Genomic DNA, 131,599 nt, shown 5'->3' on the forward strand with positions numbered 1-131,599 from the left:
AAGACGTACCTCAAAAGAACGTTACTGCAATTGCAGGCCCGCTTACCCACAGTCACCAAGGAGGCAACGGCTTGCATTTTGCTAGACCCTCGTACGAAATCGAGTGCAAAGAAGATTGCCGCAGTCGGTAACATCTCTCGCAAGGAAAAGAAGGTGATCTACAAAAGAGGTTTGGACTTCGTGCGAGAAGAGCACCGCCAAGTGTACGCGCAGATGATAAACCAGGGAAAATTTATTTGTCGCAACAGTCGTCCCAAAGCTGCCTGCTTAGCCAAGCGTCGAGCTCCCCGTATTCTTCACCTTCGTCGACTGGCTGGGACGACGAAGATGAACTCTTACTCGGTGCCCCCATTCGGGCAAGCAAGACCAGAGAGGAAGTTAAAGAGACGAAAAAAACGCGAGAGCTGACGCTGTGATGAAGGGGTGGCTAAAATTGGAATCAGAGTGGCTAGACATCGCCCAGCGTCAGAACCTGAAATCCCAAAAGAGGACCTGTCGAAGGAGATGTCGATTGACTCTCGCGATGGTATGTACTGGGCATTACTGGGCTTGTACAAGCATATCGACGTTCTCAAGTGGTTCCGCGAAGAAGACGAAGCACAGTTCTCCTCTATAGCTCTCCTTGCGCGGATTCATCTCGGATAAATATCTTCTTCGGCGTTTCAGGAGCGGGTATTCTCTACGGGAGGTATAGTGATGGGCCCCTTAAGGACCAGGACGGAGAGCAGACGAGCTGAAATACAGCTTTTGCTGCGGCACAACAGGGGACGAGCTCTCGAGGCTAAAGGAAGATGCACGCAAGGCGAGAGAGCAGTAAGTAGTAGCTTGAGTAGTATACTAGTATTACTACTACTACTAGCGCTTCGTAAAATCGATACTAGTTTTACTAAGTGTGGGTTTGAAAAGGCCCGACAGTCCCTGTAATACTACTATACACTTTTCTCGGCTACTACTAACCCCTGTCCATGATCCACTACTCGTGGCATCGACGGCTTCGTGTCGCCCTACCCAGCCACTGTCACTAAGGCAGGCTCTGCGTTGATCTTCTGGACTATTGAGGATGAAGATGGAGGCAGTGCCAGTAAACGGAACGCGGAACGGGGGCGCTCCGGAGGATTGCTGCTTTTTTGCGTGAGAAGCCATTTGCAACTGACCTTGGCCCTTTAATATTGGGCTGCAACTGCTTTGCGTGCCAGAAGTATGCACGCGCTACATTCACCACCTGCTCAATGTCCGCGAGATGCTTGAGGACATTTTGTTGTATTTGCACAATCTGCAGCACTATTTTCGCTTCTTTCGCGAGATCCGAACATGTATCAGCACTGATCGCTTTGCCGCTTACCACGCTGAATTCTCCACGAAATATGACGAAAAGGCTTCGACTGCCCCGCCCCTCATTATCCCAGCGACGATAGAAGAACGGAAGCGTAAGGTTTACGCTAAGAAAGAACTGACCAAGGAGAACAAGGTGAAATATACCGCTTCCAAGCACGAAGCGGCAATTCTTTAGCGTCTGCGGCCATAGGTGATGCACCCGAGTAGATGGCGAAGCAGAAGACCGCTAGGTATGTTACCCTACGCAATCGCTAGCACCTGCCGCCGTGAATTTCCACGATAACGATGACTACGAGAATCACCTTTCGGACGAAAACGAGCCAAGAGAAGACGCTACAGCTTCACATAAAGACGAACATTTTTATTTGTACGAAAATAATGGGAAACTATGTGGATATATATGAGTGTACAGCAAAATTACCCCTATCAGCATTGACGAAACTCCAACCGACAACACCTGTATCGATGTTTCCGTCAAGGGTGACGTAACATATCGCATTTTAAAGACTCATCTGTAGTGGCTCAAACAGCATCCCGCCCGGATTGTTGTGCCCACTTCTGGGGGACGTCGCCGTGAAGGACTGCTGCAACGACACGATGCTGAGTTGGATCATTATAGGAATATGTATGGCATCGGTTGCACTACTTGTACGAGAAGTAAGCAAGACAAGACGCCGACCAAAACGCCGTCGACTCCGTCCGTCAGAAATTCCTACCGACCAAAATCCCATCTGAATCGCCCACGGACACTTTGTCAAAGACGCCTACGGGAACGCCTACAGTAACGATGTGCGAGCCAATTTTGTAACCAGCAAAAGCCCACACCAGCTCCACCACAATCATCCAACAGCCCCAACGAACATTTATGACGAGCCATACCTTCACCAGCGACCGGTCGATAACTGAGGATGGAACGTCATCATCGCAACCGACTGGAAAAGGGACCCGCTCCGAAATCATCTATTTGTAACCTGACTACTGGAACAGTATACATATCAGTACAACGTCTTAAACGTCACCCACAACTGCCGATTTCCCTCATACAAACACTGCCACCTCCGCAGCGGAAATTAATGTTGCTATGGCTTCGACGTCAACCAGTACCACCTCGGGTGTAGTGGTGGCGTCGTTGCTGGGATAATGATTGCGTACATCATTTTCGTGGCTATCGTCGTGTTTTTTGTGCTGCGTTGCTCAGACAAAGGGAGATCGCTCGGCAGTGCGAAGCGAATCTGTTTGCGGAGCTGAGCGGTACTGGTGGACGCTCACTCGAGATTGACTATGTATCGATGTAAAGAGAGATACATACGTAATAACACTGCCACTAAGAAGCTACTCAGTGTACTATAATGAAGAATCTTCATTGAAGATGATGCTAGCCTAAACTTGAGTTTACATTGTCCTCACTCTTCGTTGGCGTTGTTGTTGCTGTCTTCACCCAGCAGACGCGATTTGAACATCGAGCTCTTTTTTCAACGAGTATTTTGACGACATCCCAGTACTGTACGTTTGCTGGCTCATCTACGTTCGAACCAGCGGCCTGGATACATCGTCTCCCACTCCCGTGTCTCTTGTACTGCCCGCTTCATGGTGTTTTCTACAGCTTTGCGAGCCTCGACCTCGGAACGAAGCCGGCATTTCACTAGGCGCTACGAAGTCGAAAGGAAATTAGCCGCATGGCGAGCTGAATTGAAAGGTAACACAGAGAGCGGGCGAAATCGATTTTCCGTGATGCAAGAAACCTTAATGGGGCAACTCAATCGTGTTGAATCATCGCAAGCCAAGGCTGGGCCCGTGGTGGGACGGTTATCGGCGCGCGAGCGATCAAATTTGCGAGTGAGCGGCACATTACCTACGACTATCTACTTTTTCCGTGTTGGTTCTCATTGTCGATCCCGTCTTTTGATTTCTTGGAGAGGTGACTTGCCACCCGAAAAATCATATATCCGTGCGGATACCTTGTCTTTCCGTGATGCAAGAAACCTTAATGGGGCAACTCAATCGTGTTAAACCACCGCCAGCTAAGTCTGGGGGGCGTAGTGAGTAGCCCCGAGAACAATGCTTAGCACGACCACGGGCTTGGCTTCAGATCATCTTGCGTGCCAGCTCCTTTGTTGACTGCGCCGTTTGTACTGGGTAGATTTCGAAGCAGCTACTCGACCATCGGCCAAGTAACTTGATACCCAAGCTGTCAGCGTCTCCTTTCAACCGAGACGTTGCGTCACCAATCCGAATGGAGGGAAGAATAGTTTTCTTCAGGAATCCAAATAGACGCCGCTAGCTTTTTAATGTCCTCGTCACTTCCTCTGCATCTAGATCTACACTTAAATGTAGGGCATCCTCGCGTCCGAGTTCACTTCTCGCTTGTCCTATGTGTCTTAGCGCCACTTTTGGGCACAGCCTTCCGTCCCCGGTTGCGAGCATTTTTCTCCACGCACCTCTGCCGTAGTGGTCATTCTTTGCGCCTGACAGGCCGGTGGTCACTGACACTGCCGTACGATATGGGGTTCTCACTCCATTTTCATTTAAAAATAATGCGTCGGATGCTTTCAGGCAATATAATCCAGCAAAACGAAGCCCCACAAAAGTCGAGTCCGGGGCTTAGATAAGTCAAGGCGCCGGTGCAGAAGGAGGCAAGAATGCCGGGCTGATAGGCTGTTTCTTCAGAGTCGGGTCGGACAAGCGCTTGATTCCTCGTATTAAGATGACTAGTGAAGGAGACGACTTCACTCGAAAATTACGGAATCGCTGCTGATACCAGCGAACACTCGATAGTTTCAACTAAATCGTCGTATACTTATTCCCTCGGTGGCAATCATTCCAGCCGTATCTCCAGCAGTATATAGCGAATAGACCAAGTCTTGAACTCGCTTGTGTGGCTCGTCGTCGAGCCACGGAGACCATTTTATCCATTCAGAGAATCGGCACCACTAGTTCCAATGAGTACCGTATTTGGCCGAGGTAAGCTATGTGACGGCGCGTCCCTGGAGCACTGCGCCCATAGCTTCGAGAGATCGTCGACGGGCGCACGAACTTGCACCTGTCTCCATGCACACGACATGTTAGTCCACATCTCGAACAAAGGGTGGTCCGAACGCCAGGCACGTGATCTGGCGTCTGCCATGGTGTTCTCCTCGCCTGCCACGTGCTTAGCCGTGCACAGGATGGCATACTGGAACTCCGACACCGCACTGTGGAGCTCGCGAACTTTAATAGAATTCACAGAGACGTCGTTTGTGAATGCTGCATGATCTTCCGCAGTGAGCTGTACGCGAATAAACTGGTGGATTGTCGGTTCCACGGCGCATAGACCGTCATTTGAGGCATCCATGTGCACGTGCACTATGGGATTCGCCACGTTGGCGAATTGACCGACAGGAATGCCATTGAATAGCTCGTGCTGAGAAAGGATAGCTCGGATCCATTTTAAGTCTTCGAGAGCGGCATCATCGATCTTGCGGACTGTGTGACATCGGAGCGGCGTTGTCATGGCTTGTATTCGCTAGAAAAAAGATCGAGCAGGCGGACAGCACGTCATGACGTGGCGCAGGCAGCTCAGCAGTTTTAATAGTGTTGTTTTTGAGGCGGTACCAGCCTCTATGACGCCGGAGACAATCAGTTGGGCCTTTTCGATCGTCGCTACTGGGAAGGTGACTTCGCCTCTGCTGGTATCCCACTCGAGGCCCAACGCTCTGCATCGCTCACTCCATGTCGTGAATTTACGTTCATTGATGGCCGCGGGCCCTAGTACTGTAGCCATAGCTCTTCGTAGAGCTAGATTGGCGACAAAACAGCGTAGTCCTTCGTCTACCTCTGCGCAAGTATGGGCATCGCACCAGAATGATCCCACTAGTGGTGTCTCAAGGCGTCCTTGAGGAAGTCCACACTCATACAACCCGTTAATTAGCGCACCGGGAAGGAAGTATGAATCCGGGGATCCACACCAGCCAAACCCGCATGACAAGTCGATGATAAGGAGACGATGCAAACATATGCACGTGATCGGCATGGATAGGCAAGTGCCTAAAGGCCCCTGCAACATCAACGAGCAATAACAGGATCCGTGCGTTCGGGAAGGTCGACTTCAAGACATGTATCCTCTTGGCGATATCCCGAGGTGGATTATAGCTGACGTCTGGAAGGTTGGCACGATCCGTGAAGTCATTGACTGAACCTCCGTCTGGAAAGGAGTAGTCATCGATGATGTGAATATCCGGGCCATCCGCTCCTGTTTTATCAACTATTCCCACAGGCGATACGTAGCCTTTCTGCCATTGCTCCAGAAGCGTCTCCTTCACTATCAGATACCTGCCATCTCTCTGTCATTTAAGCAGATGACGCCAGCCTTACGGAAGATGGTTGTCAATTGAGCTGTGATTCTTTGGGCGACCCTTTTGTCGAGCCGGTCGGTGGGACAGCCACTCACGAACAATTCCTTGCCTCACCACGTCGTACCAGCGTCGAAGCGTATCGACTAAGCTGGAATTCGGTGGTTGTCTAACTGAAACAAGTTCTTGTTCGGCCTCGGGTCCGCATCGGTCTGTCCTCGAACAAGCCGTACGATGTCAGGGAGTGTCATTTCCGCCGCGAATGCCACTTGCGTTAGGAACTGAACCTTGCCCATATCTACGGTGTCATCGATATCCCACTCTGACGGGCAGCGATATTGAGCTCGGTCTCAGCTCGACATTGGTCTCTAACTCGTTTTAAAGTCTCCATATATTTCTTGTGATTTTCTGAAAGGTGCTTTCGTAAGTCCTTTGACGGAGACTTCTCTTCGGATCCTCTACCATGCTTTCGTAAGTCCTTTGACGGAGACTTCTCTTCGGATCCTCTACCATCTGTCGATGGAGGACCCAAACTGGAATCACTACTTAATTGTGGAACTGGGACCCCATTCACTTCACAGGTCCGCGAACTCGGGCGCCCCAAACCTCCAAAATTCTTAATAATGTGTTGCTTCACCGGTTCAGGCTGCGTCTTCGGTCGGAAATGAGCCCGCTTAGTGAAGAAACACTTGCCTGATGTCCCGTCAGAACTTCCTGAACATCCTACCTTGGCCAAATGCTTCATGCAGAGGTTCAAGGCTCCTTGCTTTGGCATGAGCCGCAGAACATCTTTTGGTATCCCTCTTGTTCTCACTTGACGCGTTTCCCGACTGCCCGAGTAAGGCTGCGCGTTGCTCGTAGGCTTAACCTCCTGTTGCGCCTTGAGCGTGGCTATCATGGTATTCTGCTCGCCGTACAGGAGATCGGCTAGTAGGGGGTCATGGGCAACAGCACTCCTTTATTCGCATCGCCAAGATCAGGCCTTCGGCCAATACCAAATCTAGAAATTGACACAACATTGCGTCAGTCCAGAATACCAGGCATTTTGTTGTTAAGCCGTCAGGCACACCAGTATTATTAAAGCTCTCTACTAAGCGCTCAATCGCGCGAATGAAGTCCAGTGTACTCGCGTTGTAAAAGCCACCTCCAAACTGGCGAAGGTTTCTCAATGCTTCCTTTGGGTCCTCGTTAGAGCTGTCGACGTCCGGTGTATCCGCGGTGTTACACCTCGGACGTCCCATGTCGCAAAAGACGTCCCGAGATACACCTCTTGACACCCAAATCAGGCGACGCCCGCTTCCGGGGCGTCGCAGAAGTTCCGGAGATGCGACATTATGTGGCAAGTAAATGGATATTTTGTGGTTTAATATTTCTATTTGTGGCATTTACATATTCTCAATTGCACTAGCGCAAAGATCACATACTGTCTATCACTAGCGACGTGTCTGTAATTTTTTGCACCTCGTGCAAGTAATCGTAGCTCAGTACAGATCAGCGGAATCCGTGAAGGATGTACCGGGAGGGCAGCTCTTATCGAACGCGACGATAGACCACGCCAGATTCGCGTCGTCCCAACACACCTGAGTTCCCTTCATGACGTTGGTGCTTGCCACATAATGGTACATGATCACGTACGCGCCAGCCGCCGTGGTACCGGGCTCTTTGTCTGCCCACGACCACACCTAAGCCGCCATCTTGGCGATATCTGCGGTGTCCAAGGCGATGAGGCTCACGACCCGTCGTAGATACTTGGGAAAACTGTCACCGAATAGGAGCACAGAAATATTGCGCGTAAGCCTCCTGTTGCAGCCAGTGAAACGTACCGAAACTATTCTGACCACGACCGGATCCGGTTTGCGCTGCTGTAATCGTGATGGCATTGATCAGACGCTAGGCGTCCCGATGAACTCGACCGTCAGCTGCTTCTTGGCCATGCACATGTCGTACACACTGTATGCAAATCCCGTCGAGGTGCTTGTGAGGTCCAACACCTGGTGACCAGCGCTACTAGAGTCGTTGATGCTGCTGCCTGCCCACACGCCCTTGGCCAGGACGTCAAGCGCCATCACTGGAACTAGCAAGTCTCCAAATGTATCGGTGAACAGCGTGTCAATGGCGTCGAGCTTGTACGATCGCTTGATGTCCGTACCAGTTTCCAAATACACCACTACGAGCTCCGTCGGGTGCGCGTTCAGATACGCCTTGACCTCGTCCATGGAATCTTTTGTCAACGGCCGCTCGGACACTTGAATACCGGAGATCGACGGGAAGCGGCCCAGCACCTCCGGCCCCCAATTGTACGTGCCGTAGTTACCGAGCGTCTTGCCGAACGCTCCGAAGAACCCAATCACAGCGTCCGAGCGAAGGTTGCCGCAGTGAGATCGTTGAGGAAGAAGTGTGTGTCGACCTCGATGAACCTAATGCTGATATCGAGTTGATCCGTCATACTCACCACCTGGTCGTTCGTCTTGACGTAGGGATGCATTAAACTAACACTACGAGAACCTCAAATTGAACCTTTTTATTTAGCTTGTATTCTCGGCCACGAAGAGAATATCCCTGATCGTGTCATCCTTTAGAGCACCATGTCGCTTGGTTACCGTGTTGCCTGCCGTGGAAAATGCACCTTCGGAAGGTATTGAAGTGGCTATACAACCCAGCTATTTACGAGCAAGAGGATAAATTGCTGGAAATCGCATGCGATTTTGTTTCCACCACGAAAGGGCCGACGGCAGCTTCTTCCCCACAGCTCTGCGAGATAGTCTAAATGGCAGTCGACTTGGAGAATGGGGAACGCATGCTTTTTTGTTCTAACTAACTCCAACTTGCCGCAAATTATTGTTTCGATTTGACTGGCAATTCTAACTGATTCTAACCAATCAGCAGTAGCGATTTGTCTGGTTGTTCGCAAAGCGTCGGCAGGACGTCCCTCGTAAATTTAGGACGTCCCTCTCGAGCGACGTCGAGTCGAAATCCAAGACCGCGACGTCGACAGCTCTAGTTCTCGTAAGATGGGTCCTTCGTAGCCGGCTGGATGGAATTATTTCGAGAGAAATCCGTCATGTTCACTGATGGCACTTCGCCCTTCATCAATGCCGACCGAGGAGGTCCTAAAAAGTGCATTCTCGACGGTCCCCGAATGCGAAAACCAAAATCATATGCGTTTCGAAGCACTGGTGGCGTCCACAGCCGCAGTTCGGCACCACGAGCCTGCTGTTCGTATTCAAGAATGCGTTGTGAATCCTTACCTTGATGATCTGGATGGCCAATTTTGTCGTGGATATCCTTTTCGATCGTCGTTGGGCGAAATGTCGTTGTCGTGTTCGAGCGCATCTCATCGACTACATATCTACCGAGCTCTGCATGACTGATTGGTACTCCTTCGATGGCATTCAATATGAGATTTTGGTGTTGCACTTCTCGCTTATCCTGGTCGTCCTCCTCATCAGGTGTCTGCACCATTGCCGGCTCTGCATCCGAGTCACTACCTTTTAGCCCAACCATACGTTGGCGTCGCAGTGGTCGTCGGCCTTCCTGGAAGTGGTCGTCGGCCTTCATGGACGGACTTCCCGGTAGCAGCTCTTCGTTTTGTTCCCTTGGCAGGGACGACGTCCCCAGGATGTCTGGGGGCGTGGTGGGAGGATCATCAGCGCGCGAGCGAGCAAATTGGCGAGTGAGCGGCACGTTACCTACAATTATTTACTTCTTCCGTGTTAGTTCTCATTGTCGATCGCATCTTCTAATTTCTGGAAGAGGTGACTTGCCACCCGGAAAATCAGATATCCGTGCGGTTACCTTGTCTTACCTCGATGCCGTCCTCTTTCTGTTTGCTAGCGCTGGTGGACAATGTCGGTGGCTGAGAGGGTGGCGAAACACAGGGAAAAAATGCGGAAATAGTCGCGTGTATTCGGTATTTAGATACAATGTATCTATGTCATGTACGAGAAAATTGATTTTATCAAGAGAAAAAGTTTGCGTAAGCACAGACACATGCGGTGGTCACCACACCACCTTGGGGTGCATCATGCTGTTACAGCCAACGACGCCACCCTCTGAACGCCATCCGCCCTAGTAGTCCTTTTTTTGTTTTCGCGACAGGAAAATCCGTCGCACAATTTTATTGGTAGATAAAACAAATTAATTACAAAAAGCAAAGTAGAAAACGCCAACGTCTAGTGGCTGGCAGGCCGCTGTACTGCTGGGCGGTAGGTGGCAAACCAGGGCCGACGTTGTCTCGGCAACAACATCAAGCCCTTTGTTTTAAACATGCGCGTCGAAGCTATCGAGTGTAAGCACCGATGGTGCATTGATCTCGAACTTGAGCAGCTCTCATACATATATCGCCAACACTTTGGGCATCCATCCAATCTGTTATTATTCACTGACTCGGCACGGTTCTGCTAGCCGGCGTGACGTTCCAAAATGGGCCGTTCCCAAACCGGTTAATTTGGTGGATGGCCAGGAGCACTTGACAAGAGGACAACGCTAGATTATAAGTTTAGAGGACAGATTTGATTGACTTTAATCTACTCACTTCGGCATTTGCCTTTAACAACAACAACAAGCTAACAGCCGCACTCAACTCCACCGGAACGTTCCAAAACATGACGACGACCAAGCGCGCCGAAATCCTCCTCGGGAGTGGGAACTATTTTCACTGGGAGTACAATATGCGCATGATTCTAGCCTGGAAGGGCCTGCTTGCGCATATTTAAGCCGTCAAGCCGGAGAACGAGATCACCGAGGCGTGGCTCGTCAATGATGCCAAGGCACTCGGCATCATCGCTCAGGGAGTGGAACTCCAGCATCAGACCAAGATCGGTCGGCCACTCGTTCCATAGAAGCTTGGGGAACGCTGCGAGAGTTCTACAGCCGCACCACGCTCCACAGCCGCGTGACGATGACGCGGCGCCTCGATGAGTTCAAGATGGAGAGTGGATTGACTATGACCAAGCATGTGGATGCGTTTAACGAGCTAGTCGTCGGGTTGAAGACGCTGGGAGAGCCCATGGACGAGGCACGCCAGCCGGTGGTGCTGCTGAGCAGCCTCCTCGTTCAGTACGAGCTCATTTCGTCTATCGTGGAGAACGCCAAGGGTGTGACGCTCATCGAGGCCAAGGATAAGCTGTTGAAGGAGTACGAGCGACTCGAGAAGAAGTCCAAGTGAGTGGAAACGCAGGTAAGTTCCGGAACGGCCGAGGGAGCGGTCAAAAATGGAACGATCGAAAATGGAACGGTCCGAAACGGAACGTTGGTTTCAAGGGCAAGTGTTTCAACGGTGACCAAGTGGGTCACATGAAGCGGGGCTGTCCTGCTACGAAGAAGAGCAGTCAAGTCGATGCAGTGTTTGTAGCTGGTGGGGAACGCTCGGCCGGGTGGCGGATTGATAGTGGTGCTACGTCGCACATGACCCCTCACAGGAACGACCTATTTGGGTACGAGGCACTAGACAGTGGCATCAACAGACGGTAAGAAGCTGCGCGTCGCAGGAACTGGAACGGTCAAGTTGACTGGTTTTTGGACGGTAAACGCATCCGAATGGTGGACGTGCTCCACATTCCGGGGCTCGATAGACGGTTATTGTCGGTCGAGAAGCTCGCGGAACGAGACATGAGCGTGGAGTTTCAGCGTTCCAGTTGTGTGATTTGGGGACGGAACGCTACGAAAGCGTCAGGGAAGAAGGTCGGTAAGGTGTTCCTGCTGGACTGTCAACAGAAGGAAGCACACTTCGTTCAATACGCCGGTCCTGACAGCGAGTGGGAGCTTTGGCACACTCGGATGGGTCACCATAACAAGGACGCGCTGACGAAGCCTCAACGTTCCACAATTGGTATCCCACATGTGAATAATGGGAACGAGGCTTTGTGCGGTGGATGTATGAAGGGAAATCAGACCGTGACGACGTTTCCGTCACGATCGCTAACGAGAACGACGCGTGTGTTGGACCTAGTACACACGGACGTAATGAGCCTTATGAGAACGATCTCAAAGGGTGGTGTCAAATATGTTCTGACGTTCGTAGACGACTACTCAAGGTTTGTCGCTGCGTACTTTATGAAGAGCAAGAGCGAGGTGGGCAGTAAACTGAAGGAGTTCAAAACATTATACGAAACCCAGCGGGAGGAACGTCTAAAATGTCTACGTTCCGATAACGGAACGGAGTTCGTGGACAAGACAGTTTTGGAACTATGCAAACAGAACGGTATCGTGCATCAGCGTAGCGTTCCATACGGCTCTCAGCAGAATGGAGTTGCGAAACGCATGAACCGTACCATCATGGAGAAGGCAAGAAGCATGCTGCACTACAAGTCTATCGTCGACGCAGTGGTGGGCGGAGGCGGTTAGTACTGCAGTGTGTCTCATCAGCCGTTCCACGAACTCATCAAACTCTGATGTCACGCCGCACAAGCTGTCGTTCCAGGTGAAGCCACGGATGGAACACCTACGTGTATTTGGATCACAAGGGTACGCTCATGTGGACGACGTGATGAGATCGAACTGGGTGTTCACGAAGAAGCGTGATGAGAACGGCCGGGTTATTAGTTACAAGGCACGCCTAGAAGCGCAGGGGTTTAAGCAGAATAGACTTCTTTGAGACGTACTCTCCAGTTGCGAATATGAGCTCGATTCGAGTTGTACTCGCTGTTTGCGTTACGCGAGGCTACATTATGGAGCAGCTGGATGCCGATACAGCGTTCCTAAACAGTGTTTTGAAAGGATTTGGTTTATATGGACGTTCCATTTGGTCTCGAGAATGCTGAAGGCATGAAGTGCAAGCTGCTAAAGGCCATCTACGGCTTGAAGCAAGCTGCAAGTGCATGGAACAAGACTATTTATCGTGTGTTCCTGCAGAACGGCTTCAAATGTTGTGGAGCCGGCCAGTGTATCTACGTCAAGCGTTCCAAAAACGCATTCGTGTACGTATGTCTATATGTGGACGACATGATCATTGCGGCTAAGACGTGCGACGAAATTCGCGAGGTCAAGGACGCCATGAAGAGCGCATTCAAGATGAAGGAGCTTGGCGAGACCAACTTCATTTTGGGAATGAAGATTGACCACGATATAGAATGTGGAACGTTGATGATCAAGCAAACTCGGTACATTGACGACATTGTGGAGCGATTCAATCAACTGAACGCTAAGATGGTGGAGAACCCTTGTGCAGCAAACCTGAAGTTGTCTAAGATGATGTCGCCGACTACGGAAAAGGAACGTGCCGAATGCGGTCACGACCGTATCGTTCCTTAATCGGGTGTCTCATGTTCATCACAACCTGCACTCGACCGGACATTGCCTACGTTATCACGCAGTTGTCACGCTTCCTAGAAAATCCTAAAACGCAACACTGGGCTGCGATTCGTGTTCTGCAGTATTTGAAGTCCACTCGCCATCATGGTATCGTATACAACAGTGGAACGAGTGGATATGGAACGCAAGCAGTCAAGACAGAAGCGTTTACGGACGCGGACTGGGGAAGCAACATTGACGACAGACGTTCCGTTTCAGGCGTCATGGTCATTATTAAGAATGCTCCCGTGGTGTTTAACTCCAAGTACTAGAGGACGGTTGTACTTAGCTCAGCGGAAACAGAGTACATGGCACTAAGCCTTGGTACTCAAGAGGTACTGTGGACACGTGCCATGCTGAAGGCCATGGGTCACGAGCAAGTGGGAGCGACGCAGGTCTGGGAAGACAATCAAGGTGCTATTGCACTTGCAAGCAACGCTGGATATCACGCGAGGACCAAGCACGTGGATATCCGTCACCACTTTATTCGAGAGACTGTGGAACGTTCCACAATCAAGATGGCCTACATCGACACGAAGCAGCAGTAAGCTGGCATGCTTACGAAAGCTCTGGGAACGAAGCCGCTAGCGCTCCTTCGCGAAGCAAGTGGAATCAAGAAGCGGAACGACGTGCAGTAGCGGTGAGTGGGAGTGTTGATATTCACCGACTCTGTACGGTTCGGCTAACCGGCGTGACGTTCCAAAATGGACCGTTCCCAAATCGGTTAATTTGGTGGATGGCCAGGAGCACTTGACAAGAGGACAACACGAAGGACAACGCTAGAGTAGAAGTGTAGAGGACAGATTTGATTGACTTTAATCTACTCACTTCGGCATTTGCCTTTAACAACAACAACACAACCGTTCTCCTGCACTTGGTGTACATGACCAACCGGATATGTTGTTCATTCTTTTCGATAGCTCTACCTGGCTTTGCACGTAAAATAAAAAGATTCAGAAGTTTCTTTCCTTTACACATTTATTATATTTAGTACCTAGCGGAAATGACCCATATTCACCCCAAAACTGCACGGCAATCTGCCAATGTGTATTGATCGTTTCGGTATGATTCCTTTTTTTGCGAACTATGGCTTTGCACTGTGAATCCATGACTATCACACTATTTAAGAAAGCAATTATATAAAATCAACAAAATCAAAAGATATAATTGTGCTGCAAACCGCTGACATAGTTGCATTAGCGCACTTAGACCCTTCTCATCGCTTTCCTTACCAGCAAGATACGTTTGAAGCCATTGCGGTTGCTGCTCTTTGAAATATTGAATCATTAAAGATGTACACAAATACTAAGGAACCAAGCGATTTTAGGGCACAATGTAAAAATAAACTAATGACAAGACGTTTCACCCCTTCTTCTCGCCGCACATTCTTCATAAAGGCTTCCAAATCGTGTAAGAAGGGTATTAACGGCGCTGCGCCTTGGCCCTTCAAGGTTTAGCTGATTTGAATACCTGCAAAATCTTGGATGTTCTCTTTATCGTCTAGCCAGTCGCGACGAGTCGTGCGAGGGTCATTTAGCTTCATTGATGAAGCTTAGCAGCTTCTTAACGCCTCAACAGCTTCGGTCTTGGTTATAATTGTAGAAGAGCGCTGAGGCGCCATTTCCAGAGTGATAGAGTTCTAACTGTACATGTAATGCTGCCCGTAGGAACCAGTCAATTCAATTTACTCTTTCATTGGCTAAAATAAAAACTTGTTCAAATCTTTTATTTTGAACTTTAAGTGTTCGTGGCGGATTGGTATGGTATGGCGGATTCCACCGTCGTTGTCTGTAGCACTTTAATAAAGAAGTATTAATAGCGCTGTTTAAAGCATTCGTAGATATTCTAGGCGTTTTAGACATGCTACAAAGAGACGATCTCGCACAAGCTGTACCGCCTTGGGCCTTTCAAATTGGGAGTCTTAATACGAAATCCAAATAAGAAGCATCATCTCTCGCAAAAGTGTCAGGGTGATGGGTTACCTACACCGATTTGTTTTTGTCAAAGACAGTGAGTATTCCGCCCGACTAGCTAGCCGACTATACAATTATACCCCCCCAACATGCATAAACTTAACTAAACTGAGTACACCCGAGGTGAACCTTCTCGAAGTTATTCGACCCCCATCAGTCCTCGTCGCTATTTATCAGTCAAGTGCTGTTGCTGGGAAAGGAGAACACCAAAGGCTTGTCCCTTTCAAGAGTCTCTCTTGCACCCAACACGCCATTATCACAGGAATTTCGGGAGAGACGGAACTGGAGGTCCCGGTACCGATGGTCGGTCTTTTGGCTCATTCGGCAATTTTGCCTCGCTTTCCTCGGCACCCTCCCCCTTCGCTACCCCAGTTATGGGCACGCCGCGCGGTAAGGCGGCCCGCAAACTCAAGGCCGTCTGGGACGTCGAGTCGCCCGACTCCGACGGTTCCTCTTCCGACGATACTCCGGCCGACGAGCGCTTCTGGGTCCTCACGCGTGACATCCTCGCCGCGAACGCCAGCTCCATCGGCCTCGAGCTACTGGATGACATCGCTGTCGCAATCTTGGACGACACGAGGAAGGCCGCGGGCGCTTTGACGGGGCCGATTGTGGTAATCCCTAAACCGTCTCGGCAACCTACTCGCGGGAAGCCGCCTCGGCACCCACGCTTCACGCAGGACGGTCGATTTCCGCTCAAGAGCGTCAGTTCCGGCTCGACGAAGAAGAAGACGATTACGGAGAGTCCTCGCTCCGGTAAGAAGCGTCTGAGTCGCCCGTGAATTTTGTTCGTGCTGCCGTTTAAGCTGTCGGATACAACCCCGTCTCCAATTGTCGCCGACATGAAGAGGATCTATTACGAGGCGGCTGAGCTTGGTCAAGAGCCGTACCAGCTAGCTTATCCGTGACCGGGTTCGCACTTGTGGTACAACCTGCACTCTACCCGCATGTGCACGCTTCTCACTGGCGTTTCTGGAATGAGAGCCGCTCCAAGCTCTGGGACTGGCAGACAAACGTTCCGTTGAAGCCCTCCAACGCCCAGACTCAGGGTCGTAAGGCCAAGATGGCGGCGGTGGTCGCGCGCGTCTGGTTTCTGATTATCTGTATCGTGACCTGGGGCTACGTTTGCTTTCCCCGGTTGTTCGAGAGCCGCGCGCACCGACGACGTCTTATGTGGATGGGGGAACAGCCAGGTCGGAGCGCTCCAGACGCCAAGTCCTTCAACGGTCCGGTCATCGACAAACTGTCCAAGCTCTACTCGCGTGACTCGGGAGCGTACTCGCGTAAGGTGAAGAACGCTCTCAAACCGTTTCGGATTGATGAAGGAGGCTTCACGACCATCAGAGAGTCGTTGGAGCACACCGGAGCCCTGGACTCGAACAGCTCGAAGCCGGATAGTCAGGTCACATACCGGGCTCTAGCTCTCGTTCTGCTGGACATGAAGTCGAAGGAGGACTATCAGCCCCATTGGGTTGGAAACCGTTCGAAAGGGGTCTGGCATGTGCTAAGCCACTGCCCTCGTCTCCAGAAGATGTCGGCTACGCTTTCGTGCGAACGGGAGAAAGGAGCTCTTCGGACACCCAGGGTAACTCCTCTTGACTCGTCCGAAGCGAACTCCGCGGGATATGCGGCTTACGAGCGTACCGACGGTACTTATACGGCGGTCTGGGAGGAAGCGAGTGAGGAAGAGTCAGCTTACGAAGAGGACGAAGCCGAGAGTGACTCCGAAGAACTCCGCCCCGTCAAGATAATGCTGCGTCTGTCTTCTAGTTCAGACGAGAGTTCCGATGACGACAAGCGCCCCAGCCAGCATCTGCAGCTCTCCCACAAGCCTCTGAAGTCGAAGGACCGCGCGAAGCGTTCCCGTTCTCGGTCACGTAGCATTACCTTCCTGAAAAAGTCTCGTGTTAGCTCGTCGCGCAAGCGATCCCCTTCACTCCAACGCGCTGAAGGCAAGCTCAAAGCTCGCGCCGCGTCGCCAGGACGTTCGGTATCTCCCCCGCGGTCACGATCGAGGGCCCCAGTGCGCAACAAGTCTCGGCGGTCAAGCTCGGAGGAGCGTTTGGCTTCTCGTTCAAAGTCTACGACTAAGCCTCGACCACTAAGGTGAGTAAGGAGCCCCGGCGGGATAAGACGAGATCACCTTCACACGCGAAGGGGAACAAAGCCACTCCCGATAAACTAACCGACGGCAAAACGACGATTTCCCCGTCAGTTCCAGCGTCGCGGGACGGTTCGCGAAAGCGGTCGCAGTCGCGTTCGGCGTCTTCGTTGAAGAAGGCAGTGTCTCCTAGGAGATGCCCAGCCTCGCGGTCTCCGTCAGCACCTCGGAAGTCGAGCTCACCGGGAGAGCACTCTGCCCCCCATTCGCCGACTAAGCATTCCGACAAAACAGCCTAACGAAAGGCCGTCGAGAAGTTAGTGATCCGTACGAGTCCAGAACCGTTCCCACAAAAGGAGCGTAGGTGTATTGGTATCGTCTTCTCTTTTAAGTTTCTTTTTGTTTTTCACCACGATTCATTCCTCATTTGTTGTTTTCGGTCTTCCTCTTGAAATCACGGTAAATTTGTTTTTCTTTTCGGTAGGTAGTAGATCAGCCACTTGTAATGTAGAATCCAAAAATATACAGAGCCGTAAGAAATGTTCTTCAAGACACTTTCGAGGAAGACGGGGCCACGAGCTCACTCAGGCTCAGTGGATCCGCCCGTCACGACTCCCTTCTCCTAGAAGCGTTGCTCCCCTTCGTCTACAGCGGCGTTATCATCTTCCAACCGCGCGCTGCGACGTAGTTCAGGTAAACCTTCCACCCGACGACGGGTCTCTTCGAACGCCTTGACCAGAGCAGCGTAGGTGGGCAATAGAGTGTTCCGAGGTCTCCAAAGAGTCTTATAGGTTGCCAACAACATCAGGAACTGCTCTTCTCGGTTCTTTTTGCGTCTGGCGATAATGTCGATCACGGAGCAGGGAACCCAAGTCAGGGCTGTCTCTTCTCCTCCAATCAGGAGTCGCTCCACAAAGCTAGTAGACGGGAGGTCTTCTTCCGATAAAGATCCGTCGGCGTCAGTACCAGGACTCGTCTGGACTCCATCAGGTACTTCGGACGGGAGCGGTCGGCTCCACCGCCCTTGGAAACGTTTCAATCTATTGACGTTAACAGTCACGACTCGGTTGGGGGTGAGAAGGAATGGCCACGCGATAGGAGTTCTCTCCTACAGTCCCGACCACACGGAACGGACCATGCCACGCGAAAGCGAGTTTCTTCGTGGTCTTCTCCCCGCTGCGAGCCCGGAAGTACTGGTAGACCCATACCGGGTCTCCCTACTTGAGCTTAATCGACACCTGGTTACCAAGTCGCTGCTCGTGTCTGCCCTGGGCCTTCAAGAGTTGGCGCTCCACTAATCGTCTCGTATTTCGTAGATATAAGAATAGCTTTCGTCGGTAACTAGCGACCTCGTTACTCTTCCACCCGTTGTTCGTGTTGAGAAACGCGAGGTCCAGGGGTAACACCGGGTCCCGGTCATATAGGATGAAGAACGGAAGGTCTTTAAGGGCCTCGTGATAACACGAACGTTATGCGAATATTACTCGGGGAAGGTATAAGTCCTAGTCTTTTTGAGCCTCGCTGCCATACATCTTCGGCATCCCGATCAGTGTACCATTGAAGCGTTCGACTAGACCCTGCGTCTGAGGGTGATACGCAGCTCCAAACAACGTCTTGATCCCGAGTGTTTCGTAGAAGGATCGTGCCAAATTCGAGATGAAGTTGGATCCTTGGTCGCTCAGCAGTTTCTCGGGGACACCGTGCCGTGAGATCACTTCGTTCAGCATTATCTCCACGAACGTTACAGTGTCTAAGCGGGCCACAAGGAACGCTTCAACCCATCGAGTAGAGTAGTCGGCGAAGACGAGAATGAACTTGTTGCCTCGAGGAGTAGCCACTAGGGGACCTATGACATCCACTACTAGTAGAGAGAAATGTCCGGATAGTTCTTGTACTGGCATTCGCTGCATCCGGCCATTTCTCCAAGGACGCTAGCCTTTACCACTGCCGCGCACGGTACATTCTCGAACATATTCGGCCACATCCTTCTTCTAGCCGTGCCAGTAAGCGTGCTTGCGCACTTTGTCGAGCGTCTTAGTAACTCCGACATGCGCGGCAAGTACATCCTTATGACAGTGATGCAGTACGGTTGATATGAAAGGCAGGGGAATCACAGGTACTTCAAGAGTAGATGCGGGTCCGGCGCGAGCTTTCAAGTGTACACGAATCATGAGCACGCCATTCTTTACCGAGTGGTTAGGGGCCATCAGCAGGATCTTAGTGCGCATCTGAGGGTCCAGAGCTAGAGCTTTATCGCTTAGGAACGCTATCATAGCTAGGATCCAAGGTGTCCTCTTTTGTTCTTCCACGAAGCGAGTCTGTTGTAGTCCGAACACATCAACTAGATACACCAAGCGTTGGTCAGTAACTTCTTCTTCGTCGGGAGACGCTACGGGACCAGAGTCGCCCGCGTTCTCTGACAAGGGTTCCGAAGGGAGCAGTGTCGAGTCAAGAGGCGCAGTATCCCCGACTTCGACAGACCCGTCCGCATCATTGCGTAGCTCCGCCATAGAGATAGCATTGATGGTTTGGGTATGCAATCTAGACAGACTATCCACATGACCCATATAAGTATTGGGCTTGTGGAACACCTTGAAGCGCAACTGAGACAACTCCATGGCCCACCTAGCCAGCTTAGCGTTACTCGTGCGGTTAGTCTCGTTGAAGACCCACGTTAAGACTTTGGAATCCGTGTACAGGTCCATTCGGAGCGATCCAGGTAGCAGCGGAACTTGCGCGTGGCCCATACAATGCCCCTGCATTCGATCTCCGAAGTACCGTCCTCCTTATGGACCCAGTTCTTCTCAGAGCCTACTAGTAGTTTGCTCACATAGGCTACGACGCTCTCGCGCCCATCCACGGTTTCCATCAAGCACGCTCCCACAGCGAGTTTAGATAAGTCCACGTATAGATGAAAACGCTTTGAAAAGTCGGGATACACAAGGATAGGAGGTTCCACCAGCTTACGCTTTAGTTGCAGGAACCCGGCTTCGCAGTCGTCGCTCCAAAAGAATCGGTCTCCATTCATCTTGAGCCGTTCGATTGGGGTCGATATGGCCGCGTATCCCGGGATGTATCGCCTGAAGGTTCTAGGCAAACCCAGGAACGCTCTTACAGTGTGCAAGTCGTGAGGTCTTAGCACGTTCATTACTGATTTGACTTTCTCGGGGCTGGGCAAGATGCCAGAAAGAGTGACCATGTGTCCCAAGAACGCCACTTAATCACGAGCCCACTTACACTTCTTCATCTTGAGCTTGAACCCAGCAGATCGGAACCGTTCCAAGATTTGCTTTAGTCGCACTAGGTGAGTAGGAAAGTCTTCGCTGAAGACCACGCAGTCGTCGAGGTACACTAGACATATCCGCCACTTAAGTTCGACAAGTACAGTCTCCATCAGTCGCTCGAAGGCCGGTACGGCATTACACAGTCCGAACGGCATCACGAGCCACTCGAAGAGGCCATATTTTCAAGTGAAGGCAGTCTTACGAAGCCGCCCGGCCCGGCGAGACTCAGACTATGAACTGAAGAACTCACGATCTTCGGGTCTACTCGGTCATTAGCGCCTCTAGTACTACGACCGAAGTCGCCCAGGAGTCCGAACCCGGACTGGATCGAGTACTCAAGGAGGAGCTCAAGATCGACTTGGACGAGTCCAAATTGGGGAGCGAACAGAAGAGAATATTGACGAAGTTCCACCAACCGTTCAAGGACATGTTCGTCGAAACCTCGATGCGCCCCGGACGTACGAGCCTACTCGGGTTTTCTATCGATACTGGAGAGCACCCGCCCATAAAGCAACCCCCTTACCGAGTGTCCAAGGCGGAAGGAGACGTGATGGAGCCCGAAATACAAGAATACTTGAGGCAAGACTTCATGCGACCTTCTTCCAGCCCTTGGGCCAGCCCGGTGCTTATGATTCGCAAACCTGACGGCGGAATACGGTTCTGCATTGACTATCGAAGCCATCAAGGACCGCTATCCGATGCCGCTTATTGACGATATTCTAGATGTACTAGGAAATGCTAAACTGTTCTCTACAATGGACATAGCGTCCGGCTACAGGAACGTCCCGATGGTAGCTCCTAGCAGAAGCGCGGTCTCAGGGATCACCGTAACACTGGCCAATCTAGTACTTCTCTTGATAACAGCATCCTCGATAGAGGGGTCGCACACTTCCACGATCACTAGGTCGTTATACACCGTGCACAGAGTCGTAGCAACTTTATTGGAGTCATCCAATTCGGCAAGTCCTTCTACGAGGACGGGGGCATAGTCAACTAGTTGACCTTGAATCTCCGCGACCACTAGAGCTTGTCCACCAGGGCGGAGTCGAATGGTAGATGAGACGCGAGACAGGTAGGATTCCTCCACTGGAGGAGATTCCAAAAATGAACACCTCACCCATGTCTTTTAGCGTAACCGTACTCTCATCCAAGTCTACCACGGCGCGGAAGTCCTTGAGAGCGTTGCTGCCCAGGATGGCGTCGACGTGTAGCTTAGGTACGACGGCAAACGGTATTCGCCTCTCGACGAAGCCCAACGTCACAGGCAAGTAGATTACTCCTTCGATATCGAGCGTAGATCCGGACACACCGTTCAGACTACCAATGTATGGTTGGAAAGGGAAGTTAGTCAAGCAGAGACGCTTCAATACACGCCGGTGCACTAGGCACGCTACGGCCCCAGAGTCGATAATAGGTCGGTCGGGAGGTTCTCGATAACCCCCCCCCACCCACGATAGAGCTTCCACACACCCCACTGATCCGATCACCCGCGTGGCGAGGGGGACGACCCCTTCTTCCTCTTCAGCTGACCAATTCCTTGTAGTGCTCGGTACTTCCACCAGGCCCGGCTTGGGGCGGGGTTCCGGAGCGTCAGCGACGACGTTTACGTAGCCGTATAACCCGTTTTCCTTATCTTGGGAAGAACAGTTCGGTCCAAGAGCTTCGGTACGGTCGTTGAGCAGAGAGAAACAGTCGAAACTGACTTGCTTTGGCTTTGGTGAGTACATAGGACCACCAACGACAGAGTCGGCAGGGTGAACTCCTCTCGAGGATTTTCAAGCGTAGTTGATCAGCATCCTTCTCGTAGAGGTTCGACATCCTTTTAATTAGTAACTCCATCAACCGCGAGTGAGCGGGAGCAGCGTGGCGCTCGAGTAAGTCCTCGGTCCTGGTTAGAAGGTCTTGGTGCTCAGTGGGGGGGGGGCGGGGAGTTATTTTTTCCTCTCTTCTTCTTGCGATTCTTCATCAATACACCCTTCGCACCAGCCACCTCCACTAGAAGCTTCAGCCTTTACGAGGAAGTATACTACTCGCCGCACCACGGCACGCCAAGGGTCAGGCACGATACCTCGCGAGTCGCGCAAGTCGTACTCGGTTTCGCCGAGGTCTGAGGGTCTCTCTGGAGAACTTCCCAGTGCCAGCGTGATATTATCTTCCACTACGGAGGGGTCCACGGGACACACTTCTCCCGGCAGAGGCGGTATCTTCAGCTCCGGGAAGTACACTACCGTTTTAGGCACACCCTGCCACGAGAACCTCTTCGTCGAGGTCCCACCTGTAGTGGGCCACGCCATTACATAGGTAGGTAGATTTATATTACAAAAGCAGGTGCAGCAGCACACGGCTAGCGTGTGCTGAACTGCCGTCATCCTATTGGTTGATATATGGGGAGCCATACCCATTATCAGCCAATAAGCGTTTGACGTGTATTTGAGTGGTCAGGGCAAGCGTCGAGTTCCGCCAGCGCTCACGCTTTCTCGCGTGAAGCTGCCCTGGACCTAAATAAAAATCAGAGTTGATTTTCCTTCAGACTAAGCACTTGGTTTCACTATCGCGGAACTTGCACGCTTCCTCATGATTACGTGTAAGCTAGTAACGGACACTCTAGGCCCGTTACATCTGGTAGCACTTTGTAGTCCTTCCCATGACCAAGTTCACAATGAGCCAAGGCCAGACGTCTGAAGCTTCAGGGTCAACCCTGGAGCATGCTGCTTTCACTCATCTCACTCGTGTCGAGTGGGAAGCCTTTCACCGCCTTGCGGCGGTGTCCGGTGAGGCTGTTGTCGCGTCGCTGCTGAGCTCAGCGACTCCCGATCAACAACGTCAAGCAGCTCAAGAGTTCATGGAACGCGAGCTCGCCGACGCGAATCGGCGAGCGACAACTCCCTCGCGTTCCTCGAGGAATGACATCGTCAAGTTGGAAACGTCAACCTACTCCGGTGAAGGAGCGAATCGCCTTCCGTTGAATCGCTGGTTCCGCGAAGTCGACATCGCTATCGCCTCGAAGATGATCGAGGCGCAAGGAGCGAAAGTTAACTTCTTACTTTCCCGACTGGCCGGGAAAGCCAAGGAGTGGGCACTCGGCAAACTGGTCGTAAACAACGATGCGTTCTCCACCCTGGAGGCCCTTTAGAGTGATCTTCGTCTCGCCTTCGAGCCTCCACAAGGCGAGTCCCGAGTGCGCCCAGAGTTCTTCGCTCTGCGACAAGGCAAGATGACCATGCGCGACTACGTCCAGAAGACACGCCACCTCGCGTCCTGCATCGTCACCAATCAGATTGACATGGCATCTCAAGTCCACGTCTTCGTGTTCGGCATGCGTGAAGGCATGACGCGATACTGTCTGACTCGAGCGGAACCCTCCTCACTCGAGGAGGCATTGCTCTCGCACTTCGTGAAGACTACGTGGTGGCGGCGTCGTACGCGCGGGCAATGTCCGCGGAAGCTCAAGAGTCAGCTCCGGAGCCGATGGAGATCGACGCGATTGACGCGTCGAGCAACCGCCGTCGTGCAGTCCCTCGCGCGAATGGTGGTCGTCCCAGTCGATCCCTCACTTGCTTCCGCTGTCGGAAGGTTGGACATCGCGCGGCTGAGTGCCGCGCGCCCGCGCCAGTACTCACGCATACTGTCGATGCCTCTCCTACCGATCAGCCAAAAAACGGTCAGGGCCAGTAGGTGCGGGGCGCCCTACTGGCTGGAATGGAGGTCCGGGTCCCCCGGTGGCAACCCAACCTTCTAGCCCTCGCGTGCTACACGCACACTTCAATGCCACCACAGCGTCGGGCGACTCAAGACTGATCATCACCAGCCTCCATGTCGCCGGCGCCCGACGTCCACTACGCGCGCTTGTGAGCTCAGGAGCGACAAACAACTTTTTCCGTGAGTCGTGTTTGTCGACGCTACCCAGCGAAATCGCTGTCCGCAACGGTCGCGGACAGGTTGTAGTCAAGCTTGCTGACGGAAGCCGCGCCACGTCGCGCGGCGCGAGATTACGTTGCCGTACACTTTCGACGGCTTTCGCAGCAATGACGACTTCCTCGTGATTGAGATGAACTACGCATTCGATGGCATCCTGGGCATCCCGTGGTTGTCACGGTATCAACCAGAGATTGACTGGTTGGCCCGCTCGGTTAAACACCGCAGCGGTTTCGACGTGAGCGAGGTGTTCACCTCCTCACTCGAGGAGGCATTTGCTCTCGCACTTCGTGAAGACTACGTGGTGGCGGCGTCGTACGCGCGGGCAATGTCCGCGGAAGCTCAAGAGTCAGCTCCGGAGCCGATGGAGATCGACGCGATTGACGCGTCGAACAACCGCCGTCGTGCAGTCCCTCGCGCGAATGGTGGTCGTCCCAGTCGATCCCTCACTTGCTTCCGCTGTCGGAAGGTTGGATATCGCGCGGCTGAGTGCCGCGCGCCCGCGCCAGTACTCACGCATACTGTCGATGCCTCTCCTACCGATCAGCCAAAAAACGGTCAGGGCCAGTAGGTGCGGGGCGCCCTACTGGCTGGAATGGAGGTCCGGGTCCCCCGGTGGCAACCCAACCTTCTAGCCCTCGCGTGCTACACGCACACTTCAATGTCACCACAGCGTCGGGCGACTCAAGACTGATCATCATCAGCCTCCATGTCGCCGGCGCCCGACGTCCACTACGCGCGCTTGTGGACTCAGGAGCGACAAATAACTTCTTCCGTGAGTCGTGTTTGTCGACGCTACCCAGCGAAATCACTGTCCGCAACGGTCGCGGACAGGTTGTAGTCAAGCTTGCTGACGGAAAGCCGCGCCACGTTGCGCGGCGCGAGATTACGATGCCGTACACTTTCGACGGCTTTCGCAGCAATGACGACTTCCTCGTGATTGAGATGAACTACGCATTCGATTGCATCCTGGGCATCCCGTGGTTGTCACGGTATCAACCAGAGATTGTCTGGTTGGCCCGCTCGGTTAAGTACCGCAGCGGTTTCGACGTGAGCGAGGTGTTCACCCACCTCCTGGTTGCCCAGAAGGACTGGCCCCACGTCACCGTCGTGGACCGGTCGTCCACGGCGCAGACTGTACACAGAGTGAGCGATGGCCCTCTCTGCACGGCTTGCGCAGTGCTGTTGCACGAAGGCTCCTCGCCGCGAGGCGAGGGCAAGAACACGATGGCGGTCGAGCAGGGGCTCCCGCAATACGAGCAAGCGGTCGAGCATGGGTTCCCGCAGCGCACAACTGCGGTCGAGCATGGGTTCCCGCGGCGCACCACAGCGGTCGAGCATGAGTTCCCGCAGCACAATATGGCGGTCGAGCATGGGTTCCCGCAATGCAACACGGCGGTCGAGCAGTCAAGGCTCCCGTCACCCGAGCCGGTGGTCGAGCAGTTGGAGCTCCCGCCGAACGACCACGCGGTCAAGCAGTGGCCCCCGCGTGTGACCGGCACAGTCGAGAGTGAGCTTCAGTGCCTAGAGCGGGGTGATACATCGTCCAGCGAGAGCGATTCTTCCTCCTCGAGTACACACTCGAAGCGCCGGGCAAAGAAGTCGAAGCGCCGTCATTTGAAGCCACGACGTGAAACTGCACCGAACGGCATCTCACAGACGGAGTCGGTCTGTGTCATTGAGCACGTGGACGACGGCATGGGCCGTCAGCGCACCGTCGATCTTGCGTGTCCACCTCGCGACGCTCAATCGATCACCCGGCTTCCAGGTCTCTCCTGGAAGAACTTCCTTCGTGGTCTCAAGGTTGGTGAGGTTGAGCAGGTCTGCCTGATCACAGACACTTCGTCTACGCCACTCGAAGGGAACACCGTCAGTGATGACGACGGATCCACCCGTCCCAAGAGCGCCGAACCGAAGTCCGCTCGCGAGGAGCGATTCGCAGCGCAGTCCTGGGAGTCCTTGCGCGAGTCTGGTAATCCAGTGTACGAGACCGTCCGCGAATACGCGGACGTCTTCCCCGATAAGATTCCAGCCGAACTGCCTGCCGATCGAGGCGTCCGCCACGAGATCGATCTCGCGCCCGGTTCGAAGTACTGTGTGACGCGGCAGTGGCCGCTGCCGCGAGACCAAGTCAAGGCCATCGACGACTTGTTCGAGAATCGCCGTAAAGCGGGTCACGTGCGTGAGAGTGTCTCTCCACATTCGAGCCCAACGTTCTGTGTGAAGAAGGCCACAGGCGGATGGCGCATAGCTCATGCCTTTAACAAGTTGAATGATGCGACCATCCCCGCGCAAACCCCAATTCCCCGGAAGGACATGGTGCTCGATACCATGGCGGGCAGTGTCGTCTTCAGCGCCATCGACTTGACCGATGGATTCTATCAGATCTTGATGAGACCGAGCGACATCCCCCTGACAGCGGTCAGCACCCCCAGCGGTATGCTCTGGGGGTGGCTTGTGATGCTACAAGGCTTGAAGAATGCTCCCGCCACGTTCAATCGCATGGTCTCCCATGTGCTGCGTCCGCTTCGAGACTTTGCACCGAGCTACTTCGACGACATCTTCGTGCACAGCCGCGCTGAGGGTGGTCTCACCGCGATAGAAGTCCACTTGAGGCACTTAAAACAGGTCTTCCAAGTGATGCGCGAGAACAAGTTGTACGCGAACCTGAAGAAGTGTATCTTCTGCGCGCCGGAGATTCCGGTGCTGGGCTGCTTCGTGGGCAAGGACGGCGTTCGCGCCGACCCGGAGAAGGTGTCCTCTATCTGCGCATGGCCGACACTAAAGAACCCCACTGAGTTTTGCGTCAGTGGTTGGGGCTAGCAAATTATCTCCACAAGTACACGAAGAATTACGCCGGATTGATCCAGCCCCTCTCATCACTCCTGAAGAAAGATACCACATGGGTCTGGTCACCCGCGCACCAAGCCGCCTTCGACTCAGTGAAGAAGAGCCTTGCTGAGGCGCCGATCCTAGCTCTTCCCGACGACTCGAAACCATATCACGTCGTTTGCGACGCGAGCGACTTTGCCATCGGCTGTGCGCTGATGCAGCTTGACGACGAAGGACGTGAACGGGTCGTCAGCTATCAGTCTCGACAGATGAAGCCAGCGGAGCGCAGCTATCCTGTCCACGACAAGGAGCTTCTCGCGATGCGCTACGCTCTGATTAAATTCAGAGTGTACTTACTCGGCGAGCAAACCTTCGCAGTGTATACCGATCACGCATCGGTAAGGACAGCGATGAAGAGCCCTCATCTTTCCCAGCGAATGGCTCGCTGGTTGTCGTTCTTCTCCGAGTATAATTTCGTGGTTCACTACAAACCCGGCAAGAACAACTTCCTTGCAGATGCTCTGTCTCGTCGTCCAGATTACGACCCACGCGATTCGCTGGGTCGACAACCGCTGCATGATGAAGACGACGAAGACAACTGTGCTATGTGCTTGGCGTCGAGATTGAACCTGACGAGCGTGTCTTCAGAAACCCCACTCCGCGACGAAATCCGGACTGCGTATGAATTCGATCCGGTCTATTCGAGTATTCTGGAACATCTCCGCTCGCCCAGTGAAAAGCCACTGAGTGCTTTGTCCCGCTCCACACGCCATCAGATCGATAGGTATCGGATTGCAGACGGGCTGTTAACGTACAGCATCGATCGCTTCGATGCTTCGCGTGTAGTGGTTCCCAACGATCCTGACTTGCGCTCGCGGATCATCCACGAGTTCCACGATATCCCCCTTGGCGCTCACTTGGGCCGTGAGAAGACATTCGCCGCAGTGTCGCGCGACTTTTACTGGCCCCACATGTATAAGTGGGTGCGCAAGTGGGTGAGGACCTGCGAGATCTGCCAACGCGTGAAACCGTCCGCGTCATCGCAGGCTCCCCTGCGTCCCTTACCAGTGTCCACCGAGGCATGGCGCTCGGTGTCGATGGACTTCGTCTTTGGCCTCCCACCCGACTCCGCCGGGCGCTCCGGTGTCCTGGTATTCGTCGACAGGTTCAGCAAGATGGTTCACCTCATCCCGGTCGCGGATACGATCACCGCGGCCGATACCGCGGTGCACTTCGTGGATGCAGTCTTCCGTCATCATGGCATGCCCGAGTCCATTGTTTCGGACCGCGATCCGCGGTTCACGTCTGCTTTCTGGACGAAGCTCTTCGAGCTATCAGGGACAAAGCTGCTGATGTCGACGGCCGCTCATCCGGAGACGGATGGCCAAACCGAGCGAGTTAATCGCGTCCTTGAGGACGTACTTCGCAGCTATGCGACGTCGTTTACGAGCTGGAGCTCGTTCCTTCCGCTTGCTGAGTTCGCGCTGAACAACGCGGTTCACGCGTCGACTGGCTTGACTCCTTTCTTCGTCAACAACGCTCGGCACCCTCGCGTTCCAGCTCTCCTCGCCGTGGGCCGTCCCACGGCGCCGTGTGGCTCCACTCTGGGTGGGGGTGAAAGAGGCGACAACCATTTTGTGACAGCTCCGGTTTTGAGCCCACAACCGGTTACCATACCGGTTGCCGACAAGCCTTCTACGCCAACACCGGTAATGGACCCTCAACCGGTTTCCATACCGGTTGCCGACTCCTCCTCGAGTAGCCTCATCTTCAGCGACTGTTAACGCAGTGACACACGCCCAGGCCAGGAAGGCCCTGACGACTCCCCGCGACGCAGTGTCCCCTCTCGCCTCGTGGACGAATCGTGCCCTGATCAGTCCTGGCACCGCTAACGCGGTGTCTCCATCAGCGAACTACGCGCCAAAGCAACCGGCACATCCGGCTGATAACACCGCTGTCTCAGACTTCCTTCTCCAGCGCCAAGCAGTCACCCGATACGTCCGCGACGCGCTGCAGACGGCGGTCGACAAGCAGAAGGAAAACGCGGACAAGCGCGGCCGCAAACACACAGTAAAGTTTGCGACAGGAGATCGAGTGCTCCTGTCGACTTCAGGAATCAGAGACTCTGCCGTCACCAACCTCGGCGCGAGTAAACTCGCACCGCGCTTTATTGGGCCATTTACGGTGACTAAGGTTATTGGCGAGGCTTACACACTGGATATCCCCACGTCGCTGCGACTACATCCGACGTTCTACGTCGGACGACTCAAGCAATACCTGCCCGCTACGATTGCTTCTTCGACTCAGTCTCCTGAGCCGCCGGCGCATATAGCGGCCGCCCCGCCCGACGCGCGCGCCGAGCCATCGCGCCATTCACACCAGGCGCCTGCTCCACCGTCCCGCTCTGCAGACTACCATGTACCGCGCGCTCAAGAAGCCTCACGCGCGCCAAGAGTTCCCGATTCGACTGACGAGTCTCAGTCGCAGTCCTCACGGCCTTTGCAGCCCCGTCCTGGGCCTCCTCCGCCTCCTGATACGCCGTCCAGAAGCTCCCCGCGAGATCTTCCTCGCGGCTCCCAACCAGAACGTCAGTCGTATCACCGGGACGGTCCCCCGCCGATTGTCGACTCAGCTGGCGAGATCCGCTGGATAGTCGAGAAGATTGTCGATCACAAAGACCCGCCCCGTCGGACGGGGCAGCGCCATGTGTCCACCAGTCGCACGGCTCCCGCTGCGCGCCGCTATAGGGTACGATGGCTTGGCTTTCCGGCGGACCAAGATACGTGGGAGCCCCGCGCGAATCTCCTTCGCGATGTCCCGGATGTGATCCAAGAGTACGACTCCAGTCTTCCTGCGCCGGAGAGCGCCGCGAATAATCACGCGGCGGCCGAGAACGAGATCTCCAGTCTGCACGACCACGCGAACGTGATCGAGGACGACGCTGCTGGCGATCGCGCGAGCTCGACCGAGAACGACGACCCGAGTTTTCGTAATCCCAACGGAGCGGCGGAGATGCGCTTCGTCGAGATGAGTGTCGGCGCGAGCCGGCGCGACTAGCGGCGCTGGCCTTTTCGGACAGCGAGCGACGGTAACGCTGGATCCAGGCATTCTCGCGATCACTGAGCGGATGCTCGGCGACATGGGCTCTCCACTCGACCGTAGTCGGGCGAGACGACACACACCTCCTGCAGCCTTCAGCAACTCGCACGTAGCAGATGCGGTCGTCCGCGTTCCAAGCGCTGTCGCAGATTCGTACGCGCAGCTCGCCCAAGGAATGGCCCCCGATGATTTCTTCCCGGTATGCGATCCAGTCGACGAGATTCTCTTCCTGCGCTTGCGTCCGGTTCCAGCGCCGGATGAAGGCGCACCACGACTCCTGCAGCGCACTGTGGTCGACGCCGTCCACCGGCTTCTGGCGCAGCGCACGAAAACGCCGGAAGAGGTCCTTCATCTCGTCCAGAGACTCCGGATCTTGCGCTCCGGAGATGTCATACAGGGGCCAGGGTCTCAGGCCTCGTTCATCACGTGGGTGCCGCGTGCCGCGGTCGTCTCGCTCGTCAGCGACGTCGCCGTCGCTGGAATCTGCTGCTGTTGCTGTTCCATCGTCCGCTCCTCTTGTCTGCTGTGCAAGTCGTGTTGTACTTCTCCTGCGTGGCGCAGGATCTGTCTCGTCCCGCCTCGTTCGTTCCTGTTGGCCACGATTTTCTTCTCGTTTCCCTTTTGATTGATTTGTTCCCCGCCCGTCGCTTATGTTGCGTAAGTGCAACTTAAAGAGGGGGGGGGGTGATGTAGTGGGCCACGCCATTACATAAGTAGGTAGATTTATATTACAAAAGTAGGTGCAGCAGCACACGGCTAGCGTGTGCTGAACTGCCGTCATCCTATTGGTTGATATATGGGGAGCCAGACCCATTATCAGCCAATAAGGGTTTGACGTGTATTTGAGTGGTCAGGGCAAGCTGCCCTGGACCTAAATAAAAATCAGAGTTGATTTTCCTTCAGACTAAGCACTTGGTTTCACTATTGCGGAACTTGCACGCTTCCTCATTATTACGTGTAAGCTAGTAACGGACACTCTAGGCCCGTTACACCACCCCCTTCGTCTCGGTAATCGGATTTGTCCGAAGTCACAGAGTTGATACGATTTCTCTTTGAAGTTACGGCTGGCGCACTTCGCTTCTCCGGATGAGGCCAGCGGCTTTTGGGAACCATTCCAACCGGTACTCCGGAGTAGATAGCCGACCGGGGGAATAATCTCGGGTTCTCGCTAGTTTCTCTTCGTGAATGTCAAGCAGGCCACTCAGTTCGGCAAGAGATAACTCCTTCGACTGTTTCACATTCTCGACCAACCGGCGCTTTTGTTCTACCTCATCAAGAGGGAGCAGTCGGACTTCGAGTTCTTTGTCGTACTCTTCCTTCACTTCGGCCAGCCCATAGGGCTCTCCGTCTTCCAAACCATTCAGTTTTCCATGGTAAGCACTCTCGCGAAGGAAGGCCCCTTATCGGGTTCACCCTTGGCCGAACTGGTACGGACAACGTCCTCAGAGTCTTCTCTGGAGGAGTCGTTCCTTCCGGGAGGCGTCACGTCTTCCTTCCTCCCGCGTGGTTCTATCCTCGAGACGGGGACACTACCTTCTGTAGTTCCACACTCCTCTCGGGGTGGGCTTTCGAGTACCTCCGTCACGTCTTGGGGTTATTCTTCCTGTATCCGGTGGTCGTTAGGTTCACTCTTTTCCTCATCGGGGTTTAGCACACTCGAAACCACACTCTTGTGGTGGGTAGGCGTCGTCGGGTAGTCTTGTTCCGCCGAGGCCACCTGAGGTCGCGGCCCTTCCGTTTCCCCTTCCTTGCTTAGTCCTCTTTTCATTGCTTCGCTCTCACTTGGCCATCTCTCGTAACCACTCATTGGTTCGCATTACAGCGTTAGTCAATGTTCGCGGCTATCGAAGGACCGTCCCATACGGGTCCCGAGCCTACCTCTGTCACAAACGTCTCTTGCTCCATCCTCCAACTGCCGTCAGTATTTGGGACTTTCGACACCCCGTTCCACACGGTAACCGTATATCTGTCATTCACAAGCAATAGCTGCTCTTCAGCTCTCGTCATATGGCGGTTGCTCACGCTCGTTTCATTTCTTTCCAGTAAGGCGGAATTCATCCCACCTCCAACGGGACACACTTCATACCTCTTGGCCGACTCCTCCGTAGAGCACAAAGTGTTCCCATTTGTGTCGATTCATAGACAAGAGGAAGGAGCGACGTTCCCTTCCCCTCCCTCGCGCCCCCATCATTGCTGGTTGGGCGCTTGTCCTAGGACAGGTCCCGCCGTTGCCCCGGTCGGAGCGCCAAGTCGTTTCAGCGACGTCTTGAGAGAAAATTCTGCCAGCATGTGACCCGATTCATCACACAAGAAGCACTTGCGACCGTTCCTCCACTGAGTGTTTCGGAATCCGCTAGGAGGGTCACGCTCACACTCGGGACCGATGTGGCCCACTCCCTTACAGTGAGGACAGGTGACTTTGCCGTGACGACAGTGAATTCGACTACACCCCAGAGTGTGACATCGACCGCACACAAGAAGAACATTTTGAGTGCGCAAGTCCGGTCCCACACGAACACCCCTGATACGCGTAATAGGAAGCGTTTCGGTAGGTTGATAATGCAGAGAAGTGCTCGGATCAGGAGGAGAGCAGGCTGCAGCCAGACTCATCGCCGGAGTAGCATAGGCGGCCGCCAAGGAACGATCCATCAACTGCTGCTGTTGTTGAAGCTGCTGCTGCTGCTGTTGAGCGAGTAGATTCTGCGCCTGCTGCATCATGTTCGTCATGCGTTCGAGGACAGCGCTCTCTTGGGAAGCTCTAGGGGACGGAACATTATCGAACTCGGAGTCATCTTCGACGGGACGATGCATATTCTTGAGGAGCAACATGGCCACAGCCGCAGAGGTGGCGTCGATAATGGTCGTGGTAAGAGCGTTCCTCAAATTTCGGTTCGAAGTCCAGACAAGAAGTACTGGTAACGCTTTTAAGGATTGTAGCACTGTACATCATTGCAGAGGCTCGAAATCATGTCACCCCACACTTCGGCGGGCATTCCTCGGGGTCGTTTAGTGTTCTTAAGGTTCCCAATCAGTTGCAACGGAGTTTGACTGATGAACTGGTTGTGTAACCGAGCTCTCAGGGCCTCAAAGCTGTTGATGCCCAAGCACATCCGCCAATCTTCGCCGACCTTGCCCTGCAAGCGCTCCTGGAAAGCACTGAGTCGTAGAGGTTCATCCAACCCGATTGAGGCGTTCTGGAAGGCCTCCAAGAATGATCGTGCCTTTTCTACCGACGCTCCTTCCGAGTAGAACGGCCGAAGCAAACAGATAGGATGTTAGTGGGCACACTGGCCACTAGTCGTTGAAGGCGGGTTACCATACGTCGGCGAAGCGTAGTAGGAGTTACTTCCATACCCCCATAGGCAACACCTTGATGGACCCCGGCAGGGTCCGTAGTTTCCCCGTTTCCTCGGGAAGATCCGGTTATTCCCGCAGGGCCGACCCCGTACCCCACTGGTGGTCGAAGTTCGAGACCTCGTGTCTTGCGTAGGGATTCGAACGGTAGGAGCTGAGGCGTGAGAGGGAGCACTCTGAGGTGCGGGAACCGTTACTGCAGAAACGTTCCCCACGCCACCTCGTAAGCCACCAGAGGGTGGGAGACCCTAACGAGGAGCGTTAGATGACCTCTGATAAATATTTTTTCGCCGGGGAAGCACGTCCACTGCCCTCAAGGACGGTCGGTAGAGAGAAGAACGGGTTGAAATCCTGCCCATACGTCGTAGTCGGGGTTCGGATGGTGAAACCTTGGTACGACGGGATTGCAGTCCTTACTCGAGTCATTGGAGGGGGAATCCCCACGAGACTGTTTCCCCTGGTTCTCTCCATAGCGGCCGCAATCTCAGGAGGAGCCACGGACCTCAACCAGTTGAGGGAGCTGAGCCAACCTTGCACCGTATCCCGGCCGCCCCCGCCGTCCAGGTTCAGCATCGGGCCCAATTTTTCCGTAGTGAAGGTCGCAGAGACCCGGAGCCTAAAGCGTCCGCGGGTGGCTCGACACCAGTACTACACCTTTGCCAATCCAAACTGGTAGTAGTGTAAACCAAAACGGAGTGTCCCTTATTTAGAAATTTATTTTTTAAAAAATTTAATAAATCCCCAAAATTAATCCAGACCAATGCGGATTTAGTGTAAAGCAAAATGATGATATATTTTGTTCGATGGTCGCCTCGATAACAGTATCTTGTCTTCTACAGTACTTAAAGTACTGCACATACACCACGTACATTACATTAGTGCATTGGCTATAGCCACGAGCGCCCCGCACCGGACGCCGTTAGAAGTGTAGAACTCTTCTTAACGCTGACCATTCGGGCAAGCAGCCCCAACACGAGCGCTTGATGGCACGTCAATCGCTGAGCGCCGTTTTTGAGAAGGAAACTCAGAGCTGCAACCCTTTCTCCTTCCATTCCCCACGGTCTGCAAGCGCAGCCCAAAGCTCTCATCCTTGATGTACTCTGTCTAATTGGGTTGCTGGCCGTCTTGGTCCCTCTATCGATGATTATGCAGGCTGTACAAGCTGAGAGGTCACTGTGTGCACCCACACTCTGGTGTTCTGGCGCCCATACGCAGCTTTCACGCCCCCTTACATCTTTGTGTGTACCCCAGTCCGCAGCGCGCCCGTAGTTCGTATTGCTGGATGTGTCACTCGCGTTCTTGCCAGTTTGCACTACACTAAATCTACATTGCTCTAAAAACTAATTTTGTAAAATTATTCCTCAAATTTAGATGTTACTTCGGTTACTTCACTCCGTTTTGGTTTACACTACCACCAGTTTGGATTGGCAAAGGTGTAGAGCTGTTCCCTCCAAGTCGGTTAGCGGCTTGGCCCACGATGTTCTGCACGTTTTGGAGGCCTTGCGTAGTCGACAGACTGGGTCGCATCCTCGAAGGTAGACTCCCAGTCTGACCTTCTTCTCACTGCACTGAATCGATAACGGCGACTTAAGTTACAGTGTACTTAGTTCATGGTATCCAGTTGAACCCATCTACATGTTGACGCAAATGCCAACAAACCCAAACTTGTACATCTGACGTGGAAGACGACTTCATCGAGTATCTCGAGCTCGTCGATCAGTACAAAGCCACCGGAGGTCCCATGACCTTTGCCGAGTTCGCCTTCTCCCGGCCAGACGACTTCTCCCAAGCCATGGGTGCCTCGCGCGATGGCCGTTGCGCCTTCCGTGTCCTGCATCGCGCTGTCGATGCCCTTGGTACACCAGACTGGTAATCGGAGGCTGCTGTCGATGAGTTGTACCTTGTGCGTGCTGAAACTGAGATTCCCATGACGTCTGCCGATGTTGTGTGGTCAGCACTATGTACCTTTATTCGGAAGTCCAACCGCGCTGCCCGTACCGCTGGTCGCGCCGAGATCTGCGAAGACGCGATTGGTGTGAACCAAAACCAGTATCGCCTGGACGGCGTCCAGGCTTGCATTGGTCTGGATTAGCTGCTGCTGGTGCCTGGTGTGTACGTGTCCGCAGGCGTCCTTCCAGGCCCTGAGCGTACGTCGCACGCGTTCATGCTGCAGGTGACAACGCACGGTCGTTTCGTCTCTGACGACAGCGTCGTTCTGATGCGGCTGCTGGAATGTGCATTTTCGTGGCTGACAAGGGTGCGGTTCGTTCGACGCGTTCTGATTCGCTAAAATGCTGGTCCCGACGAAACGTAGGCTAACTTGAAAAAATGCACGATTTCTTGATCAGTGTATTTCTTGAGCTTGTGCCTGGAACTTGAAGATAATTTTTGAAGCATGTAAATCTTGAATATTCCACTGGAATTTGAGTATTATCTCGGTAAAAATGCGTCAATCTCGAGTTTTGAGTTGCCGCCGTGTCCGTTCACGCACACTGTCGTCCTTGAGTAATTGTCGCCGTCGTTTTCTTGATCTATTGGGCGTCTTCGCTTCATACGCTTGAATTAAGCCTGTCACTTGGTGTAGGTTCTCAAGTGGCTCCCAAGTCGCTTTTGCCTCGCCCACCCACTGAATGAGGTACTGTTCGGCTCTTTTACGGTAGGGCTTGTTGCTTTCACGAGCTTGCCAACATTGCCGTCGTGTAGAATTACCTCTTGAGGTCGCGAGAGTCGAGTTGGGAACTGGTATGACTTGAGCGAGCCGGTGTTGAAGATAGAATGGAGCTTGAGTCCGGGCGATAAGTTGATCTAGTACGCGTGTCGATGTACCTTGCGCATGACGGAGTATTGTCCAATCCACATGGAGCCGAGTTTGCGTGAGTTAGGGAGCCCCGTGTGTGCCGTGTCCAGATTCTTGGTACTAAGGTACACTTGATCGCCAACGTTGAACTCTTGCTCCTTGCGCCTACGGTCGTACACGTCGATCATCCTAGCCTGAGCTTCTTCTAATGCATTTTGACACTGGCGAAGCGCGGCTGCTTGATGTTCCATAAACAGAGCGCCTTGACGTCATCTTCCGAGCAATCCTCTTCGACTTGATTCGGCAACAGCAGCGAGGGGGTAGTGCGGGACGAAGCCAATGTCGACTTCGAATGGCGACATCTTGATGCTAGCGTTGACGGCTGAGTTGATGGCAAACTCTGCATTCGCAAGGTGCACATCTCATTCATCCTGTCGCGCGGATACGAAACAGCGGAGGTACTCTTCTAGTGTCCGGTTCATCCTCTCTGTTTGACCATCACCTTGCGCTCGCTATGCTACTGCCCTCTTGCGTTTGGTGCCCATATTGTCGAAAACTTGGCTCCAGAATCCAGAGACGAACTTGGTATCCCTTTCCGGCACAATGTCTTGCGGCAGACCGTGAAGCTTCCAGATGTTGCCGATGAACAGTGTCATGACCTCTTGAGCAGAAACCGTCTTCGTCGTCGCGATGAAACGCGAACGCTTGGTCAACCGATCCACAACAACCCAAACGAGTTCTTCCCACTCTTCGTGTCCGGTAAGTCCGTGATGAAATCCATTGAAATCGAACGCCATCGTTCTTCCGGAATCTGTAGAGGCTCCAACTTCCCATCCGCGGCCAATACCAGTCAGCACGTAGCTTCATGTACGTGCGATCCGTGCTGGGATGACCACCGTAATTGGAATCGTGTACTTCAGCGATAAAACGATGTTTCAGCGCTACCACGTTCGGGACAACGATCCGAGGTTTTTCGTCAGTCGCTCCTTGATACCAGAGTAAGTTCTTCTCCTTGAAGAAAGGCTTGTACTGTTTTTCAGATACACCACAAAAGCCTGATGTCGTACCACGCCGCTCTATCGCGCGTCGAATCTACTGAATGACTTTGTCTTTTGTATACCCGCTGATAACGGACTTGATAAGGTCGTTCGTAGGTCGAATTTCCGCAACGCGAAGCTGGTAACTCGTCTTGTTGATACTTGGAACAAGTAAATCATGGAACTCGTTTATTTCAGGCTTGAGATCCGGTCTTCGACTCAAGGCGTCCGCAATACCACCCAGTTTCTCACGTACTCCAGGTAAGTACGTGAAAACTGGGTGGTATTTGGCGAGGATGTCGTACCACCGAGCTTACCGTCGATTTGCCATCTTCTGCTAGAAAATGTCCTCGAGTGACTTTGGTCCGTCTCGATCATTACTGGTCTAAACAATACAATCGAAACGCTGGTAAAGCATTGACAATTGCAAGAAGTTTCTGCTGTTGCGTCGGATACTTGAGCTCCGCTGATTTCATCTTCCAGCTGGTGTATACGATTGGTCGCTCGACCCCATCGACGAATTGGAACAACACACCACCCACCGCAAAATGCCTTGCATTCGTACGTAAGTGCATCGGTGACGTGAAATCAGGTAATTGCAGCACCGGCGTATCTGCGACTCGTCGCTTCAGATCCTTGAAGCTCTTCCGTTGCACTGCGTTGAGCGTATGTAACGGGCCAGGTATTTACTGTGTTACTTGCTTACACTATAGTGTTGAGGAAGCTCGCAATAGGACGACTGAGTCTTAGGTTTAGCAAAAAATCAACTCTGACTTTATTTTTAGGACCAAGGCCACAGCCCTGGCCACTCAAATACACGTCATAGTCCAATTGACTGATAGTGGGTCTGGCTACCCATATATCAGCCAATGACATGACAGCATTTCAGCACATGCTAGTCGTGTGCCGATGCATCTACTTATGTAAAGAAATCTACCTACTTATGTAATGGAGGGGCCCATTACAGCGTAATCTTCGAATTGCGTTATTACTTCTTTTTCAATAGCGTAAACAGCGGTGTTGTCAGCTCAGCGTACAGCTCGCAGAATCGCTGGACGTATCCGGTCAAACTGTGGAAGCAGTGAAGATGCTCTTGGGCCTTGGTACTGGCCAATTTTAGATTGTCAGCACCTTTTCTGGGTCGATGCGAGCTTCGTTCTTACCAATATAATCACCAAGACGGGATCTCTTCAGCGCAGAACACATACTTGGACAACTTCGCATACAGCTTGTTCTCCTTCAGAATCCCCAACACGTCACGCAGAGCTTGCAAGGTGTTCGCCAATGTTCTTTGACTTTGTAAACACGTAGATGTCATCGTAAATGATCTAGTGTGCGACAACCCCTTGAGCAACGACGATGTCAAACGATGCATGGTCGCAGGAGCATTGCTGACTCCCAAAGGTAGCACCAGGTATTCGTAGAGACCGCTTGTAGCTTGGAGCGCCGTGTACTTGACATGATCCATCTTCATCCGAACTTGGTAGTAAGCTGGCATTAAATCTATACACGAAAAGTAGTAGGCAACGACCATACTGTCACAAACGTCTTCCTTTCGCGTCATGGGTACGCTCTGTCGGATTGTGTTGCTGTTCAGATACTGGGAATCATGGACAATGCGCCATCCCATAGTTTTCCGCACACAGAAAGTCGGTGTTGCGTGAGGGCTGATGCTCGGTCGGATTAGCCCCTTCACAATTATCTCGCGTACCCACTTATCGATCTCTGTCTTCTGCTCCGACGAAAGCTGTCACTGCTGTCGCTACATGACAATGCTCGGGTCCTTCACGTCGATACGGTGTTCGATATCGCGCTCCATTGGTAGTCCATCGAGCAACTCCGGCTTGAATCCATTATCCTTGTACTCAACAAAAACATGATACGCTGAGTTATCCTTAAAGCCCCCCCCCGCCGCCCGTGCTCAGGAATCGCTTAGCTTTCTTCGATCCAAAGTTTCAGGTTCATCGTTCCTCCTGAGGTCTCGTTCGATCTCTCTGATCGTAACGTTCGTCAGCACAACCATGAAATCATGTTCTGGCTGGTCATTCGCAGGTAGCTGTAAGCACTTCCATAGCTTCTTCTTTGTGATGTACTTGGTATCAACTTCTTCCGAGTCAGCAACTCCAAGAGTAAACATTGATTCAGCTCTGGCGCTCTTCTTCTCACGCTTTGGGATATTCTTCACGCCCTCAGCTGGTCTTTTAATGTCTTCAACTTCGCCCTCCAACTGTTTTTCTGGCACGGCGGCTCGACTGGAATCACGGCCTATCGCGGAAGATCTTTCGCTATTCACAGCATCGTGAAGCCTCGAGTCATTAACCGGACTGCACTTCCCACAGGGAGTCGAAATGTCCGCCGTTGAGGCTCCAGCTGATACGTATCTCTTGAAGCATCGATTCTTCCAGTCGATATCCGGATATTTATCCACAAAGAATGACGTCCCGAGTACAACATCAAACACCACACGGGAATGGCAAAGACAACCGCAACACACTAATAATCCGGGTCTCCATGGAATCGGATCTTAATTTTCACCAACTCCAGAGTAGACTCTTCGATCTTGATGTCACCAAGCTTTACTTTAATGGTCCGATCAGGCTAAATGTGTGACTTAAGCTTATTCTTCTTGACAAATCCACGTGATACGTAGACGGTCGAAGCACCGCAGTCCAACAGGAACTTGGTAGCGAAGTTGTTTCCATCCTGTACCATTGATCCTTCAATCAAAAACAACGGTGCCCGAGTATAGCCGAGAGGGTCTTCGCAAGGCAGATTTAACGTATCTTCGTTTACGGTTAAATCTTCTTCGCTAACCCTCGCCACGTCAGGACTCTCTTTCACTGGCGTGGCGGCTCATCTCCCTCGTCGCTCTTCAGCTTCTTGCAGTCACGCTTGAAGTGTCCTGGCTTCTTGCAATAGTAGCGCACCAGTCCTTCCTTGGTCTGTTCCACAGGGGCGTATTGGCCGGGCTTAAAGAACTTTTTGCTGAACAGCTTCTTGTCGTTCGACTGATTAGATATCACCCGTCCACGTGACGGTTAATCACGCTGTGGTTTCTCACGAGCCAGCTTGCGTTCACCACCGAAATGAGTCATCTCATACTTGGCAGCTTGGTCCATTGCCTCACTCAGCGTTGCCGCGTTTTGCAGATTGACGTAGACCTGTGTCGCCCGCTTGAGGCCATCACAATAGTAGCTGACTTGGTCGACTTCACTCATGTCTTCAGCGCGGAAGATCAACGACGAGTAGTTTCCATCGTACGCTTCGATGTCATTGACCTGGCGGAGTTCACGTAGCTTCTGCCGCAGCACCGCCTGATAGTTGGAGGCTTCAAAGTGTGCGAGGGCGTCATCCGTGAACCGACGCCACGTCTGCTCGCCCGCAGGCGTTTTTGAGGTCCAGAACAGGAGCCATCCTGACGCAGTTTCCTGCATCGCTGTCCCAGCGATCGAAGGCAGCGTGTACTTGTCGTCCGTCGCATCGTGACCATTGATTCGGCATAGTGTCTCCACTTGGAAGAGCCACTGGAACACGCCTTCTCCTTGAGCATGGGCAGACAGCTTGGAGCGTGAGGTTTGGCGTTGGTCGGAGAATGTTGCGCTTGGTTTTTAGCTTGGAGTGCTGCCATCTCGGCTCGTAGCTGCGCGAGCTGTGCTTCCAACTCCGCTTGTATCTCTGCTCCCGTGGGTAGCGCGTCATGGTCGTTCTTGCGCGTAGCAGGGACCAAGGGTGGCGAGTCTAGACCAACAAGTGCTACCAGTGTAATAAACTGGCCCTGGAGAGGAGGGGGGGGGGAAGACCGTCTGAGGGCTGGCGGGGAGAAAGCAAAGTCTGCTAGTCTCCCCGACCAACGACTCTCAACCAAACAGTTGGTTGAGAAAACCCCTCTAGTACTTAATATCTATCTCTAATATGGTACGTCTCAAACATCATATGCAGTCTACTGGATACAACTACCCTCTCATCATTTATTCAGAATAATTATTGGCACGGCTGATAGAAAAACAATACCGTAGTAAATCGACGTCTGCGTAGAAAGAGATACCTAAGTAGTCTTTACTTATGCAACTTAATTACAGTAAGCTTCCGTGTGTGGCGTTGTTTCAGATATTTACCCGAAGCTTATGCTAAGTTTTTTTTTACATAAAAAGCGCATAAGCCGGTGATGATGTGGGTAATTTTGAGCGCCTCCCCTCTTCTGGTGCGTGAAGATGCAGCCAACGGGTCGTTATTGAACTATTTGGCTCGAGGGTCAAAGAGCTGAACTTGAGAACAAGGTAATGTATGGAGAAAAGTTCTACAAGCAGTGGAATTTCTGCATAAAAGGAAAAGAGCAATATCAAGAGTGACACCAATTTGATTTCCATCTCAAGTTGTGATGCAGTTCATAGGAGTGTGGCTGATTAAAGGAATCGATAGGGTGTCGACTCAACTCGATAGAATCTACATTATCGAAAGTGGACGAGAGATGCCGTCCCTTGCTGCGTCACCATCTCGTCCCTGGCCCGTCCCTCCAGATAGGCAACTATCTGAAGTGGATGGCAGTTGATAACAGCAGTTATCTGGATTGCATCCGGACTGACAGAAAAAAAGACACAACAGAAAAAATTCCGACGTGGCGAAAGACTCCGTCGTTCTTGTGGGAGGTGATGGCCCCTTGGGCGGCGGATGGTGGCTGCGACGGTGGCGGCTACGGTAGCACTGGCGGTAGCGACGACACTGACGGGGACTGTGGCGAAACCTGCGGGTGTAATTGAAGAAACGATAGGTGCTGTCGAGACAGAGCCGGAAATGGGCGCGGAAGGAGACGAGCTCTTGCAGGTATCAAGGGTGCCGGACGCGCCCGAACCCGTCGTGGAGGCTGTGTCGGTGGAGGTCGGATGCGTCGCTGCAGAGGTGGTGGAGACCGTCGCCGTGGTAGAAGAGATCGTAGATGCAGTGAGTGCGATGAAAGGCGCTGCTATCAGCGTGTACGAACCGGAGGTCCTGGAGCCAGCGACCGAGACGATCGTGGCAGACCCGGACGTGGAGGCGGCCATGGAGAATCTGGTCACCGACGTGGTGAGTGGTGCAGCGATTGCCATGGAGCCCGTGGTGAGTGATGATAGCCGTGCAGCGGAGACAACGGAGACGGCACCTGACGTGCTGGAGGAGGCTGCTGTGCCTGCGGAGACGAAGCTTCAGACAGACGACATCGACACGTCGGTGGAGGTCGGATCCGTCGCTGCAGAGGTGGTGGAGACAGCTGCTCAAGCTCAACATGGAGAGTACGAGACGGGAGGCTACTTCGCTCTGGTAGGTGATAACCAAGAAGGCGATTGAGTCGTTGGGGCACTGTGCGGTCGACATGACATGCAGTACACCAAGAAAGGCATACACGAAGGTAAATTAGGGAGTTATGTATGGCGTTAAAGGTTTGAGTTTGTGGTATCCCGCTGACGCGTACAAATGTTATTTTAACAAATTACTGTATGTATTCGTGCCTTTGACAGATTACTGCCGGCCTTTTAAACTCTCACTCAACGCGTTCAGAGTAAGCTGAGACTGTGTACGTTGACCCTCGAGAATGCACACTGTCTGTGCTTCACTAACATGCTGTTGTTGTGCCACCAGAGTAACACGATCAATAATTCGCTTACGACGAAAGAAGAAACGTTTTTCTGCGGGGCTGTTGCGCCAGTTTGAGCCGTAGCGCTCCTCCAGGTCGCGTACCGCTGGACCTCCATGGATACCGGTCGTCCATTCTTGCCAAACTTGTTGCACTGTTTTTATGGATCTCACTAACTTGTAAGTTGGAGGCAATGGTGCATGCTGAGACGCAGCAACAGGGGTAGAAGTTGATGATTGTGCTGATCCCCAGTCAACAGTAAGACGGACCGCTGAAGACCCCGATGTAAGTCGTGAAAATGCTGTCGCTATATGGTTAATTGATGTACTGATCTCGTTGATCTTGTTGCCGAAGGTATAGAAACAACTCCAGAAACCCTCCGGATGCTACGTGTGGTGCTGACTGTTGCATGTAAGCTGCCATGTAGGTTTCAACAAACGGAAACACGTCGCGCAGGAGACATTCTGGGGGATCGATTGCCGCTCGATCCAAGAAAAATGTGCGCCTATCCGGAGGGAATCCAGCAAGAGACCGCATAGCTTCGCGTGGTAAAGCGCTCAGGTAGCATCCCTCCACTGCAGATGCATTCCATCTTCCTAATCGTCTAATCTGTGATTCCGTAGCACCAGCCAGCTCAGCCATTCTGGCACCTGACCCTCGAGCAGCATGGGTCTTGGCCTTCGAGCGCATCCCTAGCGCAGAAAACGCTTTAACGGTAGCGTCGTAATGCGCACGGTATGTCATTGGAGTTGTGATGTCTTTGTTTGACTTGAGTAGCTTAATGTCGTACCATCGTTCAGGCACTAAAAAATCTAAAACCGCTTCCTTTTGTACAGACCACCGCCAGAAGAGATACAGAGCGAGGGCACCTACAGGACACACCTCCACATTGCGATGTCTAATACAAGACCCAAATTCACGTCGCCCAAACTGATTTGTCTTGCCTTGTTCCATGATCATCACTAACGCTCGACACTCTGTAAATCCTTCATGTTCCAATATCACGCTGAACAAGTCTGGTAAATCTACATTACGCGCAGATTCACCTCTTAGAAGACACGCGTGGCAAAGGAAATGGCTCATTCTGTTGCGCAAGTCACTGCCAGTATTTAGGTTCATATAGTAACGAGAAATGGAAACGAGATCATTCGTCGTGCAATATTCATCTAACAGCGAACCAACTCCGCGATCCGCATACTCTCGCTTGTTCTTGGCGTGGCTTTCCCGCTTCAGCGACGTCAACAACCCTTTAATGAGACTGTTGCGAGGATGCGGGTGCGAATTCGCCCCTCGGCTTTGCTGATCGCTGTACAAATCTGAGACTGCATTCACGTACATTTCTACTGTAGCAACACTAACTTTGCGGGCTGAACCTTTGGTGCGGACTTGTCGATCGACCACTTCTTCTTGAAGAAACAAGTGCATTTTGGCTGCAGTAACCTGGTACCGAGTAGTCTCGTGGAAACCTTTTCTTTCACACCATGCCTTAAATTCTCGCTGTTTCGGTGCATACGCTCGTATCGTGTTGGCCGGTCGTGCTTCACGACAGCGGTCCAGTGTCGCATGCGCGCTCTCTTCGAGTTCGACCTGCAGTCCTGGTGGCTCCATGGTGTCTCTACAACGTTAGTGTAGACCGCACACTTAACATATAATTATTCCGTAACATAGGTTTTACCTATTCACGACGGTCCGTCTTCACACTTAGTGCAACCAAGTATAGGATACCCTATCCCTAAGAAGATAACCACTCATTATCGGAAGACGAAAGTATTGCGCCGTCCATCCTTCCAAGACGACATTTACTCCCTAAATTTGTGTTTGCTGGATGCTCTAGTGCGGCGAGAGAAGTGACCCCAACGACGGAATATTTGCTAGCTACATGTAGCACACGCTAGGATAGAGGGAAGTCCACTACTTCTTCTTGTGTCGACCGTGATAGCATCACATTGTGTGGAAGTGGATCAGTAGATCAAATTGCCAGTCCGTAGGTTCTACGGACTGACAATTTTGATGAGCTCTTACGCTTCAAAAAACGGTACATGTACAGTAGTTAGCTGGACACCAGCCTTTCCGTTTTGTCATTGTTCCCACGGGCAATCGACCGAAAGATCGGCTCGACAATGAACATATCGAAAAAGACAAAAGCCGACTGGTTACTGTCCAAACAAACAGGAAGCGATATAAATGCTACAGCAACTGCTCCAGAGCACAGCAAGACCATCGTAAATATGTGCATCTATTATTTCGTTACTCCCGCAATTGCCGGTGACCTCGCGCTTACCCATTGAAAGGAAAACATGCTTGCAGTGCGCCGGGTACGTCCATCCGGGTGCCCATGTAAAACATTCGTCGACGTAGAAGTTGCGGTGCAAAGTTGTCTGGGAGTGGGACGGCTCCGAACCCACGCAGACACTCGTTGGGCCATCCCCCTGTGAAGCCAGACTTGGTCTCACGGTTCGGAGATCGCCTTTGACGTGGAGAAATGTGAGTTGGGTTGGTGTTGTACAGCACGTTGGTCGTGGCAGTGTGGTGACTCGTAAGTCCCTCCGCAAACGGATCCAGTAAAGCTTTACCGTTAACGTATAGGAACTCGGGTTCTTGGTCCTCGATCGGCATATAGTGCGCGATACTACCGCAGAGCGAGTCGTTGTGGCGCTCCAAGTCCCTATCGGTCGACGAGTCCACAACGCTGACTCCCCAGGGAGAGAAGAAATAGTCCTGCTTAGAAAGTTCGAATGAAAGCCAGAACGCCTCCTTGTCGCCGTAGGAAAAGTCGTTCTTGAAGCGCTCCTTCGTAATGAGCCACCACAGCGCGTCCATCGCCTGTCCGGCTCGTGATTTATCCACGAGAACCAGCGACGAGTCCTGTTCATGTGCCGTTTCGCCTCTGTACGCAAATGACTGCTTCAAATACTCACTCGGCTCATATCCTTCTTTTACGCCAATACTCGCATAGTCGAAGGTATGCAGCACGTTCTCCAAGTACGAGACGTTCTTCTCGTCTTTATGGTTGAAGAAATGGTCACTCGGGAGCACTCGGTCGTAGAAGAAGGTGGTACCCGTGCGTTTGTAGCCTTCCGTGGTCCGTAGTACCGCCGGATCGCGCATGAATAGGTCGTCCACATCTAGGAGCATCACCTCGGGGGCGTTCGAGTGGTACAGAGCCAATGGTTTGATCCACCAGCTGCGGAAGTGTCTGGCTGTCTCCTCGTCCAGCTTGCCACTCTCGACGAGGTCCGAGCACACGTCGACGATCTCCAGTCGCGAGTCTGCAGCAAAACGTTTGTCTCGAGACGTGGCCGATAGTTCGTCCGGGAAGCAGTGGTACACTTGGATGAGCTCCTGACTGCCGAGGCAGCGCAGTTCTCGGACCAGCGACAGCCCCATAGGAACCACACTGTCGTGCATACACAGCACGATGGCCTTGTCACGCGCAACGCTGCGGTCGAACTTGGCACCGCGAGCGTGGAAGAGAGGCGGATGGATTACCGTTTTGGACAACAGAAGACTCGAGACGTATACTATCCCGCCGCAGTACAGTAAGAAGAGCCCAGCGCGACGCCAGAGCGAAGTCTCTGGTTTGAAAGACCCATGACCTGTTTCGAGGTCCTTTAACTTGGACGCTCTCATCGACTTGGAGTGAAGAGGAGACTGCGAGTCGGGGACCAGGCATATTATTATTGGTATATACAGTACTGTAATACCGTTTACGGTATAGAACCAATACATACGGCTTTTTTTAATACAGGGCTGTAATTATAGCAAAACGGGCTGTACGGGAGTAATGACACTTTGTAATGCAACACAGACCTCTTTTGTCGCCAGTAAATTGTCGTCTTGTGATCCGTATTCCGGACCAGGCCCGGCACTGTGATTAATTTTGCCTCAAGTATGCGCGTCCACCGCACAGCTATTATTACACGGCGCGCATCCGTGGCAATTCCTCCAACGAGCTCTCCCCATGCATCGACCACGGAGTGGGGCAGTCAACTACAAGCGTTTGCTGTGCGTACTATGCTGCGTGGCGGTGGCGTCCACGACGCTGCTCTCGAGTCTGTTAAGCTCCATGGGGGGCCCATCACGACGTTGGTTCACGTCGACCGTCCACCAGCGCAAGCAGAAGAATGTCGTAAAGCAGTTCGACGCTTCGGTATCTCGCGACAGAGGCATCGTCATGTGTATGCACAACTCTGCGGTCCCCATGGGGCTGTCGTTGATCCGAGAGCTTCGATGTCTGGGCAATCAGGAGCTCATCCAAGTGTACCACTGCTTTCCGGATGAAATGTCGGAAAAGAACCGCGCCATGTTGTTAGAAGCGGACGCCAGAGTCGAGATCGTGGACGTCTGTGCGAAATTTGTGGATCAAGGCGTGATGAAGCGCGAGACGGCGGACAAGTTCCGGAACTGGTGGCTGAAGCCCTTAGCTCTGTTCTATACAGACATCAAAGAGGTCCTGCTTATGGATGTGGACGACGTCTTCCTGAGAGACCCAGCAGTGTTACGAACCACAGAAGGGTACCAGAGAACTGGTACCACGTTCTTCTACGACCGCGTGCTGTTGAGTAACGAGTGGTTCAACCAGGAAGTGAAGAACTCGACGTACTTGAAGACTCTATTGAACGAGTTCGACTACGCTGCGTTCGGATTGAGTGGAGGCGCCAAGATTCCGGATACGCTGGAGCACAGCTATGCGTACAGAGGGGAAGCTTCTCACGAACAGGACTCGTCCTTAGTGGCAGTGGATAAATCACGAGCGGGTCAAGCCATGACGGTCATGTTCTGGCTCGTCACGGTGCAGCGATTTGAGCGGGAGTTCTCGTTTGGAGACAAGGAAACGTTCTGGATCGCCTATGCGTTGGCGAAACACGAGTATTTCTTTTCTCCCTGGGGTCCTAGTGTCATTGAATCGTCTCGAAACGAAGATATGAAGAAACACTCGGACTCATTATGCGGGAGTCTAGCGCACTTTATGCCTGTGAAAGATGATACGCCTGAACTGTTGTATGTGAATGGCAAGGCGCTGCTGGATCCGTTCCCTGAGGGTCTAGAGAATCGAGGCAAAGCGTCGGCAAACGTTTTGTACAACCCCACGCCGTCAAACATCACGCCAAGGCAAAACCGTCGACCGAATGGCGGCACGTCCACCAGTTATAATGGAGAATTCCCCATGGAATGCCTGATTGGCTTCGGCGCGACGCCTCTGCCGGGTAACTTTGCACCGCAATTACTGCGAAGACGCATGTTCTATTTGGGAATTCGAATGGATGTGCTGTCTGTGCTGGATTCATGTTACGGATTCGATACTGCAGCGTACTAATAGGTAAGTAGGTGGATCATACACTACAATAGACGAGCACTACTCTTACTTTTTTGTACAGATGATACATGTAGTACCCGCTTGGTGCGGTGTGTTTGTTGACCAACAAGGTCCAATTTTGCAGTGGAAAAACTGATACTGTTTCGTGATGTACTTCGTACAACCTTTTGTGTTTTTCAGATATTTTTACCTCTTTGCTAAAACAGAGTTTTAAAAGAGCTAAAATCGACTTTTAAAAAAAACAATTTCGGTTAAAGTAAATATAATTCCGACCCTCTAAGCAACATTCTGTATAAAGGTTTGTGAAACATGATAGACTACGTCGCTTAAGCGACAGCAACGACTCGCTTGGCAACCAATTACCTTGTGCCTCCACGGACGTACTTCACATGTACGGTATTTCGCTCCTTGGACGTGAAGAGCACATAGAGCTCGTACGGCTTCTGCAGTCTCAACGTGCACGGTAAATTCTTCGCATACCGTATTTGCCTTTGTTGTTTTACTCAACATCGTGATATAGTCGACACTAGCTGAACAGAGTACCATTTATCTGCTATAATGACCGCCGATCACACTAAGGGCCGTTCTTAGCCAAAAAATAACGGTGGATTATGCTTCCATGGCCCAATCATTTCACTTGGATCCATATGGCAGTGGACGCCGTATGGTCCGTTTGATCCACGTCCACTGTGTGAAATTAGGGTTGGTGGCCGTGGACGGAAGGTGGACGGGAGGAGAGACATACCTGACGGGATAGAACGACACATTGAGTTTATACAGCTCATTCCATCAAGTCTCCTGAAGCACTCAGTCCACATCAGCAACCAACGGTCCCCTGTCAATCTATCGCCATTGGACGTTGGCTCGATCGCGAAGACGACGAGTGATCGCTATGATCTCGCTGGGTGTGCGCATTTGTTGCGATAGTGGAAGAGAACAAATGCAAAGCGATCAAAGTGATACATCGCAGTTATAAGCTAATATTAGATGTCAACCACCCCTCCTTCAACCTTAGCCACTAAGGCCATCCACCAGTTTTAAGTTTGTTCTTAGCCGAATCAAGCACAAAAAGTACCGCCCACCTTAACTCTCATCCACTTGCAAGAAATCGGCTAAGAACGGCCCTAAGAGTGGCGAAATTTGCCGACAACTCTGAAATGAAAATTAGTTGTGTGTGTCCACGCTCCTCTCCTTTTCGTTATTAAAGATTGTGCTGAGTTTTTATAAATCGAATTCTAATACAAATTATTACGTATCGTATAGGCGAGAGTCTGACTAGCGCTCTGGGCGCCCGCTCCGCGGACGCTAGGGCATGGTTGGTTGGTGTAGAGAGGGCCGACCACCTCCGCTGCGCTGCGGTAGGCTTAGAATTTGTACTCAAAGCGAAGCAACATATAGTACATGTATACTGTGAGCTACGTATATTACGGCTCAAAACAACACCGCAGACAGTATCCTTAGTGCTCACATGTTATGGTAGACACGACCAGGGTTTAACGTGAGCTGCAAGAAGAGCACCATCTTACCCGGGAAGGTTTTGTCTATAATCTCGTTTGAGCGCATTGCTTCAAAAATTACACGAATCGGAGGCGCGCGTGGTTGCAAAGCTAATATATGCTGTACGGAAGACGGGTCAGTATCAATGATGCTACGAAATATGCGTAGATCGGTGAGGAATCCCAGTGTAGCTAGAGTAAATACGCCTACTCACACATATTACCCATCTGTACATCATCGCCGTGAGGCAGTCGACACATATCATCGACTGCGACGGTCGAATAGAGCAATGTTAATCAGCTCCGCGCGCGAAGTATCTTTTAGGATAGGTAGTATTTGCCGATGGTCGCCACAAACATCAATATTATGTTTTGAAGTTATTCTGCTGAGCTGTTTGTGATATTATGGAAGGGTATTTCTACTATCTTCCGCATGCATTTATCTTACTAGTAGCTATACAAATAAGTCAGAAATACTTACAAATAAGTATTTCTGACTTATTTGTATAGCTACTGGCTAACAGAGTGGCGTAAATCCTTTCCGACTGACATTATACTGGGTCCGATATGTACGACAAAAGGCCTCGTCCAGATCGGACGAAGAGGCCAACTGCGTGCACATTCTTTTTACCGGCTGCAATATACGAAGATATATGGCTGTAGGCAGAGTATCAGATCGTAGTGATGTTTAGACTTAATCTGAATAATAGTATATGTACATTAGATAGAGTACTTTCGCTGCCTACTTATCGGCTCGGCGTGCTATTTGATGTGTCCGTGCATATATCGCAAGGTCGCTAATGAGTGTATTAGCCACGCGCTCGTGATAGCCCAACCTATGCATGGGGTCACTGTTTCTTTATCGGGACTTTTGCGTCGTCGTGCTAGCTTTCTGTGCTTACGCTATTGATGTTTTAGTCTGTATAATCAAGCGCGTCACTAACTGGGCACAGGCCATTCCGCAGCGATACAGGTATGCTGAACGCGCGTCTGTTAGCAGTAGCCAAAGCGATATACACGCGCGAGGCGGGCACACCTTATAGTCATCCGCGACTCAACCGAGCTCTTATTTCGGTCATTGTGGGCTGGGCACTAAAGTACAGTACTGCTTACAGCCACATCGACTTGCCACGTCCATCTGTACGGTCTGCACTGTCACGCAGTGGTAGTATCTATGTAAACAGCAGCTTATTCGTCGCACGTAGTTCCCACTCAATACTGTGGTTTAAATTGTGAGCGCCAATTAGTGCAATATACGCTATAAGAGCTGATGGTACAGATAGCATGGTTTTGCGTGTGTCCACGTGAGCGAGTGTACGTGCCATCTGCGGTGACGTGAATGCGGACAGGAACCACCACTTGCAGCGGTGCACAGTTTATCCCATGTCTTATTATATTTTGAAGCGCGCTACGCTCTATAGGCGCGTCAACACGCTTGGTGGCGCCACAGTCCGCTTACAGTATGTGCGACCCCAAGCCTTGCACCGTCAGCCTGGATACAAAACTATGCGGGGTAAGGGGCTAAAAGGGTATACTTACCAATTACTTGCTCTTCTGCTGCTTCTTTTGCTCAATGTACCTGACGTTTCGGGCGGTCAGCTTGCGAGGGCGGCTGTGTCTATTTTTCTTCTTGAGGTACCAGTCAGGGCCCATCACCTTTTCGACGTTTGGCAGGCTTTCCTGGCGGCGCACTTCGGCCGAATTAGGTGGTGGACGCTTTTCCTCCCAGAACTTAACCGCTTTTGGGCCGTTCTTGCAGGCAATACAGTGCCGCACGCTGCCCCGTCCGCTGATTGTACGGAGCGCGTAACCGTACTGCAGCTTCCCGCAACCGACGCAGCGCGCCCGGGTATCCGTCGTAGACCGCTGCGGGTTCAGCAGAAGCGTGTCAATCTTCGCCTCGCATTGCTTGCACGTAAGGCCCACCATTTTGCAAACTGTAAGTATGTTAGCACATTATATGGTTTTAACCAATTACTTGCGTCCAAATATTAGCCAATAGCACGGTACTGTAACGCTGGTATTTATTATAAGGCAAAATATTAAAATGTTATAAATATTAATATTTTGCTTTGCTAGAATAATATACTTTCAGTTTTTTTAATACTTTACATGCAATAAAAGTGACTAAAATCACTATGTACCGTGCGCATGCATTCGTCGGGTGTGGTGCACGGGAGCAGATAGTGCAATGACCGTGCAGCCGCGCGCCTTCATTGCACGGTGACAGTGGTGAGTGCCAGGTAATGTTAAAATGATATATATTCGCAAAGTCCCTACAAAAAGCGCTGGTCGTGAAGCCTACTTTAATATTAAAAAGTACTTTCGTCTCTACTTTAGAAAGTCTGTGGAGAATAGCATCGCCGAGCTCTTACAAATGCGGCCTGTGAAGCGTATATTAATAATATTAGTACTATTAATATCGTCTTTACTTTGAAAAGTGTGTGGAAAATAACATCCCAGAGCTCTTACAGAATACCGGTCTGTGAAGTCTACATAAATAAGTATAAATATCTCTATTTGAGAAGTGTGTAGAGCTCTTAGAAAATAAAGTGGTTACTGTGCCCAATTTGCAGTACATACGACAGGATTTGCGTAGCTGAATGTCAATAATCAAGTATCTGCGCAGCTCGCCTAGCTGTTTGCAACCAATCGATGCGTTTCGTGCTCGGCAGAAATGTTTACCTTACGTCCAATCGCGAGGGCGATAGACGGTCTGATCGTGCGACAGATCCAGTCAGTGTCGCAGGTCGGCAGGTATTGCCCAATCAGGGCGCGAGTTAATTGTGTCCGCTTTTGGATATATTTGTAATTTTGGCATAGTTAGTTCGAGTCAGAAAGGTAGGCGCGGTCGGTACGATGGGAAGAAACTGTATTAGAAAGGCCGAGTGTAGCCATGCGAAAAGGCAGGAAAAAGCAGTAAGAAAGGAAAACGACGGACTTATTGACAGACGGACAGACACGCTGCAAGGTTAGGAGGCGGGAAATTTGTAAAGCTCGGCTGCGGCACGGAAAAGTCGATATAATCTGACAAGTCGGGTCAGGGTTGCATTTTAGAGTCTTTCGTGCACTTCTGACTTTAATTGGTCAAAAATCGCAATTGCTATTTTGATGCGAAGCACGCGGGCTTAAACCCAGCCCGCTCGGCCCTATAGGGTTAATACCCGAGAAGGTTTGGGTTGGGTTTAGGTTGGGCGATAAAATTCCTGCCACACCTCCAAGTTTGAAGATTTGCATCCCGAAATCCAAAGTCTTACCTAAAGTGCTCGTGCAAGTACGATTTTATGCCTAACGTTGCTAAAATGATGCTTACGTTGCAATAAGAGCCAGATATTTAACGTTGCAGGAGCGCCATCCACAAGTCGTAATTCGACATAAGCCTTTGGAGCTTATACTCGTTCGCGACACTGACTTTATCCAATAAAACAGGACTTTTGAAAATGTAATACATGTACAGTAACGTTTTCTAAACTCACCTCGTGTCATTGTGTTTATTGTCGGCGTCCCATAATCGGCTCTGAACTAAAACACACATCTTTTTGATAGATAGAACTGGAAACACCTACAATTTTAGAACACAGTACAATATCATTACTTTATTATCGTTTCTCTCCTCGCTCATTTATTTACTATTGCCTGCAAAACCGCTAATACTTGTAACATTTCTTTACTGTATTGTCCGATCACTGCTTTTAATAAGTCCGTTTTTCAAAAATTAAATGATTACTTCACGCTCTGAATACACTCGATTACCTGCATATACTGTACGTGTTCAAACAACACCGTACCCCCCCCCCTGAAATACTTTACAGACGACAGTACGTTTTCATTCTTCAATTTGCAGTAATGTTAGAATGAACGCTGTAGAGTAGCTCTCAAAACAGTTTATTTACTTTTACTCTTAACTACCTATTCTCTAGACTTGTGCTCAGTCTGAGGCAGAAGAAGAAGTGAGCTCGTCCTCGGACGGCATCTCTCCCTTCTGCCTTCAAGTCCTCATCGCACTGGTTGGCAGACAGCCTCTGCCTGCTGGTGCACTCTATCCAAGTGCTCGTAGGATCTGTTTTACTCTAGTACTTACTATTGCTTTAATGAAAGTAAGTCTTTTATTGTGTTGACACACTTAATTCTGTCCAGCATCTGTCTGGCCTCTACCGACTCTTCGCCGCCTTCGGCGACTCGGCGTCTGATCGCCATGCTGGCCAATACTCCCACTAAGTACAAGGGGTAAGCTCTAGATCCATCACTCCTAGCTTATGCCTCAGCTTTAGGAATTGTTTGGTTGACAACGCCTTTGTCAGAATATCGGCAGCCATCTCTGTTGTGGCACAATAGGTTATCTTGAGATGACCAAGTTCTACCAGATCTCTCGTAAATAGAAGCCGTTTTTCGATGTGCTTGTTTGCTTCGTGGTGTTCTGGGTTTCTGACGATGCTGATGGCAGCATTGCTGTCGCACCAGACTTGCACCGGACCCTTTTGTGGAAATCCCATTTCTCCTAGAAGATGCCATAGCCACTCGCTCTCCTTGGCATCTTCGCTTAGTGCGATGAGTTCTGCCTCAGCAGTAGAGAGAGAAACACCTACTTGCTTGCTACTACACCACGACACGCAGGTTCCAGTCATTTTGATCACATAGCCGGTGACTGATTTGCGTTCTTTTGGCTGACACGCGAAGCTCGCGTGTGTGTACACTTCATAAGTCACGTCACTCTCTTTTCCATCGAGTAGTAGACCGTACGTCGACGTCCCTTTCAAGTATTTGAGGACTCGTCTAGCCGCTTCCCAGTGTGTACGATTGTAGCACGATAGGAACTTGCTTAATTCTCTCACCGCGTTGGCAATGTCAGGTCGTGTTCCACGAACCAGGTATTGGAGTGATCCAACTATGCCTCTGTAGTCGAAAGGCTGCGCTGCTATTTGCTTAGCATTCATCTTCGTCTCAGCTTCTAGCGTCAGCCCTGGTACTTGTGGGGTTAGTACAGGTGAGCTGTTCACCATGTTGTACTTAGCTATCAGCTCAGCGATATACTTGCGTTGTGAGATCATCATCACTCGCTGCTTTCTGTTGCGTCGCACTTCCATCTTGAGGATGTAGTGAATGTCTCCCAGATCTTTCATTTTGAACCGTTTTGACAGCTCGACTTTCAGTCGGTTGATGAGCCCCATGTCACGAAACGTAATAGTGAGGTCATCGACATATACCACGACAATAAGCCATTCATCTCCCACTTTTTGCACGTAGATACAAATCTCTTTGTGGCAACGAGCAAACCCCATCGATGTCAAGAAGGTATGAAGAACTCTATACCAGAAGCGAGGGGCCTGCTTTAGCCCATAGATGCTCTTTAGAAGTTCACAGACCAGCTGCTCTTGGCCTCGCTTCGCAAACCCTTGAGGTTGTCTCATGTAGATTTTCTGTTCTCCTTCCATGGTACCGTTAGGAACGCAGTGTGGACATCCATTTGATGGATATGACAGTCCAGTATAGTCCCAATGGCCAACACCAAGCGTAGGGACATAAACCTTGCTACCGGTGCATATACCTCGTCACAGTCAACTCCAAATTCTTGGTAGTTACCTTGAGCAACGAGTCGTGCTTTGAATCGCTCGATAGTACCGTCAGCGTTGTATTTCACCACGAGCACCCAGTGACATGGTAGAGCCTTTCGGCCAGGCGGTAGTGGTACCAATCTCCAGGTTCCGTTCTCAATGAGAGAGTCGTACTCTAACTCTAGGGCCTGTTTCCATTGCTCCCTATGGGGTCCACGCAGAGCTTCTCTGATAGTTTTTGGTATGGAAACTTTGTTTTCTAGGATCTCTTCCGCGTTAGCTTTGTCCAGGATTGCCTGGAAGCACTGATAGTCCTGGAACCGTTTTGGTCGTTTGGTCTCTCGACGGGGTCGCGCTACAGGCTGTGACGCTTCCACTAACCCTGCGCTCCGTTTTCTTTTGGATACTCCCACTGCTTCAGCGGGCTCAATTGGAGGCACAGTAGGAGGTGCAACTCCCACTGCTTCAGCAGTCTCCTGCTCAGAAGCAGTCTGCTGTTCTCGCATTCCTCCGGGTATCTCTCGCAGAGCAAATTGAGTTGTGACCTCCGGGTTGGACTGGTCAAAGGCTCGATTGACAATGTTTGCTACATTGGTTGTGTCAAACAGCACATCTCGAGCAACGATGTGTTTGTTGTTATATACATCCCATAGTCTGTAGCCCTTAGCTTCTTCTGAGACACCCAGGAACCGGCACTTAAGCGCTCTAGCAGACAGTTTCTTGTCTTTGCGAAGTGCAGTCGGTATGTGGACAAAGCAGATACTACCCCACACAGGTAAGCCACTAATGTTGGGTGGTTTCCCGTGCACCATCTCGTATGGATTCTTTCCACCCAACCGACTCATTGGGGTACGGTTTTGAGCATAGGTCATATAGATCAAGGCTTCTGGCCACCATCTATGCTCCATGTCAGCATCTTTGAGCGCACAGCGAACTCTGTCTAGTTTGCTTTGGTGATCCCGCTCTGCCGCCCCGTTTTCTTCTGGGCTGTATGTATTTGATGTCTGAAAGATGATGCCCTTTTCCTTGCAGAAGTCTTTGAACGCTGAGTTCACGAACTCGGTTCTACCATCGGATCGAATCCTCCTGATTGTGAACTTTCCTTCACGTTCAAGTTGCAGCAGGAGCTCTCGGACATTCTCGAACACTTCTTTCTTGTTCCCCAGAACGTATGTCCAACGCCATGACGTGTTGTCATCAATGATGCTCAAGAAGTGCCCACGGTTCCAAAGACTCCCATTGTCTTCATCGGACCATTTGTGTCCATGTGTATCGTGCTGATCGGCTTTGCATCTCTTGAGCCCTTTGCGATACGACATCCGTTTCTTCTTCATTTCCGTACATGTTGTACAGAAGAATAACACTTGCCTTAGATCAGATGCCTTTAGTGTGGGCATACCGGCTACCACTGGTTTGGTCAACATTGTGATCACCTGCTCTTTGTTCAAGTGTCCCAACTTTACGTGCCATTCCTTTAGTGCAGCCTCTACTTTGCCCACTCCTGGCAGTGCCAATGGCTTGCATGGTTGCGTTTTCACCGCATGGCAGAACGCTTGTCGTTCTTTTACTGTTTTGGATTGTATATAATACGCCCCGTTAATTGCCTTGGCCACAAAAACCAATTGGTTCTTATAGAGGACAAATTTAAAGTCGCCACTGGCTGACCCTATAATCTGATACCCTCCCCTTTGTAGCCAGTATTCGCTAAGAATATTCGACTTAGCATGCGGTACAAGCGCAATGTTTGTAAACTGAAACGGTCGGATACCTCCCGGACCATGCAAATAAAGTTTCACAGTGCCAATGTGTGTATTTGTATGCTTAGACCCTTCTGCAAATGTAAACATGTAACCGTTGTCGGGTCTCTTCTCCACGAACCGGGACTCCTCACTGGTTGACCCGAACTCGCATCCTGAATCGAGTACCCAAAAGTCATTGGTCAGAAATGTTTCACTGTCAAGCAGAAAAGGATACATGGATCTTACCGCTTGTTCCAAGTCAACTGCCATCTTGTTGACACCTGCCGTCATGTCGGCGATCTGCCCATCACCGGCTGGTGCTTCCGTGACTTGTCCCGCGTTGACAGGCGTGTCGAAGAACGACATGGACTCGTCCGTGTCCATTGGCTCGATGCCGTGCATATCTTCGTAGCCGGGTGTCAACATTGACGTTGGCGGGCTGACAGGCGGTGAAGTTTGTGGAGCGGCTGGCTGCACCGTCTCGCACGCATTCACCGGTTTCGGTAGACAGTCCTCAACCGGGACCTGCTTGCGGGCTGGTTTCTTGATCTTGGCAGCCGACTTGCTCTTTCCTTGCGGCTTCGACCAGCAAGTGCCCACTTGTTTGCCGCGGCTCCAGATGTCCCTACGCTTGACGCCCAGGCTCAAGTCGTACTTCATTTTAGGGCAGGCAGCAATCAGATGAGGACCGACATCATTCATGTCGTTGAACTCCCCAGCACAGTAGTGGCACGATTTATGCCCCACGTTGTAGTGCAGATCGTTGATGGGCTCGGGTGCGGCCTTTCGCTTGCCCAGTGCACTTGGCTTAGGTTTGGCTGTCCCGGCTTACACGTGGTTCACCGCAATGCCCTTGCCCAGCGCCATAATTTGCGCCTTGCTCTTGGTACCGAAGATAGCGACCAGTTTTTGCTCCACCTTCTCAACCGTGAAGTCTCCTGATTGAAATTCAATTCCGAAGCCCCACAGATGACCAGGCAGAATAGCCAGGACTTTGATGAGCATGAGATGGGACGATATGATCTTTTCACCCAGTGCCTCGATGCTGTTCCTGTTCGCTTGCTCGCGAGCAGCCTTGAGCTGCTGAAACAGATGCGAAATATTCTTGAAGTCCGAGTTGGCCACTCTCTCGAAATTCTGCACCAGCTCTACCACGCCGGACGCAGTGTTGAGACCATAACGTTTCCCAACGGCTTTCCAGATCACATAGACCGGCATACGCATGAGCCGTTCGTCAGCGAAGTTTCTTGGCAGCGTCTAGTTCAGAAGATCCTTGATGTGGGATTTCTGTCCCCTGAGCAGCGCCTCTTGCAGCTCGTGGGCCTGCACGCGGTCCGCCGTACGCTCTCCTTCGAGAGGCGGGATTGACGGCTGGGATTTGAGCAAATCCTCATAGCGCGTCATCGGATTCGCCCGTTTTTGCTGAAGCTCGAGAATCGTGATGGCGTCGCTCTTAGCAGCCAGATGATCCACGAACTTGTCCTTCCATCCAGCGAAATGCGCCTTGTTCCCGTGGAACTGCAGCCTGCTCATGTTGGTCTCAGAAGTCTTGTCCATCTTACTTGAAATGTTAGAATGAACGCTGTAGAGTAGCTCTCAAAACAGTTTATTTACTTTTACTCTTAACTACCTATTCTCTAGACTTGTGCTCAGTCTGAGGCAGAAGAAGAAGTGAGCGCGTCCTCGGACGGCATCTCTCCCTTCTGCCTTCAAGTCCTCATCGCACTGGTTGGCAGACAGCCTCTGCCTGCTGGCGCACTCTATCCAAGTGCTCGTAGGATCTGTTTTACTCTAGTACTTACTATTGCTTTAATGAAAGTAAGTCTTTTATTGTGTTGACACACTTAATTCTGTCCAGCATCTGTCTGGCCTCTACCGACTCTTCGCCGCCTTCGGCGACTCGGCGTTTGATCGCCATGCTGGCCAATAAGTAACAGGAAGGCAAAAGTCTATGCTTGCTGGGGCCGCGTTTTCCTCGGCTCTTGTATTCGGGGCGTTCATCACCCGCGCCGAAGCCCATGGCTACCTCGAACAGCCCAAGCCGTCGTGGAAGGATGGTCCGAATGTTGGATGGATTACTATGGATGAATATCATCAATTCTCCGACCCTACTTAGTTTTAGTATTGGTATTAATCACCAATCATCCATTTTTTTTTATTAGACAGCCAATCGTACGGTCTTGACAAGATGATTTGGCCAATCCAAATGGTAAGGGTTAGGCTGAACCTCGTTGGAGTTGGCTCCGACATATCGGGTCGGAGGGGACTCAGGAAATATGGATATGCTCTTACAAATTTCAATATGTAGGCATATCACATGCATAAAGTCATTTCTCCGACTTCTCCGACCAGTGCAATCACTACCACACATTAGTTCAAAATCTTAGACTTATTAATAATATGCTACTATGTAGTAGTAAATTTTAGAAGAGGTGGGTAGCAGCGCCACAGGGAGCTTGCTCGTCATTAGGAACAACACATGCAACATCCCTGCGTGGAGATCCATTATTTTTATATTACGTAGAGCATAATGTAGCCAGAGTCAATTAAATGTACATGTATTGCCTTATTAATTCTTAAGCACTCCGGCCTGTGCACCGCCCTGCCGCACTGCCACCGCTCTGATGCCGCCCTGCCACCGCCACCGCTCTGCCGCCGCACTCCCACCGCACTGAGACCGCCCTGCCGGCGCCCTACCACCGCCCTGCCACCGCCCTGCCGCCGCCCTGCCACCGCCCTGCCACCGCTGCACTGCTACCGCTCTGCCCTCCTTTTTGTTTGTGAATACATTTTCAATGTGGCCCACAGTTAAAAAAGAAAACTTAATATATTCGTTTTAAGAGCTACTGACTTAGATGTGCCGCCATTTATGTACAGGTCGAGGTTGTCGGAGGTCGGAGATTTTATGTTATGGTAGACAACTACTGGGACATCGGATCCGGCGGTGATCAGGTCGGCAAGTTCAAGACGATGGCAAAGGAGAAGAGCATGTCTAGTGTTGGATATGGTCAAGGGACAGAAATGCGGAAACACCCTGGAAAACGGCGACGCGCAGCCCGTTCCATCCGACGCAACAGTCAAGTGGCTGGGCAATGGTGGTGGTGGCTTCACCCACACTGGGCCCTGTGAGATCTACCTTGACGACAAGATGGTTCTTCACGGCGATGACTGCGAGGACGAGTACAAGGGTGGCGCTGTTGGGTCTACCCAGACGTCGGATATGCCTGTCGACTTTTCATCGTGCAATGGCAAGTGTGACGCGCCTTGGCTAGCAGAGGGTCGCGACGAATCTTGGGTTTTGTGGTTGACTTGGTCTTCTTGAGGAAAAAGGAAAAGTGAGTTTATTTGTGGGTGAGCGGGAGGCGCTTCGTCTAGTTTAAATATTCGAACTACACCATTCAGATTTTCAAACCTGGCTGTGGTGGATCTTCTCGTCTTCTTATTCTTGCTAGGCGCCACAGGCTTCATCCACGTAGGCAGGCAGTTATGTCATACTCCCCCCATGAACCTGTTCGGTTAGCAAGGGAATATACGGCGGATGCTGACTTGTTGTGTCGTGGCTCCTTTGTCTATAGTGACCGTGCCATTGTCATGTACCTGCTTGATAGTGTACGGGCCTTGAGCAACAGCTCGTGTCTTCGCCCGAAACGCCTTGGGAACACGCAGCATTACGTGGTCTCCAGCGTGGTCTCCAGCACTGTAGAAGTGTGCGATTCGCTTGAAATTTTCGCGATCATTGTCTTGTAGAATCGCTTCAAATTTTCTCTTGGACATGTAGCTCCAGTTGGCTTGGTACAGCTGGCGAAAAATCATATCTTGTCCGAAGATCAGCTGTCCAGGTGAGGCATTGAGAATGCTATGGTAACTAGCACGCACAGCAAACGCTGCATAGTACAGAGACTTCTTCCAGTCCACTGTCTCGTAGCATCTGACGATATTCATCAGCTCCATGTGAACACGCTCGCAAATCGCGTTGGCTTGGGGGTTCTTGACGGTAATTGGCTTCGCTTCGATACCGTAACTCCTCAGCAATTCTTGGAACTCTTCGCCAGTGAACTCAGGTCCGGTATCATGGATCACCTGTCGAGGTCGAGGGTAGCGACAAAGCCATTCTCGGTCGAAGCTTTCGGCTGTTGTGCGGGACTCCTTGTCTGGTTGAACGCCGACTTCAAGCCATCGCGTGGCGTGATCGATCATCGTGATGCCGTATCCACCTCCCTCGTAAGGCCCAATTAAATCCACATGAACCAGATCCCAAGGGTTAACAGTCTTGAGTGATCTTGGGGGCAAAAGGCCATAGTCCTGCTTGCCACCGTGTACTTTTGCACGCTTGCAGACGATACATTTCTTGAGCTGCGCTGTAATGAACGTTTCCATGCCGGCCAGTATAGAACTTGGCGCATGGTCTTGAACTGCCGTTCAGACCCCGGATGTGCTAGGTTCTGGTGGTACCAGTCGACGAGATCTTCTCGAAGCGACTCGGGGATAATTACTCGGCCGTGATACGCCACCAGGGTACATCCTAGAAGTGACCTAAGCTTATAGTCCGGGTTGTTGTCACCTGCGAGGCACGCAGTCTTGATCTTCTGGATCATTTCGTCTTTGACTTGTTGTTCACGGATGACAGGTCCGTGCATCACACACGCGGGTTCCTCTTCAACTGCGTAGACGTCTTCCTCTATTGACGGCTGTTGCTGGGACTCAAACCGCATTCGAGAGAAAGCGTCCGCTCCGATGTTCTTCGCGCCTTTGATATAATGCAGCGTGAGACGATACTCGGAGAGCAGAAGTTTCCAACGTTTCACTCGCAGGTTGTTCTCAGTCGGGTAAATGAGGTTCTTGTGGTCAGTGTGTACGACCACTTCGAACCCCAGCAGCATGGTACGGTACTCGCGGAGTAGAGACACAATCGAGAGAAGCTCTAGCTCCGTTGTCGTGTAGTTGACTTGATACTTGTCCAGAGCACGAGAATAGCAAGCCAAAATCGAGTTCTGCTGCATGATAATACCTCCAAGCTGTTTCCCACTGGCGTCGGCATACACGTGAAAAGGGCGGCTGAAATCTAGAAATGCGAGGAGAACAGCTTCAGCAAAGGCCTTCTGGATCGCGTTGAACGGGTCCGTGTCGCTTTGTAGCCATGTGAATGGAGTTTTGTTGCTCGTGAGCCGGTTGAGCGGAGCACATAGAGCAGCCTTATTAGGCACCATGTCCCTGTAGTAGTGGATCATTCCGAGGAATCTACGAAGTTCCTTTCTGTTCTTGAGAACTGCAATCTGCTGAATTGCTTGAATCGTTTGGCCTGCGGTTGAATACCTTTAGCCGTCAGCGTAATGCCAAGGTAGTTAACGGAGTCGCGCAAGTTGTGGCACTTCTTGCCGTTAAGTGTGATGTGGAATTGGTCCAGACGATCGAACACCACACGTAGGTGTTCCAGGTGCTCATCTTCAGTGCTGGAGAATACGAGGATGTCGTCGAGGTACACGACAACAAACGGCAGGTCTCCAAAGATCTTCTCCATGCACGACTGATACTCATCAGGAGCAGTAGCGATGCCCATGGGTAGTCTCTTGTATTGAAACTTGCCCCAGGGGAGACAAAAAAGCGGTATACGGGCGACTCTGTCGGGCGAGCCGGCGCGCGTAGTAGCCCATGTTGGCGTCGAACGACGAGAGGAATTTAGCTCCAGCGAGCCGCAGCAGGATCTCGCGGATTTTAGGCACGTAATACGGGCTTCTACGTAGGTACTTGTTGAGAACTCTGTAATCAATCAGCAGACGTAACGTCCCGTTTTCCTTGATCAGGAAAAATGCTGGTGAAGCCATTTCCGAGCCGTAGATCTGTTCGAGAACATCTTGATTCACGAGTCGTTGAATCTCAGCCTTCGCCTTGTCTTCTATGCTACGCGGAATCGCGTACGGTTTTGCATGTACTGGTTTGAAGTCAGGTGATAGAGGTAGCACATAGTCGTTGAAGCGCATTCGTCCGAGGTGTCCGTCGTACAGATGTGCGTAGCCTTGCAGCAGTTTCAGGTAGCGAGCTGCTACTTCTCCTTACAGGGTGTCGGGCATCAGGTCTGTTGGGCTGACGGCCGTGTCCACAGTCTCCTTGCATTCGTCAGGAAACTCGTTGTCCGTCGTCACTGTCGACGCCGGTGCTTCACTGGGAGGGCCCGTATTAAGCGTGGTAGCGTAGCCGTCCCATTGGACAATTTTATCCTTGAAATTGAGCACTAAGCCCAGTGCTTCCATGAGATCTCGTCCAATGACCATTGGGTCAGAGCTGTGACCGAGGATCTCGAATCGGTGGGTAATCTTGGTCGTCGGGTTTAGGTGCGGAAACTTAAACTGCAGCACAGCGGTACCATCGCTCTTGACTTGGCCGCCCACCATTTGGAACGTTGTCTTGGACTCGACTTGTCTGCGGCCATGTGACGACAAGACTTTCATCGTGTCGGCGTTGATCACACTTTTGGAGGCTCCGCTGTCGAGTAGCGCATGAATCTTCTTGCTCTCCTTGCGCAGTTGTACCTCGATGCGTAGAGGCGCTTTGGGGGCGACGGGCTTTGGATCCACCAGTCCGATGAACTTGTACTTGTCCTCGTCGCTAGACTCGCTGTCACTGTGGCGGTCTTTGTACAGTCTTGGGTACTTCTTCGGCTTTGCCTTCTTCTTTGCATCAGCGCGTTTATGCTCATCCTGTTGTTGTTTCTTGAGCGCAAAACAGTCAGCGGTGTTGTGTGACGAGGTCTGATGGTGAGTACACAACTTGTTCGGGTTCTTGGTTGCCGAGGCCGAAGACGCGTGGTTGCTCTTGTCCTTGTTACCTTTGTGACGATCCGACTTCTCGGGCTTGTTGAAACGCGAAGGGCGCAATAATTTGCTGGAACTATTGCTTTCTTTCTCCTTGCAACCAGCCTTTTCTCGCATCTCTATGCGCTCAAAATACTGGATCAGCTCACTCATTCGTTCGTGAGCGACGCCAGATGCTGCGAGCTTGTCTTGCCATGCGTGCGGCATAGCTCCCTTGAAGAACCGGCACTGCTGAACCTCACGGATGACTTCCGCGTTAGTCGGCAGCTCCGCAAACATGCGTACCAGCTCCTTGAGCCGTCTGTAGAGCTGCTGGACGCTCTCGTTAGAGCGCTTCACCAGGCTCCATAGTTCTTCGTCGAGCGTCTCGCTGTAGTTGGCCGGGACTAACAGCCTTCCAATGCTCTCGTAGAACTCGGTGAAGGATAAGCCGTTCTGGACCGTCTGTCTGGCGTTGTCCTCGACGTCGCACTTCAACTCGCCGTCCAGGAGAAGAAGAAGTTGCATCGCGGCTTGCTCGACTGTCCAACCTTTCCGTTGAGCGAGGCTCTTGAAGCGCATGCTCCATCGCAGCCAGTCCTTAGCGTTGCCCCCGTAGAACTTGGGGATGTGGATCTTGGCCGTGTCGGCTGGAGCGTGCTCGGTTGCGGGGCTTGTGATGATCGTGTAGGTGACGTAGTCGTCCTCGTCGTGTTGCTTTCGCCCCATGTCTGAAGGTCCTTGATTCGCCTTGCAGATTTGATACATCAAAATGACGCGCCTTGGCTAGCAGAGGGTCGCGACGAATCTTGGGTTTTGTGGTTGACTTGGTCTTCATTAGGAAAAAAGGAAAAGTGAGTTTATTTGTGGGTGAGCGGGAGGCGCTTCGTCTAGTTTAAATATTCGAGCTACAGCATTCAGATTTTCAAACCTGGCTGTGGTGGATCTTCTCGTCTTCTTATTCTTGCTAGGCGCCACAGGCTTCATCCACGTAGGCAGGCAGTTATGACAAGTGCATTCTGGCGATCTACTAGCTGGCGTTCCAGAACGCACAGTGGCAAGCATACGGTGCGTAACCTCAGACTCGAGCGTCGGTGAGCTGATACTCACATGTTCTTGTCTTGTATATTTGTATATTGTAGTTAGCTGCGTGCCGCTAAAAGGAAGTGGGGGAGGTGGATCAACGCCAACGACTGATGGAGCGTCGAAGGAAGCGGGAGATTCGGAAAATAAGGAGAAGCAAGGCGAGTCATCGGGATCTCCTGAGACTGAGCAGCAGACGGAGCAGGCTTCATCAACGGAGAGTGAAGCCTCATCAACGGGAAAGCAGGAAAATCCCGCAAAGCAAACTCCGACAGCTACTACGCAGACCACCCAGGTGCCCTCAACTCCACCGGCTGAAGATACGAAGTGCAACGCACCTGCCCGTCGCCTTCGGAAGAAACTCGCGAAAGCGTGAGAATCCACAGTTGGTGTATGTTTTAGCTTTATGCCCTGATGCTAGGCGTATGTCGTGTTCATGGTTTTCATCCATTCACGCCCCAAGAAACTGAATGTCATTGCAGAATAGCTCGTCATTTTCGTTCTGAAGCTCCACTGATGTCGTGACAGCAAGGATAGAATCTAAGCTACTGCCCCCTCCTACAATTGATGGTGTTTTGAGGACGTGAAAATGTTACTTTGGATTCAGTTTCAACACACCGAGAAATTCAAATGTTTTGTGTGTACGGCAGTAGAATACTTTTTTTAAAAGTACAATACCAAGCATTTCTTACTTTGAAGTACTATTAATAGGGCAAAGACAGATAGGCACCAGGTAGTCAATGAAGGCTCACATCGCTTGTGGAAATATGTACTAGCTAAGAAACCTAGTGTCCATTACCACTCACAAATTTCAGGAAAAACTTCTACGGGCATGTTATTAACCAGCAGATGTCATTTTTGGGGGGGGCATCAAAACGAATGAAACTTCTTGATTTTCGCTTCGATGAACGCAATAATTTTAAAATATAGTTTCGTGTAATTACATAATCTTAAACATCTACTGCAGCAACCTGTCTGTCCGTCACACTAAATTGTCGTGCCTGTCACGCTTTTCCGGACAAATCATTGGATAAAATAATTTAAATATTTCTACTGGCTGCCGAGCGCAGCGAAGGTGGCTTCAATTGGTTAAAACTAGAATGTGTAATTGACATCAATAAATGCATGTGTTTCCCAGTTTACATATGGGGATTTGCACAAAGCTAATACATTATCCGAAGGCGGCATCGTTTTAATATTTTATACTTTTTCATAATGCATTGATATTTGAGTACTAAACGGAGGGCAGGGTGCTTAGCGTACACGTAAGCATGCGTGTTTCCGAGGACATGGTTTAAGTATACTAAATACTCTGTACTCAGTAGGATCTGCGAGTTACACTGACTAAAATGATAATTTCAATTTTTTTATTGTAAAGATATTAGCATTATTAATAATAAGTTATTTCTGGTATTGCTAAATCGTACATGTTACATGTACAGCAGTAGCCGGTCGTGTGGGCTTGCCGTAAGAACAAAGCTGTGCTTATAAACGTTGTCACTAGATCCACAAAGATAGATGGTTTAGATTGACGTGGAAAAGAAGTAATATGTGCTGATGACAATTACTACTGTATTGTTTCCTAAGCGTTTATTTAGACAACAAAATTCTGATACTTCTTAATAGGCAGACGCGTTGCCGACAAGGCGTAGAATAAGGTTTTACATGCAGCGGTAAGATAACAACACAACATGAGAGGTGTAAATTATGGTTATTATAAGTAGGCCCGTAAAGAAACGTTAATCAACTTAGAGCCTAATCTACGTTTAACCATCCTGGAATCATCGTTTAAGTATCAAATAAAAATACCGCCGTCAACAAAAGGCGTCGTGCGACGCATCGTTATATCCAAAGGCTACAGTATAACCATAACAGGCACAAATTGGAGTGTCTAATGACTAATTCTGAATCAGCACAAAATGAACACACTTCAATGCATAAGAAAATGCTACAGCCTGAATATTTTTATTAAATATTCAAACTGTTACACTTTTAATTTTCTTTCAAAGTAGCGAGTTTGGTATGCGAAGTGGTTAATAGTCAGTTTATTACAAGCTTAACCAGGCAGTACAAGCGGGTATTTGATGCAAGCTGGACAGATATTCTTTGCATTGTTGCAATCTAGGTCTCAGAAACGGCCCGTGAAATTGATCACGACGCTAAACTAAATATATTATTTAGCGTTTTTAGACTGAAGTGCAGGTGCTTCTGGGTGGAAGATTAAGGTACAGTGATCGCCAACAACAACAAAGAGACTTTGCCAAGATCACTAGCGTAATCGTTTATGAGCATGGTAAGTATGATGCTAGGGTCTCAGTCTTTTGTACCGGTAGAAATATTTACACGGCTTACTGGGAGCTCAGCAATTTGTAGCAAAAGAAACGCAGATTTATGAAATTAAAGAAGTCGATTTAGGCACATGGGGGACTCAGAGGATTTGGACTAATTATCCCGCCAAAGCGAAGCGAAGGCGGGAAGGCAAAAATCTGGAGTAAAACCGAAATTACCGCCGCGTAGCGGCGGCGCTTGGCTAGTTATTATAATAGAACTTCGCTTATGGTATACTTAAGTACATGTACTAGAAAGTTGCTATCTTCGACTTGTTATAATAAACATGAAAGCGCAGTAGATTTATTATTAAGATTAAAATAAATACTTGTACGTGCAATTTTTACCAGTGTAGCATTCTTTTGGGGTCTTTTCAGCCAATACCGGCATGTCCTTACCGGTACTACACCGCATGGAGGACAAAGTAAAAAAAAACTCTGGTAGTGAAAGGGTTTAGTACTTATCTAGTCATTTGTTGTTTTGCACGCACCCGTCACCACCACACCACCACATACCACACCTAGGGACCGCCTCTATACAATACAAGGCAACAACGCCCAAGGCAATTTCGGCTTTGCACCCATGAAGTAACGTAAGGCTACATGGCCCTTGGGAGATCCAGGAAATAGTAAAAATCGCTATAGGCTTGTAGCTGAGCAAACGGTCGAATGAGGTACGCGGTCTTGAATGTAGTGACTCCTTGAGTGAATATCTTAATTATTAAAAGGCATCTTAGAATGATTTCGCGGTGTCCGATACACACGGTTTCGCAGTACAGCAACCACTCCTGAATTAAATAAACGCTAACAGCGTAGACGACAACACCAAGATATCGCTTCAATAATAGTGTAATTGCCCATGGACAAAGTCTCGGACTGATGCCTTCCCTACGATTCCTTCGAAGTAGCTGCAGCGCATGTGTAGTGACATAAAAAATGAGTGATCCTAACCAACTTTGCATCGCTATTCAAGAAACGCTTGGCGAAAGGTTTCAGTGAAAGATACTGTTTCGAAATATTCTTAAGCAGTAATTTACCCGTCTGTCCTCAAGAATGATACTGTATCTTATCTGTTTTATAACTCAATCAACTTAGTCGGGGTATAGTAAAATAAAGACGGTAGGTACATTATTCAAGTCAAAGCTGAGTTCACTTTTCTTTTTCGCTTCAATGGATTCGACTCAAGCCGGGCGCTATCCGCGCAGCCCCACCAGTTCATGTTCGCGTCCATGTTGCAGTGGGCTCTAGAGGTTGGGCTGCTGGTCCAGACACAAACGTCGAAGCCCCGCGGCATCTTTCGAAGCCAAAGCAGCTCATCCAAGAAAAAGCTGAAGAAAGACCGGAAAAACGGCTCCCGGTCGGACCGACGCCTCTTGCAGACTGAGCACACAGACACATGCCAAGTGTCGCCGGATATGGCAGGCGCGCTCTTCCATCAAGTCGTGGAGAGCTGTCGAGAGTACATGGCTACATTGCTACAAGACGCACAAGTTCGTCTTCCACCTAGCCAGTATGAGACGAATGTACTTGGACTTGGTAGCAATAGGAACGAAACTGGACCGTGCAGTTAACTGTGCTGGTCTAACTGATAAGGTTAGCGCTTTAAAGAAGCCTGGCTGGACGTGGAGATAGCAACTCGACGCTAATAGGGAGAAAGAGGAGGCCGAACTGAGCGCCAGGGCCGCCAAGAACGCGCTGCCGTTTGCACGAAACATGTTGCCACACGAGCCCATGGAGGCCTTGACGCTGCTTAAGTTCGAAATTGACTTTTTCAAGCCTGGCAATACCGTCAACCATGTGGCCAGTATGAAGAAGGTTTTCTTCTCCGTTGTACGCTCGTCGAACGGACGTGTAGCCAAGATCCCGGACTGGTATATCCCTCCGTATGCGATGAGTTATTCACGGGACAAGGTGATGCAAGGGTCCGTGGGGACAGCTCATCGCGGTGTCTGGGTCGACAGGAAGCCCGAAGACGGCAAGAAACCCGAGAGAGACGAAGGAGAGCGACCGCCAAAGACTTTCCGAGTCGTGGTCAAGCGCCTGACTATCCACGCGGACGCTATTGAGGCTTTCCGACAAGAAGTGGAGAGCTGGGTCGCCATGGACCATCCGAATGTACTGAAATCGTATGCACTGCAGTCGCCCCGCTCTTGTGGTGTGTCAAGACGCCTCCAATGAGTCTCTCGTGAAGTATCTGAGTCGCCAGCGACAAGTGCAGGCGGACAAGAGACGTAGAAGAGACAGTGATCAACTAGAGCAGCCGTGGCCCTACCGCAACCAACGCCACGCACTGTGGAGTTTGTTCCTCCAAGCTGCGAGTGGCTTGAAGTATCTGCACGAAGACAAGAAGCTGGTGCATGGCAACTTGAAGAGCGCCAACATCCTCGTTGCTGCCGATGGCCAAGTGAAGCTGACGGACTTTGGCCTGGGCATTCTGGCGCTGCAGAACCAAGCGATACAGAGCGAAAGATTCCACGAACTTGGCTGGAGAGCGCCAAACTGCTGGAAGGACAAGAAGCTACTGCGTCGCCCTGGTTTCCAAGACGATATCTATTCCCTTGGCCTGTGTGTGCTGGATGTGCTGGTGGCGTCGCGGTCGTCGATTGCAAAGGGAGAGATAAAGTGTGTGGGCGATGAAGAGTTTGACCCGTTGGACAAGAGCGTGTCGGAGCTCATTCATGACGAGAGGCACAGGAAACTCGTCGAGGACATGTGTCAGCCCAAGCCGGGGGATCGACTGCAGCTGACGGACGTCATCAAGCGCATGGAAGAAATGCGGGAGGCAGCTGCGAGAGAGCCGATGGACTCGAGCGATTGCTGCATGCTTTGAATAGTGCACAACGTCTCGACTTTTTTATTATTGTTGCCAGGATTTGGATTAGCTATGAGTGAGCTAGGTATTTAGTGGTTTATACTGAGATGGCTTTGGTCGTTATTCAAAGCGTGAATAAACGATTGTAGCAAGCTCGACGGTGCAGGATGGCCGTGTGTCTCAGTGCAAATAGTGGACCTGAAGCATGCGGTGTTCATCCAACTGGGTGGCGGTGATTGCAAAGGTGCATCATGGAGATTCACCCATCGATTTGGTGGCCTCAGGTCTTTCAGAAGGAATCATCGACTCCAACCTGTACAACGTAATACTAGTAACACTAGTAGGCTGGTGTAATGAGGTAACTAAACTTACCGTTTAAGTTCTTCCTGAAGCTACGTCATTAACACCGGGTCTGCCTAAGGAAAGATATGACGGAGCTACATGGGAATAATGAAGTGGTAGTCGGTACAGCAAAGACTTCCGACCGCATGCTCAGCAGTCTTCTTTTTATGTCTACATGGGCGACGAACGTCTCTGACAGCGCACACTGACGAGAGTACCATTTTGGTGTCTAGAATACACAGCATAAATCTACAGAGCATTCCTCAAGCTATAGACTACTGCCCAGGGCTCCCGGAAGTGAAATTAATCGCATTTCAGATTCCGAAGTTCCCGCACATTATGCATTAAATTCTCAGAGTTCAGAATGGCCATTGTGAATTCTGATTCATATGACTCATATGAATCAGAATTTAACTGAAAATATCCACAATTGGAACATTTAACATTTTGTGTATTCCTTCACGAAATGTAATGTCCTTGTTCGGCAGACCAAATTTTCGCTGACTCGGAGGTGTATGCAAACCGGTGCAACCGACGCAAACTCAGCTTGCAATTGGCACACATCAAACTATAATACAAACTCTTGCTGTCTTAGCCATGTCTGACGCTTCTCTGACGCCTTCCCAACGCTCGAGGAGCATGTTTTCCCCAAAGCCATTAATCTAGTAACACGATCACGTTTTGATGCAGATATTTATATGCCACAGTCGCAGCACAAGTTATTTATTTGCAGATTTCCGATCTACCATGCAGGTATTTATTCTCATTAAATGAAGAAATCCATACACATTTTATTTTGAGAAAACACCGTAAAACAAACTGATGCTAGTTAACCAATGGACGCCTTCCAAAACCATCGTAAACAGCTGCCTTATCTGCAGCAGATATGCCACGACATATCGCCGACTTAAATCTCACCACACCTAATTTACGTCTCATCAGACTCACCTACCCCTGGAGTTATGCCGTGTACCTATCTTAACAGTTAATGTTGACATTTGTATAGTTTAAACTGACCATCACTCTGACGTGGGATGCCATCACTCTTCTGTCATATATCTTTGCATAAAGCATTTCGCGCCGCCAAACGCTGAAACGCTTCATTCTTCAATTTAGTCCCGAAGTGCACAAGTGACTCTCAAGGAAGTACGAACTCTACTGTGTTATTGTTAATGTTTAACTAACGCGCTCTAATCTAATTAATGGATTGGCTATAGCGATGGCCCACAGCACTCACTCTGCGCTGTTTTGGCTACAAAGGTGTATCAGCGACTCCAGTAGCGGCGACGAGAACGTCTCTCCCAATGTGTGTCCTGACCCGCGACGCAGTGGCACAGCTAAAGGCATTGATGCCGCAAGTGACACGGAGACGGAAGACTTCAGGGGCTCCACAGGAACTCTCACGCCGCCGTACTCATCTGCGCACCGAGCCACCACACCCGCTAAATGGTGACCAGTCATGGCGCCTATCAACCCCTTCAGCTCGTACCATTGCGAGCCCGACGACATCTTCGCCGGTGCTGCTCAACACGCCACCACGACGTACACCACCGTCGAAGACACAATCGCGCTCCAGTGACGCCAGAAATGTACTTCAAGACCGCAAAGAGTCGCGGCACAGCCGCCGCGCGAAGGCTGCTCCGTACAGCCGCCCTAACGCACTTCCTGTCCAGCAGTCGAACCGAACAGTCGTCAACTCGCGCGGTCTTATGCGGACCAGCCCCGAGCCGACGTTGAGCTCCCGATCCCGCGTTTCCCAGTCCCATGACAAGTTTGTCCCGGCCCAGTGGCCACGCCGTGTGGCACACTTGCGCGAGCAGTTCAACCCACTCGGCATTGTTTTCCCTGACGTGCCGCTCTATGGGTGGTGTGATTGGTTCTCGCCTTGTCGGGCTGGTGTGGGCCGCAACTCTTTGATGCATGTGTACTGCAACATTAACAGCTGCCCCGTACGTGGGTCAGTGCGGAAACGGACTGATGGAATCCAGCAAACTGTTTTTGGGGCGAAATGCGCGGACCCGCTCACTGGGAGTTGTCGCCGGAGAGAATATCGAGGCTGATGAGGTACTTGGAGAGTACCTGGGCGAGCTGGAGCACGTGAGCATGGACCCTTCGAAGCGTCCTCGCAACACGGGGTATCGTCTCGTCATGCAGCATTGGCCAGAGCGACCCACGCAGCCCATTCGAGTTGCTATCAATGCTGAGCGCTTTGGAGGGCTGATGCGGTTCGTAAACCACTCGTGTCGCCCGTGTGCTCGTTTTGTGGAGGTATCTAATCGACGACGAACCACGGTGGTAGTCGTTACGACAGAGACAGTGCGCAAGGGCGAGGAAATCTGTGTGGACTAAGGGAGCGACCAATGCCGCTGTGGACTTGATGATTGTTGCCACCGTGACATACAAGACCAGCGCGACCCATAGGCGATTTAGACGTGTGGTGGCTACGAAGACGGCGTCATCTAGCCTCACAATGTATTCGTGTAGGTAAGGATTGGTGGTCTTACATGTATATCTTCATTAACATTCAATGTGAATTCTGACGCCCATCTTCTTGTTCTTCTATTGGCGTTGATTGCGCAGCACGTTCTAATCGGTGGAAGAAGCCCACGCCCTTTCGTTTCGCGCCATCCTTCGCAAGTCACGGCGAGTTCACTGCACAACCTGAACAAGATTTTCGCGCGCAGATTTCGCGCGTTGAAGCTACGCGCCATGAGCTCTCAACCATCCACGCTTTTCGCGCGCAGTCCCAGTGCCGTGGGTTATCATCTCTCAGTATAGGACGCTGTGGTTGTGCGGCAGCTCCTGGAAGTCTCTCACTTCTGCGTTTGCCTTGTCAAACGCAAGCCACGCTTCGCTCTGCACCGCCTCCACAGCATCGCCTCACCCCACACCCCAGTATCCTGTCAAGGTACGCACGCTTCACACTACAGTACTAACATCTTGAAGTTCTCAAACACTGTGTTGCATCTTACTACGTAGATGGTTAAGAGTGCTGGAAGCACTAACTACAAGTTGGCCGAGATTGAGCGCCTTCTAGAATTAGCCGAAGACCATTTACCCTTGTGAAAAGATGCGTGGGAACGACTGGGAGGTGCCTACAACTCCAGCAGAGCTCGTGGGTGGGCGGAACGTGAGTTTGAGAGTCTACGCCGAAAGTTCAAGGTGCTCTACAGCACTCGCAAACATACTGGCAAGGCAACCATGCCACCGCACATTTCGAAGGCCACGAACCTGAAGAGGGCGGTCGGCGAGAAGGCAAACTTCGTTGAGATGGACGACGAGGGCGACGAAGACCAAGGCTACGACAACCTAGACGCCGACGCAGCTGGGGATGGAAACAACTATCAACCGGACTTTTGTTTTGACGTCGACCCCGACGAAAGCTGCTGCAGTGGCCGTGATGATGATGGTGGTAGCAGTGGCGTCTCCTCAATCCCCAACACTGCTGCAAGTTGTCGTCGTGGCACCATGTCTCGTACTGATGGCGACGGTGAAGGGGTCGCTACCGCTGTGAGCGGATCCGAAGGCGGTTTCCAAGAGCTTCTCGCGATGGCAATTTGCGGAGATGGTGTAGAGCAACTATCGCCTTCAACTGGACCTGGGACGCCGCGCCCACAACCGACAACCCGGTCAACTCGCTCTGCTGGGCGAAGTAAACCAAGCAAGACAGCAACGCCGCTGTCAGGCACTCCGTCAGATCCTCCCACGAGTTGTTCTGCGGCGAAGATGCAAAAGGCCGCGAAGAAGCCCGCGGCTCGTAGTTTCAAGCCAGGCACCCGTGACGAACAGGAGGCGATGCGCTATGACACGTTGCTTGATTACTCCAATCGTCTAGGTGGGTCAGAGTTGTACGCGCTCCGAGACCATGTCGGATCCAAACGCACGCGCGATGATGCCGATGCCGAGATGGTGGAGGCAAGCTTTGCCAAGGTTAAACGTGCACGAGCCGTGAAAGCCACTGCTGCTCTCAAAAAAAAACTCAGTGACACGCAAGGCGCTACTGCTTCCATGGCGTCCAGTATGTTTGAGATGATGTTACTTCTACGTGAAGAGAATGAACGCAAGGTAGAAGCTCGTCGCGATGACGAAGACCGCCGCCGTCGTGAGGAAAACGTTGCCAGAGAAGCTCGATTTGCCGCAGAGAAGGCTGAAGCGGAAGAACGCCGCCGCCAAGACAGGTTGGAGATGGATGAGCGCGCCCGCCGCGACAAGGAAGACGCGCGAGCTCGTACTCAGGAGCTGGTACTTCTGATTGGAGCTCTGATTAAGAAGGGGTAAGTGGATCGTATGGTAGGCGACGAGTACGCTCGGTCACGATGACTGTTGATGCTCTAGCGCTGAAGGCCTATAGAGCTGAAGAACACAATGACCACTTTCATTAGTAGCGTAGCTCGATCAAGCAGCTCTTGTTAATTTCAAATACAACAGCGATGGATGTGTTACATGAACGTCTTCATCTTTCGTTACAGCAAAGTGCCATGCACTTAACTACTCAAGTGTTACAATTCAACAAAACTAAATCGCAGACATGCTACTACAAAGTTGACATCTCTTCCATCTCGCCGGTAAATGTGGTGTAAATCTGCGAGATCCCAACCGTGCGGACGCGATAGTTACACAAACGAAATATGTTGTTGATGCGTAGCCCTCGGAGCTCAGGGTCGTAGGGGAGAGGGAGATTAAGACGGCTATACACCTTTTGCATGCTCCCCATGCCCCACTCCGCGGCCTGACGCACCGACGTGATTGCGTTATGTAGCGTGCGAGCTGAGCTCTGTAGCGACGGTAGGATTCGCTCAATGTCACCATCCTTGAGGGGAGTGAGAATCCGTCCGGTTAGCTCGGTGGAGCAAGGAAACGCAGAGTCGGACACGACGTTCATCCGCGTGTCGGGGCAGTACTTCGGGTCCAGCAGCTCCAATCGGAACCCCAACGACGTGTCCGAGTCGTTCCACGACCCCGGAGAGTTGTGCTTGCTCCAAATAATACAGCTATCCGCCGCGAAGCAGTTAGTACCCGTCACGAAGACGCCATGGAGCCAGTCATTATGCATAGCGTTCTGCAAGTCTGCACTTGACGGTTGCATGACCTGTACTTACACAAACAATGAACAATGCATGTAGCAATTAGCTCGTTCTCAGTCATATCATGTAAAGATAGAGTAACGCACCCGTAGATTCTTTCCATCGATGAATCCAAATGTGCTCTTCAATAACGGCTCGCGAGCCTCCACACGGCGTGCCAACTCAACTTGGCGGGCCGGGGATGGCCACGAAATACGTGCCGGTCGGTAGCTCTTCAGCGTACCCGCCAACGCTACTTCAGCTTTACGGAGAGCTCTTGCAAGAGTACTCGGGGGCACTCCGAACAACATGCACAGGGTACTGACCTCCATCGAACCCACGTAGAAGCACAATATGAGCCCCAGGCCCCAATGATGGTAACGCAGTTTAGGAGGACGGCCTCCAGTGGAAGACACGGGGCGGATGTGGTAGAAAGCTGAAAATCTTTGTAGCAACTGGTGGAAAGAAGCTCTGTTATCAGCAGAAAGTCAGTATGTAGATAGACCATTCAACACCAAATAAAGTGCTACCTCGTTAAACTTGTGGCATTCAGGGAGTTCTTGTCCATGCCGTTCATGTAGAGCGACATCCACGCCGACTCGCTCGGTTTTCCAGGCATTGCGATGTCAGGTAGTGGCGACTCCGCATGGCGACACGCCAAGCATCCTCGATCATCAGCCGGTACACCTCAGCTCGCACCTCGTTGACACTATCCTCTACCTGCGCGAAAACCTGAGCCAAGTAGAACAGCTCATTCATCTCGCACTCCTCCTCCATGCTTCTTCGTGCCGCGAAAGTGAAAGTGAAAAATGGAAGGATTCATTCGAAGTCCTGTCCAGTTTAAAGTGTCAGGTATACATCCAGTCAGTTTACTGTATCCAGTATTATTTTCTAATTTTGGGACACTGTTGTTAGGACAAAAAGATCGTTAGTAAGTTGGTTGTGGTGGCAACCCAACGTGATATGCTTGACATAATACTTGCTTAAACCCACCTTTTCTGCAGCAGATAAGGCACCTGTTTACGATAGTTTCCGAAGGCGTCCAATTGTTGAAGTGCGATTCTCGCACGACATTAAACAGCGGGACGTCTCCTCTTTATCATTAGGGTCTTAAAATTGTTTTTCATTCAGCCGTTTTCGAGACAAGCGACTTTGCCACTGAAGAATGCTCAAACATTTTTATTGGCCCGCTTAATGCAAAATTTCAAGAGGGATCGATTGGTGCTATTTATAGCCCTCAACTTGCTGTCCTTCGGTGTTAAATTTGAAACTGAAGTATTGAATTTTCAAAAATCGAATATTTTTTTTGTTTTTAAACATTTGACAGCTGAAATCATTTTGAACTACGCTGGAAAATCGTATGTGTGTTCTCCCTGAAGTAGGCGAAGATTTACCCATTTCTTTACGAAGGCTTTTCTTGGTACGCGACACACACTTTGTAACGGGGTACAATCCAGTGTGCCCCATGTTACATAAAGAGTGACCTGTCACTCTTGTGGACACCTGGTACACGGTACCAGGTGCTCTCGGAACCAGTCAGTGCATGACTACTTAGCTCCACTATAGGTAACCTCTAGTTTGTATGAGACCCAAGCTTATCTTACTTATAAATACATCAGTCTTAAATTTACTCCTCTAAGTAGCAAACCGTTCCCACTGAGGCCGGGAACACGTGGACTTACGTTCACTCGGGTAGCTAATACCCTTAAGCACTTCCTCTGTGCAAGGTGCTGTGTGACCCCATCACACTTGGTAGCACTCGTAGTCAATCCAACACCATCGCGGGTAGATTGAGCTACCTGAATCCTCTGTGCGCTCAACATTTGAGCCAAGATGGACCGAAGCGAGTTTACTCGCTTGAACGACTCACAGTACGAGTCTGTTCGGAAGATGGGATGCATCTTTGGACAAGATGTCCTTCGCAGCTTGGCGGCGGCGACGCCTGCCGAGCAACAAGAACGCGTGACCGCGTTTAAGACCTACGAGCGTGGTCTCATCGCTCACGTCCGCGGGAGCTTGGAGGCCACGATGGCCGCTCCCCAGACAACCAGGCCTAAGCCGGTTTGGCTGAAGGTCCCCGCGTTTGAGGGGGAGGAAGGGGAGAACCTTCACTTCTGGGTCCGTGAGGTGGAGAAAGTCATGAAGGCGGGTCTCATCTCGGACGAGTCAGTTCGGGTAGCGTTTGCCCTGTCCAACCTTGGTGGACGTGCCAAGCACTGGGCATACACCAGGGAGACGACATCTCCTGGGTGCTTTGCATCTTGGGCTCAGCTGTGTGAGCAGCTTCGAGCCGCGTTCCTACCGGCGATCAGCGAGTTCCGCCAGCGCTCACGCTTTCTCGCGTGTAAGCAAGGTAGACGTGAGCGCAAGAGATGCGCATGTTGGTGGCATCTCTGGCAGGGAATCCTCTGCCTGAAGACGCCAAGACAACAGTCTTCATGGACGGCCTAAACGTCGGTCCTGCTCTGCACCCAGCTATTCCGGGTGCAAGCGACAACTATGGAGGAGGCGATTCGAATCGCCCTCCAAGAAGAGTACAGCCACAAGCAGGCTGGTACTCCTCGGGAAGAGGAAAATTGCCACGATGAGAATGGCGTTCCTCGGGAGGCGGAGCATCGAAGCAATGACGCTGTTGCTCCTGCTGTCACGCAGCCCGTTGATACCGGTGCGTACAGCGAGCCCGAATCCATGGACTTAAGCTCAGCCGAGAGCTTGGTCCGCTGCTATGGATGCGGCGGACATGGACACTACCAGCGTGTGTGTCCCTCGCCAGGCCTCGGGAAGAAGACAGCCCTTGGACCCCAAGTCCGGTGACGCAGGCCACGGCCAGGTGGACGAAGCCTCCCCGGCCACCAGTAGAGGCAGTATGCCCTACTGAAGAGCGCTAAACCTTCGTGATGGGTGTGCAGGTTGTGCACACCACGGGACTTAGCCCAGAGAGACGTGGTTCTCTCAAACCGGTGAAGGGCAGTGATGGGCTGCTGGTAGTACACTCGGTGTACGGGGGTACGGTACCCCTTGAGCGTTTGATGAGTTCTGGGGCGTTGATACGCCGCCGGAACGTCGCTTGGCATAGCGACATCCGACTGCACTCTATGTCAGAGTGGCGATCGTGGGCTGGTCCTTGGTGGACTAGCCTTTGGTACGGTGAAGGAAGTACCAATGGTCCTCAACGGACCTAAACGTTTCAGCTCGATGAACTCGCGCACCGCGGTGTCGCTCGCAGTTCTCGCCATGAACAACACGGCTGTGCTGAACATAAGGCACAGCCCGGACTTTGGTGTGGCAAGGCTGAGAAGGGCCTACCAGTCCAGGTCTATGACGGAGCATTGGTGAGTCATGTTCCCACCTCCGTCATGACTGGGTCGTCTGATACAGACCGCCAGGACGCAGAAGCGTCACGGAGCTGTCAACGCGTCGACAGCTCTACGTACAGCAAGACCATGCTACGCTGCGGCAATGCCACGGGCATGAGTCTTTTGCCCGGCGTGTGGACCTGCTACATCAGCAGCGTACAACGCCGAAGGTCGTCGCGCCGTACGGTCTTCAACAGTGGTTATGCCTTTAAGCGCTAAACCAGGTGGGTAACTTAGGACCACACGGTCGCCCAAACCTTAACTGAAGAGGAAGGCGCTGAATGTGCTTCCTATGTGGATAACCTGGTACCACACGCAGTCGCCCAGACTTTAACTGAAGATGAAGACATGACCATGCTTCCTGTGTGGGTAACACAAGTACCACACGCAGTCGTCCAGACTATAACTGAAGAGGAAGGCATTGTCCATGCTTCCTGTGTGGTAACACAGTGCCACACGAGGTCTCGAGTGCCTCTGATGTCGCCAACGAGACATCACGACGTGGGTAACGAAGTGCCACGTCACGTCAGCCGCCGCAAGTCGGGTCTGAACCTTGTTCAGGCCGACGTCGCTTCAAGCGACTCGGAGTCCAGGGCCCGGACTCCTCTGACTCGGTCGGTGGACACCAACTCTGTCCGGTGTGTGTGCGAGTCTGCCACGCCAGCTGATCCCAACACCAAAAGTCGTCGCGCCGTATGCGCTTGGACAGTGGTGGTGCCGAAGGGCATTCATCAGGTGGGTAACATAGGTCCACATTGCGGGTAACAAGTTCCGCAAGCAGCGAAGCTGCTTAAGGAGACCGACATTCGGTGCTCCGAGCTTGGGTAACAAAGTTCCACGCAAGGTCACTCAGACCATAACTGATAAGGAAGTCGCTGTTTGCGCTTCCGGTGTGGGTACCAGAGTTCCACACCCAAGGCGGGTAACATAGCTCCGCACACAGAGCCATTGGCTCGAGGCGCGAGGCTGTCTTGGCCTCGCCAGACGTGAGCAACTCACTCGACGTCAAGTCGCACAGACTCAAACTGCTGACGCGAAGGCTGGGTGCCTTCGGTCGACACGGCCGACGCGGTCGTCCATACCGACGCAGTGCACAGGGCGGAGAGCCGTCGCACCTGCCAGTGGCTATCAGAAGCCACGAGAGACTCAGAAGTCTCAAGGTTAAGTGAGGGAGAGGCTCGGAAATACCTTTCCTCCTTGGCTTTCCACGAGGCAGGTAGCCGTCGTGCTGCCAGTGGCTATCACAAGCCACGAGAGACCCAATAGCCTCAGGTGTAAGTGGGGGAGAGGCTAGGAAATACCTTTCCTCCCTGGTCTTGAGGTAAGACCAAGTTCCTTACGGAACCAGGCGTCGATGTACATCGACTGCAGGCTGGAGGCGAACAGCCGGGCTAGAGCTGTGGTAGCTCTAGCCGATCAAGACATAGTGGCGAAGAAATCCACGGGCGCAAGATGCCTCGGAATCGCTGAGCGAATCAGCAGTGTTGGGGTTGCAAGCAACCACACACGAGGCAAAGCGCGGGCCTAGTGCAATCACCGCACTGGTCCCTTGGTCATGAACGACCTGTCGAGTAGGGTGAACGGAACGTCTCACCCGCCGACAAAGCGGTTGCGGTACGTGATGTACGCAACGCGCCGGGTATAATGGGCCGTGGAGCCATAACCCAAGTGTGGTGCACGAGTGCACACACAACTGACCAGGTGGTGGTCGAGGCAACGCACGCAGTCGTAACTGGTGCCGCGCCGAGCATGACACCGTGGTGATGTCTGCTTGCATCACCATGGGCTGGTACCCGTGAGTACTCGGTGTCAATGCCAGACACCAATGCCGCAGTGGCATAGTGGTGAGATGTGCCCCACCACGGTCGAGTACCATCAAGGTACATGGTGTCTGTGACAGACACTGGTATAGGTGCAAAGGATATGCACCATACCACGACCCGATGCGCTCTGGACGCTGTGAGTCAACGCCCGTACCGTGACCATCGGCACTGGCTGCTGTCGAGCAGCCTGCCAGGAGTTCCACGTAATGAACTCGTCGTGCATGACACACATGACGTGCACGGAGCACTTATGGTAGCTGTGGTACGTGTTGTACACAGCGTACCTCGTGTACGGGCCCATGGACCTGTACACTGTGCTTGCACATGCGTCGTGCATGATGCGAGCCCTGGCCATGAATCTGTTCAGGCGACAGCACAGCAGAAGCTGTTGCCGCCAAACATGGCAACCTTGTGGTGGGCGTACCGCACCAAAGGTTAGTACCGTACGGTACATGGTGTCGATGGGAGACACCTACACCACGGTTGTGTACCGTCACGGTACACGGTGTCGATGAAGGACACCTTCGCGCCGTTGGTATGGTGACCAAGACGCGAAGAGAGCGTGGCAGAAGCTCCGCCCGCAAGGATGGATCCTTGCTGGAGCCAAAGGCATGGCCCGAGGTGAGCTGAGAGCTCCCTCTAGTGCTGTAGAAGGTGTTGCCCTTCGCGGTGTCGTCCCTCGCGGGAGCCACCATGCTCCGGACGCCTTCACGAGGACTGTCGTGTCCTCTGGTGCGAACTAGGGGCGAATGCCACACGTTCGGATGCTATTGAACGCTGTGCCAAAGCACTGTACGCGCGCTAGCGCAGAAGCTAAGGCAGCTCTGAGTGTAGGCTTTGCGGCCAACACAGTTGTGAGCATAGGGATGCAAATCCCAGTGAGCTTTAACAGCACAAGTCACTGTGGGTGTGACTGAGAGCCGCGCCAGTCTCGTGGCTGCTCAGTGTGAGATTTTACCTTTTGGTGTTTTAATTCTCTCGTTTCTGATTGGAGGGTCAGTTGTGCTTGGAGAATCAGGTGATTCTCAGTTAAGTGCGGGATGATGTAACGGGGTACAATCCAGTGTGCCCCATGTTACATAAAGAGTGACCTGTCACTCTTGTGGACACCTGGTACACGGTACCAGGTGCTCTCGGAACCAGTCAGTGCATGACTACTTAGCTCCACTATAGGTAACCTCTAGTTTGTATGAGACCCAAGCTTATCTTACTTATAAATACATCAGTCTTAAATTTACTCCTCTAAGTAGCAAACCGTTCCCACTGAGGCCGGGAACACGTGGACTTACGTTCACTCGGGTAGTTAATACCCTTAAGCACTTCCTCTGTGCAAGGTGCTGTGTGACCCCGTCACACACTTCCTGTCTACAACCTCACTACTAGCCGGGACAGTTCCCTGGTCATCTCGTCCATCCGTTTGTATAGCATCCCCGGCAGTCTCAGTCACTCCGTCAAGTTCTTTTGCTCGCTTTGCTGCGGCGGCGGCAGCTTCGCGCTCTATCTTCTTCTTTTTGAACGCAGCCTGACGACCTTTTCTTTCTGAATCTGCTTTGTTCTGCGCGTGTCCTCATCGTTCGGCGGGTCGTACAATGGGTCATTTTGGAAATTCTTAGGAACAAATGGGCGAACCTTATTGTAGAAGGTCCGGATCTTCTCGAAATTTGGAGAAGGGTTTGACAAAAGCTCTATGTGCGTTGTTAGTAGGCTGTGTACGCGGGTAGCGTCCGTAATGATGCCGTCGTACTCGCGGCGAAGATCCCGGGCCACTGCAGCTGAGTCCGGACAATTACGGCTTACTCTGTGTCTTCTCCCCGCTTGTCATTTGCGATAGCGAACACAGGAACTGCTCCAACTCCATGGCCTTCCCCTCCAAGCACTTCTTGTCACAGGAGTCCTCTCGAAAAAGACACGTGGCAATATCACGAAGATTTCTGTCATTCAAATTGATGCAACCTTCCATAGTACTGGAATCCCCGTCAATTTCACTGTCGCTTGTTAAGATCTCGCTACCGCACGAACATTCATTCTCTGAGTCTGGGCCCCACTCGCCATCTTCACTGACGTCTTTTCTTTTGCTGCTAGTGTCACTGTGCTCTTCGTTGCGAGCTACTACAGTGTCATTCTATGGGGCCGTGGCGGTGTCTGCGGGCTACTCCATTGCAGCCCCTTACCACTGATACACCTCCTCTAAATTTAGACAAAATCCCCTCTCATGAGAAAACCACTTTAGCGTAATTAGCCACTTTAGTGCGCAATTTTGGTCTCGTTAAAACCAATTTCGTAGTGAAAAATGCAAAGGCCCAGGTGCTGATTTGACTGTTTGGGCTTAAAGAGGAAATAGCAACAATTAAAGGGCATTGTTTTGCACCAAAACCAGACGGGTTTGAGCAATGTGCCTGATTGTCAAACGTGAAGGTTGATTTGAGGTGACCAGTTACGTGCACGGTTTGGCTATAATACCATCTACATTTCGCCTTGAAGGATCATTTCCTTCGTGAAAAGACGCCCTTCGAAGTCCACGGTAATGCGTGGTCTCTTTCCTTTGACACAGGGTGCTGGAGGTAGCAGCAAAATATGATATCGCACCTCTTCTTGAATTTCACGCTTCCTCTTAGCCAAACAGCCTTGCTGACATCTCCGCGTGACCCGCCACTCGCAAAACGCCGGAGACGTCTTTGCATGCTTACTAATGAAAGTGGATACAGTCCCGTGGTACGGAAGCCGTTGACAGCGTTGTCGGGAGTCTGCATTAGGCTACTCCTGTACGCTTTACATGTAATGTCGATTGCGTCGGACATTGAAACCGTACAGTCCGAGCTGACATGTAACTTGGTCTGCAAAGCCATATTCACTATGGGTTTAAACGGCTTGAAGACAGCCACATCAAGTGGCTGGTACAGATGTGTCGCATTTGGCGGAAGGCCGACGAGCAAAATCCCTTTGTCCGAGGACGCTGATACTTCACCTGTAATATAGTACTCGTTAAAACCGATGAATACATAACATTTTATTTTGAATTTGGGGGACCCAAAAATATAACTTTCCGATTCCCACGTGTATGGAACTGTTGTCCAGCACCGATACTACTGGACGCTGCACATTGTATCTTGTCAAGTGGGCATCAAACAACTTTAGCCACAGCTTAAAGATGCCCGCGTTGCTGAAACCCTTCGGCGCTCCAGTCACAGAAGTGTTGTCATTTGAGATCATTTCATGGTGGTAGATGCGCTAGCCTGGTAGAATAATGAGTGGAGGCACTGTTTTACCAGCAGCATTCACTGCAGCCACCACGGTCATGTGGAAGTTTGCTTTTGGCTCTTGTGTTCACACGTTAGATGATCCTTTTAGGGCGACCACTTTCCGAGACGATACATTCAGCATAAAAGATGTCTCGTCCATATTGGAGACGCGACTCTTATCGAGCTTGTGTTCGATAACGAGTCGCGTCATCGTGTAGAATCGACCCCGCACTGCCTCCCCTCCAACATGGTTTCTGACACGGGCAATCTGCTGAGCAATTCGTGGAGTCAGGATCGGATGCCGCTCAATAAAACGGCGATACCAACCCGTCGTGAGCGGTTTTGGCGGTGCTGTGTGCCGCGTTGGCATGGGCTGCATCGCGAGGTATACTTCGTTGGCCCTTGGCAAGAATGCTAGAAGGGCCAACGGGTACACCAACCCGCTGCATAGCAGCAACCCACTCTATTAAGCCCGCCTCAAGCTCCGCTGGCAGCACTAGCTTGGTGCCGCGGCGGCTGCTTGATAGAGACTTGCCTTCTCTCTGGTCCTTAGCTTTGTTAAACAGTGTCATCACAGGGATGTTTGTCACGCGCGATACGACGGCGTACTTATCTCCTTGCTGCACTCTATTTAGAGCTGTCTTCCGGTCTGTAGCCGTGTTGGCCCCACCGCGCCGCAGCGTTATCCCCTCCGTAGTAGTCTTTTCCTCTTGTGCACGAAGCGAGTGGCCGTGGCTGATACAAGATCGGACCATTTCTAAATCAAGCAATATTACTGGCAGAAAAAATGCACCGTGCATGCATTTGGCATCATACACTAAAGTGGCGAATTACGCTAGTACGAAAAACGAAGGGTCATATGTAAAACCAATTTTTTTTGAAAAAACTCAAAAATGTTAGCTAGCATCAATTTGTTTTACGGGGTCTCTTATTATGTGATGACCATTCTTGGTCTGTATTTACATAGCTAGAATTAAAGTGTGACCGCATAAAATCGCTTCCCATACATGTTGCATTAAAATAATGTGCAGTAATTAGTGCACTTATGCACCTGCTACAGCCCGTATTAATTTAAAAAAACTTGTACACAGTGCTGACAACGACTGTTTGAACGTTCAAAGTAAAAAAACGCATTAAAACGCCTCCCTGAGTGTATATAAGACCACGCAAAACAAAATGATACATACGAATCGCGCTTTAAGCACTATAAACGAGAGCGGGGCATCTCCTCTATCTCTTGAGCCCTTATATGGTACAGAATGCTTAAAACAGAAAACGTTGTGATCGCTCAAAAATATTATCTCCATTTATGGGCCCTTGTAATGACGGTATATTTAGGAGTGTTGTGAGCTCAATATTTTTTCACTTTTAGAAATTCAAGTGTTACTTAAAAGCCCTTGTAAAAGCAATTGAAAAGGGTAGTTTTACAGTTTTTCGATGGAAGTTTACGCCAAATGTCACAGTTCCGGTTAAGTGCGAAAATCAATTGACAAACTTTAAGCTCGATTATCTCGATAACCCTTAATGGTTCGTAAGTATCAGTTTGTTTTGCGTGGTCTCTATAATGACGTTTGTTCGTCGTATATTATACGACGAACAAACGTCATTATGGAAAATTTGAACGTCTAATCGCGTGGCACAGTGTACCAAAACTGAGTTCAGATTCTACCCAGCCATACCTCAGCAGCCCCAATAGAAGCACTCAAGAACTTAAACGCCAGGGACACCAGCCATCAGATTTATACTGAGTTGCTTCACGCAAGTAGAGAATAAAACGCGGCTTGAATGGGTTTTAGAGCTTCTTGCTTGACGGATAGTGATGCGAATGATATTACCCGTTGAAGCTACACCAAGAAGAATACCATAGCACAAAGAAATTCTTAATACACGAATGGCTTTGCACCATAACCCAAAGAGAGTTTTAGTACACGTATGGCACGGACCAGTTGGCACTTGGTACAGTTGGAGATAGGTGACATCCTCCAATAATTTCTCGTTGTTCACCTAGGCTTGGCTGTGCGTCTCGCTGCAACAAAATTGCTTGAAGTGGTGGTCGCGGGCAGCGAAAGCTTGCCGTGAAGCTCATTTTCAGCTGGAATACAGCTTGAACACTTTTTCATGCTGCCGCGCATTACCATAAGAGCGCTATCCAAATAGAAAATCGATCATTTTTTCTGAAGTAGTCCTATAAAACCGAGGTGCCAAGAATACCTCTTTTTAAAGCCGCAAAAAGAAATAGGTGCAGCACCTATTTCTTTTGGACAGCGACGGTTTATTTCATTCTAACCAATTAAGTAAGATGGACAAGACTTCTGAGACCAACATGACCAGGCTGCAGTTCCACGGGAACAAGGCGCATTTCGCTGGTTGGAAAGACGAGTTCGTGGGTCATCTGGCTGCTAGGAGCGACGCCATCACGATTCTCGAGCTTCAGCAAAATCGGGCGAAGCCGCTCACGTGCTACAAGGATTTGCTCAAATCCCAGCCGTCCCGCCTAGCGCACGGCGAAGCGCGTGCAGGCGCACGAGCTGCAAGAAGCGCTGCTCAGGGGACAGAAATCCTACATCAAGGGTCTTCTAAACCAGACGCTGCCAAGGAGCTTCGCTGACGAACGGCTCATGCGTGAGTCGGTCCATGTGATCTAGAAGGCCGTTGCGAAGCGTTATGGTCTCAACACTGCGTCCGGCGTGATAGAGCTGGTGCAGAAGTTTAAGAGAGTGGCCAACTCGGACTTCAAGAACGTTTCGCATCTGTTCCATCAGCTCAAGGCTGCTCGCGAGCGAGCGAACAGGAGCAGCATTGAGGCTCTGGGTGGGAAGATCATATCGTTCCATCGTGCTCATCAAAGTCCTGGCTATTCTGCCTGGTCACCTGTGGGGCTCAGGAATTGAATTCCAGTCAGGAGACTTCACGGCTGAGAAGGTGGAGCCAAAACCGGTCGCCAACTTCGATTCCAAGAGCCAGGCGCAAATCATGGCGCTGGGCAAGGGCATTGCGGTGAGCCACGTGCAAGCCGGGACAGCCAAACTTAAGGCAAGTGCACTGGGCAAGCGAAAGGCCGCGCCCGAGCCCATCAGCGATCTGCACTACAACGTGGGACATAAATCGTGCCACTACTGTACTGGGGAGTTCAACGACATGAATGATGTCGGTCCTCATCTGATTGCTGCCTGCCCCAAGATGAAATACGACTTGAGCCTGGGCGTCCAGCGCAGGAACATCTGGAGCCGAGGCAAACAAGTGGGCACTTGCTGGTCGAAGCCGCAAGAAAAGGGCAAGTCGGCTGCCAAGATCAAGAAACCAGCCCGCAAGCAGGTCCCGGTTGAGGACTGTCTACCGAAACCGGTGAACGCGTGCGAGACGGTGCACCCAGCCGCTCCACAAACTTCACCGCCTGTCAGCCCGCAAACGACAATGTTGACACCCGGCTACGAAGATATGCACGGCATCGAGCCAATGGACACGGACGAAGCCATGTCGTTCTTCGACTTGCCAATCAGCGCGGGACAAGTCACGGAAGCGCCAACCAGTGATGGGCAGATCGCCGACATGGCGGCAAGCGTCAACAAGATGGCAGTTGACGTGGAACAAGCGGTAAGATCCATGTATCATTTTCTGCTTGACAGTGAAACATTTCTGACCAATGACTCTTGGGTACTCGATTCAGGATGCGGGTTAGGGCTAACCAATGAAGAGTCCCGGTTCGTGGAGAAGAGATCCAACAACTGCTACATGTTTACATTTGCAGAAGGGTCTAAGCATACAAATACACCCATTGACACTGTGAAACTTTATTTGCATGGTCCGGAGGTATCCGACCGTTTCAGTTTACGAACATTGCGCTAATACCGCATACTAAGTCGAATATTCTTAGCAAATACTGGCTACAAAGGGGAGGGTATCATATTATAGGGTCAGCCAATGGCGACTTTAAATTTGTCCTCTATAAGAACCAATTGGTTTTTGTGGCCACGGCACTTAACGGGGCGTATTATTTACAATCCAAAACAGTAAAAGAACGACAAGCGTTCTGCCATGCGGTGAAAACGCAACCATCCAAGCCACTGGTACTGCCAGGAGTGGGCAAAGTAGAGGCTGCACTAAAGGAATGGCACGTAGCGTTGGGGCACTTGAGCAAAGAGCAGGTGGTCACAATGTTGACCAAACCAGTGGTAGCCGGTATGCCACACTAAAGGCATCTGATCTAAGACAAGTACCATTCTTCTGCATAACATGTACGGAGATGAAGAAGAAACGGATGTCGTATCGCAATACAAAGGGCTCAAAAAATGCAAAACTGATCAGCACGATACACATGGACATAAATGGTTCGATGAAGACAATGGGAGTCATTGGAACCGTGGGCACTATCAAGTACTTTTTTAGCATCATTGATGACAACACGTCATGGCATTGGACATACATTCTACGGAACAAGAAAGATGTGTTCGAGAAGGTCCGAGAGCTCCTGCTGCAACTGAGCGTGAAGGAAAGTTCACAATCAGGAGCACTCGATCCGATGGTGGAACTGAGTTCGTGAACTCAGCGTTCAAAGACTTCTGCATGGAAAAGGGCATCATCTTTCAGACATCAAATGCATGCAGCCCAGAAGAAAATGGAGCGGCAGAGCGGGATCACCAAAGCAAACTAGACAGAGTTTGCTGAGCGCTCAAAGATGCTGACATGAAGCATAGATGATGGCCAGAAGCCTTGATCTAACTGACCTATATTCAAAACCGTACCCCAATGAGTCGGTTGGGTGGAAAGACACCATACGATATGGTGCACGGGAAGCCACCCAGCATTAGTGGCTTACCTGTGTGGGGTAGTGTCTGCTTTGTCCACATACCGGCTGCACTTCGCAAAGACAAGAAACTGTCTGCTAGAGCGCTAAAGTGCTGGTTCCTGGGTGTCTCAGAAGAAGCCAAGGGCTACAGACTATGGGATGTCTATAACAACAAACACATCGTTGCTCAAGATGTGCTGTTTGACACAACCAATGTAGCAAACATTGTCAATCGAGCCTTTGACAAGTCCAACCCGGAGGTCACAGCTCAATTTGCTCTGCGAGAGATACCCGGAGCAGTGGGAGAATAGCAGACTGCATCTGAGCAGGAGAGAGCTGAAGCAGTGGAAGTTGCACCTCCCACTGTGTCTCCAATGGAGTCCGCTGAAGCAGTGGGGGTATTCAAAAGGAAACGGAGCGCAGGGTTAGCGGAAGCTTCACCGCCCGTGGCGCGACCCCGTCGAGAGTCCAAACGACCAAAAAGGTATCAGGACTATCAGTGCTTCCAAGCAATCCTGTTCAAAGCTAACGCGGAAGAGATCCTAGAAAACAACGTCTCCATACCAAGAACTATCAGAGAAGTTCTGCGTGGACCCCATAGAGAGCAATGTAAACAGACCCTAGAGTTAGAGTACGACTTTCTCATCGAGAACAGAACCTGGAGATTGGTACCACTACCGCCTGGCCGAAAGGCTCTACCATGTCACTGGGTGCTCGTGGTGAAATACAGCGCTGACGGTACCGTCGAGCGATTCAAAGCACGACTCATTGCTCAAAGTACTGTAACTACCAAGAATTTGGAGTTGACTGTGACGAGGTATATGCACCGGTAGCAAGGTTTGAGTCCCTTCGCTTGGTGTTAGCCATTGGAACTATACAGGACTGTCATACCCATCAAATGGATGTCCACACTGCGTTCCTAAACGGTACCATGGAAGGAGAACAGAAAATCTACATGAGACAACCTCAAGGGTTTGCGAAGCAAGGCCAAGAGCAGCTGGCCTGTGAACGTCTAAAAAGCATATACGGGTTAAAGCAGGCCCCTCGCATAGAGCTCTTCATACCTTCTTGACATCGATGGGTTTTGCTCGTTGCCACAAAGTGTTTTGTATCTATCGTCAAAAGTGGGAGATGAATGGCTTTTTGTCGTGGTATATGTCGATGACCTCACTATTAAGTCTCGTGACATGGGGCTCATCAACCGACTGAAAGCCGAACTGTCAAACGGTTTAAAATGAAAGATCTGGGAGACATTCACTACATTTTCAAGATGGAAGTGCGACGCAACAGAAAGCAGCGAGTGATGATGATCTCACAACGCAAATATATCGCTGAGCTGATAGGTAAGTACAACATGGTGACCAGCACACCTGTACTAGCCCCACAAGCTCCAGGGTTGACGCTAGAAGCTGAGACGAAGATGAATGCTGAGCAAATAGCAGCGCAGCATTTCGACTACCGAGGCATAATTGGATCACTCCAATACCTGGTCCGTGGAACACGACCTGACATTGCCAACGCGGTGAGAGAATTAAGCAAGCTCCTATCGTGTTACAATCATATACACTTGGAAGCGGCTAGACGTGTCCTCAAATACTTGAAAGGGACGTCAGCGTACGGTCTACTACTCGATGGAAAAGAGAGTGACGTGACTTACGAAGTGTACACACACGCGAGCTTCGCGTGTCATCCAAAAGAACGCAAATCAGTCACCGGCTATGTGATTAAAACGGCTGGAACCAGCGTGTCGTGGTGTAGTAGCAAGCAAGGAGGTGTTTTCCTCTCTCTACTGCTGAGGCAGAACTCATCGCACTAAGCGAACGTGCTAAGGAGAGCGAGTGGCTATGGCATCTTCTAGGAGAAATGAAATTTTCCACAAAAGGGTCCGGTGCAAGTCTGGTTCGACAGCAATGCTGCCATCAGCATCGTCAGCAACCCAGGAAACCACGAAGCAAACACGCACATTGAAATACGGCTTATATTTACGAGAGACATGGTGGAACATACTCGTCTCAAGATAGTCTATTGTGCAACAACAGGGATGGCTGCCGATACTCTGACAAAGACATTGCCAGCCAAACAATTCCTATAGCTGAGGCATAAGCTAGGAGTGATGAATCTAAAGCTTACCCCTAGTACTTAGTGGGAGTATTGGCCAGAATGGCGATTAGACGCCGAGTTGCCGAAGGCGGCGAAGAGTTGGTAGAGGCCACAGATGCTGGACATAATTTAGTGTGTTAACACAATAAAATACTTACTTTCATTAAAACAATAGTGAGTACTAGAGTAAAACAGATCCTAAGAGCACTTGGATACAGTGCACCAGCAGACAGAGGCTGTCTGCCAACCAAACACTAGTGCGATGAGGACTTGAGGGCAGAAGGAAGAGATGCCGTCCAAGGACGAGATTACTTCTTCTTCTGCCTCAGACTGAGCACAAGTCTAGAGAATAGGTACCGTACTCCTTATGTGATTGGCGACGCTCGGTCATTAGCGACAAATCCAGCAGCCAATCAAATTGATTTAAATTTCGTGTCGTCGCGCTTTATGTGCTTGGCGACCAATATAATTTTGAACATGTAATATAGTTTTTCTATGCAGGTATCTTTTATGCTGGCAAGAAAGGCTGGACCACCTCAACTTTGGCGCCACCTTCAGGTACAACCTATCAGAGGGGTTTGTATGAATTTAGATAGGTTTATTAGAAAAAATTAGTGTGGCTCTTGGACATACTGTCGTACATGCACATTGTTGCAGTAATCTGCAACTTGTTCGCTCAAATACTGTTACACGAACGAAATGACGACGGCGACTACGCGTGTCGGAGGGGGCCGGGCGCTGCTATTGCTCGCCACCAAACTCGTGTTGATCTTCGGCTGCGCTGTGGGCGTCGTTTCAGGGCTCTGCATCCTCTTAGTCCGTCGAGTCCGCGAGCATGACGCCGCGTTGGGCCTTGCAACTTCAAAACTGGACGCTCTATCCATCCGCAGCTTCTCCTCGCTCCAGGAGCTACAGCGCTCACACGAGACCTTCCTACACGTGTTCGCCGTACAATTTCCCCTCGCTTTGACGTGTTTCACGAGCGTCTACGTGCTTAAACAGGTAAGGAGCTTCTGTATCGACTTTTACGTTTTAGGATATGTGCAATACTAATGTTGTGCTTCTTGCAAGACGTTCGCCATCCCTGGTTCAGCCTTGCTCAACGTGTTCGCAGGAGCGATTCTGCCCCTGTCCCTGGCATTCCCATTGGTCTGCACTCTAACAGCGTGTGGGGCGTCTTGCTGCTTCCTGTTGTCCAAGAACTTAGCCTCCGAGGAGATCGTAGTGAGCTTAAGTGAACGATTATTGCCTGGCAAACTGCCCATGCTGAGACACAAGATCGAGGACGCAACAGCACGAGGCCAACTGCTCTATCTGCTGCTCTTCCTGCGGGTTTTCCCGTTCACTCCCAACTGGTTCCTCAACATGGCGAGTCCGTGGCTTCAAGTGCCGCTGAAATGGTTCGCTCCGTCGGTGGCGCTGGGACTTTTGCCGTACAACTTTATCACCGTACACGCCGGAGCTATGTTGTCCTCTCTTCGGAGTACGAGCGACTTGTTGGACCCACGCACGGTGGGACTCCTCGTCCTTCTGGCGCTAGGAATGCTCGTCCCTGCACTTCTCAAGAAGAAAAACAAGGAGCGGGAAGCACAAGAGAACAGCAAGAAGGCGAAGTGACAACACTTTACTTCACAGTAAATTTAAAAAAAGAAAATGCGACTTTTGTGCTTCTGTGTCGGAAGTTACATCAGGTTTCCACGGTTCGGTTAGTTTGGTGCTGGTTTGTCAGAATTAATATCTTTGTGAAGAGTTTTGTCAAAATCCTGGATACAACGTCGGATCTGGTCCGCTGCTGCGATGCATCCCTCCAGGTGTAGCGGAACCAACCTCTTCGCATCAGCACCAGAGCGTGGCAAACGCCGTAGTCGCGACGATATATCCGTAATTCCGAGCAGTATTTCCCGAATTTGAGACTCCAATTCGGGTTCGGAAGATCGACTTTTTGCATCCGTAAAATCTGCCGTTGACGGTAAGGTAGCTTGATCACTCAAGGCTTCGTGAATCTCTTTCTGTAGCTGTCTTTGCAGCTTGTACGACTTGTCAGCGTCCAGGTACATGAACACTTGTATGCGGTCTCTTAGATTTGATGACGAATTTTGCTTACTGACAGCCCAGAGGGAGCTCGAAGCCAGCATTCCCTCGATCTTACCTGCAATGCCGTCGCTATAACGTATCGAATTCTGCTTCTGCTCCTCTAAGACTGTCATTCCTGTTGGGGGAGCTGGAGGTGTCAGTAGCTTTGACGGCGGAACCATATTCGCTCGGACGAAACACTTCTCCAAAATATCATCGGGCACTTGACTCCAAGCCTGTTCCAGCAACCGAGCAGCGTCCAAAAGTGTCGGTGTGTGTCCGAAGTGTACACCACCACCGTATTCCCTCTCCTCTGATGCCTTGAGAGTCGCCTTGACTTCTTCAGGAGCATTATGATACGACATCACACTCTGCACTAGCAGATACTTATAGTGCGCCTTGAGTGCACTAATCACACCCACTTCCAATGGTCTAGTCCACCACGTCTTTGGATTTGTTGTGGCCTCCCCAAACGACGCTACTGACGGCAAGAACACCAATCGAATGCCGTCGTCTTCGAAGTTTCCTTGATGTCCTGGCCGCTCTCCATCTACCACTAGTAACACCGGTTTACTCGTGCGTTCGCGTACAAACGGTACGAACACAGAGCTGTACCAACGGCCGAACGTTGGTCGATCCAGCCAAGCTCTCTCTTGGCTGAAATACGGCACCGGGAATGTCGAAGTTGTCGACATTTTACCGATTAGGGACACTGGTAGCGTCAATTTCCCAGTAGAATTGCAGGACACGACCAATGTCACTCGATTCCTGTGTTCTTGTGATTCGTCAAAAGGCAGAGTGTCGTAGAACAAAGAGGTCTCTTCAACTGTAAAGATCCATTCGGGGTCGTACTGGGTCATCAACTTGTGCAGGTCTTGCAGACTCTTGGTCTCTCTAATGTTATACTCGTATTTCTTCTCGGCGGAGCTTACGAAGGCGGTACGGATGCCATATCTCTTGCTGAACTTATCGTACCAGCCCCAACTGGCCTTGAACTGGTCGGGACTGATACCCATGCTTCTTGCCACAAGTTTTGCCTTGTCGATTACCACTGAGGGCGAGATTTCCGCCTTCGCTCGCTCTCTAGCATCGATCCAGGCTGCTAGCGTCTTTTCCAGCTCAGGAAACCGAGGCGCAGACCGCCGGTGGACATGAACTCTCATGTTTAATACGGCGGAGGAGCCTGCTCGCGCCTCAATGTCAGCAGCAGAGTTGATGATCCGACGAATCGACTTCTCGTTCACTCCGAAATCTCGCGCAAGCTGGCGCATCGAGAGTGGAGGATTCGAGTTCTTGTGCTTGTGGATGATCTCCAGGCGCTGCAAGTCATTGAGCCGCGGGCCGGCGCCGCGTCCTCGCTTCCGCATCGCCTTCTCCATCATAAAAGATGACGAGCGGAAGCAGTGTTCTGCACATCAGCTATACATAAATGCTACGTTGTCTACACCATCTTTTCTTGATATCAGTATTCAAGTCGAAAAGACAAGCGAACATGGCTCCAGGTGAGCTGCGAAAGAAGAGAAGCTCCCACTGCGGACTTTATTCTAATCCAATTGGTTCTCGCAGGAGGACGCGTGCGTAAGGAGCTCGAAGAGTGTCAGAAAGACTCGGACCTGTCCGGCGTCACAGCCGAGCCTGTGAACGCCGCGTCGCTCTCAGAATTGCGCGGCTCCATCCAAGGGCCCGAAGCCACGCCGTACGATGGTGGCCACTTCGAGCTGGAAATCATCATCCCACCCAAGTAAAGCACACTTTCTATCTTCTTCTACCGCATAGTTTTTATTCTAATGCGTTTAAACACCAGATACCCATTCGAGCCCCCGCAAATGCGCTTCTTGACCAAGATTTGGCACCCCAACATCTCGTCACAGACTGGTGCCATTTGTCTGGATATCCTCAAGGACGCGTGGTCGCCTGCGCTGACTATTAAGACGGCGCTGCTGTCCATCCAAGCGCTACTATCCGCTGCAGAGCCGACAGACCCACAGGACGCCGAGGTGGCAAAAATGTATCTCCACGACCACGAGCAGTTCCTCAACACTGCGCGCTTCTGGACTGAAAGCTACGCCAAACAGACCGAAACAGGAGACGACGCTGCACTCTCCAGACTCCTCGACATGGGCTTCCCCGCTGTAAGGAAAAATGCCTGTCGTATTTTTGTTTTATTCCTTATTTTGACTAATTTTGTTTACCTTGCAGGATCAGGCAAAAGCAGCACTGCAAGCAGCAAACGGTGACGAGAACGCTGCGATCGAAAAACTAGTCAGCAGCATGTAGCTCTCGCTTAAGGGGAAGGCTAACAGATGACTAGATTCCGATAGGAGTTTTATTCTTCTTCTTTTTGGGATGCGATCGACTCACTGTTTTTGCAGAAACTTTTTTTCTTTTCCAGTACCGGTAAGCCGTTCGCATTTTGTCACTGCTGCTTGTACTTTGCTGTTTGTATTTGAAGAAGACTGGTCCACCACTTACATACTACTGTAGTAGAACTGTATCTTCGACAACATCTTCTACCTGGAGCACTAAGTACAGTACTGCACCCCGTTTTCGCGAGGGTGGACCATATAGGATTTGCAAATAAATCATATTTTAGCTTACAAATGTAAGTTCTTTCGATTTCAGGATCATCACATCCAGAAGATTATCAAAGGTCCAAGGGCGCGAAAACGGGGTGCAGTACTGTACAGTAATCACCAACGTTAATGGGTTTTGATGAATTTCAAAGATGCTTGTACAGTACTGCACCCCGTTTTCGCGGGGATGGACCAGATAGGATTTGCAAATACATCAGACTTTTGCTTACATATCATTGTTAATTTAAGCTCACAGTCATTACATTTGGAAGTTTATCAAAGGTCCAAGGGCGCGAAAACAGGTGCAGTACTGTACTGTACTAGTGAGCTGACAGAAAAATTGGCATAACTCGGAATGGATCCGCTGGAAATCTTGTCAGATGGCTTGATGCATGACCCCAAGGAAAACCCCTGTCCAACCTGCTGAGTTCGGAAGAGACGTCTCCACTGGATAAAGTGCATCTATCCCGAAAGCATTAATTTTTCACTGTACATGTACTGTACTTCGCGAAGCAGAACTTTGTTTGTGTAAACTTGAATGCATTCCGAAGCTGAAGGAATGATGACTCTAAAAGGACATTACGGATCGGAAACCAATCAACTTATATGCTGACCGGGATGGACTTTAAAAGTACGCGTGACAAGGAGGTTAACTCTTAGGATTGGAAAACGAGTTGTCCATCAGTGCGTAAATCTGGACGACAAATTAAGCCCCACTCCCTTCATTTTGCTATTCTCCTCGTCGCCCTGAAGCCACTAAATATTCAAGACATGCGCATCAACTTCGTCGCAGTTGTGCTTTGGGTCGCACTTCTTTCTGTCACCAAGGCGGTGTCGGCCACACCTGAGATACCAACCCAGAAAAGTCGGCACCGCTACGCAACCAACGGCCTGAGAAGCGACCACGACGCTATCGACGAGGAGCGAGGCCTGAATTTTTTTAAGAAGCTGTTCGGCATGAACAAACACGAGAAATCTCAATTGAACGAGTACTCGATAACAACAGCCGCCGCGAAACTGAAAGGCCAAAAGAGCCCCGACGTCTTGAACTATCTTAACAAGCGATCTAGAGACGCTCGTGCTGCAGCCCGAGCAACTTGAACCATGGCATCCCAGTAAACCGAGCGATACTGTAATAAATTTCAGAAGCCTGTCTCGAAACTTTTGGCGTGCATCATTCCGAGTCTTGCGTCTCCATATACAGCCAAGGGGCGTACTCTGTAGCTGAATGTGCAGACGGCAAACTTGCCTATTTTTTCTTGGCTCTTGTGGACCGACTCGCGGTTTTAGCAGAAACATTCTCTTCCAATTTCTTCTTGAGCAGTTTGCGTTTATCCCCGGTGAGCTTCTTGCCCGACGTATCGCTTGAGCGCGTCATTTGCTGCTGGAACGCGGCTCGCTCAAACTTTCGCACAGCGTCCCCGCAGCCGTGCACTTCGGGCAGCGCGTGGTCGTGGCAGAATTTGAGCTTGCAGAACTTGCAGACACTGCCCAACATGGTCGTCTTTTTCTTACAGCGACTGGAGCTCTGGAACGCGCAGCTCGAGCTCTGGTTGGCTTGTCGCGTGAGGAATTCCAGCTCATCTTCTCCGTCTTTCAGGTCGTCTATGGGGGCGGTGTTGACAGCCTTGACTTGGGTCTTCTTCCTCTTGTTTTTCTTCTTCTTCCTCTTGTCTGACGTCGGTGCTGGTGGCGCAGGTTGGCGAGCGAGTCGACTCAAGTACAGATCCTTTAACAGTGAGCTAGCAGCCTTGAGATCTTCGTCCGGACTGCTCGCCTTGGACTCTTGTTGACTGACCTCGACGTCCACTGCTTCATCATTGTCGTCATCGGAGCTGTCGCTATCAAACACCATCATCTGGAACACGCTCTTCGTCGCTACAGCCTTGTCCTCTATCTCTTCCTCCTCCTCCTCCTCTTGTACAGCGACAGCAGGTTCTATTGCAGTCGCTTCCGCCGCCTCCGGTTTCTCGTCGTTGGACGCTGTCTTCTTCCTGTCAACCACCTTCACAGCGCTGCTAGAACCTGTCTTCCTAGGCTTCTGCGCTTGTTTAGGTTTTGTGACTTTAGTCTTCGCGATAGGCTTCAAAGAAGAAGACGCTGTAACTGCATCAGCCTGGTCGCTTTCAGCTGCTGACTCTGTAATCGACATGACGAGTTGTTCGTCCATTGCTCCTTCGACGACATCTTCGTCCAGATACTCTTGAGCACTTCGGTACTCTCCGTACTTCTCAAAGTGCTTCACTAATCCACTCAGGAACTTGTGCGACGAGATGGTGTCGGTATCACACACTACTGCTACATGCCGTTTCGCACGTGTGATGGCTACATTCATACGGCGATCGTCGGCAAGGAAGCCTACCTGTCTCGAGGCATTGGAGCGCACCAGACTCATGACAACTGCCTCCTTCTCGCAGCCCTGGAAGCCATCCACAGATCGGATTTCGAGCTTCGGGTAGCTCTCAAGCAGCAGAGCTTTCAGAGTCTGCACCTGCTTGTTGTACGGCGTGATCACAGCGACCTCTTCCTCCTTCAATCCAGCCTTCAATAGAGCACTCACGTGTCTCGCAACGACGTGAGCTTCCCCCTCGTTCGACTTGGACAGCTGAAGGGTACTGCTAGCCTTCTCTTCGTCCTTCGCGTCCTCCTCAAGCTCGCATCCCGCCGTGTCCAGCAGCAACAACGTGGCATCCAGCAACTCGTCTTCTTTAGAGATCGAGACGTGCGGCAGCTCATGCAACTTGCGCCTCGCGACGCCCTCGAAGCTCTTGAGCTCTCCCTTGTACATCGCCTGGGAGCTCCACTCGCTGATATCTTGGTGCATTCGGTACTGCGTGTCCAGCATCTTGACGATGCTCTGAGTGTTCGTGTAGCTTGTGACCCGATCGAACAGCGTCACTTCCAGTCCTTTGGCTGCTGCTGCCCTCGACTTGATGGTGGGAGGGAGCTGTAGGTGATCCCCAGCCAACACGCAGCGCTTGGCCTTCAGCATGGGGATCCAACACGACGCCTCGAGTGCCTGCGCCGCCTCGTCAATGATAACCAAGTCGAACGTCACGTCCTTGAGAAGCTTCGACGCTGCGCCGACGTTGGTCGCGAACACGACGTCACTGTGTCGGATGATGTCGCCCACCACCTTCTGCTCTCGAGTCCGGATCTCCTTGCGATTGGCCTTCATCTCGCGTCGTAATCGGTACCGTTCGCTCTTGTCTCGAGTCTTCTGCAGCTTTTTCTGCATGGAGCTCATTTCCTGGCGGATGTCGTTCACTATCTCGGTGCCTTCTGCACTCTCGATCTTGGCATCCAAACAGTAGTTCAGTATCTGCGGCAGCACTCGCGCGGGGTGTCCTATACGTGTGAGCTTCAGCTTCTTCCTAAGCGTCGAACACGTGCTCGCCAGCTTGTCTAGCACATTATCCACGGCGATATTTGACGGAGCACAGACTAAAACCTTTAGGTCGAATCTGGTCACTGCCTGCAGTATAAACTCCACCACTGTCGTCGTCTTGCCGGTTCCTGGAGGGCCGTGAATGAGAGCCAAGTCCTTGGACGCCAGTGCGAATCTTACCGCCTCCACTTGAGACTCGTTTAGACCTGTATTAAAGGGCGTTATGTCAGGAAGTGGTGTGTTCCAGCTCGGCTCGCGCTCCGAGAACACGACGTCCACTACCGTCTGAGCTGCGCCGAACTCGAACTTGGTCATTTGGTCCAGAGCGCTCGTCAACTTGAGGAACGTTGCGTTGTTCACTAGGCGGTCCAGTGTGACGCCTGCTGTTGCGGTCAGTAGCTCCACTTCATCCACGTCTTCTTGGTCGCTATTGACAGCCACAGAGATGCCTCGTTCCTCGACACGGGACACGATTCCAGTGGGTAGTTTGGCTCCGGTTAGAGTGTTTTTCTGCGCTCGGATCTGCACTAAATCCCCCACTGTGAATTGGTGTGGCTTTGCTTGCCGTAAACTAAGCGAAGGGAACGAGAACTGCAGCAGGGTGCGTCCGAATAGTCCCGTGGAGTAGCGTGCAAGAGTCAAATGTGTCAATACATTCGGGTTTTCGTTGTCGTCGAGCGTTTCCAGCTCGTCCCGCATGGTCTGCACCTCCTCCTGCTGCTCCATAGACAAGAGACGACGTGTAGATGCCAGCCATGTCTCTAGAGCCACTGGACGCAGGGCACGAGCGCCCGCAGACGCCGCCGACGCGTTGGCCTTCTTGGGCATCAGATACGTTACGTAACGCGTACACAATATTGTGTGTTTAAACCTTGTGCGAATCAGAAACGTTTGCGGAATAGACCAGAGGCGACACCTCATCACTATTATAGCGGATCATCGGCATGGCGGTGGGTACGACGGACACGAATGGGCTAAGACGCCGCAACGTACAGGGCGAGAACCCGGCGGATGATGCGCCACGTGCAGCCACCACGCCACGACGCGCGCCGCGGCCTCAGAAGGGCTTTGTGGATCTGCTCATGTCTCCGCTGAGCTTCGTTCTAGGCGACGGAGAGCCCGAGGATCCGCAGGCGGCGGCGCGTAACTTTGCGCACAGTCTACGTCGTCGCTACGGGGAGAATGTGACGCCGCGCTTCGAACACACGTCGTTCCGAGACGCGGTGTCTACCGCCCGTACTGCCTCCAAGTTCCTGCTGGTGTTCCTACACTCGAACATCCACGACGACGCCGACACGTTCTGTCGGTAAGAGCACAACAGCTAGAGAGCATTGGTCTGAGTCGCTAACCGTGTTGATGTGTGCAGCAAGGCCATGTGCACCCAGCGTATGAGTGCGTATCTTAACAACAGCGACTGCATCGTGTCGTGGGCGGGCTGCGTACAGCATGCGGAGGGTTTTGGCGTGAGTTTATCCCTCGGATGCGCCACCTTCCCGTTCCTAGCTCTACTGTCTTGTGTGTCCAGAGGGGTCAACGTGGTGGAGAAGATCACAGGTGAGTTATCTTATTTGAGTATTTGAGGCGTTCTTGTGCACTCATTGAGGGATTCTACTAGCCAACTTGCCGGCGGACGAGATTATCGAAAAGCTGAATGCAGCAGTGGATCGCAACAACCAGATTTTGACCACAGCGCGCCACATCCGCCAGCAGCGGACCGAGACGCAGATTTTGCGTGAACAGCAAGACCTCGAATACCAGGAGTCGCTGGCAGCAGACCGTCGTCGTGAGCAAGAGGCTCGTGAACAGGCCGAACGGGAAGAGAAGGAGCGATTGCGGGAGGAAGAAGAGGAGCGACGTGCAGAAGAAGAAGCGCGACGTCAAGACGAGGAGAACGCGCGTCGAGAAGAGCAGTACAAGGCTGAGATTGAAGCCAAACGCTCTCATATCGCTGACGGCCCAAAGTCGCGCACGCCGCCGCCAGGCGCAGACTACAAGACGGCGGTGATCAAGTTCCACCTGTACAACGGCACTCGTCTCGACCACATTTTCTACGCGCACGACACGCTCAAGACCGTGCGCGACTTCATCGACGTCGAGTTCTTCGACCGGAAGATCACGATCCGGAACTACGAGCTGGCTACCAACTTCCCGAAGAAAGTCTACGGTCCGGAGATCCTGGACGTCACTCTAACTGACGCGGTACGTGACAATGCTCTAAGATGTCAGTTGTTGATGCTAATGAGATGGCTACATCTACCGACAGGGTCTCGCGCCTCAGGCCTTTGTGTTTGTGCAAGATCTCGACTCGTAGCTTGAAGTAAAAAAGAAACTCGCTGACAAATGCTAAATGAGTGAGTGAAATCCTCACTGGGATAATTTAACAGCACCGTCTTACTTGGAATACAAAGACCAAGAGTCTTAATTGAAAGGTACTACAATAGTATTCAGTCTCTATAGCTGCAGTGCGCGTTGCTTGCCGGATGCTGCTCGGTACATGCGATCGTGCAGTGCAGCAGCCTGTTCATGGGTCTCCGAACTAACGCCCGTAATGAGCACACGCTCGACGCCTTGCACGTTTTCAGACCATCGCAGCGAGTCAAAGATACGCTGCGAGGCCTCGGCGACGTCTCCAGTTGGTGAGAGATCGAGATATCCTCCTACTCGGTCCTTTAAGTCGCTCAGCTTGCCGTGGAAGTCAATAACCACCCAGCGACTCAGATCTTGTTTCCTCGACGCGTCCATCGTCTCAGCTGCGTCTGCTTGGTACAAATACGTATCCACGTCTGGAGCGTAGTGTGTGATCATCTGTCCAGGTGCCTGCTGAGCCTCCTTGGTCTGCATCTTGGCTTCCTTCTGGATCGTCACCACCTCATACTGGCCCCCTAATAACTCGGCGTTATCCTCCAGTACCAGCTTCAAAGCCTGCTCCGACACGCCTCCACGTCGGAACACAATCAGCTTGCACTCCTCGGGCACAATCTTCACCACTGTCGACTCAATGCCGACTTCGCAACAGCCTTCTTCTGTCGCTTCAATGACACTCAAGTTCTCGCACGCCCCCAAGTCGTCCATTACGTGTTTGGCGGTAGTAGGCGACACGTGGCCGAATCGGTTGGCACTTGGAGCTGCCACGGGCACTTTAGCTTCCTTCAGAAGAGCCTGAGCGATGGGATGTTTGGGGCATCGGAGTCCGACAAATCCAGTGTTGGCTGACAGCATCAGTGGAAGTTCTGGCACAGCCTTAGCGATGAGAGTCAGCGGCCCAGGCCAGAAGGCTCTGCCCAGACATTCGAAAGCCTGTCGACCTGTTGGCGTCATGTCCACGAGCTTCACGGCGTCGTCCAGAGCGGGGACGTGCACGATTAATGGGTCTGTTAGCGGCCGCGCCTTGGCTTCGAAAATGGCCAGAACGGCCTCAGAGTTAAGTGCGTTGGCTCCAAGCCCATAGACAGTTTCGGTGGGGAAAGCAACGAGCTGGCCAAGTCGCAACTGCTGCGCCGCGAAGGAAAAGCCTTCAGCGTCCGGTTTGAGGAGACGCGCCATGGTGGACTGGAGGCGAATGCGAGCGCTACAAAGCGAAGTAGGACGTCGCGAATGGTGCGAACGGAAGACAAACGTCTTGGCTTGAAGGTGGAGCAAGTTGCTGCAATCGATTAGCTGCTGTTGCCGAGATACGAAGCGGCAAGCGAGACGCCCAGCGAAGCAAAGAGCACAAAGATGCCAGTCAAAAGCGTTGGTGGCTGAAAGACGAAGGGTACAGTGTACCCGAACTTCTGATTCCTGAAGTTTTGTCCTACGAGCTTTTTTTTCGATGGCAGCGCTTTATTTGAAACAGATGGCTGCACGTTAATGTGTCGTAATTATGGGAGGGTTTGATAAAGAGGCACTAGGGAGAGCGACAGCGTACAAATAGGTAGAGCTGCTCGAACGAAATGTTATTAATAGCTTTCGCCGGTGGGCCACTTTGGAATTAATGGAGACAGGTCTTTCACAAACGGAATATTCAACTGGATCAGCTTGGGGTAATTTTTTACTTTTTAGCACTAATTCTATGATTTGCTTGAAATGGTCCCCGTACCCGTCGAATATGGGCGTTCGCTTAGGACAGGGGCGATGCAGTACTGGACAAATAAACAGCGGGGATGGTCCAGGATTTAATAACCTTAGTTTTCGATAGAATGGAAGATACGCTCAAGGACCCGCCACTTTCTGACTGGCAGTCCGAATTTCCCGTGGGCGAGAGCAATGGGATAGCTTCGCGGGAACTACACAGATGCAGAATTGGACGGGACCGTGCAAGCGCTACTAGCTGGGGCCACGAAGAAGGCAACCAGCGATATCGCATAGTACCCCCAGATGCACGTGACTGCAGCACGCAAGGTATCCCTTGCGCCGTGACCCGTCGCCTCGCTCGCCACAAGAAGAGGGAGCAAGTCTCCGCGACTGGGTTATTGGGCGGCAACAGGTTGGGTATCCTGTCAGCTGTAGATAAATTCTTGAGAGGGCACAACAAGTGGCACAATTGGTGGTCTTCAAGCATCAGACGTGGTGCGACAGGCGTTTCTGATCCGGCCAGCATCGCCACTAAGCACAAGTAAAAGGAAACGTAAGAGTACAGGTGGTAGAATTCTGACGCTTAAGCTTCTCGGAGAAGAGAAAGTATCCAGCAAGTGTGACAAGAAAAATAAGCGAGCTCCGAGACGAGCGAGCAGAGAAACTGCGGTATTACCCGCGATCGAGATCCAGTACGCGATGACCGCGCTACATGCTGTTGAGCCTGCGATTGAGACGCACCTGTGATTGAGAAGCACCCGGTGATAAAGGCATGGGTGTAAGGTTTGATACCGCAACAATTGATAAACTCCCGTGGGTGCTGAGTATGACTTGAGACAGGTTCGCTAATCCATAGCCCTAATAAACTTTTTGTCTGTCAGTTTATAAACAGAGCATAGTAAAAGCCAGCATTAAACGACTACTAATCTGACAGCACCGCCAAATCGATAATCTTCGCACATAACGGCATAGATATAGCACAGCTGCATCAGTCGATATTTAAAAAAATAAAAATAAAAGTAACCTAGTGTTTCCTCTTTGGAATGCCACAAGTACCACCTCAATCCGAGCATTGCAATTGAATTTATGTATCTTTTTATGCGTTACCTCTCTGAGGCTACTTTGCTGACAATTTACCTTACTGAAAATACTGGTATATGTAGATGTACACAACTTCGAGAAGTAAAATAAAGTATATCAGAGGCTACGATAGACTCCTGCTTTAACGAGCTGCACCTTAGTGTCGACAATTAACGTCTGGGACCTCGACACAAGCCTATACGATAGCCCTTTGAGTAGCCGGTACGCTCTCTTCATAATCTTCTACCTAAGTGCCGCTCACAGAGGAGGTCAGCGCTTTTATCTCGGGATCATCGACTTCAAGCTCGATACTTGACGGCGTGAGTGATGGCGCTGTACGCTCTTCTGTGGCGCCTCGCTCGGGTGGCGTGGCGGCAGCTCCTGAGACAGCAGCGGCATCACTGGCTGCGCTTCTGGCGGAGCTTGCCTGTGGGGCGGGAGGGGGTTCCAGTATAAATCGTAGCATCCAATCAGTAAGTCGTAGAATAGACCGAAACGCCACCACGTCAGTGCATTATCGCGATAGTCACCTTTGGCGTGACCAGTGACCACCCATCGCACGAACGGCAGTAAAGCAAACACTCCACAGTCTATTAAATCCGGTTGAGCGGAGCTGCTCAGCATTATCACATCATTACCATGGAGTGTAGTAGCCTCAAGGATGTGCGCGAGGCTCGCGAGCACCTTGTTCATCGCCACATGATGCATAGCGTCGTAGTAGCGTATCTTCTTGTCTTCGTGTCGCACGATAATGGAGCACCAGTGTGTGTCCGGGAGATTAACTGGGACCATGCTAGTCTCGATCGAGCTGTCTTCGACCCATCGTCGCAAACGATTAATCACTCTAGTGTCCATCGCTGGAGTAGACTTCGATAGGCCCCTACCCTTGTTCGGACTAGCGGTTTGTACTCCGGCAAAATGACAGCTTGGTATGTCCGCGGACAGTCGCTCACATACAACTGATGAAGGTGTCGTTCGGCCTGCACGATGGGGTGGCACGATACAGTCGTCAGTTGCATTTTTTTAAATCTCGTATACGTGCATGGGAACGTACTATCAGCCAAATTGCCGATCCCTTTGACCTCGTCCTACCACCACCATTTTATCACTATCTCCACGATCCATTTGCGCAGATCGAAACCCTTCTTCACAGCCTCGATTATATGTTCAGTACGTCGACCGGTCTTACTTTGCTTACGGGAGAGCTGACCGACACCGACTATCTGCACCAATTTAACTACGAAAGACTTTGCAGAAGCTGCAGCCGAACCGGAAGGTGTTCCATGAGGTGGGCACATGACCACAGGGATGGTCGCCTTATTTTCAAGAGGTAGCTATGCGAGACACGACTCAAGAAGCTTGCGGGGCAACAGGCAGGACGAGACCAGGATCAGTAAAGGTTTGTTCATCTTTTTAAGTTTAGCCTTATTGTTCTCTCACGAAGAGGCCTTTACCACAAGACCAGCGGCAGGATCCTGGACGATATTAAGCGCAGGTTGCTCTTGATCTTGAGCATCCAACAAACCCTTCGGATCGCGCTGACCAGAGCCCTCCTTAACCTTTTCGTTGGCTTCGTATCACACTCTGTCCGTGCGCTCTTTCACGACAGCTTGTTGTTTTCATTCTTGGGGCGACCGGGTGGATTGACCTTGGCCGCGATCTTGATATAAAGCGGCGACTTATTTCCTACAGGCTCCGCATTACGCCTCTGTGGCGATGAGCTGCACAAAGCGGTGTCAATCTCCGGGGACAATGCTGCAGCGGCTCTTGAAGGTGCTGTAGACACACGTGTCTACTTGGATCTCTGAACGTTAAGGGCTACCGGCATTGACCCGGACTTGTGCCTCGATGGTGCGTCAAATCTCGCCGTTGCGTACTGGAACATCCCGAATTCCAGAGTCATTCGAGCTCTTTGTCATCCGTAGCTGCAGCCATTTTGCTCGACACCAGATGGGTTGCTCGGACGGCCAGCCTGTATCGGTCGGCATGCGTTCTTTATTACGTCCTGACAAGTGACGCCTCCTCGTGGAACGGCGAGTACTTGAACTGGTGAACGTGTTGAATACTCTCTTTCCTATTTAAGCACCTGTGTCGAACATGGGTTAGTTCTGAATTAACTGTGAATTAAAGTGTTTCACACAGATCCAATAGCAGCTATACACTTCGTTAACACGTGTCCACGGAATTACGGGGCCTTAGCTTCTGTTTGTTTTCGGTATGCAATGGCGTGCCGGCACGGAAGTCGCATCGACATTGCAAATTCACAATCGCACCGCCAGCCAGCAGAGTCTAGACGATGGATTCGTCTGCTTCTATTCACTTGTACCACGTTTCATCAGGATATTTGGTATACGTGTACGTATCGGCCCTTAACATTTGTCTTGGTGCTGCGGCGTCAGCTCGTGTGCTGTGAAATGGTTTGCGATTTGCAACACAGCAGCCATCTCCTCGTTGTAATCGGCATGGACATAGCAGACCACCTTTAGGGTTTCATGTTTGTACTGTTTCGCCACTCGACGGTCGTACCTCACCAGAACTTTAGCACCATGGGCTTGCGTCATGTTGCCGCTGACGATATCCTTCAGCTTGCCGCTGACGATATCCTTCAGCTTACCGAAGAAGTTCTCCAGTCGGTTGTTTGTATGATTCTTGAAGTGTGACAGCGACTGTCGGTGGTGTAGCACCCTCATTTGCTGCGAAGCATCCCTGTTCTTCTCAAAGGACGTGAAGAAGTCATCCAGACCAACCTTTAGACAAATGTTGTGCAGTGAAGTGTGATGTTTCGTCTAATTCTCCGGGCTCTGGGCGTACACCATGATGTGAATGGCTGCGTCGACCAGCTACGAGCGGTTTGAGGAAAAATTTCCATTACGAAGAGATGCACCGCTCTTTCCTTGGCGCAGTCGACATCTCCTGCGCGTACGGCGCGATGTCGCGAAGGAGCGGCACGCATGAGGGAAGGTTGAGCGCAGAGCGTGTCGTGTATGCTGTCGCTCTTTCCTTTTGTTCTGATGTACATATGCGTACGTAATTTTTTTGTTACTTCGGTACTGTAAAACACTTTTGGAATTCTGGATCAATCCTGTGAAATTGATCATGACGAATCCTGGGCAGGTTATATTAAAAAGAAAGTATATATTGCAATCTTTTAGACAACAGCTAGCACTTTAATCAAAAATCCATCGGGAAACCCGATTTTACACGCTTTAAATATATTCGTGGGCTCCAAGGACGAGATTATGAACGCCTTTATGGGCGGCGTGGACGTGCACGGTTAGCTCTTGCTTCGACAGTACCATCTTCAACGCAACCTCGATTTCGCAAATACTACAAGTCGTTGGTGCTTGGCTTGGTCGACATGACCATTGTAAATGGCTTCATTGTGCACAAGGCTTATAGCAAGAACAAAGGGTCGAAACCGAGTTTGCATGGAAACTCGCTCAGCGAACCCTGGGATTTCCATGGGCAGGCAGCTGTGAAAGGGGCAGTAAATTGAATGGTATCACAGCGAGGCCACGGTGTCGGCCTTCAATGCGATCCTGTTAAGGATAGGTTCAATGCCCTCAAATTAATCAAGTGGTATCACAGGGAGGCTACGGTGCTTGTCTTGAACACGATCCTGTTAAGGATAAGTCCAATGCCCCCTCGCAGACAAGAAAAATTCAATTAATTTACCCACTGTAATCAAAAGGAGAGCGCTAATGGATCTTCTTAGTCTTAGCCCCTAATTGGAAGTTCCAGATTTTAGAAAAATCAAAGCCTTTAAATTTGAATACACATCATTTAAAAGATGAGAGTGGGCATTTATGAGACATAGTACATGTAGTTAGCTATAAAAACGCTACCAGCGCTATTTAACTTAATTGTGCGTTAGTGTGAAAATCTCTGTTTAGATATAAAAACTTGTTTAATATGACTTCTTTGTAGCAGATCGCAATAAAACTGAAGCTACGCACCCTCTACCATCTCACTCTCAGGTCCCACCACACACTCGGGGAATTTCTGCAAGTGCACGATGTCAAGTCATACCTTTGACGTTGCAGCAAGGTTGATGCAGGTGTATGCTAGTTTTTCCACTTTGCCCCTCGTCCAATCACATGTAATTTTTCGGTAAATATCATGGCATACCATAATTTCTTCGGAGGTGTGTCAGAATTGCGCGGGAAATTTCACCACAACCCCCGCTCAGTGCCCACTCGAATAAGCGCGTGTCGCCATGCCCAAAATCAGCGAGCGGGTAGGTGTTTAAACTGCTGTCCCTCGCAATCCTTGAGGAGGAGCTCGATGAAGATACGGGTGGGTATTCTTCGTTTGATAACTGTTTCGAGTGATTCTTGTCGAATCAACCGTGGAGGTGCTATACGAGGTACTAGTGCAAGTTCTGTCGCGGCGCTACATGAAACCTAGAGCGAATCGGGTGAGGAGCCGAGCGTTTGCGATATAATATTTTTAAGCCTCCACGACGATGAGTTTCCGAGTCGTACACGTACCACAAGAGAGGCATTTGATATTATTTGTGACCTAATTAGAGGCCATCGCATGTTTACCAACGATAGCAACATCTCACAAGCCCCGATATGGATTCCGCTTGCAGTGACGCTTGATCGGCTGGGAGCAAAATCGAATGGTGCATCTTTGAGCCGCACAACGAAAACATGGGGAGTTGGTGCCGGCACACTCGACCTATCCACGGCTGGAGTGATGATCGCGTTGTCCGACCTATCGGTCGAGTACATTAAGTGACCAGATGAGGGCGAGCGAAATAGCATTTCGAGGCTAATGAAGCGCGAGGGATTCGCGGGCTGTTTGGGATTCATTGACGGCACAACATTCCCGCTTGCAAAACAAACTGGAGTTGACGGCCAATGTTTTTTGTTTCTACCGAAACACCACTACAGCGTGAATGAACAACTCGTTAGTGATGACCGCCGGCGCATTATCTCATTCTGTAGTGGATGGCCTGGTTCCTACGCAGACAGCACTCTTTACCATGAGATGACACCGTCGAAGAGCGGTTACAAGCTGTACTTCTTCAATCCTGGCCAATCTTTGCTTGCTGATTCAGCGTAGCCCGCGGACAGAACACACTATACACTTGTACCAGCTTACAAACAAAATGAAGCCGGTATTGATAACGAGGCATCTAACACTTGTATGGGCTCTCCCCAAGGAGAGCTCCGTTTTCTCCTACTGTAATATTTCAAAATGAAATTTTGATACAATTTTGTTGTGTTGTTATGTCCCGTGACGGTTAATTAGCTGTAAGCCACTAAGCTTTTTGAGGCTTGTTCGTCAATTTCTACAATGTGGCCCACACCACCAATCTGCAAGTACCGTAGCCATACATGCTAAGAGCACTAATACACATTTGAACAGCATTTGAGCAGTACCTGAAATTGATCACTGAGCAGCTGCTTCGAACAGAGACAACGTACGTAGCCGTACTAGTCCTCCACCGTAGTCTTCGACACGTCCGCTATCTCCGCCGCGTGTGCGTGCGATGCACGCATGCACCATGCATACAATAGCCGAGCAGCTTGGGCTAGCGACAGTTTCATCCCAGAAAACCAACTATGAGTTAATATACTCAAGCTTACCTCCCTTCCGTCATCGTGGCATTTCTTGCGGCAGCACCGCCAGTGTCTCGTCTTCCCGGAGACTCTTAAACGCATCGGGCGCTGGCAGCATGGACAATACATAGCGCTTTCTAGAAGTCCTGCTGTTTACCACCACGCTACAGCCCCAACCTCGTCGCTTGTCGCCTCAATGATTGAGGGGAAGATGAAGTGCTCCACGTTGTGGAGAGCATAGTGATGGCTGGTTGCGCTAGTCATGATACGGAGGGAGGCTGGCAGAGTCTGGTGCGGTGTGAATACTCTGCAAAGTGAGGGAGTAAGCGTGCTGGCTGAGCGCGTGGCAGGGAGGGAACGGGGGCATTCTTGCGTTTACATACAGATGGCTAGTAAATTGTTTTTACATACATCGTGTAAATGTCGTCGAAAACGGCCTGTTATTTGCCATTTTGAGTCGTGAGCAAATTTTGTGTGACGCACACTGGTCAAATCACAAACTATGAAAAATCATTTTTAAATATTACAATAGGAGAAAACGGAGCTCTCCTTGGGGAGAGCCCTTGTATGGATCATGCATGCGTCGCAAACGAGCACAGCGTTGAGGTTTTGAAAAGCCGTTGGTCGTCGAAGAGAGAGATGCGCGTCCAGATTAAAAGCAAAGAGAATACGAATCGCGTTCTTCGGTGTATTACCGCATGTGTCGTCCTTCACAACTTGCTCATTGGTATTGGGGACAGCTGGACAACATCAGAGGAGGAGGAGGGGTCCGAGGAAAAAGACATCGAATGGAAAGATGATGTCATATTTTCTTTTCGAGGACAGCTGAAAGCTCGTGCTGTCGCACGCGGACGTCAACCCGGAGGGATTCTGTGGCTCCGAGGCGAATTACGTGCAACAGGCAACGTATCTAGAAGCCATTTCAGTACTTATCGTTTTTATTTTGGTGTTATAACTGCACTGACAACAAGTTGAACTTACTACATGTACCCCATAGAAAACTTGTTTGCTAACTGATCGTTCGTCACTGTGTATGAATATCGATGCAGCGATCGGCCTCAATTGACGCTCAGCTAGTAGATGCGCATAGCTATCGTAAATATCCAGCAGATTTTTTATCTCGGATGCCTACTTGCCCTGATTAACCAGCACAAGAAATACTTATGACGCTCCGGCGCCTTTCGAGAAACTGATTCTTGTTCAAGGCGCTCACGGTCCCTCTGCAAGTGGTCTGCACTTTCAGCTCTTTCTTCCGTCCACTTTTGCGTGCTGAAGCTGAGCTGGTCGTATAGAAAGTCCTGCTTTTTAAGCTCACTTCTAGGTGCAATTCAGCAAGAGATCAGCTTTTGTGGTAATTTGACGTTCTTGTTTTCTTCCCACCACCCTTGGAGCCTCGCGTTGCTCGAGCTACTGCTACTTCGTTTTGCCCCAGTAGTCGTCGCTGAAGTGTTACGTCGAGGTTTGCTTTTGGCTGCACCCCTTTGCTTAGTGTTTGTTTTCACGTGTATTTACTAACGTCCCTGCGAGTACTGTCGAAACGAGAGAGCTGTTGTCCTCTGTATCGTCCTCTTCCGAACCCTCGTTGTTAGATGTGCTAAAAACAGCTTCGGCAAGACCTCGCAGATTTGGCCCACCCACACAAAATGAAGCAGCAGGAGCCTGGGGTTTGTACGGAGCTGGGGATTTATCTTCCTACATATGCTCAGCATCTTCATAAGCACTGCTTGCTGAACCATGTCAATATTGTGTTTCCTGGCATCTCGTGCACTCAACGGAAGAAACACCGTTTAGTCGTGAAATAATGTGGATTGGTCCTGTGCACTGCTGCCTGGGCTTGACGAAGCGCGACATGGCAAACGGTATAGCGTCGATTGAGCAGAAATTGGAGGCGAGATGCCACAAGTTCATGCGCATGAAGGCGCTTCGACGAGATTTTCAACATTAAACCTGCAGGCTCGGTGGAGCTCGGTACCCCTTCCCCCCTCAGTAATCGTTCTGATACTCGCTGATGACGCAGCGGAGCTGCACAGTAGTAAGCATCTACATATTCCGCCAAGTATCGACGATTTCGATGCTATCACCAGCTTTGGAAATGCTAAAGCTGACGAAGACGATTCTGACGCAAGTACGGACTATGGCGAAGGACTCTTTATGACGGTGAGTCAGAAATACACGCTTATAAGAATGGTAAAGAAGAGCGCGCGCATGCCACGAGGCACACCCAGTGCGATGTATACAGTCACACAGAGCAGCCCGAATATTGTTGATGTAGGTCCGCCATCGACTTTGTATTTGGTCTTGGAAGCTGCCAATGTGTCGTCTTGTCGTACAAGTACGCGGCCATCTTCTTGAACGCTGAGCTCTTCATCTACTTTGGCGGCCCGCCAACCTTCATCTTCTCGTCAGTGCCGTAGATGGCCTTAAAGTTGGCCTTGACTTCAATCCAATCCACCAAAACCCGATAATCTGTAGATAGATGTACCTTAGACGATTCAGCTTGAGCTCTACGCTGTCCTGTCAAACCTACACATCATACGCGTAAGGCAAGGTGCAACGCACCAGCAGCTCAGATAGATGTTTGCCATCGTCGAATCGAGAGGTATGTTGACTTACTGTGCTGATGGTGTTATAACCTTGAAGGTGAAACACTCCACACAGTGAGGGTGTGCTCGATTAGGCTAACTGCGCGTGTATCATCTCGGTTAAGGCGAGAGTAAACTGCTTCGGCGGGCTTCCAAGATGTTTCCTTTTACGAGGAAAGAACACTTGACGCGTTTGACATATTTCATATATCCGCCAATTCGCACCTGTAAAAATGGCCTATCTCTGGAGGTGGGCGATATATAATTACTTTTTTTTTGAGCGGAATAGCTTACTTTTGCTCCTTCTTCCTTCTATTATTTGTAAATCTGCAAAATATTCTGCAATACTTAATGACATACAAATATAAGTATAGACCAAAGTGGATTAATGTATTTATTGCTTTAATTGGTCAAAATGCCATTTCATTGATTAGTTCTGTATTGCAATCAACCCCCCTCTGTGGAGTGTGGTCTGCGTCAGTCCGTCAGTCTGTCCGAGGGTAGGGTTAATAAAACTGACGCTAATGCGGGCGTTCTACTGACTGCCGAGCGCAGCGAAGGCGCCCCCCATTGGCTAAATTGACATTGTTGTTTTGTACCAACTGTATGTGGTTTACACATCGTACTTGAGTGCACCGTTCAAATTTCATTTCGCCCCACTTTCAACTGCGGTTTGCCAGGCCACGCAAATGACGCTGCATGTGTGCGGGTTAGTTTGCATTGGTAGACTTCGTCGACGTGCACACATGTAACATATGTTCGTATCAGCTGGTAATATAATTGGTAGGACCTGGTGACGCACAGTTTGTCTTATATAATCTTTACATTACTTATAGCTGGCAAAATTATATTTTAAGATTTGTATTACGTTTAAATTTATTATACTTAAATATTGTTTTGCATAGTACTATTCTTAATAGCTTTCATATTTTTGTTTGCAATCTTTTGTAGTAGTCGCGCTAATAATGATTAAATCAGTGATAAATTAATTAAAATATAGATTCTTTCTAACGCTCAAGAAACACAATTTTATTACAAATATTAATTGCTACAAATACGACTATAATGGCTCCACACACTTTACCCACACACACCACATCGCCGCCGCGAAAAAAGACGTATTCCTTTGTATCTGCGTGTACGTGCGACACTTAGAGAATGTGCGCACTTTCCAACATGATACGTAGCATACATTCAGGGCTTTGGGGGTGCATGTGATTAAGTTAGCGCAGAGGCACGTGATTATACAAGAACACGAAACACGGAGGAGCACCGAATCACACTATGTACATAATGTGATAGAAGGAACAACTTGAAATACAGAAGGCCACGGACGATAAATGAAGAGGCCACGAAATATCATGCGAAGCACGAGCCACGGAAGACCACACAGGCATGAAATATACGGACCGGCACGACGAGACGACAGCGGGTGAGAGCTGAAATAATGAAACGCCTACATGCCGGAAAAACACGGGCCACGGAAGAGAGCGCACGTTCACAGTCCCGGTAGACCACGTAGCTGTGCGAGTGCACGAAAAGGAGTTCTCTACCACGGGCTACCACGAAACACGGTCGACGGCACGGGAGAGCATAAGCGGGAAATCACTGAACTTTGGAGGACGATACCAGGGCAGCCCGGAGCTCACCGAGCCACGGCACACGATACTACGGTAGCTCACGATAGCTTGGACGACCGACCAACCTCAACACTACGCCATAACACGACCGCATGGACGGTAGATTAACCACAAAGCCATGAGAGAACACGCAGCCACGGAGCACATAACCAGTGTAGAGCCTGAGCTTATCGAGCGCCGGAGAACAATACCACATTAGAACACGATTGCACGGATGGCGGATTAGCCACAAAACATACGGGGGTGGACGCTGGGGGTGACCACGATTGCACAGCGTGGAGCACGATATCAATGTAAAACACGATAACACGGGCAAGCAGATGCGCTATGCGAGCACAATACCATAGACAGCAGAACCACACCGCAATTACACGATAGCGTGTTAAAGCGGTGGATGAAACCTCACCAGGAGAGCACGATACACGGGCGACGGAACAACACGACTGTGTGGAGACACCGAACCACGGAATAGCATCTTCGGCTAGAGTACCGGCGATGGGAGGCCAAAGGCCGTGAAAAAACTATGTACCACGAAATCGGTTTAACCCACGTAAACGTTTGAGAACGTCAATGGCGTAGGATATGATTTTAAATGGTACGGCAAGACAACAGCAAAACAAGAAAGGTGTAAACTATAGCGGGTTAAGTAGACCCCATAAAGAAGCTTTAATAACTGTTGGAGCCTAAATGACGTAAAGTCATCCTGGAATCATCGCTAAGCTATTACGTAAGAAACACTGCCGTCAACAACAACAACAGCACGGCGTCTTGCGACACAATACCCAAATGTTTTAATCATAACTGGCACGTAATCGAGTGTCTAATAGCTCTGAGCTCTCCAATCTTCCAACATCGTCTTACGACCGTCTGCGGTCTCCATCGCTCCATGAAAGTTTGAGATCCGTTGCATCCACCATCTCCATATCCTGGATCCAGGTCACTCGGTGTAGGATCCTCAATCCCTTGGATCTGGACTTGGCAAAGTGGGATCTGAGGCTTATAGCGGTGGATCTTGTCTTCTCGTTTGCCATTGATACCAGATTCACTTCCAGATGACCTCTACCGTCTTTCCTTCATAGGGTCCTCACTCAATCCACCCGCACGTTGTGTATCCCATATCTCCTAGGTATAATCGGGTGAGGTGGATCCCCGAGTCTCCACTTGGTGAATCCTGCCTTCCGGTACGTTATCCATGCCAGATCTATCGTCGATTCATATAGGATGCCGCTTTACCTTAACCCAATTCACTTCAAACAGAGCGGATCCATGCCGGGCCATTCAGACCCCCCCCCTAGCCGCCGAATGTTGTCACTAATCTGGGATAATGACTCCTTGTCAGATCCAGTCTCTTATTTCTGAGAAAGCCCTTCACCATACTCGCTACATTTCTCAAAACGTGTTGTCAACGCCGACAACAATTACATGTCCGTCCAGCTATTATCAGCACTCGAAGTAAACGGTCTCTATGGACGCGGTACAGTAAGCTTCGTGAAATCGGCTGCCAGGTCGTAGCTCGTCGAGACACTCAGTCGCTCTTACGTGGCGTCAATCACTTAGTGAGATACTCATCGGTTTCCGCATGTCGCGTTACTTCCACCGCCGGTCTTGCCCTCGACCAAGTGACAGTGTCCGGTGGCCACAGAAGTCGCCGCTCTACACACGCACCTACACTAACTTACACACGCACTGCAGCAGCTTCTGAGTTCCTTGGTCTGCCAACTAGTGGTGTTCCTCGGAGATCTATGCCAAGCCGCTCGATCGTTGTCCCAGGGGCTTTTACACCAGGGGCTAACTCCACTACCCTATTCTTTTGGGGAAACTTTACGACGTTCCGGGCTGCTGATACAGACGACCCTACGGGGCTGCCTATACCCGTCTCTCTGTCACACTTCGATTCCCACCCTACTTATTCCGTCTCGTGACTCACTAACAACTGACTTGTTATTGCTTATCTCCTTCAGGCACCAATATCGGCACCTTCTTTTTCTGCGTCTGCGCGAGCACTTGCCTGCTGCGCCGCAAATCTGGAACTGCCAGTCGCTCGCCTTGATCTTCATGCATGCGACACTTCGCCACCCCTTCATCCAGCAACAGCGACTTCTACCGAAAAGACCGCAGTGCATGAACTTGTTCTGGGTACACCACCCAAAAGATCGTCCACCGGTTGCTCGTACAGGGCTGCTCACTTCCTGGGAGATCCCTCTCAGCTGCCTCACTTCGTCGCCCTCCTTCTGTTCGCTGATACTCTCTGCTCTCTTGCTCGCTGTCCGTTGTCTCGCTCGTTCTCCTTCGTCATCGTGTTCGTGGGTGATGTGAAGAGACACCCTAGAGGATTTCAATCCTCTTTCTCTCTCCCCCTGCCACGAATCGGCCTCATTTCGTCTTGTTGCTCTTCACTCGTCACCCGACACTGTTTCTCATTCCCGCTGTCCACTGGCCGCGCCACTCCATGCATTTCTCTGTGAGACAACGCGGTCATCCTCACCGCCGTCGCCTTCTCGGCTTTCATCATCGTCGTCATTCTGACCGTCTTCCGCACCAGCGCGCATTCGTCCTTCGCGCCACAACTGCTCGTAGTCCGAGCGGTTGATCCAAAGCTTCCGTGGGATGCCTGGGTCAGGTCGACCACCCACCCGTTCAACTTCGAACTCCAGTATGTGGCGACCGGTTCGTGTTCGGTAGCGTCGGCGTCGACACTCCTGTACCAATGCGTCTCGTGGTCAACGCGTGAGGCGTGCCCATCGCGACACCAGGCTGTCGACCCCGCGACGACCCTGTCCGGCGAACACGTAGATCCGTTCTTCATCCTCTTCATCAGACGGTCCTCATTGCTGGCTGTTATCGGCGCTCGCTTTGACGTGGACGCCGACGGCTTCACTCGCGGCGCGTGTGTCGTCTCCATCAGCGTTACTTTCTCGATCGCCGGTGGCTGTAGTCGTCGCTTGTCCAAGTGCGTCACCTCGCTCGCCACTCGAACTTGGCTCGTTGCCGTAGGGCGCCCGACGTGCTCTGGCTCGTGTACGACTTGCAACGCCGTCGCCACTCGCGTCTGCTGCGCTGGGGCCTCCGAATCGCACTCGCTTGCGTCGGGGTTGACGCTCTAGCTGCTCCACTCCACCTCCGTTGTCGTCATCTGTCCCGTCTTCGCTGTCTCGTGGCGTCGGCACTGCCCGCCGCTTCCCTGGTGCTCGTCGAGGTCTTGCATCGTCTTCGGCACGCGAGCCAGCTTCGTGTCGTGTCTCCGTCGCCTCGGATTCCGTTGTGCCACTTCTCGCGGGCGTCAAGGCTGGACCGAGCTCTCCCGTAACTAACGACCCGCTCACTGGACCGCCGAGTTCTCCTCCTGCTATTTCGGGCGTTTCTCCGTCGTCATCCGGGTCGATATCCACTGCTGCAATGGCCTCTTCTCGTAGGTCACTCGCAATATCCGCCGCCATGTCGTCCAGCAGATGTGTAGGGTAGTAGTAGCTAAGCAAGAGCGAGCAGTGTGTGACAATCTCCTTGCCCGACTCCAGCATCTTAATCAGGAAGCTGTCGTATCCCGCGGCTCCTACGATCTGTGCGGGCCCTCGCCAACGGTGGCCGAACTTCGTGATGCCAGGCCCTCGTGCAGGACGGTAAACCCAGACTAATTGATTCGGCCGGAATTCACGTCCCGTGCGCACCTTCCGTTGATTGTAGTACATTGCCTGTCGCGCCTGCTCTTTCTCCAGCGCCATCGCCGCCAGTTCTCTCGCCTTCTTTAAGTCTGCTATTAAGACCTCGTGGTACTCCTGCAGTGTACCATGTGGGTACACCAACCGACTCCGTCGCGGTAGTTCCGCCGGTGTGCGTAACTTCCGGCCCATCGTCAGCTCGTTGGGCTGATACCCATGCGTAGCGTGCCTTGCCGAGTTGTAGGCGTACAGGGCGCTCGGCAAGAAGTCGTCCCAGTCGTCTTGCTCCTCGCCTACGTACAAGCTCACAATGTCCTTCCACGTGCGGTGGAAACGCTCGACGATACCCAGTAGGTTCGGTCTGTAGGGCACTGGCGTTGACTGCTTCGCCTGCAGCGGCTGTAACAACTCTGCCGTAGCCTGACTGCTGAACCCCATCGCCCCGTCCATCATTATCTCATGCATAGGTCCAAAGACCAGAACCACTCGCTCCATAAGAGATCTCGCAATCGCCTTCCCCGTATGCTCACTTACCGCCTCTGCCACTGCGTATTTGGTGGTGTACGCTACCGCTACTATTACGTACCGCTTGCCGTTTGGCGTCACGGGTAACGGCCCTGCCACGTCAATTGCCCAACGGTTTCCAACATCTCCGGTAAGGACACCTCGTAATGGAGGCACAACCGCCTTAGGGTGTGCCTTTCGCGATCCGCAGTCTTGGCAAGCAGAGACCCAGCTCCTCACAGTCTTGGCCATGTGAGGCCACCAATACAACCGTCGCAGCCGTTTGTTCGTCTGTGGGACCCTCCGATGTCCAGTCCAGATACTGTCGTGGGCCTCCTTGAGCGCCAAGGTCCAATACACGGCAGGAAGTAGTACACGCTCCACTCCCGGCGCAATCTCCACTCGTACCATTCCATCGTCATCCACAAACACACGTCGTCCACGATAATCTCCACGCTCCAGTAATCCCTGCACCATATTCGACGTGCTCTGCTCCCGCTTAATATCTCCATCTGTAAACTGTACTACTCCTAGCTCTGCACTATCTACACGCCATCTGCTGCAACACCGCAAAACACCACCGCCAAACGCTCCAATTCCAGCTCCACTTCTCCCGATACTTCATCTCTTGCCATTACTCGCTTCACTTGCGCTCTCACAATGGCGGGTTCATCTTCGTTGTCGACCTCCGGCTGCAACCCCACTTTGTCAGTCACTGGACCTCGGGACAACACGTCGGCCACGTGGCTTTCGCGCCCCGGTCGATACAAGATATCGAAATCATACTCCTGTAGCGTAAGTGCCCATCGATGAAGTCTTCCGGCCGGCTCTTAAGCAGTCATCAGCCATTTTAACGCGATGTGGTCTGTCACAATCGTGAACTTGCGCCCGTACAAGTGTGGTCGAAACAATCTCACAGCCCAGACCACGGCCAAACACTCGAGCTCGGAAATACTGTAGTTAGAGACAGTGGGGCTGTTGACTTTCGAGGCGTAGGCGACCGGTTGGTCTCCACGTCCCTGGTCTTGCGACAGCACCGCTCCCAGTCCGGTCTTCGACGCATCTGTCGTCAACTTGAACGGCAACGTGTATTCCGGATAAACCAGCACAGGTCTCGTACTCAGCCACGCTTTCGCCCATGTAAATGCTTCCTCTTGCGTTTCGCCTCAGGCCTATTCACTCGTTTTACGTAGTAGGCTAGTTAACGGCGCCATTCGAGTCCCGAATTCAAGTACAGATCGCCGGTAATATCCAGCCAACGCTACAAATCTGCGTACTTGAGCCTCGTCTTCTGGCCTCGGAAAGTCCACGATAGCTTTGATTAATCGGTTGGTCGGTTGTATTCCTTCGGTCGTAAGGTCGTGCCGCAGGTACTCCCTATGCGTCGCCGCAAGCGAGTACTTCGACGCCTTCAGACTCAGTCCAGACTTCGAAAGTCGCTCCAACACTACTGCCAATTCTACTACGTGCTGCGCTACCGTTCCTTTAGTAAGGATAATCACATCATCCAGATACACCAAACAACAAATCCACGTCAATAGACGTAATGCACAGTCCATAAGACTCTCAAATGTACTCGGGGCGTTGCATAGCCCAAACGGCATCCTCTTGAACTGTAAAAGTCCTCGCCGCGTCGTAAACGCCGTCTTCGCTCGGTCCTCAGGCGCCATCGCCAGCTGCCAGTAGCCAGCATGCAAGATGAGGCTGGTAAACCTTCGTGACCCATGCAAGGCCTCCAACGTTTCATCCACTCGCGGCAGCGGGTAGACATCCTTCACTGTAACGGCGTTTAACGCCCGATAGTCAATACAAAAGCGAACGCTACCGTCCTTCTTCTTCACGATAACTACTGGGAACCACCAAGCACCTTCTACTGGCTCGATTACGTCCTGCTCCAGCATCGTATCCACTTCCTTATCAATCAACTTGTACTCTGCTACCGCGTGCCTGCGTCTCCCCAACATAATTGGTGCCACGCTACCCGCGTTGACGTGGTGCTGTACAGACGTCTTTGCCAACGGCGGGCATCCCTCCTTCTTCTCTACAATGTGTCGGTATTGTCGTAATAGTGCCACTACTAAGTCCCGGTCTGTGGGCTCCATGTCGCCGACCTTCAAGCTCGCCTCGTCGTCCAACGGCGGAGCGTCCTTCGTCTTAAGCGTAGCTACCCACTTAGCCACTCGATTGCGCTCCAACTCGCCGTTCAGTGTCATCGTCGCTTCTGCTGGAGCCCAGGTACCCAGCGCTTCTCTGGCCGGCAGCTTCTCCCTCTTGCCTTCCAAGTTGAGCACCGCAATCCGTACCATACCATCACGCACAGTGTCAGCTGTCGGAGCGATCCTCATGTGCCGTTTAGAGCTCGGCTTCGGAACAAACACGCCAGTCGTCCCGTCTTCCGCGTCTACCGCCACTCGCAACGCACTCTGAGTATTTGTAGTCAGTCTGACGGTCTTCGCCAGTCGCACCATGGCGCTGCATACGGTGCCCTCCTGCGGCTGCGACGACACACCATGACACGTGAACGGTACGATCACCTTCTGTTCGCCCTCGTCACAGTATTTGAGCTCTCTTGTCGCGAAGTTCATCTTCACTTGTTTCTCCTCCATCCAATCCTCGCCCACCAGAAATTCGTCACCTTGTCCATCCACGACCAGTGCGTCCACTGTGATCCTCTGCTGGTACTGTGTCGTACCGACAAATCGCCACACTCCCAACACTCGTGTTCGTCCGCCCCCGAAGTCTTCAACCACGTCCACTGGTGCGTCGCGTGTGATACACTTGCCGTACCTCCGCAGTTCAACTCCAGCAACACTAAACTTGGCACAGCTATCCAGTCGTACCTCCTGCGTGTGCGACCGAGTGAGCGCCAGCAAGGCTGTCGGCAAGCAGCTTATATTTCCTGATCCGGCAGCACGCAATTGCGCCACTCGCAGTTGCCGGCCGTCTGCTCCTGCGACCAGCTCCACATCTTCGTAGTTTCCCTTCTTCTGGTACACGTAGGACTTCGCTGGCTTCTGCTTCTTCTCGAGTAACTTCGCCCGACGCGTTACACCGTTGTTTCGTCGCTGGTGTCTTCGGTTCTGCAGCCGTTTTCGTCGCCTTGCCCGTTCGAACGCCTTCACTTCATGTATGACCCTCTTGCGCGCGGCCCGCATCTCCACTAGTGTTCCTTCCTCTGGCAGCTCCTTTGGACACATCTCCGCGTAGCGCTGCACACACGCCAACCATTCGGCATCGGCGATCTCCTTCTCGGTCTCGCGGGTCTTGACTGTCTTCCCCGTCGTCTCTGTTCGTCCGTTCTTCTTCTTGACCCCGCGTCCCTCTGTCTTCTTCACCGTAGCCACGGCGACGCGTAGTGCCCGCACATGTTCTTCCCTCCGTACAGCTCGCTCAGCTTCTGGCAGGACGTCGAGTGCTTGCCGTACTGCAAGGCGCAGCACCTTCGCTCGTTCATCTCGGCGCTCTCTCAGCTCGCTCGTCAGGATATTCTGGAGTGCCGCCAGGTCCGCTTCTCTCCGTCGCTGCCGTCTCCGCGCGGCCACAGTCTTTCCACCACTCATCGTCAACGTCACTTGGGACGCATTTGCCGTTGCCCGCTTCTTTTTCAACGGCTCTTCTGTCGTCTCTTCCGCGCACGTGCCTGCAGCGTCACTCGACCCGGGCGAGCTCATCGCCTCCGCACGTTTCCTTACACCCGTCGCCGGCACATTCACCGTCGATGCTTCGCATTCCTTCTCAGGCACGGCGATAGGCTCGTCGCTCTGCTCCTCTTCTTCCTCTCCTTCACTCTTCCCCTTGGTTATTGTGCCTCCGATGTCTACGTCGGCGCTCTTCCCCTGGGTCCGAGTGCTCGATTCCTCAGTCGCCACCCGTGTCATCGCTATTTGATCACGAAGCCACACGGGTCCTCCTTCTTCTACTTTGGGGTTGGTGGCATCTTCCGACAACGAAACCCCCGCCTTGGCTGCCGCCACTAGTTTCCCAGCGCCGTCGGTGGCGTTGCTGTAGCTGCGCTTCCGCCGCCCTGGTTGCTGCTCGCCGCCAATGGCGTTGGTTGGGTCGCTCCCAATGCTTGTTCATCCACCAAGCGCCGGGCACACTCAAGCCACCAGTGGCCAACTTCGCCGCAGTAGCTGCACTTGGACTCGGCCTTGCGCTGCAAGATCGAGCGCGTGTCCGTCGGACCATAGTTAGCTAGGTTCGAACCTCCGCCTCGACCCTCCGCCAAACCCACGCCCACCGCCAAAGCCGCGGCTACTGTTAAGCCCTCGTCCGCTGCCGTTACCACTACCGTTGAAACCACCGCCGCCATAGTTGTTATTGCCATAGTTGCCGTTGTTGTTCTGGTTCCGCCATCCGCTGCTGCCCGCTCCTCCGTTCTGCTGCGACTGCCGTTGCTGATTGCTCGCCGCCGCATTGTTTTCCGTTTTGACTTACAACGCCAGCGCTGTCTTTGTTTTTTCGCCGCTGTCTATGTATTCTCCTTCCCTAACCCGGCAGAGACCAACAGTAATAATTGAAGGGCAGCCAATGAGAGAGGGTCCTTCTTAGCAGTTTTCGCCAATCCACTAACGATCTTGCCATCCGTGTCAAACGTGGGTGGTTCTTCTCCTCCGAACCCTAAGCCCAGCTGCTTCCAGTCCAATGGTTCGGCCGCCTCATTCGTGGATTTCTTCTTCGGCGGAGACGCGTCTCCTTCCTCTCCGTACTCGTAACACTTGTCCTCTGCGAACAGAACGGCCTCGTCCAGCGTCTCAGGTTCGTACGCCCTCACTTGCGTCGCCGTCGTCTCGTTATTGATCCCGTTTATGATGGCCTACACGTAGGACTCAGCTGGGATGCGTTTGCCGAAGCCGATGTTCGTCAAGCTGGATGCGTAGTCGCTGAGTCGCTCGCCCAGCTGCTGGACTCGCGCCGCTAGTCGTTGCTGAATTCTGAACATATTGGCACGGCTGCCGTACTTCTTCCGCATCTGTCGTACCAGGTAACTCAGGTTGCGGTCTTGTGGTCGCATGGTGTGCGACAGAGTTATTAACCACTTGCTTGCTGCATGCTTCAGGTGTGCGGTCGCGCCGTAGTACAGCTCTTCTGCCGTCCACGAGTCGCCTCCCAGTCCACCTTGTCGCTCCACCTCCTGGGGGATCGTTGCCAGCCAAGCCTCGACCGACTCACTGGACTTGCCGCTGAAATCCTCAATATGCAGCCTCTTCATCTGGTGACGCTGTGGAGCGTCCGTCGTCGGTGCTTGTATCAGAATGGGTTGTCGCGTCGGCTGCGCGGGTGCCGGTGCAGCTGGTCGACCCCATTACGCGTCGCATCATGGATCTCTGCTGACCTGGGGCTAGTGCATTCCACCAGTCCATCGACCCCAGGTCGTCGTCATCTTGACCCCGATTTGCTGCTGCCGCTCCTGCTGTGTGCGTTTCGTCATCGCCCGGTTGCCCGCCGTCGCTTCCTGCGTTACTTCCGCCGTCGTTATTTCCTCCGTTGCCCTGGTCACCTCCTTGGCCGTTGCCATCGTCGAACACATCATCGTCATCTTCAGTGCTGCCGTCTGCGCCCCCACCTCCAACAGGTGCTATCACGACGTTGCTGCTGACAGCTACCTCGTCAGTCCCGCCGTTGCCGTCACCAGTACTGAGTCGTATGCGCGTCCGGGGTTGACGACTCTTGTTGGGTGTCACAGGTGGCGTCGCTGAGCTTCGCGTCGTCAGGCTCAGGGTCCGTGGACTCGTTCTCTTCGTAGTCGCTCGTGCTGCTCGCGCTGGCATTGTCACCGCGGTGTCTCTTTAACGCCTCGTCTGGTATGAAAGTTACCGAGCGTCTTCGGTGCTCGTTCGTGCACTACCGTTCCGTCCGTCGTTTAATCACTGTCACTCCGTCCTCACTGTCACTCCGTCCTCACTCTCACTCCGTCCTCACTCACTCATTCCACCTTCACTCTCTCTTTCCGCCTTCACTCTCTCTTTCCGCCTTCACTCTCTCTCTTTCCGCCTTAATCCCCTCTCTCTGCGTGGCAAGGTCTCGTGCCACAGGGCCAAGCTTCAATAGAAGGCCCCTGTATGACCACCAAGTAAGCTTCGTGTAATCGGCTGCCGGGTCGTAGCTCGTCGAGACACTCAGTCGCTCTTACGTAGCGCCAATCACTTAGTGAGATACTCAACGGTTTCCGTATGTCGCGTTGATTCCACCGCCGGTCTTGCCCTCGACCAAGTGACAGTGTCCGGTGGCCACAGAAGTCGCCGCTCTACACATGCACCTACACTATCTTAAACACGCACTGCAGCAACTTCTGAGCTCCTTGGTCTGCCAACTAGTGGTGTTCCTCGGAGATCTATGCCAAGCCGCTCGATCGTTGTCCCAGGGGCTTTTTACACCAGGGGCTTTTACACCAGGGGCTAGCTCCACTACCCTATTCTTTTGGGGAAACTTTACGACGTTCCGGGCCGCTGATACCGACTACCCTACGGGGCTGCTTATACCCGTCTCTCTGTCACACTTCGATTCCCACCCTACTTATTCCGTCTCGTGACTCACTAACAACTGACTTGTTATTGTTTATCTCATACAGGCACCAATATCGGCACCTTCTTTTTCTGCGTCTGCGCGAGCACTTGCCTGCTGCGCCGCAAATCTGGAACTGCCAGTTGCTCACCTTGATCTTCATACATGCGACACTTCGCCACCCCTTCATCCAGCAACAGCGACTTCTACCGAAAAGACCGCAGTGCATGAACTTGTTTTGGGTACACCACCCAAAAGATCGTCCACCGGTTGCTCGTACTGGGCTGCTCACCTCCTGGGAGATCCCTCTCAGCTGCCTCACTTCGTCGCCCTCCTTCTGTTCGTTGATACTCTCTGCTCTCTTGCTCGCTGTCGGTTGTCTCGCTCGTTCTTCCTCGTCATCGTGTTCGTGAGTGATGTGAAGAGGCACCCTAGAGGATTTCAATCCGCTTACCGTACCGTGCGTGCAAATAGCGTTCGCTTCCCAAAGCATGTAGTGCTACAGAAAGCACAGTTTAATCGGGGAACATACCGCCAGGCCGTTTTAGTAGATCACGAAATGGTTGCAGTACCGTGGTTTGACAGTGCAGTTGTGGAGATGGTGTCGAGCGCAGACAGCTCTACTGCTTCAGAGCTGACTCGCCGTGTGGGAAGCCGACAGCATCCGTACACTGCTCTAGCGTGTGTGGCTCTGTATAACACACACCTGCATGGAGTGGGTCGCTTAGATCATATTCTCTCTCGCAGATGGACATTCATTCAAAAATGGTACAATAAATTCGGTATGGCATTAGCTGACGTTGCACGAGTCAATGAATATATGACGAGGAGACAAGTTGTGGACATGATAATAGCGCGTGACACCCACCGAGGTTTTATCACTCAGCTAGCCGAAGCGATGCTTTCAGGGAAATGGATGAAGGCTCCTAGTGATCGAAGGATGCTCTACGCTGCTTGTGGAGGTGTTACCCCTGCATCTAGTGGTGATGTGACGGCCGGGTGGATGTACGGTGTTGAATCGGTCGACACTGATAACAGTCCTCAAAAACGATGTGCTGCAGTGTCGTCAAAACATCTATTCCACTACAGCAGGAAGCAACGGCAGTACGTAGTGGTAGCTGGGAGAACCGCGGTGAATTTGTGCTAACCGACCACTGTACGCTTCATAACGTTAGTCTTTGCCAGACTATCAACACCGCAATTTCCAAGTCTTATTACTGCCAACAGGCAGGTCATACGTGCTGGGAAAAATTCCACACCTTTTATCTTCCACAACATCTATTCTCGAGCAAAGGTAACATCATGAAAGCTTCTGAGCTGTACAAAATGAAACTAAAGGATCCGCCTCCGAATTTCCCACAGCAAGAGGCCTAGATGTGCGCAGTGTCATGTAAAGTGCCAATATATTATGTTTTACCCCTCATTAGACTCCGCGTCGCTCCGTGTAGATGTACAGCTTTACTAAGGTTGATGTCCAACTTACTGATACGTTGATTTCTCTATTCAATTCCCAGCGACAGCAAAATGTCTAAGGAAGCCATCACTATGACGAGGGCACCCTGAGCTTGTAAATATTGCAACCCACGCTTTAGACATCAGAGCAGCCTTATCCTCGATGTTAATTGTTGTTGAAGGCTCAAATCGGAGATTGTTTGTGTACACAATAACTGCTTCTGCAAAAGGACTCACCCGTGATAATTCCGTATAACGTACATCTTGACCGCATACGTAGAGCTTACGTAAATTTGGCCAGCGATCTGCAAATGTTTCAACGATCTTAACGTTCTGTTTAGCCAACCCACTGCGACATTCAATCCCAATACGCTGACTAACGTCCGTCACCAGGGCAAACTGTGATATTATATTCCCCGCGCCAGACCCGACATCAAGAAAAACTTCACTGCCGGCAACCGATTTTATCTTACCGATGGCTGCAATGAAAACACTCACTGCACCAGGTAGAAATTCACCAGCATTCAGAGTCGACAAAGACGCAGGCTAGACGACGGTTTTTCTCGCGACACTTCCAAAAATGATATCCACTGCAACCGCTGATTCGCTGACCGTCAGAGACGGACTTCGTTGCTGAAAGAAGCATGTGTTTGGTAGCATTAAGGGCTGTGCCTTGGAACTGGTACCTACTGTTAAACATGGTGAGTTATGAACAGCTTGATATTCTGCCTCAGAAAGGTTCGCAGAACCCTGTAGCGAACCAGAAGGTTCGGCGGCATGATCAACATGTTGTTGACTTGGGTGGACCTCCATCGAACGGGCCTGAATGAATCTCTCTTGCGTTTGGTACGGAAGCTGGAAGCCACTATCGGTGCAGGATGGAGCTCCTTTCTTCCACGCGAAGTTTTTGCTGGAGTGAAGAAAGAGCGTAAAAAATCTGCTTGGTTCCTCCCGTATATCGGCTTAAGTGCATTGAGCCGCTTTGACAAAGCTTTTGGCGAGCGCTGCCACAGCTTCATACGGCTAGACACCTTAGCCCAGTCAATACGCTCTCCTCGATCGGTATACGGGCGAGCGAGCTGGACTAACATCTTATATTCTGCATCAAGGAATGTGGTCTGAGGGATCGTTTCTTGAATGGTTATTCCCGTAATTATAGGCATAAGTTTATCTCATATCACTCTCTTCATTCGTGATCCGTAAGTGACTTGCGCTCCATTGGTTGAAAAGCAAATTGTATTACAACAGCCCCTTTAACGCACTTTTTACTAGCGGCTTTTGAGAAATCTTCAAAAGGTACTGCTTTGGCACTATTTACCGCGAAGGGGTTAATACTGTTGTTGATTAATTTAAACTGAGGCCTGTCCAGCCCTATGCACAAGTCGGCCGGAAGTGGTTGTATTGAATCCGTCCTCTGGGGAGAACGGACCTGAAATGGTGTTGTATTTGACAGTAAGTAGTTAGTGCTCTGAGATATAGGGGCTGGAAGCAGCCCGTATTATATGATGCGGTATTTTTCGAGCCCTGATACTAACAATACTTATGGCTGTAGCCAGCGGTAATGAATGAAGAGTTCACTTTAAGAAGTTATATAGAGGGCCAAGTCAGAGCGTGTTTACTTTACAGCTGAATGGCTGTAAGCTAGCCGGTCGAGTTTAAACTTAAAACCCGTTATGTACTTTTGTATTACAGGGATAGAAGCCACGTACGGTTCTAAAAGGTGACTATACCAAAAGTAGCAACAAAAAAATGGATGCGATTAGGTATAAATGCTCGCTGTTTTTGTAATCGACTCCTCGCAAAAATGTCCACCCATTCACGAAAGGGTTGAGTTAGTTAGTAGTCCTTTGTTGAATTGTCATTTATGTAATAAAAGGTGGGTTCCGGCTACAGTTTACCGTAATTGCAAGGTATCCCTGTTGTACCTTAAAAATCGGCTTCAATGCAATACCAATATTTGGTTAAAATCAAATATGAAACCTCATCAAAGTTTTCAATGAATCCTTTTGATGACATCCGTCCTCAACAGGCGGCAAATCGTCTTTTAAGACCTGTCTCTGCTGGATGTACCACCAGGGGTTAATGGTAACTTCAAAATTGGTGAAGTTAATATTGTGAAAATACCTCCTGTAGACCAAATAATATTAACAAATATCACCATGTTTTTATTTTGGGACAAAATATTATTATTAAATATCAACTTAATAGTAGTTAATTCGATCAGGGGATAATGGTAACTCCAAAATTGGTGTAATTAATATTGTGAAAAAATCACCTGTAGACCAGCTAATATAAACAAATATCACCATTTTATTATTCTGAGACAAAATAATATTAGTATATATCACTTAATAGTAGTTTATACGATACCACTCTGTTCCATCTCAAATCTAACACTCCTCCTTCGCTGACATATTTGCTAAACTAATGGTGTGATTTAGCTAAACGATCCCACTATGGAAAGCCATGGCTCAGCTCTATAAAACAGTTATTTTGTATTGGTAGATCATAGTCAAACAGCAACGAAGTACAGAGCAAAAGAACGTCATTCGTTTTGAGGGGGGGGCGTCTGTTTTCGCAGTGGGCTTCCCAGTGTTGAAAAAATGCTGCGATTCTCAGAAGAGATCCTTTTTGTTACGGATTTACAAGATGTGAATTAATTTAAAAAAACTGCTGTCTGTGCCGCGTTGGCCTGAAAAACGCTTTTGACCAATTTCATCTAAGTATTTACTGTCTGACAAATAATAGACCTCGCAAAGGTGAAAATAGATTTAACAAGGTGTGTAGAAAAAACTCGTTATGAAAAAAAAACACTAATTTTGAGTTGGTGGCGCCTTCATTTTTTTTAAAGTGTTTCCTGGCCCTTTTTTAATACCAGAGGGTTGCAAGGCGATGAGGTTGGAAGCACTTTGTTGCGAAAGTGGTGCCTCGAAACTGGGGGGAGTTTGTATGCATTGTCTCCCCCACACGCAATGACAAATTCTAGTATTTTTTGTTCGGTAAAAAAACACTTATCTATAGTTTTACTAGGAAGATCATGTAAGCTTTTTCAACTTCCGCAATTAAAGTATCGATCTTGTACGTTAGTGTGCGGTATTGAACCGACTGTAGCGAGCTAAATAGACCCAGGTCGAGTACGTTCATATCAGGCGACTTCGGTGGCTGGTATTTGATAGCGATGTTGTGCGCTTTGGCTGCTGCCGCTAGAGCGGGGTGATCGTGGGTCACATGGGGGCAATGCGTTGTCTTGCTGAATAGCAACACGTTTCTTCCGGTACCCTAGAACATCAGAAACAATAAATAAGAACTTTTAATAAAAATATACGCAATCAGCAACTTTGCCTGGTCATTCCGCCTCAATTACAGGGAAAACGTTTTCGGACAGCAGCTCAATGTACACTTTCGTGGTTTAGCTTCGATTTTTCCTTTCTAGCGTACTTTACCGATGTAATGTCTATTTGCACACGTACGATGAGGGTCAGGCTCGTCGGCGGCTAAATACAGTTTTGTGAAGGCCTTATGCATATTAAACCATTTTTCGTCAACGTGAATGGTATTGTACATATGATCAATTCATTATTTTCCACCTAAAATTTATTAGAAATTAGTAATTTTCAATCAATAACACTGTACGTATTCGTTCTTGCCGTCCTCAACTTTCACCTTACCAAGCGCAAACTCCAAACGATATTGTTTATGCGCCGCGGTTAGCGCAGGTTTGACGCGCGAGACTGCTAGCCCTCGTTTTAAATACCGGTAGATAGAAATAGTAAAACCTTGGTGGCATCAGCAAGGGACGGGACTGTTCGGCGTTGTGCATGGGGTACCGCTCTTACTGCGGCCGAAATTGCAGCAGGTGAACGCTTAAGAGGAGGTTGGCGAGGTGTTCGCTTCGTGCGCAGGAACTCAGGGGTACCTTGCATCCTCCAAACTTTAGAGGCAGCTACCTGGTTATTCCGAAGGCTGCAGCGGCTTATCTATAGGCCCCTCTAGGTAGTTTGTCGTCTTCCAGGAGCTTTGTCAGCCAAATCACAATATTTAGACGGTCATTGACGCTAAATTGCTTGTGTTTGAGTCGGGGGGTTGGAGGGGTAGCCATCGGATAAGTGCTAGTGCTGCTCGGCGTGTTAGTCGTAAAATGGGGCCCTGAGTTCCAGCCGAAAGCACTTTTTACACAAGCGATCAGACGACAGCACATCGTGCTTATCTGTACAGCTGACACGTCTTGTATAGCTGAGGATCGGTCTTATATCTGCCCACAATAGCGGGATCGGATGCCTGCAATTTTGAGATTCCGCAGGACTTCCAACCCGGTGTTATAGACAAGATGGAATGTTTTATGGTATGGCCAACATATATTATGTAAGAACATCGACTGGAACAGCGGCGCAATGCCATCGCGTGAAGACACGATATGCATAGCTTTGTTGCTTTCGTCTGTACTACCTAGACCCTTATGAGCACCCCAGACGGTGCATGTGAAGATCAAGTGGGATCGCGAGCTTAATCTGCTACTTGCCGATAGTCAATTCTCTAGGGTTCTGTCGTCGCCATGGCGGCAGTTGCGGACAGGTGGCTTGTGTCGGCGGTGTGTGCTGCTGCTGTCAATTGTGGAATAGACGATTGGACTTGCGATGAGCGGTATTTGTGTATCCCAAGACCGTGCCACACAATGTCCCAGTGGGACGAGAAGGGGTGTCAGCCGTACAAGTCATCCCAATATCCCGCAAAACTAGATCGCTGATTGGCCCATCCCTCTTTTAAGACGATAGAAGACTGAGCCTCAGACAGCCGCAAATTAGAAAATAGCAAATCTCCAAATTATAGTTAATGATATCATGTATTTTTTTGCTGTCGATCATTGCGTTAGATTTGAGATATAACAGAAAGGCATTGTATTTCTTAAGGATTGCGTAATATGTTTATACCTACCAACCATATGTCGCTAGCGTTCGACTAGCTGAACTACTACTAATCAGCCGTGAGGGAGATCGAGTACGGGACAATTGTGACAGTGTGACGGGGTCACACAGTACCTTGCGCTAGAGAAAGTTAGCTTCTGAGAGTATACAAACTTTCAGTGAACGGCAGTTCACAGGTCCTCTCTTTATTTAAAAGAGAGCGAAGTGACCTAATTAAGGTAGAATGTAAACTGAGTATATCTATAGGTAGATAAGGCTTGGGTTTAATACAAACTATAAGTCACCTATAGAAATGCAATGCCATCAACCAATGGTTGGCTTTGGACGACCTTCGGCCAAGTCGATGGTTTTTGACTTTGAGAATGAAAGTTTGTGACGAACACCTCTTCATTCGGATTGGTCGGTAAGCCGAACCTAAGTGGGGGAGGATGTAACGGGGTACGTAGCCCTAAATGTACCCTAGTTACATGAAGTGTGACACGTCATACTTCGGGATATTTGGTACTAGGTACCCGCGAGCGCGGCGGAGGCTTACTTCACAGTTAGAGCCTCGAGCAGCAGTCTGTGCGCTCTTCTTCTAGGTCTCCACTTCGACCGTCTACCATGCCTCGTGGCACTGCAAAGAGCGGTGCGAAGACACGCTCCAAGGCTGCTGCCGGGAAGGCGCAAGCCAAGAGCACTAAGCCTCACGGCAAAGGCTCGGCACTTAAGGAGGCTACTCAGGTGGCCTCCGAGGCGATCGGTTTCTCGGTTAGCGCGGTTGTGGGCAAGCGAGCAAGCAAGCCCCGCAGCCCGTCGCCCTCGGCCTCTCCAGACACTGTCCGAA

General features: G+C 51.1%; 11 protein-coding genes across 11 annotated transcripts; 7 read left to right on the forward strand and 4 right to left on the reverse strand.

Moving 5' to 3' along the window:
• Positions 1–44,293: 44,293 nt before the first annotated feature.
• PITG_04418 (uncharacterized protein) lies at positions 44,294–46,583 on the reverse strand (the record flags this gene model as incomplete). Its single annotated transcript, XM_002905993.1, has 2 exons — positions 44,294–44,540; positions 45,235–46,583. The coding sequence occupies 2 exons, from the start codon at positions 46,581–46,583 to the stop codon at positions 44,294–44,296; spliced, it is 1,596 nt and encodes a 531-aa protein (XP_002906039.1).
• A 550-nt stretch (positions 46,584–47,133) lies between these two features.
• On the forward strand, positions 47,134–48,270 carry PITG_04419 (uncharacterized protein; the record flags this gene model as incomplete). The annotated part of the gene is made up of 2 exons (XM_002905994.1): positions 47,134–47,576; positions 47,640–48,270. The coding sequence occupies 2 exons, from the start codon at positions 47,134–47,136 to the stop codon at positions 48,268–48,270; spliced, it is 1,074 nt and encodes a 357-aa protein (XP_002906040.1).
• Positions 48,271–59,008: 10,738 nt separating this feature from the next.
• Positions 59,009–60,186, forward strand: PITG_04420 (uncharacterized protein; the record flags this gene model as incomplete). Its single annotated transcript, XM_002905995.1, has 3 exons — positions 59,009–59,114; positions 59,220–59,266; positions 59,935–60,186. The coding sequence occupies 3 exons, from the start codon at positions 59,009–59,011 to the stop codon at positions 60,184–60,186; spliced, it is 405 nt and encodes a 134-aa protein (XP_002906041.1).
• Positions 60,187–68,472: 8,286 nt separating this feature from the next.
• PITG_04421 (protein kinase) lies at positions 68,473–70,085 on the forward strand (the record flags this gene model as incomplete). The annotated part of the gene is made up of 4 exons (XM_002905996.1): positions 68,473–68,791; positions 68,913–69,126; positions 69,217–69,370; positions 69,447–70,085. The coding sequence occupies 4 exons, from the start codon at positions 68,473–68,475 to the stop codon at positions 70,083–70,085; spliced, it is 1,326 nt and encodes a 441-aa protein (XP_002906042.1).
• A 21,390-nt stretch (positions 70,086–91,475) lies between these two features.
• Positions 91,476–92,393, forward strand: PITG_04424 (SNARE associated Golgi protein, putative; the record flags this gene model as incomplete). Its single annotated transcript, XM_002905997.1, has 2 exons — positions 91,476–91,778; positions 91,848–92,393. The coding sequence occupies 2 exons, from the start codon at positions 91,476–91,478 to the stop codon at positions 92,391–92,393; spliced, it is 849 nt and encodes a 282-aa protein (XP_002906043.1).
• A 1,948-nt stretch (positions 92,394–94,341) lies between these two features.
• On the forward strand, positions 94,342–95,126 carry PITG_04425 (ubiquitin-conjugating enzyme E2, putative; the record flags this gene model as incomplete). Its single annotated transcript, XM_002905998.1, has 4 exons — positions 94,342–94,351; positions 94,416–94,590; positions 94,654–94,981; positions 95,049–95,126. 4 exons carry the CDS (start codon positions 94,342–94,344, stop codon positions 95,124–95,126), a joined length of 591 nt encoding a protein of 196 aa, XP_002906044.1.
• Positions 95,127–96,671: 1,545 nt separating this feature from the next.
• Positions 96,672–99,638, reverse strand: PITG_04426 (DNA polymerase alpha-associated DNA helicase A, putative; the record flags this gene model as incomplete). The annotated part of the gene is made up of 1 exon (XM_002905999.1): positions 96,672–99,638. The coding sequence occupies one exon, from the start codon at positions 99,636–99,638 to the stop codon at positions 96,672–96,674; it is 2,967 nt and encodes a 988-aa protein (XP_002906045.1).
• Positions 99,639–99,714: 76 nt separating this feature from the next.
• Positions 99,715–101,176, forward strand: PITG_04427 (uncharacterized protein; the record flags this gene model as incomplete). Its single annotated transcript, XM_002906000.1, has 4 exons — positions 99,715–100,116; positions 100,177–100,364; positions 100,426–101,009; positions 101,074–101,176. The coding sequence occupies 4 exons, from the start codon at positions 99,755–99,757 to the stop codon at positions 101,119–101,121; spliced, it is 1,182 nt and encodes a 393-aa protein (XP_002906046.1).
• An 85-nt stretch (positions 101,177–101,261) lies between these two features.
• PITG_04428 (uncharacterized protein) lies at positions 101,262–102,353 on the reverse strand (the record flags this gene model as incomplete). The annotated part of the gene is made up of 1 exon (XM_002906001.1): positions 101,262–102,353. One exon carries the CDS (start codon positions 102,351–102,353, stop codon positions 101,262–101,264), a length of 1,092 nt encoding a protein of 363 aa, XP_002906047.1.
• Positions 102,354–102,988: 635 nt separating this feature from the next.
• Positions 102,989–103,634, forward strand: PITG_04429 (uncharacterized protein; the record flags this gene model as incomplete). Its single annotated transcript, XM_002906002.1, has 1 exon — positions 102,989–103,634. One exon carries the CDS (start codon positions 102,989–102,991, stop codon positions 103,406–103,408), a length of 420 nt encoding a protein of 139 aa, XP_002906048.1.
• Positions 103,635–109,343: 5,709 nt separating this feature from the next.
• PITG_04430 (uncharacterized protein) lies at positions 109,344–109,554 on the reverse strand (the record flags this gene model as incomplete). The annotated part of the gene is made up of 2 exons (XM_002906003.1): positions 109,344–109,485; positions 109,541–109,554. 2 exons carry the CDS (start codon positions 109,552–109,554, stop codon positions 109,344–109,346), a joined length of 156 nt encoding a protein of 51 aa, XP_002906049.1.
• Between the last annotated feature and the right edge of the window lie 22,045 nt (positions 109,555–131,599).

The sequence above is a fragment of the Phytophthora infestans genome, genomic scaffold (genome assembly GCF_000142945.1).
Source record: "Phytophthora infestans T30-4 supercont1.5 genomic scaffold, whole genome shotgun sequence".
Classification (NCBI taxonomy): domain Eukaryota; phylum Oomycota; class Peronosporomycetes; order Peronosporales; family Peronosporaceae; genus Phytophthora; species Phytophthora infestans.